The sequence below is a fragment of the Embiotoca jacksoni genome, unplaced genomic scaffold (assembly GCF_022577435.1).
Source record: "Embiotoca jacksoni isolate LCO1_2020_lvr unplaced genomic scaffold, fEmbJac1.0.p SCAF_71, whole genome shotgun sequence".
NCBI lineage: Eukaryota > Metazoa > Chordata > Actinopteri > Embiotocidae > Embiotoca > Embiotoca jacksoni.
This window is the reverse complement of record NW_027185427.1, coordinates 125746-258196: the sequence shown is the minus strand read 5'-3', so window position 1 is coordinate 258196 and position 132451 is coordinate 125746. Positions and strand designations below refer to the sequence as shown.

The 132451-nt window shown below is 42.6% G+C and overlaps 2 protein-coding genes across 3 annotated transcripts; both read left to right on the top strand.

The window, feature by feature from the left end:
• Positions 1-11174: 11174 nt before the first annotated feature.
• On the top strand, positions 11175-22364 carry LOC138215249 (cytosolic phospholipase A2 gamma-like). 2 transcript variants are annotated; one of them, XM_069177311.1, is made up of 14 exons: positions 11175-11312; positions 11724-11831; positions 13275-13417; positions 15178-15364; positions 15527-15632; positions 15738-15878; positions 16683-16748; positions 16873-17010; positions 17148-17294; positions 17373-17498; positions 18850-19004; positions 19979-20150; positions 21712-21880; positions 22076-22364. In XM_069177311.1, exons 1-14 carry the CDS (start codon positions 11199-11201, stop codon positions 22095-22097), a joined length of 1794 nt encoding a protein of 597 aa, XP_069033412.1. In that variant the 5' UTR covers positions 11175-11198; the 3' UTR covers positions 22098-22364. The 2 variants fall into 2 exon arrangements, with proteins under 2 accessions (XP_069033412.1, XP_069033411.1); XM_069177310.1 differs by having other exon boundaries at positions 11721-11831.
• A 1690-nt stretch (positions 22365-24054) lies between these two features.
• LOC138215232 (carbonic anhydrase-related protein 10-like) lies at positions 24055-106340 on the top strand. Its single transcript, XM_069177288.1, has 9 exons — positions 24055-24532; positions 30511-30585; positions 69966-70108; positions 92844-93029; positions 94331-94426; positions 96015-96087; positions 97342-97496; positions 99903-100077; positions 102562-106340. The coding sequence occupies exons 1-9, from the start codon at positions 24472-24474 to the stop codon at positions 102582-102584; spliced, it is 987 nt and encodes a 328-aa protein (XP_069033389.1). The 5' UTR covers positions 24055-24471; the 3' UTR covers positions 102585-106340.
• Positions 106341-132451: the final 26111 nt, after the last annotated feature.

The window sequence follows — 132451 nt, the reverse complement described above, 5'->3', positions numbered from 1 at the left end:
CATAATTGCAGTTCTGCTGTGAGCCTGTAACAGAGCAGTGTTCAGGTTTTTACAGTAAGACCACACACACACACACACACACACACACACACACTCAGACACACACATACACACAGACACAGGTAAAATAATACTTCATATAACATCATCTGTTTTCAGGTCATTTAATTATAAAAACATGAATGAAAGAAATGTTTCATCTTTAAAAGCATTATCAGGAGGAAACGGCTTTATTACGTGTTTTTCTTACTAGCATTATGAGCGACTGACTGATGACATCACAGTAAATAGACGGCTTCCCTTGAAGTTAGTTTTACAAAGCTGACTCGCCATCCGCCTCGTTCATCGTCTCTTCTAACCTCCCTGCATACAAACAGTTCCAAGACACCGCTTTCCCTCCGTGTTAGCTTTGAGAGAACAACATGGGACAGGCTGGTCCGTTGTGTGTTTTCTTTGTTGTGACGTCGGCTGTGGAAGGTGGAGGTGATGTTTGGTTGGTTCGGTCCTGCTTCCTCCACATGGGCCCGCGGAGCTCATCCTGCTAACGGTGACATATTTCAGTTCAGGTGCGTCTTCGTGCCCAATTGTAGGAGAAGTATGTTCTTTACGTTGTGTTCAGGATCTCTTAGAGAACGATAATGAGAACGTTGCTGTTTGTCTCTGTTTGTAATAATCATGAAAACACTCCTTTTGAAGAAGTGATCATCTTTCATCACATCCACAGCAGCAGAAGACTGTAAGTTTAAATCATTCCAGCAGAAATCCAACCTCCCCTCTGAGAAGGAAGGACTTTTCAGCTCATAGCTGCTTCCTTCTTTTGCATGAATTTTATTTTAGAATGCTTTCAGATCTAATTCACACACATCTCATGAAAAATGACCGAGGGTGCATTTAGCTTCACTTCAACTCTAAGAAGCAACTTTAGATCAAATATAAAACAAATACTTTTGCATTTTTCTTCCCAGAACCTTTGTATGAATCAACATTTGATTCATTTCTTCCTGTACTGACCAAATATCTGTCGTTTCTGTGTTTCAGCTGCATCTGTAGGAAGGACTCCTCTGCTGTCATGATGATGTCACCATCAGTCTGCTGCAGGTCAGTGATTCTCACCTGTGACCAGTGACGAGGTAAACAAACAGTGATGCACTGGGACTGTCAGCTGATTTCATATCTGACTATAGCACTGAAAAAACATCTATCCAGAGATATCAAATTCAATTCTAACAGGAAGAAACCTGCAACAGAACAGACAGAGGAGCGAGAGGAGAGCAGAGAGAGAAAAGAGCAGCGTAGAGATCCAGACAGTAAGCAGGCAGGTCGGTGGGATCAATAACAACAGACCAAAAACATGCAGACAAATACACTAACTCCTGTTCTGCTTTCACAAACTCTTGGAACCACAAGCAGGCCGGTTGGGATATAATAATAATAATAATAATAACAATAATAATAATAATAACAATAATAATAATAAACTTTATTTGTAGAGCACCTTTCATATAAGGAATTCAGCTCAGAGTGGTTTCACGACAAGAAAATGACATGCAGTGTTTCACATATAAAGGGACATTTAAAAATATAGAAAAGAACTAAAATACACGAGAACAGATTAAATGAAACCTCCACTGCTCCTCATGTTCACCATTTTATCCTTTCAAAACATCAACCAAATAATATTGTTCAATTTGATCAAGATAATCCAGTTCAGAACTGCTCTGATATATTTTTTCTTTTCAAACAGCTGATGGAGGATTTGCAGTTAAATCAAAACGTGCAAGTCATGATTCTTCTACATATATAATGTAGAAATATTCATGTCAGCCTGATAAATAAAAGTATCTCCATAAAGAAATGTGCATGAAATAAGCAGCCTGGTTTAGTCTGAAGGTGTCTTCCTGCAGCACTGTTGTCTCCTTTCGTTTAGAGTCACCGCCGTCCTCTCCTCCCCGTCCTTTCCTCCTCGTCCTTTCCTCGTCGTCCTCTCCTCACCGTCCTCTCCTCCCCATCCTTTCCTCGTCGTCCTCTCCTCACCGTCGTCCTCTCCTCCCCGTCCTTTCCTCCTCGTCCTTTCCTCGTCGTCCTCTCCTCACCGTCCTCTCCTCCCCATCCTTTCCTCGTCGTCCTCTCCTCACTGTCGTCCTCTCCTCCCCGTCCTTTCCTCCTCGTCCTTTCCTCGTCGTCCTCTCCTCACCGTCGTCTCCTCCCCATCCTTTCCTCGTCGTCCTCTCCTCACCGTCGTCCTCTCCTCCCCATCCTTTCCTTGTCGTCCTCTCCTCACCGTCGTCCTCTCCTCCCCGTCCTTTCCTCCTCGTCCTTTCCTCGTCGTCCTCTCCTCACCGTCCTCTCCTCCCCATCCTTTCCTTGTCGTCCTCTCCTCACCGTCGTCCTCTCCTCCCCGTCCTTTCCTCCTCGTCCTTTCCTCGTCGTCCTCTCCTCACCGTCCTCTCCTCCCCATCCTTTCCTTGTCGTCCTCTCCTCACCGTCGTCCTCTCCTCCCCGTCCTTTCCTCCTCGTCCTTTCCTCGTCGTCCTCTCCTCACCGTCGTCTCCTCCCCATCCTTTCCTCGTCGTCCTCTCCTCACCGTCGTCCTCTCCTCCCCATCCTTTCCTTGTCGTCCTCTCCTCACCGTCGTCCTCTCCTCCCCATCCTTTCCTCGTCGTCCTCTCCTCACCGTCGTCCTCTCCTCCCCGTCCTTTCCTCCTCGTCCTTTCCTCGTCGTCCTCTCCTCACCGTCCTCTCCTCCCCCATCCTTTCCTCGTCGTCCTCTCCTCACCGTCGTCCTCTCCTCCCCATCCTTTCCTTGTCGTCCTCTCCTCCCCGTCCTTTCCTTGTCGTCCTCTCCTCACCATCCTCTCCTCCCCATCCTTTCCTCGTCGTCCTCTTCTTATCGTCGTCCTCTCCTCCCCGTCCTTTCCTTGTCGTCCTCTCCTCGTCGTCCTCTCCTCCCCGTCCTTTCCTTGTCGTCCTCTCCTCGTCGTCCTCTCCTCCCCATCCTTTCCTCGTCGTCCTCTCCTCACCGTCGTGCTCTCCTCCCCGCCCTTCCCTCATCATCCTCTCCTCCCCGTCCTTTCCTCGCCGTCCTTTCCTCGCTGTCCTCTCCTCACCGTCCTCTCCTCCTTGTCCTCTCCTCACCGTCCTCCCCTCCCCGTCCTCTCCTCCCCATCCTTTCCTCGTCGTCCTCTCTTCACCGTCGTCCTCTCCTCCTCGTCCTCTCGTCACCGACCTCTCCTCACTGTCCTCTCCTCACCGTCCTCTCCTCCTCGTCCTCTCCTCCTCGTCCTCTCTTCCTTGTCCTCTCCTCCTCTCTTCCTTGTCCTCTCCTCACTGTCCTCTCCTCCTCGTCCTCTCCTCACCGTCCTCTCCTCCTCGTCCTCTACTCCTTGTCCTCTCCTCCTCGTCCTCTCCTCTCTTCCTCACCATGCTGGAAGCCAGTCTGTCCGGTAGCTCGCTGTCACCACCGCTTTGTCAAGTCCTGGGAAACATTCAACGCTGTCGGTGAGTTTGTGACTCAGAGAAACCATCGAGTGTTGAGTGTACCCGAACACTTGAGCTCACATCTGAAACATCCTGATGCACCTCACGGCCTGCAGGGAGCCTTCGACCTGCCAAACACAAGGAAATAGTAACAATGGCTGAATTTGATTGAGATTTCACATTTCCATGTTATCTAGTAACACACCGAACTGGAACTGAACCTCCTTTTATGTTATTAGTTCCTCTTCTGCTGACGAGTCAAAATATCTGATGTGAAAAAGGTTTGTTAAAGTGAATCCTTTCATATTGAAGATATTATTTCATGTTAGTTCAAGTTCATATTGATTTTAAATGCAGCCATGTACCAGAAAAAACTCCTTCAAGCATCTCACCCGGAGCGCTGCCATGAACACAAGCTAACGTGGACATTTAGCAGGACATTTGACTTTCAGCAGCTCCACCTGCCTCCAACTTTTATCAACAAATCAACTCATCTCTTCCATCCCGAACCCACATCCAACAGACGGGTATTAATGAGTTCCTCCAAGAGTCCACCAAATAATTATTCTTTTCGTTTGCTAACTCAGAATTTACAGCTGTTATTATGCGTATAGTAGGTTTTATAGAATCTACAACTTTTATGAATAAGTTATCTTTTTCCTTTTCATTAAGTTTATTTTAATTACGGCTTGAACTGTTATTTTCTTAGCATTTCTTAACATTTCAAGGAGGTAAGTCCCCTTCTTAATTTCACCAAGGTTATTTCAATTGTCATTATAGCTTGCTAATAACTTTGTACTGTAATGTTAGAAAAGGTCTTTTAAGTATTTTCATTAACCAAGGTTCCATGTAATTGTCTTGACATATTGTACCAGTGCTCATGTCATTTCTAAGACTTTTGTCGCGACAGAAAGAAACAGGTTTGTTGCCCTAAGAAAAGGTCATGTGACTTAAAGGATGAAGGTTCATATTTTTTAAAGAGTTAAAAGAGAATATTAGCAACTAATTCTGCTTTCAGCTACCCAACGTGTGCATTAAATGCTGCTTCTGTAGTGTTGAATACATTTGTCCAAAGTGCCGAGTCACTGATCCGTCTGTCCTCCACGTGAGTCGGCCGTCTGCGCCGCAGGAGTCCGGGTCACATTCATCGCTGTCGGTGGGTTGGTGATGCCGTCAACTCGCCGGACGATGAATGACACCTGTGCCCGTTGCACGGCAACAGTTCCTGAGGCGACGACTCCATTGTAATATTGGCTTCTTGGCAGGTAATGGGCTGTTTGGGTTTTACAGAAATGAAATATGTTGTCGGACATAAATAAAGACTTTGGAAAAAAAACAGATTGAAGTTGTTGTTCGGAACTAATTTACGATTTCTCTGTTGAAGGTATACATGAGAGAGAAAATCAGACTGATGTACAGACAAGTGTTAAAAATATAACAAATGAAGGGAAAAAAAACCTCATGCAGTGCTGCCACTACGGAGGACTTTCCAGGTGAAATACTTAAATTAGAGGAGCCCCACTTCTCTGCAGCGTATTTGAATCAGACCAAGGAGGGAACCTCCTCCGTTTCATAACTGTTCAAAGAGCATCAGTGTAAAAAGAGGCGGCAGGACTATCAACAAGATCATCCACTTCTACAGGGGTCAAGTTGAGGTCGCCGCTCTCCGTCTTATTGACACTTGAAGTAAATCATGATGGAATCACATTATCAGCTAGACATCTACTGTCATGGAAATTCTTCACAAAATGCTGAGTAGTCCATTTCTGTAAATTCAGATGTTTTATAAATATGGTCGGACAAAATACGGTACAGAGGAAATACTATTAAATGTTCAGTTTCTATGACATTAGGTCAGAACTTTATTTCCATGCTTAGTCACCTGTTGGCCACGCCCACCTCACCTGTTCCCATTTACTCAACCTGCCCCTCCTGTAGTCACTATGCAATCATCAGTCAGTTAATAAATGAACTTCGTGGAGGTACGATTCATCTTGGAGAAACTTATTTACACAACAGACTTAGATTTAAATTTAGGACCACAAGATTAAACTATCACCCTGGTTTAGTGACCTGTGATGGATAAGACTGATGATCATGGCTTAAGTTTAAGGGCCGCTCCTCCACCCTCCGGCCTCCCAGCGCCTCAGACCAGGTTTTCCCCAGAAAGTTTCCTGATTGTCTCTGAACATCAGTTGCAGTTAAGTGAGCTTTCATTGTACATTTCTATACATACTAATTATGACACGTTTCCATGAATGCATACTGTCCATATTAATATTTGGACAGTTGCATATTTTCTGTTCTTGCAGGCTTCGGGCTTCTTCAGGAGCTGAGGGAGATGGAACCTTTTAACAAACACTACCTGAAGTTTAAGGCTTATAAATACACAAAAAGTCAAACAAAATCATCTTTATTAATATTTCGGGGAAAAGCTTTGGGACCTGACGTCTTCGACTCCTCGACATCAGGTGCTTTGATTCTTGGTCTGACTGAGATTAGCTGATTTCTGTCAGCTGACTGACTCTTCACCCTTTTGACAGGTTGGCTTTTGTTTCATCATTTTATCAAACTTTGTTCCAGAAGTCTGACAACCTTTTTTGAATTGTTTTTGCTTTTGTTAGCTGCGACCTGTCGCTCTGTTTTTGAGTCTTACCAGAGGTTTGCATCATGTTGGGAATCTTCTGGTCCTGATTGCTGACAAGAAAACAGCATTTCTCACCTTCTTAATGGAGGTTTTTACTTCACCTTTAAATAGGTGCTATTTAAAGCTTTGCACTTTTCATGTCTATTATATTGCTAGTGTTTCAAATTAGCTCAGATCCACAAGAACAGAACAACAAATCTGTAACTCCAAATACTTACAGTCTGAACTTTATATAGTTATATGTATCTCTATTAAATGCTCTGCTATACTGTATATAACATATAAATATGTAAAATAAAACATCAGCGGCCATATTCACAAAGATTCTTAGAATCCTCTCAGAGCTCCTAACTGAGCCTAAAAACTTGTATTAAGTCTTATTTTAGGAGAGATTTATGAAACTTCTCAGATTAACTCTGGTTTTAGTGAGGAGGTGTGGTCGACCCCGTTGCCAGGTGACACGTCCTTTTAAAAGATGTGATTGGTTGATTGGACAGACAGAACGGATAGCGACCTCCAGTGGAGATCAAATGAACTGCGTGTTAAAGTGTTTGTGTTTCTACTCACCAAACATCTCCACCTTCATGTTTGTGTTCTTGAGTTGAGAAGTGACGTCTCTGATGAGATCCACCACAAACATCAAGCTGCAGAGAGAATCAACCTCATTCACAGTCTGAAGAATATTTCTCGCCTCGCTGGACTTCAGCTTCTCATTAAGAAACCCTTCATCCTCTTAAAGTCTTCCTCTCTGATCCGTGCAGTTTCTTAAGCTCTCTTTAGATGTTTTGTGAAGAACTTTTATCTTAATTTACTCTAAAATTTCAGGGGAAATTCTCAGAAAATGTCACAATTTAATAAATTCCCCACGTGAAGGAGCTCTTCGTCGAGGAGTCTTTGTGAACGCGACCTCTGGGGACACTTCTAGTATTCTGTGGCCTTGATGGCTGAGACTCTTCAGACATTACACATCGTCATTGAAGCCACCATTAATATAATTAACGTGCAGCTTTCTGTCTTTACATGTCATTCATCAGTGGATATTTCCAGTGTTGAACGTCATGTCTCCCTCATATGTTGGAATATTAAACCACTGCAGTTATTTAGTTGAGAGGGCTGTTCTCACTGAGACATACAACACCACATGATGGATGTGGGGTCGGGGTTAGGTTCCAGTCACTTCCTGTTGGAGGCAGATGGCGTGTCCTTTTTCACCTTTGTGCCCCCTCTCTCCTCTCCCCCATGCTAAAACAACTCCAGCTTGTTGGTTATCTGCAGGATATCTCCAGCCGATGACCTCGCTGGGACTAGAAAGAGACAGGAAGACAAAGGCCGGGCCGACGGTGGTGAGAGGAGGGCAGGGAGACACCGGAGAACTCAAACCAAGCTGCAGGTAGAAATCTGGACACGCTGGTGTGAACTGCAGCATCTCGGTGTTACACACAGACCGGCCAACTGTTCCTCCAAAGAAAGGAGAATTAGAAACTCTCTGCATCGGCACTCCTCAGTTAGAGAATCAGAAAATGAACACAGATTTTTGGCTCTTTGCAAGTACAAAATAAAAGTGTGAATACTTTACTTACTAATTTAAAGTTTGCTTAAAAGAAGTCTGGTTTCTGTCACTTCACAGTCAGTGTGATCATTTCTTTAAGGACTTATTCATTCAGTCCTGAAGTCGTCTTTAATAAAGATGAATTACATGAAAACATTTCAATTTGATGTGTATGTCAAATCGTATTGTTTCATAAACTGAGAAGAATAATAAGGACAACCATAAATGGCTCCAAATATCTGTTCTTAAAAAAAAAAAAAATTCACAATGGAAATAACAGATAAAAGGAAAAGTTTGGTACCAGAGAGACCTCTACTGTTTCATTTACGTTACTACACCCAAGCGACACGTGAAGGAGCCTTTATTTCAGGGGTGGCCAACCAGTCAGAGACTAAGAGCCACATTTTTTACTGTGTTACCGCAAAGAGCCACATCATACACATGGGCACACATGAACATCACCCCATCCCTTCCTCTTACACACACACCTCTGCTCAGCCAAATTTATTGTGTGACATTATCATGTCACACACCAACATGATAATGACAGAAAAGGACTCCTACAGTACTCAGACCACAGGCCAGTCATTTTCAACAATGAACATTGTGTGCACTGTCTCACACACACAAACTCTCAGTTCAACAAAGTCCACAAACAAAAACATAATAATTTATAATAGCGTTTTTCACTTACTATGCATGTTGCTTAGTGCGACTTCTGGCATTCCTTGCCTTGAACAATCCTCTTCAAATCTGGCTTGTATTCTGTTGTCGCCACTCGAAGCAATTCTTTCTCACGGGTGTCAGTCAGAACAGATCGATGCTTTGATTTCACGTGTTTCAGGGTAGAAAACACAGACTCGCAGACGTATGTTGACCCAAACATTGACAGTATCTTAAGCGCAGCCCGTTTGACATTGGGGTATTTTTCCATTGGCACACTTTTCCAGAACTCAATGGTCCCTTCCCTTAAAGCAGGTTTCAGTTGGTCCTCCTCACAAAGATCGATCATCTCCAACTCAGCCGCGGCCTCATCTGTGACTAGCGGGGCTTTCAAACAGTCCGTCTCCGCATTAAATGGGTCGACGAGGAACGTAATCTGTGGCCTTTTCAGTTGTAGATCACGGAACCGGATGACAAAGCTTTCGTGCAGGTTTTCAACCAGTGTTGCATATCTGGCTCTTTGCTTATTCAGGGCGGCGCTGGTGACTTGCCCGCTGGCTTTTAGCAGAGTGGGAAAATGCGTTAAATTTCCCTTTTGAATATGCGTCTTGAACAGCTTCAGTTTGTTGACAAACGCAAACACACTTTGCAGCAGGTCAGGCAGCATTTTTAACTTACCCCGCAGGGTCAGGTTCAGTCTGTCCAAGTGACACAGCATGTCGACCAAAAAGGCCAGATCCATAATCCACTCGACGTCCGAGGGCTCGGGATAGTCCTTGTCCTTCTCTTCCATGAACAGTTTCACGGCATCCAAAAGCTCAAAGAAGCGAGCGAGCACCTTGCCTTTGGACAGCCACCTCACAGTGCAGTGCAGCGGCAGGTCACCTGGAAGTCCTTGGTCCAGCTCAGCGATGAGATTCTTGAATTGCCTGTGGTTAAGCGCATGTGTGCGGATGTAGTTGACGATTTCCATCACAGGCTTCATGCCGTTGTCTAAATTCAATGATTTAGACACGAGTTGCTCCCTGTGGATGATGAAGTGGAAATTCCAAAACTCGGGAAATGTTTGGTCAGCTTTGCACAGCCCCACAAGTCCGTTCACAGATCCGATCATGGCTGGCGCTCCATCCGTGGCTATTGCAGTTAGCTTCGGTATGGGCAGATTTGCTTTCGCAAATGCAGCCATCATTGTTTCTTTCACATCTATGCCACGGGTTCTGTCTTTTAATGGCACAACATCAAGGAGTTCTTCTTTGATCACACAATCTTTTGACACAGACCGTGTAAATATTGCCAACTGAGGCTCGTCTTGTACGTCACAACTCTCATCCAATGCGACACTAAAATACTCACATGCTTGAAGGTCAGAGTGCAACTGTGATTCAACAGCCGTGTTAATGTCCGATATTCTGTGTTCAACAGTGTGGCGGGACAGTTGGACATCTGATACCATTCGTTTTAGTTTGTCGTTTTCAGGAGACAAGATTTCAACAACGTCACTGAGGCATTTTTTAACGAACTCCCCTTCATTAAATGGCTTTTTAGCCCGTGCAATGTTCCAAGCCAGTTGATACGATGCAAGCGTGACAGTCTCTGAGTGCTTCGTCATTTTTTGGAAAAACTGTACCTGCTTTTCTGCCTGACTTTTCAAAGTGTCCAACTTGTGCTTGTGAAGTTCAGTCCCTTTTGGAAATTCCTTATCGATGTTAGCATGGAGTGAGCTGAAGTGGCGCTGAAGATTTGAAGCTTTGAAGTGCGCTAATGACGTCTGACATATCAGGCAGAATGGCTCGCCATTACGTTCAACAAAAAAATATAAACTTTCCCACTCTGTTAAAAACGTCCTGTGTTCATCTTCATATTTTCGTTTAGCTGTGCATTTTTCCTGCCATTTTGAGAGCAAAATTGACACTAATTGTTTACTCGAATGATTTTGCCCCTCCTGCTTTGTGGAATTTCACCTCATGCGCATGCGCGTTTGACGAAAATACCATATTGAACTCAAACGAAGCGAACACGCACAAAAAAAACAACACAAACACAAATGTTGATATGAACGTAAAAGAGCCGCATGAAACCAGGCAAAGAGCCGCATGCGGCTCGGGAGCCGCGGGTTGGCCAGGCCTGCTTTATTTAATAAGTTGAAAGGATCTTTCTCTTATCTCAGCATAAAGTCGGTGTCCATCTTATGGTCTGGTCTCACACCATCGACCTGACAAACGGACAGTAAACCTGAGAAAACTCCAGTGATGGAGGACAGAGAAGTGATGTATGTCTGTGTGTGTCTGTGTGTCTGTGTGTGTGTGTGTGTGTGTGTGTGTATGTCTGTGTGTGTGTCTCTGTGTGTGTGTGCGTGCGTGTGTGTCTGTGTGTGTGTGTGTGTCTGTGTGTGTGTGTATGTGTGTGTGCGTGTGTGTGTGTGTGTGTGTGTGTGTGTGCGCGTGCGTGTGTGTATGTCTGTGTGTGTGTCTCTGTGTGTGCGCGTGCGTGTGTGTGTGTGTGTGTGTGTGTGTGTGTGTTCAGTGATGTTGAATCGTTCTTATTCAGTGTTTTAATGTCGTCTCTTTGTGGACGCCCGCTGCCTCACCTGCTTCATTCCTCCTTGTTTTCCAGTTTGATTCTGACATCTGGTCCAGATTTGGAAGTTCAACACATGGTAGAAATCAGCAGGCCTGTGTGTGTGTGTGTGTGTGTGTGTGTGTGTGTGTGTGTGTGTGTGTGTGTGTGTGTGAGTGTGTTTTTAAATGAGTTCTTGATGAACTGCAGCTCAGACAGAAGCGTGCAGACGTTTCACTGCTGCCTGGATTAACTTTGAACCTTTCATTAGAATCGGTTGGTGTTGTTGTTGTTGACTTCCTCAACATGCAGACTGGAAGTACAGGTTCAGCTGCAGCGGTTTGTCTTTGGCTCCTGATTTCAGGAGTTCCTCTCCAAACAGTGCAGGACAACATGGAGGGAGAGGTAGCTGCTGGTGAGGTGAGTCATTCAGGGGAAAATACTGTGTGTGTGTGTGTGTGTGTGTGTGTGTGTGTGTGTGTCTATGTATGTGTGTGTGTGTGTGTCTCTATGTGTGTGTGTGTGTATGTATGGACTGAACTGCTGTCACTGTACAGATTCACTGTTCAGTGTCTTTCTACATCATCACTTCATTCTTTGGTACTTTAATGTTCATTTTGATTGTAATTCTTGTGTTGTATTTTCTGTGTAAAGTGAACTGAATGTGAGGATTTCACCGAGGACTTCTCCACTGTGGTGTTGATGTCTCACTCGAGTTTGAGATTCATTACAAAGCCTTGAAATGCTTTTCTTTGCATCTGAAAGCATCATTTCAACCAGTGAGACATCTGAGATTGTGCAGTGAACGTCCTCTGGTCCTCTGTGCAGAAGCTGGTCCGTGAGTCCCTGTCTCTGTGTGCTGGTGAGCAGGAGTACGTTCACAAGAGGAAAAGCGTCGTTTTGGAGTCACTCATCGGTCTGGAGATCAACGCCACTGAGGTAAGAAAGAAGCTGATGACACGTCTCTGTCTTTGCTTCTTTTAGGGCTCGTCTGTCTTCACAGTTTAGTTTTCTCACAGTAAATATTTTGATGTGTGTACAACAGGCTGTATTATGAAGTACAGGCTACGGTTTGAACATTTATCAGATACATCTCATGCTAATGATGCAGAACTATTGTAGAAAATATTGTCGTCATTACAAAGTGCAGAATGTGTCTCCACATGAGCGAAGTTCTCCAAGTAACTCGGCTGAAAATATTTTATACAAGTGAGTGTGAGCAGAATCAACACCCATCTTGGACAGTGAGCTCATGAGGTCCTTTATTGGAGCTTTACTTCTCATCAGAGGAGTCTGTCGGGCCTGAATAACAGAGTTTCCCTGACAGCAGCCTCTAAAACTCAGGTGCTGTGTCGACCCGTCTGTCCGCCCCGACCTCCTCCTGATGTTCCCTCTCCTGTTTACTCCTTTACTTCTGCTGGACTGTAGTTCCTCTTTACAGGCTTCTGTCACAAATATAACATACTCATAGCTCTCAATAAGCTGCTTGAACAAAGGATTTATTGAGTCATTTTTTTTTATAGGAGGAACTTCTCATAAAAAGTGTCTTCTTGGGTATTATGTTACAGCTCGGTGTTGGAAGTCCCCGCCTGAAAGCACCAACAAATAGTTCTCGTCTTTATTTCAACACAGTTTGTTTTTTGTGCGGGGAGTTACGTGTTCTCATCTGTTTCAAATCTACTTTCATGTGTATGAATTAACTAGAGGAGACATAAAGCATTAACTCCTGAGCCTCAGCTGGTGGCTGGATTTGAACCTTTTTTTCTCCTGTCTCCATACTTCATGATCAGCTAAATTGAGTGCTCAAGTTTCAGATTATTTCCTCATTTAAGTCTTAGCAGGATATGGAATAGGGTTATTTTCCAAAGTTTATTTTGTATTTTCTTAGCAGGGTTGTGTGAGGTATCAGTAGTCTGTGTATTACCTGCTGTAAATGGAGGTCAGCATGTCCCCAGTTTAATGCTGCAGGCAGCTTTCCATCAGGGAGTTGAAGCCATTACATCTCTCTCCTTGAAGCCACCAGACTCCCTCGACAAAAACAGTAATTTTACTTCACAGAAGTCGGGTCTTTGGTGTGGGTTTGGATCCAAGCTGACGGGTTAAATGACCTTAACACAAACAAACCAACTGATCGAGGCAGACCAGCAATCACTGTGATCCATGAGGTAAAATGACTGTTATTGTCAAGGGAGTCTGGTGACTTTGAAGATGGCGATGTAATGGCACAATTCAATGTGAAATTTATAGTGAAGAAAAATAACCCTGAAAAGTTGAATATATAAAAACAAAGAGAGAGACATGTACTCTCATAACTAAAACTTCTCTTTAAACACCATCCACCTGTGACTAAACTGATGAACTCTCCTCCGTCTCTCCGTTCAGGATTCGGTTCCCCACATCGCCCTGCTGGCATCTGGTGGGGGTCAAAGGGCAGCGGTGGGTCTGGTGGGTTCCCTCTATCAGATGGAAAAGGAAGGTCTGCTGGACACTCTGCTCTACCTGGGGGGAGTTTCTGGATCCACATGGTATTGATGATCACAATCACACACATGTGGACAAGATTGTGCATGAATGACAGCAGAACATACTAACAGACCAGAACATATGACAGGACCACAGACTGAATATAAAAGTGTTCATAGCTTCAGGTCTGTAAAATGGTTCCGATGCAGAAGTGTCTTAAACTGCGATACCACCGAGTGCCACTAGAGGTCGGCTCCAAAAAGCCTCCGGCTCCATAGACTCCCATTCAACTTCTCTCATCAAATCCAAAGTGAATAAAATGTGTCCATCAGTTATCTCGGTGTTGTTAGCTAAAGTCACTTCTTCTTATTAGTTTTCTGGAGGTCCATCTGAAAATAATCCCTCATTCATTAGAAAAGAAGATTCAAGAAGACCTGTTTTTGGGGGCGTGTCTGTTTGATTGACATGCCTGTGGTGCAGTCAGGTTCCAGCTATCGGTGGGCGGGACGTAGTATCGTCAGGTTTCCAATCAGATCGGTCAGATCTACTGCTGGCTCCTCCCCCAGCTCGTCCAAATATGGTCACTTCCTGCTCCAAACCGCTCCGAACTAGTAAAGATGGTGACTGACAGAATCTGAACTGGAGGATTCATAACATTCACAAACCAATGATGACATCACTGCTGGATGCTGATTGGTCAGGACTCAGGTAGAAATGTCAGCACCCGGAGAGACATAAAAAGTGGAATGTTCAGGTGTTACTGAGCAGTTTGTCTTTAGTCTGTCATAAGATGTTTGTGCATCAGCATTTTAACATTAGTGAAGTGTGAAAAAAACAGAACTTAAAGAATGTTAAATTTGATCCACTAATGAGCTTCTTGTGAATAATTATGTGTTTGGTAACTGTGGTGTACCTGTTGTATGTTTTGAAGTCATTTTGGGTTTAGAAACACATACAGTAATTAACTTGAATCAAAGAGCAGATTATTATTACTATTATTCTTATTATATATTATGTGTTTCACGTGGTTTTATAGGATGAACATTAGCTTTTCCAACAAACTAACATCACCTGGAATTTGTTACATCAGCTGTATTATTTCTTTCACACAGTCCAGCTGACAAAGAATATTTAGATAATTCCTTGTGTAAAATATTATCACCTCAACACGACACGAGTGAACAGAGAAATATGACAATATTCAAATCTGAAATAAAGAGATGCTGTTGAAAACCCTGTTTGAGTTTTAAAAACTTCTCATAATGTTTGATCAACAACTCATTTGACTAAATGCAGAACTAACGATCATTTTTAGAATATTGTTTTACTAAAACAAAGAGATTTGATCATTTCTGGAACAGAACTCGGAGGCCATGTTTACCGTGTCCATCATCTTTTGTTTGCTGATCAGCACCAGAGTAAACTCTGTAAATCATGCAGGACCAGCTGATCGTTCACCAAACTAATGGTTTATTTGTTGGTAAAAGATAAATGTAATGGCTGTAAAGAAAAGATGTCCCAGCAGGTTGAGACACACGCTGGTTAGTCTGTCTGTCTGTCTGTCTGTCTGTCTGTCTGTCTGTCTGTCTGTCAGTCAGAGACCACTGACCTCCATCATTTACTCTCCAGACAGATGTTTTGTGAAGATTTGTTCACATTCTCTGTGATATTTGTCTTTTCCTCGTGATGCTGTCGAGTTTATGATAAAAAGGACAAATCTTTATATTCATATTTTCCTTGTACAGCTGTTATTGTACAGTATCTCCGCGTTGAACTCTCTTGACCCACGTGTCTCTGTCTGTCCTCCTGTCCCCTCTCACAGGTCCATGTCCTCCCTGTACAACGACCCGCTGTGGAGCGCCAACATGGACGGAGCCGTGGCCCGGCTGTCGGGCCCCGGGGTCGACCTGGAGGAGGCTCTGGTCTGGTTGGGGGAGAGGTCCAAGGAGGAGCACTTCTCTCTGACCGACGTCTGGGGGTTGTTGACCTCCGCTGGGATCATGAAGCAGGTAACGGGTGAACACACACACACACACACACACACACACACACACACACACACACACACACACACACACACACACACACACACACACACACACACACACACACACACACACACAGACTTCATCCCTTCACTCGCAGCAGAGAAAGGTCTCGTGTCTCCCCAGATGGACCTGCGGCGTCTGTCAGACGAAGCCAGCAGGAACGCCACCAACCCGTACCCCATCTACTGCGCCATAGAGAAGCACTGCTTCTCAAAAGGGCCCATTGAGGGTAACACACACACACACACACACACACACACACACACACGAACGCACACACACATGAACACACATCACCATGTCCCAGAAGTGAGGTCTCTTCTCTGTCTCTCAGGGAAGTGGTTCGAGGTGAGTCCTCATGAGGCCGGCTTCACGGAGCTCGGCCTCTTCATCGAAACGTCTCTGCTGGGCAGCCGGTTCCAGAGCGGAGTGCTGCTGGAGAGGAAGCCAGAGCTGGACATGGTCAAACTTCAAGGTGTGTGTTTACAGGCTGAGCAGGTCATGTGACTGAAGTCGCAGGGTGAAAATAGATGTGAACAGAGTTTCCAGACTCCAACCACAGATAAGACTGAAGCTGTGAGTGACAGGTGGGCGGAGCCAGGCTTCGACCTTAAAGTTGGGATATTCAGTTTTCTGAAAAAAAAAAAAGCCAGAATTTGACAATGCAGGCCGTTATGAAGCCTCCAGTTCAGATTCTGTCTGTCACCATCTTTGCTAGTTTGGAGCAGTCCATATTTGGACGAGCTGGGGGAGGAGCCAACGGTGGATCTGAATGATCTGATTAGAAACCTGACAATACTACGTCCCGCCCACCGATAGCTGTAACCTGACTGCACCACATACTGTCAATCAAACAGACACGCCCCCAAAAACAGGTCTTTTTGAATCTTCTTTTCTAATGAATGAGGGATTATTTTCAGATGGACCTCCAGAAAACTAATAAGAAGGAGTGACTTTAGCTAACAACACCGAGATAACTGATGGACACATTTTATTCACTTTGGATTTGATGAGAGAAGTTGAATGGGAGTCTATGGAGCTGGAGGCTTTTTAGAGCCGACCTCTAGTGGCACTCGGTGGTATTGCAGCTTAAGACACTTCTGCATCGGAACAATTTTTCAGACCTGGAAGCTATGAACACTTTTATATCCAGTCTGTGGTGTTCAGAAATTAGGTTTTTGGAGCTTTTAAAACATTTTGTACCATTTCCTTTCATGACGTAATGCAGTGATAGATTGTTGGTCATTTCTGCATCAGTCCTCCTCTTTATCTTGTGCAGGTGTTTTAGGTTGTGCGCTGGCTCATGAGGAGATGGTCAAAGACTTCATCCCTGCCTGGCTCAATGGTAATCTCAGTCTGAAACTCACACTGCAGCTGCTGACAGTGTGAGTATTGTATCTTACATCGTGTGTGTGTGTGTGTGTGTGTGTGTGTGTGTGTGTGTGTGTGTGTGTGTGTGTGTGTTTCAGTGCCTAGGTATGTAGACATTGCTACTGAGTACCTGCATGTGTATAATGTCCTGGACAAGCTGACATCTCTGACCCAGAGCACCCTGAAGGATCCTGCTGCTGTCGCTGCTCTGGTCAGCCTGCAGAAAATCCTCCAAGGTGATGAAGATGATCAATATGTTGAATCCTTAAATACATCATGAGATCACAGCTGCTGATACTCGGAGAGGAAAGCTGTCAATGTCTCAGCTTCTCTTTGATGCAGTAAATGTCGGAGTGATTCCTTTCTCCTCCAGACAAAATGAATCGGAACGAGTCTGCGCTGCTGGAGTCAAAGAGTTTGGAGGAGCAGAAGAGTCTTTTCCAGCAGTGGAGTCTGGAGCTGCTGGCGGCGGTGGAGACGTGGAGCCAGAGTCTGGAGGACGAAGCTCTGAAGAGCCACAGTCAGTGTGCACCAGGCAAACCGGTCAGCGGGGTGGAACACAGTTTATTAAATGTCCTTTTTTTAAATTATTTTCCAGTGTCTCTCCTCACCAAACAAGTCCTTCCTCTGATTGTGAAGTGGGAGTGGGGAACAACCGGAAACTTCCTCTATCAGTACCAAGGGGAGACGACCGCCTCGGCAGCAACAAGGAGAAACAACTTCAGTACGAAACAATGAATATAAATAAGGACGTGTTGAAACAGCTTTTTATGTTCTGCAGTAACTCTCTGAAGTGTCGTCACTGGCTCCGCCCCTTGTTTAGGAGCGAACCTTCAGAACCGAGCTAGAAGGGGTGGGGCTTAAAATTCGTCAACAGTATCCCAAAATCACCCAAATTATTTATTAATAAGTCTGTAAATCTCAGGAAATTGATCATTAAATTTATAGAAATATACAGTGTATGAATCATGCAACCTGCTAATAATGCTTTGGTGAGCATTATTAGCAGTTTGCATGATTCATACACAAGACTTCATTCGATCTGTTTGAACCAGAAATAGCTTCATTATCCCAAAGCTGCAAATTCTGTTGATTTACTTTATGGACCATTTTGCATGTTGTGTTGCTTCAGTTTGTCTTCTATGTCTCCGGTTGGAGGGTTAGATGACCACTACCCCTCCACCTATAAAAGAAACGGGACACCCTACCGTACGTGGATAGGGTCAATGGGAGGACGTGGGATTGGACCGAAGACTGACAAACAACAGAGACTTCAGGAAGTCTCATTGGGAATCAACGTTAAAAGGAAGACAGCAGCGCTGCTGAGAGACAGCTGAGAGACTCTGACCTCCGAGGCAGCTGTCTACAGGACATCAGTTCACCCGGCTGACTGACAGCAGAACTGGACTGCATAAAAACAGATTTCATGCTGAGTCAGGAGGAAGAACTCAGCAGTGTTTTTATGAATGGATTCATGAATTTCCCCTTATTGTTCTCTCTTGGTTCCAGTCTTCATGCTAACGAAGCTGCCGGCTGCTCACTGAGCAAACATCCAACCCAGTATCACGGCAAAACGTGAGATAGTCACGCTTTGTGCTGTCCTGGCATAAAAGTTACATGTTTTCTTGTAGTGGGGAAAAAAAATGAAACCTATGCCGAGAGACATTTTATTAACAGGCAAAAACACATGGTTGGAAACAAATAACACCTCCTGGATTCAAACCTCTTCATCCTGCATAGTAGTTCTGAATTTGGTCTCAAAACCTCTTTTGTGGGACCTCGGTCACGTTATATGTCACATAATATTTATTTAAGTTTCACACTTTCAGAACGTGTAACTTTCACTCCCATGCAGCCCACAGCGTGGCCGTCTCATGTTCTGCTGTCGTGGACCGGCATGTCTATTTCATGCTTTGCTGTGATACTGAGTTGAAACATGAGAGCTTCACAATATTCTCATTGGATACGAAGACAAAACATTAAAGATCATAAATCAGAGATTGATTATAGATTAGATTAAAAATCATGAATAGATAGATAGTAACATTGTGTTGTGACTCTTTGTTGCCGGGCAGATTCCTCCGTTCCACCGTGTCTTCAGTCCAATGAGAGGTTCCATCTGATGGACGCCGGGCTGCTGATCAACGTGGCCTACCCTTCGTTTCTGGGGGACAAGAGAGACATCGACCTCATCATCGCCCCGGAGTACAGCGCAGGGAACATGTTTGAGGTACGCTGATGTGTGTGTAATCCTCCCCCCCCACCCCGGCACTTCCTTCAGACTAAAACTAACTTTACATTCATCCAGTTTCTTTCCAGTTCCCGTATGTGAAGACAAATTTGAACCAGATGGAGACTTTTTTTTTTTTAAACCATAAACACAAAAGCAAAAGTATAAAGAAGGAATCAAACCTTGTTTTCAAATAAGTCATCAGATGTAAACAATTCGGTGATTGAAGGTGTTTTAAATGATCATCATCAGCTGATGAACTCTGCTGGTGACAGGGTTTTTTTTCAGCTATTTTATAAGGCACACTTGTAATGTGGACGATCAACTGTACTGTGATAAGAATAAGACCCTGTTGCCCTGATGGATCTTTTTACCCTCTATGACCATTCATGCCTTCATCCTTCCTCCGCCGCCGGTCCCATGCATTCGTTTAAAGACTAAAGTTTATTGCTACCTTTCAAGAGGACCGTTCTTCCTCTCGATTTTTCAGTTTCTGTCGACGCCTTCAAAAACCAACTTCAGATATTCAGACGGGCCTTCGTCTCCCAACGTGTTTGCATTTCACTGGTCTGTTGTTGTTTGTTGTGATTTTTATTTTAAAATCACTACATTTCTTTTGTTGTTATTGTTGTGATGCAAATAAATGACCGAGTCAACAAACTTTACTTGATATGTGAAAAAGAGTAGCTACAGAGCGCAAAACAAACGTTACAGTGAGAAACTCATTATTGTCCTTATTAATTCTCTTTTAAATGAGAAACTTGCTGATCAGTAGATTTGGAAGAAATTAAAAAAAAAAAAAAAAGTCTTGTTCTTCTTACAAATGGTTTACTACACATTGGCAGCCGTTACTGAGACGTTGGTTACAACTTTAAAAAGCCTTCGTGACGTTTTCCTCACTAGAGATGTTCCAGTCAGGAGTGTGCATGTTACGAAGTGAAGGGTGATAATTAAAGCTGCTGCCCCGTGAACAGACTCTGACTCTGGCGAGAGATTATGCTGCCGAGGTGAAGAAGCCTTTCCCGGAGTTGGACGAGCGGATCGTGGAGGACAGAGAGTGGCCGAAGGACTGCTACGTGTTCGAGGGGAAAGATGAGGCGCCCACCATCGTCTACATGCCGCTCTTCAACAGAAACAACTGCAGAGGTTTGTTCTGACTGATATGTTCATCATGACTGCAGACAGCTGATGCACACTGTTCAGGATGTGACGAAACACGGGAGGTAAACTCAGACCCGGATCATTGAGGCCAAAGTTCACCCACAAACACACAAAAATATGGCTGCATACATTCCTCACACACCTGCCAGAGAGTCTGGACCAGTTAGTGAAGTGGTAATCAGGATGCACAGTAAATATAGTGCTAGAGTACATTGTTGTTTTTATTCTATTTTTTTACATGACAGCCTATTTACAAATTTTTCTTACTATAGCTCAACAATAACAATAAATATAGCAACTTTTATTTAAAAAAAAAATTGTTCTGAAGCTCAATTCTGGGGCTGTTCTGTGAATAGTTTCCTAATAAATAATACATTTAGAAATTTCTGATCAACCCGTATCAATCTCAGGGTTAAATGAACAACTTCCAGTTACTTCCCCATCCATGTCCAGTCTAAGCCCCGCCCACGCCCCGAATAAGCCCCGCCCCTATCAGTGTACGGATACAGATAATTTCGTTGGGTTAACAGATGCAGAGAACAGTTCACTCGCTCATCCCTAGTAAACATGTTAGCATGTTAGCATGTAGCTCAAAGCAGCACTCTCACTTACAACCGGTTCTACCGTGTGACCTGTGTTACTGCAGGTTTAAACACAACCAGAGTGTGATTGGATAACCGAGACCACCTCTGAGGGCTGATCAGATCTCAGCAGGTGACATTAAATCTTTACTGCAGAAACACTTCCTGAAGAAAAAAAAAAAATCCAGCTAGCAGGTTGAGAAGCTGACGAACTGAACGTCTTTCTGCTGTCTCAGAAGGGAAGCAGCCGTAATAGGACTAACAGTGAGCCACGCCTCCTTATTTGTGTGTAAGTTGGAGCATATTATTATTATTATTATTATTATTATTATTATTACAATGAAGACAACAGGAAGATATTTTAACAGCAGGTGTAAATACACAACCCAGTATCACGGTGAAACGTGAAATAGACACGCTTTGGGCTGTCCAGGCGTGAAAGTTACACGTTTTCAAAACGAAAAACTTACACACACACGTAAATGTCATGTGATGCAGGATCATGTGACCAAGGTTTCACTTTCTGACGATATTAAGAGACAGCAGCTGTGGGATGAAGACATTTAAATTCAGGAGGTGACAACTTTTTCGTTGAGTTGTGTTTTTGTTTCGTACCTCCAACCAAGTTCTTATTTATTTAACCATAACCACGCGTTTTAGAATCACACGACGCTACGCATGCGGGAGGTTTCATCTTCATCCACGGCAGGAAAAGGTGCAACGTTCACGCCCAGATAGGCCGAAGCGTGTCTATTTCATGTTTTGCCAGTGATGCCGGGTTGCAACACGAAGAGCCAGAGAACATGTTAACATCACGTCGAAGTCATGTAACCTCCTTTAAACTCTCCGTGACGTTCTTCCTTCTTGTCCTCCGTTGTAGTTTGATGTGTTGGCGGAACAGGAGCTCTCGAGGGCGCGTTCGAGTCCGAAAGCCGACTGAAGCGACTGATCTTCACTGTTTTCAGATGCGGAGGAGTTCCGAGCGAAGATGGAGGAGTTCTCCACCTTCCAGCGACCCTTCAGCCAGGAGAAGATCGAATTCGTGTTGGAGACGGCCAAAGCTAACATGGAGAAGAACAGGGAGACTCTGCTGGGGGAGATAAAGATGGCCACCGCCCGCCGGCAGAAGAGGAGGTGAGGACGCGTCTGAGTGGCAGTCGGAGATCAGCGACTTTCACATCTCTGTACAGCATGTAATCCTGGAGCTCACTGTGTGTCTGTAACAGATACTGATGGATAAAAGGCTTAGTGACAGCAGGTTATGTAACACCTGTGTGAGAGATAAATAACCGGCTGATGCAACATGTCCTCTTCTGTCTCTCCTTTCAGGACGGCAGCGGGACGACTCTGATTCCTCTCTCTGGTTTGGTGTGAACTCAAATCTATTTTCATATCTTCACTTTGTATTAAAGGAAACTCGCAGCTACAGGACGAGACGTAATCCTGTAATATTCTGCTGATCGTATTGTGCTGTGTGCTCAGACAATAAATCTGCACCTAAAAATACTGATTTACTACTTTGCTTCTTGGCTGATTTTGTGACACTTTGCACGACTGTTTTGTTTTATTGATACTAATTGTGAGAAGATGTTCTGCTATAAAAGGAGTATAAAGCCTCGCTCTTTGTTTGTCCGTGTCACGTCACACACACCTGTGTTCAGGCTACCTGTGGTGACGGTTACCGTGGAGAAACAGAAGGTCAGAAACAGGTTCAGTATGTCCCATTACACAGTATGTTAATGTAGTATACTAAAAGTACCAGGATGTTCTACTACATCCAGTCGTATTCTGCAGTCTGCAGAGTTGGTGGCACTGATGCTCCGCCCACAAAAGGAAGAAGAAGAAGAAGAAACCCTGCGTTCCAAATCACATGCATACATTTCTTTTGACTTTTAGTACGTATTGCAGCTGTTAAGAAGTATGTACTGTTGCATGTAGTATGTATAAAACTGGGACACACTACATCATAGAAATGCACGTTGACCTTTGACCCTCTTGGTCACTTCTGTCGCAATCCGTAGCGCGACATTTTAAGTAAAAAGAAAAAGAATGCGATTTGGAATGAGTACACTTCCTTTTAAAGCTTCTTCTTCCTCCTTTTGTGGGCGGAGCATCAACTCTCCTACCGGCTCAGTCGATGTGACGTATCTTCAGCTGCTGAGGATTGTGGGTCAGAACATCCAGAGTATCACGCTGACCTGCAGAATAAAACCTGATGTAGTAGAACATCCTGGTACTTTTAGTATACTACATTAACATACTATGTACTGGGACATACTGAACCTGTTTTACTTCATGTCGCGCTACAGACCAAGTGGGTCAAAGGTCAATGTGCATTTCTATGATGAAGTAATGTGTCCCAGTTTTATACATACAACATGCAACAGTACATACTTCTTAATAGCTGCAATATGTACTAAAAGTAAAGATAAATAGCATGTGATTCTGAACACACAACATATCTCATCTGTCCTGAAGTCTTTATGAGCCTTTAAACTAATGTTGTTCATCAGCGTTCATGCAGGCCGGAGATGACGTCGGACCATCCACAGATCCGACATCCTCAAATAATCACTTTTTCTTTATCTGGTTCATAATGAAATTACAGTTTTCTTGGAAATAGAAAATGATCAACCAGCAAAAACAAAATGTTCAAATCTTCTGTCCCTTTTTGGGGGTTTTAAATCCTGTTTCAAAGCCACAAATTCAGCTGGAGAAACAGTGGCTGTTGTCGAGCTGGTTGAGAGAATGTGAGGAGAGATGCAGCAAAGCAGAAGGACCCGACCTATTTAGAGATTTTGCTTCGTTTACCCTTTTTTGGTTGTTGTTGACTGCATATTTCTGCCTGACTTCTGGCTCCATACTAAAAAATCTACAGCACCCTTTACTGACCGGTTTCCACTGCAGTAACCGAGCCCTACCGGCAGAGGGCGCGCCGCCTTCGCAGGATACAGCGTGTGTTATGTAGGTCAATAGGAACCTTCACCGAGGCCGTCTGGTGAGCTTCACATCACATCATGTTTTTATGTTTTAACTCTCAGGTTTGAATGAAGTCATTAAATCTGAAAGTGTTGATGTTCATTCTCCCACATTTACTGTTTCTGCTAAAGTTTCCTTCATCCACATTTTTATCTGGAACTCTCATCGTTCACATAATTTACCAAAAACTTTAAATGTAAGTTTTTCTTGCTGATCTTCTGTCTCTCTAGATGAAAAATAAACCGTTGTCCCCCCCCCCCCCGTTTTATAGGTTTAAACACTGAACCCTGACATCCTGCTCGGTGTGTATGCACGCGGCTCCCCTCCGTCACTCGGTGCGCTCCGGGTGCGCTCCCGGTGCGCTCTGCGTCTCACTGAAGTTTCCTGCAGACGAGCGGCGCGCCTCAAACATCCGGCCGCTCCGAGGACTGACAGAGAGGAGGAACATGCTCCACGAGCGGATCTCACAGCTGACGTCCCCTGCCGGTGGACGGACCGAGGGATAGACGTGGAGGAGAGCGCGATGCTGCCAGAGCACCGACCCGTGAAGCGACGGAGGACAACGCGCTGAGAGCGGATCTCTTCAGCCAGGCTTCTTCACAGCACCTCGGCGGCGCTCCGCGGGAGGAGAGACACCGGGGCGACGGAGGACCGAGCAACGGGAGGCGGGAAAAATGCTCAAAGTTTGGCGTCTTCAAGTGCGACGACGCAGCAGCTGCAGAACATGAGCCGGAATTAAAGGAAGGATGCATGCCGCGTGGGACATATGTGTGATTCTGCAAACATACATCATCTGCACTTCATCAGGTAAGCAGGAAGAAGTCCTACAAACATGAAGACATAACAGCATTATTAATCAGAGAATCAAAGCTGGATGTCACATAACATGGAGTTTATGGACATATGATGCTAACTGAAGTCACAATTTAAACTGCGGGGATATTATCGATATTTAATGACTTTGATGCAGGTGATAAAACAGACACGCGCTCACCTGCCCATCAGGTAAACCATCACCATCATTATCTGCGCGTGCTATAAAGTATTGACGAGTCAACAGGCTGTTTGCATAGAGACACACTGGAACACATCATGCACACTCACACTCAAGTGCACGTCATATCAGTGATACAGTAGGCGGCACGTGCCCACACAGGCTGCCTGAGACAGGTCTCACTGGGAAAATTAATAGTTAATGAACATCAGTCAGTGTGTCAGAGAGCTGATCAACCCCATCATCATCTTCATCATCACCTTCATCATCATCATCACCTTCATCATCTTCATTATCATCACCTTCATCCTCATCACCTTCATCCTCACTTTCATCCTCATCACCTTCATCATCAGCTTTATCATCATCTTCATCATCATCATCATCATCATCACCTTCATCATTTTCATCATCACCTTCATCATCATCATTATCATCACCATCCTCATCACCTTCGTCCTCACTTTCATCCTCATCACCTTCATCATCAGCTTCATCATCATCATCATCAGCTCCATCATCACCTTCATCATGACCTTCATCATCAGCTTCATCATCAGCTCCATCATCAACTTCATCATCACCTTCATCATCAGCATCTTCATTATCATCACCTTCATCCTCATCACCTTCGTCCTCACTTTCATCCTCATCACCTTCATCATCAGCTTTATCATCATCATCATCATCATCACCACCATCATTTTCATCATCACCTTCATCATCTTCATTATCATCACCTTCGTCCTCACTTTCATCCTCATCACCTTCATCATCAGCTTCATCATCATCATCAGCTCCATCATCAGCTCCATCGTCAACTTCATCATCACCTTCATCATCAGCTCCATCATCACCTTCATCATCAGCTCCATCATCACTTTCATCATCATCATCACCTTCATCATCATCATCTTCATTATCATCACCTTCATCCTCATCACCTTCATCCTCACTTTCATCCTCATCACCTTCATCATCAGCTTCATCATCATCATCAGCTCCATCATCAGCTCCATCGTCAACTTCATCATCACCTTCATCATCAGCTCCATCATCACCTTCATCATCAGCTCCATCATCACCTTCATAATCACCTTCATCATCATCTCCATCATCACCTCCATCATCGCCTCCATCATCAGCTCCATCATCAGCTCCATCATCACCTCCATCATCAGCTCCATCATCAGCTCCATCATCAGCTCCATCATCACCTTCATAATCACCTTCATCATCATCTCCATCATTACCTATATCATCAGCTCCATCATCATCTCCATCATCAGCTCCATCATCACCTCCATCATCAGCTCCATCATCACCTTCATCATTAGTGATGGAGGGTTCCTCTCTGATTTCTACGGAGGCCCCGGAGGGTGACGGTTCCCTCGGAGCCACATGTCTGCTTGCTGCCAGCTGTTCGGGTCCAGTCGTCGTGTTCTGGTCCAGTTGAAGGAAACACTGCAGAGACAGGAAGCACAGATGATGTGACACTTCATATGGTTTTCATCTTAAAAGGCAGATGTCAGACAGGATTCATCTGCTCCGTCTGCTGTGATGTGAACATGTGCTTGTTGTTGGGACTCTGTGCTGTGATGGAGGTTTCTACCTGTTACTATTCAACAGTTCACGTTACAACCATTAAAAACTAACATTATTTTACCAACCCAAAGTCTGAAGGTAGCTTCTGCACTTATTCTGCACTGAAGGGGAAAGTTAATGGAAACGACTCGGAGCTCAGAGCGACACAGTTCATGATTCATGACGGTTTCAGATCTGGACCAGGTCTGATGGGGTCTGGAGGTGAAAACACAGCGTAAAACCCCTTTTTTTTCCCTTTTCACAAATAGAATAAACATTTCACAAATCAGAAAAACTGTGCTCCAACACAGTAGATTTTTAATCAGAGCTGATTCCTCGTACGATTTTGTCCATCTGATGAACTCTAATGAGATGCAGAGGATACGCAGAGCTCCTCTCTGATCATCTAGTCCAGGTTTGACCTATTTATGTTCAGTGGTTATAAATCTGAACCAGGTTGCATTTTTACTGCTACAATAAAAGGTTCACAGATTTGAAAGTGCGTTTTCGGGTTTTATCTGAAATGTTTAAGACAGTTTTAGAACATTAAGAATTCACTCAAAGCTGGAAGATTCCTCTGAAGGGCTGAATCAGAAGCTAACTTTAGCATCATTAACTAAAACACTGTTGGAGATTGACTTTTAAAATGAATGAACTAATGCATCACAAAGTGTGACATCATGTCTCCATCCAGTGTTTCTTTTCCCTAGAAGTGGATTTATGTCATGGTTTGAACTTTGTTTTGTGTTTCCTGTTTTATTTTGAAAACCGCATGTCTCTTCCTTCCTTTATGTTTGTTTTCCATACCTGTTTTTTTTTTTTTTTGGCCTCATCAGCACTATGTATTTAGCTCCGCCTCTTCCTGTTGCGTCCGGCCTGTTCTGTGTGTTCTCCTGGAGTTTCATCGTTCTTCCTTACTGTGAGTTTCATTTGGAGCATCTCGCTGTTTTAACGTTGCGTTCAGGTTCGGCTGCTGGTTAGCTGATGTTGGACTTTAATTATTGGACTGTTGTGTTGCTGTCTGTTGTTTTCCTGTCTTGTGTTTGAGTCGGACCTTTAACATGTAGAACCTGAAGTGGACCAGAGGGAACTCAAAGGTTGTGTGTGACCCTTCTGGGCTTCTGTATTACTGATCCCAACACAGTCACACACCAGCTGTGGTTCATGTTGCTGCAGGTTAATAATGATATGAAGTTTCACATCTATCATAAAATGAGGTGGCAGCTAGCGTAGCATACATTAGCAAACATTAGTGGAGGCCGGTGTGACGTGTTCTTCTTCAGTCCTGGTTTATGTCCTGGTTCTGTGGGTTTATCTCTGGTGCCATCCATCTCACCAGAACCTCCAAGTCTCTGAGTGATGTTTTGACATGCTAATGTTGCTCTGCTGGGTAGATGCAGTCGTTATTAATCACGCTCGTTGTCAGAACTACAACTTCTGCGGTTTGTACTGAAAGTTTCTTTTGAACCAACTCACCGAGAGACGGATCGTTAACTTGTTCAGGAGCTGATTGTGACTCTCGTCAAACTGCATTTGAAATGAGATCCAACCACAGACTGGATATAAAAGTGTTCGTAGCTTCAGGTCTGAAAAATGGTTCTGATCCAGAAGTGTCTTAAGCTGCAATACCAGCGAGTGCCACTAGAGCTCGGCTCCAAAAAGCCTCCGGCTCCATAGACTCCCATTCAACTTCTCTCATCAAATCCAAAGTGAATAAAATGTGTCCATCAGTTATCTCGGTGTTGTTAGCTAAAGTTACTCCTTCTTATTAGTTTTCTGGAGGTCCATCTGAAAATAATCCCTCATTCATTAGAAAAGAAGATTCAAAAAGACCTGTTTTTGGGGGCGTGTCTGTTTGATTGACAGGCCTGTGGTGCAGTCAGGTTCCAGCTATCGGTGGGCGGGGCGTAGTATCGTCAGGTTTCCAATCAGATCAGTCAGATCCACCTCTGGCTCCTCCCCCAGCTCATCCAAATATGGTCACTTCCTGCTCCGAACCACTCCGAACTAGCAAAGATGGTGACGGACAGAATCTGAACTGAAGGATTCATAACGTTCACAAATCAACGATGACATCACTGATGGATGATGACATCACTGATGGTTGATGGTTGCAACCAATCAGAGAATATCTGAGCGATGCGACCAAATCTGTACGACGTCTCGAGCCGAAGAGAGTGATTGAAGCAGGCAAAACTAATTCGTGAGTTAACGTTGAAGCCTCCGGTTAGTGTCAGATCATTTATTTGTTAAACCCAGCTGGTTCCTGTCCAGACCTGAGGACTCATCCTGATGTGGATGTGCTGTCAGTGTGAAGGATGCAGGTCAGTGGAGTAAATGATGGACTGAAACCTTTTCTTCAGCTCAGTGAGCTGCTTCCTGTTTCTCCCTGAATGTGTGCAGCATGTCAGAAGCGGTGCAACACGTCCGGATGTTCCCGTCACATCCCGGCGGCTCCATTTTAATTGTGCTGCTGCAGGTCGGATGTTAGCGGAGCTGCAGCTTCGGGCCCGAAACACACAGGACACGGATGTGGAGCGTCCACAGGGACTCGCTGCGTGGGTCACACATGACCAAGTCTCCACCACGACCTACATGTAAAGAGGAATTCATCATTAACGCAGTTTTATGAGAAATCAAGAGATCCATTTAAAGTAGTCGACTGATGATGGATAATTATTTGTTTCCAAAACTGTAATATCTCTGACATATTATAAAAACCTGCTTTTAAATTAGTTGTCTAAATTCCCACTTTGGGGTTAACAGCTTTGTTTTTAACGGAAACCAAACCAGAGTGATTTAGATTTAGATTTTGCACTCAGAGAATCGTGATGAATTATTCAGACTGAACACTTCAGGTGTCGGCGTGTTGCTGCTGTCTGAGTTTAACGGAGGGTTGCTTTCAGGTGTGTTGGTGTGTTGGACAGGCCGGCTGTTTAGAGGTGTGTCAGAGAGTGTGTGTGGATCTACAGGTGAGACCGCAGGCAGTCGGATCAGGACACGAGTTTTTGTCTTTTCCAAATGAAGGTGCAGCAAAACATTGTGAAATGAGCCTGATGAGGAATAAAGATGGAGATGAGTTGTTGGGAATTGTGTGTGTGTGTGTGTGTGTGTGTGTGTGTGTGTGTGTGTGCGCGCATGTGTGTGTGTGTGTGTGTGGTTATCTTAACGAACACACACTAAAAGGAAAAGTGTCGGACGTCGCTAGATTCGGAGACAGTCGAGGTCGCCTGCTGCGTTTGAGGACATGTATAATGTGGGAACTCTCGGTTCTCATGCTCACAGCACGATCAGACAGAGAAACTCTGTAAAGTTAACTTTAGTACATGTTGGCAACGACAGGACACCAGGCTGTCTTCCAGATTGATTCACTGATGTTTGGGACTTAATGAAAGGAAACCTCTGAGTTACAGAGAGGCAGATTGTTTCTCATCATCACATGACGGCAGCGTTCAGGAGAGCTGACCGTGTCCCTGAGGACGCAGAGGAAACGACGGCTGGCAGGATCCAGAGTCTGTTCTGGAATAAAATCTCTTCTGGATTTTAGGATCATATGAGATTACAGCTGTTTGTTATATAAATCATATAAACATCAGATGAAGTTGCTGTCGCAAAGTTTCATCTCTTATTCTGTGATTTCCCTCCTCAGAGTACATGGTGGTCGAGTGATGTTGTTTCTGGGAAACAAATATTTTACTTTTCTGTACAACTTCTGTTCTTCTGTTGACAACATTTTTTTTCCGGAAAAATCGTGGGAATTTACAAAAATGTAAAGCTCTGGCAAATTTGCGTTAATTATTGTGATCACGAGATGACGACTTCCTGGACAGACGTATTATTCTATTTAAATGTGATCTGCGGTTGCAGTTTAGCTGCATCACAATGTCATTTCTTTAAAATAAGGCAGCTGGGAAATAAAAATGATTTAATAGAAACAGAAATCAATATTTTTTCTTTGGATAAACATTCATTTCACATTGTGGCTTTAATTCTGACTTTATTGAAACCTCCTCTACAGCATCAGAATCCCTTTAGAGAAATAAATCCCCTGTAATGACGTGAGTGACGGTTTCATGTGTTCGTTGGTCTCAGCGTGTTCCTGCCGGTCTTTTCTTTTCCCGCCTCGCCTCTTTAATGAGTAAAAGTAAAAATGATGTTTTGTATGACTGAAGACCTGTTTTCTGTGTTTCCATGTTTCTGTCTGCAGCTCAGCCGATCACGTCCAGGCTCGATGCGGGTTGGTGGGCGTACAAGGACGTGGTCCAGGGCAGCTTCGTTCCAGGTAACAGGCCACGCCCACCTCAGACATCACCGCTCAAAACCCACACATGCTCACGAATGTGAAGACACTTTGTGTTTTTTGTTTGTATGCGTCCACGTCGGTGATACACCCGGAGACATTATGTTTTCAGGCTGTCCATCCCTCCGTCCCGCTGTCCCTCCGTCCCGCTGTCCATCCTTTGCAAAAGCATTCACTTCACACCAACAATCAACTGATATGATTTTGGTTGTCAAAGGTCAAAGATAACACTGACCTGTGAATGTGATATTTCAGGACCGCCTGCATTTCTTTGAATTACTTTGACTCAAAGATGAACTGATTAGAATTTGAGGGTCAAAGGTCACTGTGATACTTATTAAATCTTACAAGTTCATTTTTACAAGTTTTACCTTATTTCTAATCTTATTTTCAACCTTATTTTTATGTTTGTGTGCCTGTTGATGGGTTTGCCTCCCTGTGTGTGTGTGTGTGTGTGTGTGTGTGTGTGTGTGTCACTCTGATCCGAAGCACTCTGGGCTGCAGTCTTGTTTGAAAGGTTTTTATATATAAATAAATCTGTTGAGTTGAATGACCTCACAAAAACACGGTTATGGTCATCCCTCAATAATTCATGCTTTAATCATGAGAATATTTTAAAGATCCAGTAGGATGAAATGATTAGTTTCTCATTTAAAAATCATCTCAGTACATTTTTCTCTCCTCTCCTCTGATTGGTTGACTCTTTTGTGACTGACACATGTCCAGACTAATCACAGGTTTTCTTCCTGACTTGGTCGCTCCGCTGCAGAATGACCGCTCTGTGTTTTCTTCCACATTAAAGGCTGAACAGCAGGCCGGGCTGGGGACAGACATGTAACATCGCTGTGAGTTTGTGACATCACAAACTTACAGAGGTCCAGAGAGCACGGTTGCTGAATACAGGTTCTGTGCATCTGTGGAAATGTATACAGAATAAGACCTTGAAGAAATTTGAAAAGAGTTCAATATGTTGCAGCATGATAACTGTCTGTGTTTGACATGTTGATCTGAAGCTCTTTATTAGAACAGATCAGTTATGTAATGAGGTCTCTGGATGACTGTGATACTGAAGGAAACCTGATGATTCTCAGGGAACTTCTAGAGTTACAAGAAACTTGTTTATTGTTTTATAACAATAGTTTTATTTTTTGGTGGACATGAGAGACAAAAATATCCTCTGTGTGAAAGTCTTCCTGAATGCAACAACATGTGCATCATATCTGTGCACACAATAAACGGCAGAAGAGGTGACGCTTTAAAATTGGAAAATGTAAAATGAAGGTCTTTGACTGAGCTGCAGATTCAGTTTGATTGGAATTTATTTTCACAATTTAACGTAACTCAGATTTACATTGTTAATACTCAAAAAACATTCTAGACTGCACGGTGTAGAGATTATAGCTTCCATAAAAACGAGGCCTGTTTCTTTATAAATTTGTCCCTTCAGGAAATCACGATTGCAATAATGAACACAAATTCAAGCAGTATTTGCAGGAGGTTTAAATTTGTTAAATTTCCCGCAATCTTTCTGAAAAAACATCGTCATCAGAATCTGTGCTGAAAGTATTAAAAACATAAACTAAATCTTTTCAGACAAATCTCTTTTTATTACCAACAATAACTCCTCATTTCCAATCAGAAAGTCTCTGCTCCTGTTTTCATCACCAAATAAAACTCTGTTCACCGGAGGAAACCAGAAGAAGAGGAGAAACAGGAAGTGACGGGGTTTGTGGGAACTGTGTTCTTCACATTAAAATGATGTGATTAAATGTTTATTATCAAACAAGTGATTCCATATTACTGGATGTTAAATGAGTTTTCTCCACACGTCCAGTTGTCAGAGACGTCTCTTTGTTTGTTTCATCCAGCAGGTCTATGTGTTGAATGAACATGAATGAAACAGCATCTAAAGCTCTTATTTTGACAGCTGATGTAGTCCTTGTTTCTATATTCCAGTCACAGACGCTCTGTTCTGGAAACATACGCAGCTTTTAGGACCTTGTTGGAGCTTTATTTTAAACTTTTATCCCCACGGTTCTCTAAATTCAATAAATAAATATAAAAAAGATTAGAACTAAAATATTTCTATGATGTGCAGCATGATTATTATCACAGGAAGTGATTACAGATTTATTCCTTTATCAGGTAGGCTTAAAAAAAAAATTGCATTTCTCTTTCTCGACTTGCAATTTTTTTCTAATTCCTGCAATTTAACTGCAAACAATTCACTTGAAACTCCACAAATTACATCGACATTTCAGAAAAAAAATCTGCTGCAGGGTTCAAACATTTTTGATCGGAACAATCCCAAAACAACTCAGTGAAATCCTGGAGGGACTGATTAGTGTTGGTCGTACTGGATGGATGTGCAGCAAACAAAGTTACAGCAGTCACAGACAGTATGATTAGAGTTGCGATATGATGAAGATGAGGGACACAAGACGTCTTCCTCTCTGTAACTCTGCATGTGTAGAAGGGAGCCAAGATCATTTTATAATTATTCTGAAATCAGTCAGACTTTCATCCTGCACACGTCTGCTGTTTAATGCTGCATTTCCTGTTTTAGACTGAAACGTTTACAAATGTGTGTGTGTGTGCGCGCACGTGTGTGTGTGTGTGCTGACTTTGACTCCGCCCCCCGTCTCTCTCTGCACCTTTCTTCCTGCTCTGAGTGCTGTGCCAGCAGAGCAGGAACGTCTGCTTCAAGCTGTTTTTGGAGGATGAAGTGGGAATACAGTCAGCAGAAAGAGAAACTAGAATGGTATTAATGTCACCGAGTGTCATCTTGTGCTCGTATTTGCTGTGATCGCCTCTGCCGCCACGAGTCTCTGGGATTGGCTGAGGTAAGAGGGCCGGAGCTGTGGGTGTTTCTCAGAGAGATGGGTGTCTGCCAGCCGGGAGCACCAACAGAAATCTCTGTTCCCTCCCTCCTGAGATTACTGAGATGGCCCGCGGCAGTTTCTGGAAGCACAAATGATGCAACTCTGCTGCTTTGTCATAAACACAGCGGAGCTCAGAGTGATGGAGAAGAGGAGGAGGAGGAGGAGAGGAGTCTGGCAGGGCCTTTGTGGTTCACCCATGAGTTATTACTTTGGCACCATAAAATATAAAACTAAATCTAACACAGATACAGTATGCAGCACCGATGCTGTGGAACAATGTGGAATGTTTGGCAGGTGGAGACAGAAACGACAAAAATGAACAGAAAAATACGCAACAGATTTGATTCTCCATGATGACAACCAAACGTGTCGTGTGTAATTCCCCTGAGTGCTTCCTGAGCAGGAGCCACCCTGAGATACAATCGCATGCAAAAGTTTGGGAAAATTAAATATATTGAAAACAAATATGGGAATAATTTGCTGTTTCAATTTAAAATATCAGTATAATTCCAATAATCTGTTCAAATGTAATGCCGACTAAATATTACATTTGGTCAGTGTGGGAGTGTTTTGGTGAGTTACATGAATAGTGTAATCGTTTGTCTGTTTAGTATTGGTCTGACAAAGCTGTTTAGTTATTGGATCGTAAAATGGTTTATACCCATCGAATTACAAGAATCTTAGCTTTCCACAGACATTTGGCATGAGTATATACGATCCCCTTTAACTCCGTTGATGGAAGGTTGGTGCCGTTAAAGTTTTGATGGCCCACGGATGGTCTGCTAAGGTGTTGAGTTGAGTGAACTTTTAGCAGTTAATTCATTTAACTGAATCAAACCAGAACAACTCACATTTACAAGGGCTGAAAAAAACGCACAAAATTTGACATTAACATTAATTGCAAAAACACTGTTGGGACATAGTGTTCGCTACTGTGTCGGCTGTCAAACAGGATAAACTGTGTATAAACAAAATAAAAGGTCCCACAGCCTCCATGAAACAACTCGTCATCCACTTGGTCCGATCACAGTTGGAACCAGTAGAAGAACTGCAGGTTGAATTCTTTTATCACTGTTTAAATTAGCATTGAGCTAACTGGAAGCTAGTCGTTTTGAGTTTCTGATGCTCCGCCCATCGAGCGTGCCTCGTGTGCATTAATCTGACCAGTGTGGGAACAGGCGATGTAAAACTCTGTGTACTGTGAGAGAGATTTATCTGAAGGTTTAATCAGTATCGTTTGAACTGTTGTTCATTTATTTATAAAAAAAAAATCACCTACTTTAGCTGTACGTTAATAAAAGATTAGTTCATGGTACATTTAAATTTATAAACCTAAAGAAACCTTAATACATCGAAGCGTCCGTGTGGTATACATATTGATTTATTGAACAGGGGACATTTCAGGCCTCCGTATGTCCTCGCTGTCCTGTGACGTGTAGACTCGTCTGTCGGTCGTTTCCCGTCTTTCTGCCTTTCTGTGCGTCAGGTTCATCCTCCAGTTGTACACTTCTTATGTATATTTGATTACATCTGTGTCGGCTGGTCTCCCCGTCTCCTTTCATCTTCTCCCCTTCTTTGCCTTTATTCTCTCTTATCTCTTCTGCCCTCTCAGCTCTCCTCCTCCATCTTTCCTCTTTATTTGTGTCTGGTCCACTTTTCTTTGCCTCTTCCCTCTCTCTCTCTTTCTTCCCCCTCCGTCTCCCTCCAGCACCTCCTCATCTCGTCCCCAGCCGCCCATCCTTCTCCCTCTCTTTGTTATCACTCTTATTTCTTCTCTCCAGCTCACTCTTCCTGCCAGCCTGAATGGCCGCGATGTGTTGCTATCATTCATTTGAATTTGTTGGCATTTCGAAGCCCATTTGGAGCCCCGGAGGAAATCTGGGCTGCGTGTAGTGATCAGAGATGAGCGATGGCGCTGCCTCCTCTGTGAGCGTTTACCTGGCTGTGAGGACCGGGCAGTGGTTGGACTGTGGTAGTCATGGTAACCTCTAATGTCACAGTGACAGAAACCCTCATGTCAGTTGACACCTTTTCAAAGGGAGACATGAGATAAAAGAAACGGCAGTGGGAGCCGGGTGCTCGAAGACGCTGCAAAAACTGAAATCTTAAAGTTTGTAGTAGTTTTCCAAGAGGACGAAATAAGAGTTATAAAAAGAAATTTGTCACAGTAGCAGAAATACAATACATTATTAAAAGGACTCGTTAGTGTAATCTGTTTTTCCAGGACTAAACTTCTTTATAATTAATGTTGCAACTGCTAATGTAATGCACGTGGCAGCAGAGGACATGTTGCTGAGTTAATTATCGAGTCAGAATTAAAGATGCATTGAAAGATATGTTTTTAAAAAATATATATTTATGAGCAACAGTTGCTTTTTTACACAGTCGACCTTTGTGTCGTCCAGTGGCTCCGTTGTGGTCTACGACTCATCACAGATGATAAATAATCCCACTGTTTGCTAACGTCGACTGTTTTCTTTTGGTAACAGTAAAAGTGGAGTGACTTTGAGAGTTAAAAAAATCCAAAACAATGAGCTAAAAGAGAAGTTAAATGATCTTTGTCTGTGGCTTCGTCGACCTTTTCACATTTCATGCAATCTGTTGAGCTGTAAAAATATGAGTTAGTGCATCTGTGACAATAGTTTGGACAATTCAATTGTTGCTGCAGAGAAAAAAAAATATCTGTAATTTTTTTTTTTAATGTTTTCTGTGACAAAGTGACATCATTCACAGGATGACATCACACTTTACTCCTCAGTATAGAGCACTGCAGTGATTGCAATGTACAGAATAGTGACTTTAACAAATGATACGAAATTAATGCTGAACCAACTGGAGCTGTAGAAAATAATGTTTCATGAAGTGAATCAGAGAACGATGAATCCTGGCGGCCTGAGAACATCTTTGGGTTTATAATTCTGGAGCTGAGAGCGCTGATGGAGCGAAAACACATGAATACAACCGCTTAGCCAGCTTTTCATGTGATTATATGTCAGAATATTACTCAGGCTGTAAACAGTGGCATGTTGGCTTCTGTGGCTTGTGTGTGCGTGCGTGGAGTGTGTGTGTGTGTGTGTGTGTGTGTGTGTGTGTGTGTGTGTGCGCGCGCGCCTGCAAACAGAAGCATATTACAGACTCTCCGTCCTTTCAACTGGTTTATTACGTGTTTAAAGCAGATTTGAAATTCATTAAACTGTTTAAATGTTCCTGTCCTCTACAACGGAGTAAATAAGGTCTGATGTGTTTCTCACACAGAAGAGAAAAATAAATCAAATTCATCTCTGCTGTTGAGATGACCTCATTATGAACACATTAAGCGCTCCGATCATCAGCTGCAGTAAATCCTGTCCTTGGTCTCTGAATCCTTTAAAGATGCTGGTGATTTATTCTGGCTGTAAAGCCTGGATCCTGTTTTCTTCCTAAACTTTGAGTTGCTCTGCGTTCTTGGCTCGGCGCAGCAGACTGAATAAACTGTCAAACTGCCACTCTGCAACACGCACGTTGTCGGCCAAGCATCGTTAGAGGCAGCGGTGTGTGTTGTAGCGACCTCTGAGAAGGATGGAGCAAAAAAACATCTATTTTCGACTCACTGCACGCGGAAGCAGAAAGAACCAATTTTACTAATAATTGTTCTTTTGTTTCGTAAAACGTCAGATGAAGGAAGTTGAGTGTCTCCTGCCAACTCTGCAGTCCGTCGGTCCCGTGAGCGTTTCATTCAGCGACAGCCGTCTGCACATCTTTCTATTTGCTTCTCTCATTGTTTTGTTTTCGTTTGAATTGGTCACAATGAGAATAAATATCAAACAAATGCAAATGAAGCGGAGTGAGATGTGGAGGACGTTTGTGTTCGTGCGGTTTCTCTCGTGTTTCTGCCGCCTGGTCGTGAGAGCGAGGAGCTGAACGGACCGAGGGAGTGTGAGCGGCGGTGATGAAGAATGGAAGAGCAGCGAGAGCTCAGGGGAGCTGGCCTTTCTTCCTGATCGATCTCACAGGCTCTCACGGTGTGTCTTTGTGTGCGTCCACTGCTGGCCTTGAAGTGAGAGGGGGAGTGAAAGAGGGGATGAGGAGGAAGAGGAGGAGGAGGAGGAGGAGGAGGAGGGAAGCTCAGGGGATCGAGACGGTCCACCTATCAGCTCGCTGCAGCAGCAACAGCCACAAGGCGATTACAGTCAAATTTAACAACGGGGGAAAATGAAAGACGACTTTTTACAATGTTGCACTTTGGTTCACATTTACCATTTTTGAAAAATCTGATGTCTTCTTTCTATGATATACGATGTTTGAATCTCCTTTCTGGACTGGTTTCACTTCTCTGAACATCCTCACAGCACTTCTGAGCAAGTCTGAAGTCTTCATAATCTTGGTTTACCTGTAGGACTGTATGAGGCTGTAGTTTGAGCTACAAATATGTCAGAACCAACCATCATCCATCAGTGAGGTCATCGTTGGTTTGTGAACGTTATGAAGCCTCCAGTTCAGATTCTGTCCGTCACCATCTTTGCTAGTTCGGAGCGGTTTGGAGCAGGAAGTGACCATATTTGGACGGGCTGGGGGAGGAGCCAGCGGTGGATCTGACTGATCTGATTGGAAACCTGACGATACTACGTCCCGCCCACCGATAGCTGTAACCTGACTGCACCACAGGCCTGTCAATCAAACAGACACGCCCCCAAAAACAGGTCTTTTTGAATCTTCTTTTCTAATGAATGAGGGATTATTTTCAGATGGACCTCCAGAAAACTAATAAGAAGGAGTGACTTTAGCTAACAACACCGAGATAACTGATGGACACATTTTATTCACTTTGGATTTGATGAGAGAAGTTGAATGGGAGTCTATGGAGCCGGAGGCTTTTTGGAGCCGACCTCTAGTGGCACTCGGTGGTATTGCAGTTTAAGACACTTCTGCATCGGAACCATTTTTCAGACCTGGAAGCTACGAACACTTTTATATACGTTGTATGCTCTGTTCACGTTAACATTTGCTCTCTGAAGGGCAGACCAATCAGAGACCAGTGGGTGTGGCTAAGTGTGATGATGTTGAAGTCAAGCGTTTCTTCTAAATGTAGTTGGAGTGGTAGTAGAGCAAACCTGTAACTTTGAAATTACAGGCACAAACTATTGATTTAGTTCCACTGCAGTTATCGCAATAAAACTTAAAAAAACAACTACAAGCTAAAATTAAACAAATTTGATTGAATTTTGTTTAAATACTCACAAATACTCACATGCAGACGGCCTCTGTATCTAGAAAAGAACATTTAAATTTGTATCAGTCATGAGCAGGTGTGCTGTCTGCTTCCTACAGTTTGACTGCTGAAGGAATCTGAGCTGTAACATGAAAACTGCAGAGAAGTCTCTGGTGGAGAAAACATCAGCTAACTCAGGCCTGGGACTGCTTTTATTGGTCACATGATCCTGTTCTTGCAGCTGTCAGTACATCTCTGGTTTTGTGTGTGTGTGTGTGTGTGTGTGTGTGTGTGTGTGTGTGTGTGTGTGTGTGTGTGTGTGTGTGTGTGTGTTTAGATAGCCTGGTATTTCAGACCCACATTCCCTGCATTGCTCTCTGGGTCTGGACTCGCTCCACAGGGATGTTTGCAGTTGTTGCTTCCTGTTACGCTCAGACTTCGGGTTAGTGTTGAAACTATCAGAGCGGCCTCTAACCAATCAGAATGCGCCGAAACGAACCGACAACCACCACCGCCGCAGCAATTATACTGTCAGAAAAAAAAGCTTAACCGTGAATGTGATGGCTGGCTGGTGGAACCTGTTTGTGTCACACGTCGTTCAGGTGTTCATCAAATTGTTCGCTGCTTTGTTCTGGAAGAAATCCAAGCTGAATGTAAGTGTGTCTCCCAGTTGAAACCTGGTGCAGCGGAGGATGCCGGGAGATGGCGGAGAGCCCAGTAGACACAAAGAAAAAGGAGTAAAAACAGACTGTATCACCTCCAGAGAAAGAACTTTATATGTCACACCTCCTGTTATTTGTGTGTTGTGAAGACGGGGGCGTGCATCTGTACACCATGTGACAATGCTGTTTTATTTAGTGAGTGTGCTCCGTGCTGAGTGTGTGTGTGTGTGTGTGTGCGTGCGTGTGTGCGTGTGTGTGTGTGTGTGCGCATGTGTGTGTAAGTGGTTATTTCTGTGTCTGTGTGTTTGGGGTATAATATCACGGCTCAGGGTTGTTATTTGTGTGTGCAGCAGAGTAAGTAGGACACCAAGTTAGTGATCAGAGGAGCCTCAGCTGTACACACACACACACACACACACACACACACGCACGCACGCACGCACGCACGCACGCACACACACACACAAACACACTGCTCTTATCCATATATTTTTCCTCTTCGTCATTGTCATGCAGTTTCCCTCTTTCTTCATAAACTCGCTCCCCCTCGTGTCTCGAGAGAGAGAGAAGAGAAAGAGGAGGAAAGAAAAAGAGGAAGAAATAAAGAGAAGTACTAAGATCAGAGAAAGAGGAGGAGGAAGAGGGGGGGGGAGGAGGAGGAGGAGGGAACTACATTCCTCCCACGGAGTAGATATGAGCAATTTCAGATGGACTAAAGGACACGGGGCCGCTGAGACAGGAGTGTGAGAGAGAGAATAAAAGAGTGTGTATGGGATCACAGAGGAAGAGGCGAATTAAGTTATGATACTCCATCTCAATAATCTCTTGATAATATTACACATCCACATTCCCCACGCCTGACGGCCGCCTGCTACATTTCTTGCAATTACTCACCGCGGTAATGACATTAGAGCTAATGCTGGCAGTGATTATGGCAGCGCTGCTATTTGTTCTGATTTAGCCGGGCCGCCGCGGGCTGCCGTCGTGACGACCACGTGCTCTCCGGGACGACGTGTTTCCGTCGTTACTGATTCCAATGGGCTCATTATGGCTCTAATGCAGCAGGGCTTCGATGGGATGAAGACCTCACCGGGTAAAGAGTGTCTTTTTCAGGTGGCTTATCGGAAACAGGTCCTTTCTGTGAATGAGCAGGTGGGTATGAGAATTGAACCCGTGACCTTTCTATAACCAAAGGTTTATAAGTTCTGTTTAACCAAACAATTTGATATGGTAAAAGGTTCAGTCTGAGGCTACACCCTCTTTCATATATCCAGAGAAGAAAAGCTGGTGGAGCATGTTAAACATAAATTACATATACAAGTATATATTACAAAATAATTACAATCCCGTTTCCCAAAAAGTTGGTTAGCTGTGTAAAATGTAAATAATAACAGAAGGGGTTGTTTTGCAAATCACATGAACCAATATTTAATAGCAAATAGACCAAAGACAACATATCAAACGTTGAAACTGAGAAATTCTGTTTCAAAGAAGTTGAGACAGGATCAACAAAAGACTGGAAAAGTTGTGTAAAGATAAAAAAACAAAAAACAAACACCTGATGGAACATCTCACAACTAATAAGGTTACCATGGCAACAGACCAGTAACATGATTGGGTGTAAAGAAAACAAGCGGTTGCCTGAAATGAAAGAAAATGTATTTTTTTTTAATCTTTTTATAACTTACATTGTTAAAGATAAATCCTGTATACAACTGTAATTCACTTATTGATGCTCCTTCATGGCGTTAATAGTGTTGAACTGAGCTGATCAGTCGTGTTTCAGAACAACCCGGGTGGCAGCTCAACGAACTCAGAAGTAATGTTCTCTTGGTATTTGTTGTGAATTTGTTCTCTTCGGGGAACAACAAGGAAATAATCTCAGCAACAACACAGACATCGTAGTGAGGATGTCTGAGTGCTTGAAGACAGAGACGAGTTGAAAATGTTCAGCATCCGACACCTGTGGGACTCATTGAAGTCAGTCAACAGGACGTTTCAGGAGGAAGATGGAGCGCCGTCTCATCACTCCTCTTTGAGATGACCCTCCTGGTACCGACGCAGGGGAAATGTTCCGCTGCTAATTTCAGATGGTGTGAGGGAACGTCGGGCCAGCCGGTCGCCGGGGGAACCCAAAGGAGAGCAGGATTCACTCACAGTCTGAGGCTCAAAGTGCAGCTCAAAGAGTCCGAGTGGACTGCAGACGTGTGACAGCTGCAGTGGTGGTGAGCTGTCACACATCTGGCTGCAACGAAAGACTAATTTTGGAACTGGAAATTAAGATGCATGTACAGTGCACTCATTCAGATTGACTTCCGTGTTTACCATTCACTCAGCAACCTCAATGCCTCTATAAACAAGAGGCATCTCACCTGTGTGTTCAGTCATCTTACTGAAGAGCTCTATGTTAACGGAGCATATTCAGTATTTCACTTCCATAAAGTTGTGTCACTCACAACCACAGACTGAATATAAAAGTGTTCGTAGCTTCCAGGTCTGAAAAATGCTTCCAATGCAGAAGTGTCTTAAGCTGCAATACCAGCGAGTGCCACTAGAGGTCGGCTCCAAAAAGCCTCCGGCTCCATAGACTCCCATTCAATTTCTCTCATCAGATCCAAAGTGAATAAAATGTGTCCATCAGTTATCTCGGTGTTGTTAGCTAAAGTCACTCCTTCTTATTAGTTTTCTGGAGATCCATCTGAAAATAATCCCTCATTCATTAGAAAAGAAGATTCAAGAAGACCTGTTTTGGGGGGCGTGTCTTTTTGATTGACAGGCCTGTGGTGCAGCCAGGTTACAGCTATCGGTGGGCGGGACGTAGTATCATCAGGTTTCCAATCAGATCAGTCAGATCCACCGCTGGCTCCTCCCCCAGCTCGTCCAAATATGGTCACTTCCTGCTCCAAACCGCTCCGAACTAGTAAAGATGGTGACGGACAGAATCTGAACTGGAGGCTTCATAATGTTCACAAACCAACGATGACATCACTGCTGGATGATGGTTGCTCACAAAGAGACAGATTTTTAAAACATTAACAGTCAAATTTAAAACTACAAGCCTGAGATACCTGGATGTTTTCTGCATCTCCCATAATGCAACTATGACAGCAGTCGTCACGGGCTGAGTGGTGCTGCAGCAGGCCAGTAAACTCAACCTCATTCACTCAGTCTGAAGATGGGCTTGTTCTTCGGAGCGTCTGCGACCCAAACCAACGTTTTTACCGTTTTGTTTTTTTTCCCCTTGTTACGGATCGAACTGCAGAGACGGTGTGAAGCCCAAACACAGAACTCCACTGACGGGAGGTCTGCAGTGCGACGTTGTACCATCAGCACCAGTGATGTCTGTGTGTGATGGGTCAGCAGCATACCTCCAGCTGTGGTTTCTACCTCCTCCACGTGTTGCTCTCCTGCAGCTCTCTGCTGCTGACACAGAAATACACTTCATTTTCTGCATCTGGTGGCTCCTCTGTTTGTTTTCTCCTGCTCTTCTTTACATTTGCTCACCATACTGCAAACAACGTCTCACTGACATCATGACTGTATTTAGACACGGCGTTAACAACTATAGTCACTACACTATCTGATGTAATAACATCTTCTGCATTAGAAGTGAGTTGAGCAGCATGTTGCACCTGAACGTCGCCTGTTTCTGTGAACACAGTGTGTCTCCTGCATCGCTCTCTAACGTCTCTGCTACAGTTCAAAGTCAATTTCAAAGGACTCGGAGCGTCTTAAAGAAGTCTGTTCTTTAGTTTTTTGTTTGTTTTTATGTGTGTGTGTGTGTGTGTGTGTGTGTGTTGTGTTTCTACAACACACTTCTTATCTGTATTTCATTGTTCGTGAACATTTACATAAAGAAAACCAAAGCCCTCCTTCTCTTTCCTGCCTCCTTTGAAGAAGTATTGTGTTTCTCTGCCTGTTTGAGCTGTGAATTATCTGCATGTATGTAACATTCCATGTGCACTTGGACATGAGTTCATTTTGATTGATTGTGAAGTGTTTAATGTGGAGTAATGCGCTGGTTGTATTAGTTTGTGTTTGGCAGCTTCCTGCTCTCATGGTGGGAGTGAAGACATGATGTCATCATGTCAGGGTACATTTAGAAAACATGTTTATCCACGAAACCAGCAAAATAATGTATTCATGGGACCTTCTCAGGTGAACACGGTGGGAGATGGATCGACTCTGTTTCTCTGTGATTGACCCTGTTTTGAAGTTTCTTTCCTTTTCTGAGAGCATAACTTATTAAAACAACTTTTTCTTATTTAATGTGTCCCAGCAGCTTGTTAAACTAAATCTACACTCTTCTAGAAACAACACGGAGGCAGTTTTGTTTCATGTTTGCTCGGTCTTGTTCAGGTAACTGAAGATTTACAGCCACTTTTCCGTTCCTTCTGATTGAATACAATTTACATTTACAAATGACTGCGTATTCAAGTAATTCGTTGTTTGGGCGCAACTTTTGCATCTCGATGTCTGCTTCACTTCTGTTGGTGCAATCAGAGCTTTACAATGTTGTGTTGCCTGCTTGGATGTGTCACCATGTCTGCTTCAAAGAAGTAGAGACTCACTTGTGCCATCCATCTTCTAAAAGTGGAGAGAACCGATGAAGTTGTCTTTGGTTCCATCTTTGAGAAGGAGGACCATTGTTTGTGGTGCACATCAAACATCAACCTCACTTCGTCTGGCCGTTGATTATTGATCAGTGGGTGTCCGTATGCTCGGTGTTTCACTCCGAGGTCGGTGCTTATCTGTGGTGGATTTGTGTGCTAGCTTTACCTGCAGAGTTTGACTGCATCTCATCTTCTTTTACTTTGACGGCGTTCCACTCAGAACTTCCTGTCGTCTGTAGTTGTCTTTGTATTGTTCACAGCAGGACGTCTAATCTCACAGCGCCGTAAAGTTTTACCTGCCTGGCAGCAACGTGTTCTTCTGCTCCTTCTGTTGTTTAATGGCGGCTGTCGGACAGCTTTTAGGTGCATTACTGCCACCTTCTGACGGGAGGAACACATTACAACCAGGCGCTGGCAAAAACAGGGGAAGTAATGAAGAACGACAGTCGCGCATACTACTGAATTTTTTTTTTATATTAGAACGACCATTTGAATATTCAAAATTCATGTCCAGCCCTTATCGGACACCCGGTCCTCGCCCAACCTGTCTCTCCTCCCTCAGATCAGCAAGGGGATATTATTTATATTCAAGAGGAATGTAGTGAGTGAGGAGCACACTTATAATTCAGTAACTGTAATTGCTTTGATTTAAAAAAAAAAAAAAGAAAAAGTAATTCGCTCCATTACTTATTAAGGCCAAAGGAAGTAGAATTACAGCAACAGGTTACAACAGCGTGTCACATTTCCAACCCACATCAGCTGTTATCTGTCATATTGTAATTTCTTGTCTGTTTCAGCTGTATGATGTGTGTGAGGAGGAGCTGGTGAAATGTGTCTGTATCTATTATTACCTACAGAGTACAGAGACTCGGTGGCTGTGGAGAATCTATGAAGTGAGGTTTGTGTTGGGTTTTGAAGCTCCTCTGCGGCCCACCGCTCTGTTACATCACACATCTGCTGATGTGAACAGAGAGCAGAAAGCTGCCTGTAATGTAAAGAGATGCTCTTTAACACGTGATCATAAAACGAGCGCTCTATTAAATCACACTTTCTGTAATGCTGATCACCGCGGTGATATTGTGCTCCTTCCATACAGTATGTCGGTGTGAATAATAAACACCTGGAGTCCAGGTTTAAGCTGCAATACCATCGAGTGCCACTAGAGATTCAACTTCTCTCATGAAGTTCAAAGTGAATAAAACGTGTCCATCAGTTATCTCGGTGTTGTTAGCTAAAGTCACTCCTTCTTATTAGTTTTCTGGAGGTCCATCTGAAAATAATCCCTCATTCATTAGAAAAGAAGATTCACTTCACTTCCTGCTCCGAACCGCTGCGAACATGTGAGCTCCGATCATTATGTGTGTTTTGACTTAAAAGTTACGATCAGACAGAAGAAGTAAAACATTTCATGTCTGATGAGGTCTGACTGAAATGTTGCATTTATAATCAGAAATAATAACTATCATTGTGTGGAGCATTTTTCTGATAAAAGGCAACACAAGCTGAACAATGAAAGGAATCCTGCCAGGAGACAAACAATCTTAGAATTATATCATATTGATCTGATTGGCGAGGCTTTGATCTGATCATCAGAACGGCTGATGACCCACTGACTCCGCCTCCTGGTACAGACTCTGAGATCTGATTGATGTTGCACTGTGGAAGACACACACCTGTTTTCAGGTGAGGCAGCTCACATTGTTAACGTTCTGTATTTCAGCTAACGGCAGGATTTATGAATCGGTGGTTTGAACCTGTTTGAGACACACAGCAGGTCGTTCCTTCTCCACCTGTGAAGCTCAGTTAGTATTATCACTGCTACCAGCTTTACTACTGAGTCATGTCAGCGAGCCAGAGCCAAAGTGTGTGTGTGTGTGTGTGTGTGTGTGTGTGTGTGTGTGTGTGTGTGTGTGTGTGTGTATGTGTGTGTATGTGTATGTGTGTGTGTGTGTGCCAGGACACACATTTACCTCTGACCAGTAATTGGTTCGAGCAGGTTTCTTATTTCCAAACCCTGGCAGTGTAAAATGTCTGCAGTGACGACGCGGTGATGAGTTTTCTGCTGACTGGATTGTTTAGAAACAGGAAACATGATTATTTAGATGATATGAGGCGTCATGGCCGACATGAACGAAAGCGATGCTGTTAATAAAGGCTGAGCTGCAGTTACATAATTCACAGCCATGCACACAACAATGATCACATCCCACTCACCTCTCTGCTCCTCGGTCCTAAAGACTGAAGTAGTCCGTGTTATCCTGCAGTTGTTTGTTTCACAATAATGGCCTGACAGGAACAGAACGAATTATGGACTTCACATTAAAAGCCTGACAGGAAAAGGAAGAATTATATCCTTCACAATAAAAGCCTGGCATTTCGAATTTTGTCCTTCGAGTCTCTCAAGGCTTTTAATTAGTTCCAGTTTAATCAACAGTAGTTTAATCACAGTGAAAAACATGCAAAGACAACGTAAACATGGGACGTTCTCGTACACGAGAAGTAGATTGATCCACAAGTGTTTTATGAAACGTGAAGGCTTGTTATAAAATAATAAAGCAGTTATAATGTAAACCTGTTTCTCGGGAGGGACATGAAAGCCACCATTTGAGAAACTGAATATTTCACTGCAATGCTTATTTCCACATCATTTTCAGGTTCTAATATTTCACAGGTTATGTTTGTTAAAATGACATGACATTATGTAATCACATCAGCACACATAAAAACCCTCCGATGACGCCCTGTACCTCACTCACAGGCATTATGGGAAATATTTATAGATGAAATTACCACATACATGACATCAGCTATCATGTAGTGTAATGCTGCATTATTGTTTCTGTAAGACGCTGCATGATAGACTGTGTTGACACGTGTTTACTCGTGTTCATGTAGAAGGGATATACAGTATGAATGTTACCTTACAGGAACAACAAGTCAGCTTCAGAATAAAAGATCTGTGTAGCTGTAAAGTTTCATGTCAGAACCATCAGGTGAGAAAAGACGTGAACGTCTACCTGAATCTGTCAGGTTGTGATCAAACGTCGTCTTCTGAGTGAGTAAATGAGTAAATACGAGGATGGAGGTTTGCATATGGATGAGGGAAATTTTCCGAACAATATTTGAACGAACTTCTTTGCATTTTCTTTGGTGTAAAGTCATGAGGTTATTCTGATGTATCGTTGAGGTATCATGTAGTCATTCAGGTGATATCTGTTTCCTGCACAGCACACATCACTTAACGTAGATTTGAAATGAAAATGTGCTTTGACCTTAATGGAAATAAATGTTATTCACTGAAGTCTTTTGGCCACAAACTAATTTTCCCTTTTTTTTTTTCTAAGATTATTTTCATTGGTATTTGATGCCTTTATTTAACAGTGGAGATACACAATGAGTTAGATATGACAGGAAGTGACGGTCCGGCCGGCCGGGACCCAAAGCAGGGACTCACTGTATGTGGTATGTTGGGTAATCGGCTATCTGGTTGCCAAACAATTTACTTTTACATTTTTCATATAAAGGATCTGAAATGTCGGCCTGATGTTGAAAAAAGTGCAGAAATTTGCTGAAATTTCAAAAAGCGATTTTTCAGAAACACTTTGAGAAACTATCGAGTTCATGAGTGATTCAGACACGTGTGGTCAGTTTGGAGATGGATGAAGAGCCGAATGCACATTGTAACTCCAGAAAGAAATATCTCACTAATAATGGTAGGTAGGTAGGTAGGTAGGTATTTACTTTATTAATCTCCGAGGGGAAATTTTTTCGCTACAGCAGCATACAGAAGCAATAAGATAATAATAGAAATAATAGAATAAAATAATATAATATAATATAATAATAGAAAAGCAATAAAATGGCAGTAAATAGCAGTAAAAAATATAAAATGCACAGTATATACAGTACATTATATATCTATATATATATTATATACAAACAAACCAAGAAACACAGTCAACATATATATATATATATATATATATGTATATATATATATATATATACAGTACAGTATATATTTATATGTATTATATACAAACAAACCAAGAAACACAGTCAACAGTGTTATTGTACTGTGATGGATTTTGCCAGAGGTGAGTTATTGTACAGTCTTATTGCAGTGGGCAGGAATGATCTCCTGTATCTGTCCTTGTGACAGCGGAGCTGGAGGAATCTTTTAGAGAAAGTGCTCCACTGTCTAATACGGCTCAGATGTGGTTTATACCGTGCTGGAATATAGTGTCTGCTTTCTATTCCATATCTTTGTCAGACCGTGCAGACAATATTGGAAATAAGTTGTTTTTTTCTTTGTTCGAGTGATGTAGAAAACCTTGAAACATATTTTCAACTACTTGAAGGCATGTCCGGCACCGAAACAAGTCGTCCACAGTAAAGGTGTGTTTTAAATAAAAGTGCCTTCAAAAGTCAAATGTAAGAAGAAGAAAATGTCCTGATACGGTTCAGTATTCATCTTTCTGGAGTTTTTTTCCCCACTACAATTCACTATTCGGTTTTTCCAGCTTTCTTTGAGCATTGCATTGTGGGAGAATCTTATACTGTGTTCCAGATGACGTCCTTCCCTCAGTACACTAACAGATAGGACTCTTCCATGTCAGGACTCGTTCTGTGTAGTGTTGTCTTAAATCACACTCTGCTGTGCTGCACTGACAGGAAATGACCTCATCATGTGAACACATCAGCCTCCAAAATATCTGCAGCTTTAATTATTTTACCCAGAAATCAACATGTTTTTGTGTCCTCTGTTTAACACTCAATAAACACACTGATTCTTCTGTCCAGCAGCAGCAGTGGAGAAGAAACACTTTGTCTTCAGGAACAGCTGCAGCTTCCTCACGCTTTTAATTTGAAAATCCTTTCGTCCCTTCGTCTACTGAGCCAAGATGGCGACTGTTTAGGGTGGAAAGTTTCACACTTCTTTTTTTGGAGCGTTCTGAGTGCTTCATCCTGGTACTTGTAGTGTTCTGCATGGTTCTAATAGTGAGAACATTGATGCACTGAGAATACTCCCATACTATTTATTTTTTACTGTCAGTTCATTCTGTAGCTGCCCTTAAACAGTATGTATTGTTGCATGTAGTATGTGTACAACTGGGACACCACTTTACTATCAAAATGTGTCTTGAACTTTGACCTCTTGGCTGCCTCTTCTTCTGCTTGTTGTGTTGTTGTTTTTCTTCCTTTTGTGGGCAAAACTTCAGCGCCACCAACTCTCCTGGCGGCTCAGTCGATGCGACGTCTTTCCCGCTGCAGAGGATTGTGGGTCAGAACAATCAGAGTATCATGCTGACCTGCAGAGTAAGACTGGATGTAGTAGAATATCCTGGTACTTCTAGTGTAGTACATTAACATACTGTGTACTGGGACATACTGAATGTTTCTGACGTACTAACGACAGTCTGGTAGTTTGGATACTGGAACGCAGGATGTGTCTGTGCTGCACATGACAGCGAAGCAAAGACATGTTTGACATCGGAGGCGTGTTTTCACGCTGTGAGACGACGACTCAGCAGTTTGTGAGCAAAACAGACGGATTTCATAAACTAAAGCTGAAGATCAGTGACTGAATCAGTTAGAGATTTATGGTAAAATTGTAAAACTCCTTCAGCTGGATTATTGCTTTTAAAAAGATTAAAAATAATATAACATGTCCACTTAATGACTTTTTAATTGGCTGCTTCAATCACAGCACAGTGGACTGGAGCTGCTGTTAGAAACCAGCAGAACAGACAGATTACTTTTAATCAAATTTTACTGCATCTTTTTAATTTGCTGCAGTATTTCTGTCACGGAATCCTTTTTTGCCGTCTCTCCCTCCGTCTGTCCGTCTCAGCGTTTCAACCAGTCTCCTCTCCGTCACTGTCTCCTGCTGCTCCATCAGGTGATGGAAGTGAAACAATTTACCATTTGATCCATTAGTCGATTCACAAAAAGCTTTATTTGCTGGTTTTCAGTGCGTGTTATTATTAATTAGCAATCAATTAATTGGAAAAGCGAGTGATGTGAAAATGTCACCTTGAATTTGGGAAAATTGTGCCATACATATTGTTAATATTTCATGAAGTAGATAAATATTAATTGATGAAATATTAATTAGTTGCAGCCCTGTAAATCTAAATCTGCTGCTCCCATATTTTGCGCCTCTAAACAAGAACATGTTTAAATTTATGAATTTCTACATATTACATTTGATGTTTTTAGTCCTTTTTAATAATTAAATTGGAACTGATTGTTTAGTTGCCAAATATCTTCATTAGTCTTGTTGAAACTTTGTTAAAATTCAACAAACATGCATTTTAGAATAAAACCAATATTTGTACTCGTGTTGTTCTACTCTGAGACAAACATTTATAACCATGTTTCCCCAAAACCTGGGACAACACAAGGTGTTGCTGGAATCAAACTCAAAATGAGCAAGTTTTTTCATAAAGCAATAACATTTCTCATTTTCACATACAGTGGTGTGAAAAAGTGTTTGCCCCCTTCCTGATTTCCAATTTTTTTTTGCATGTTTGTCACACTTAAATGTTTCAGATCATCAAACAAATTTAAATATTAGCCAAAGATAACAAAATGCAGTTTTTAAATGAAGGTTTTTATTATTAAGGGAGAAAACAAATCCAAACCCACATCTTGATGATCCCCAAGTGTCATGAGGTGGTGTTTACCAGGACCCAAATGCAGGCTCACAGACTTAGGTATCGGTTCCAAAATACAGTCTTTATTGCAATAAACAAAAACAAACAAACAAAAAGGCGGTACCTACAACGTCAATCTGCTTCCCAGTCGGGAGGGCAACTCAACCGACAGATCCGGGGAGACACGGCTGGCAGGGCAGCCGGCAGACCAGCGGACAGGACCGCTGGAAGAAATGGAGTCAATAATCCTCTGAGTTGGGAGGGCAACTCCACTGACTGGTGACTCCGACAGGGAGCTCCGCAGGAGGAACAGAAGCCGGGGGAACGGGACGGAGGACGGACGGGTGACTAACAATGAACTGACAATCAGAGGAGTGCAGGGGCAGGGTACATATAGTCCGGGGAGGTGATCAGGGAGATGCAGCACACCTGCAGGTGGTGATCAGGGGTGAGTGGCTGCAGCTGCTGGGACTGGTGAGGGGCGTGGCCACGGGAGGTGAGGAGAGGATGACACAGAACAAGCAGACAGAGGACTGAGGGGACACAGGAGGAGAAGGGATCGGGGGCAAAACGGAGGAAAACCGGACTCCTGACACCAAGACTTTTGGGAAAATACTCTGTGGACTGACGAGACAAAAGTTGAAATTTTTGGAAGGTGTGTGTGTCCTGTTACATCTGGCATAAAAGTAACACTGCATTTCAGAAAAAGAACATCATACCAACAGTAAAATATGGTGGTGGTAGTGTGATGGTCTGGGGCTGTTTTGCTGCTTCAGGACCTGGAAGACTTGCTGTGATCAATGGAACCATGAATTCTACTGTCTACCAACAAATCCTGAAGGAGAATGTCCAGCCATCTGTTCGTGACCTCAAGCTGAAGCCAACTTGAGTTCTGCAGCAGGACAATGATCCAAAACACACCAGCAAGTCTACCTTTGAATGGCTGAAGAAAAACAAAATGAAGACTTTGGAATGGCCTAGTCAAAGTCCTGACCTGAATCCTATTGAGATGCTGTGGCATGACCTTAAAAAGGAGGTTGGTGCTGGAAAACCCTCCAATGTGGCTGAATTACAACAACTCTGTAAAGATGAGTCGGCTAACATTCCTCCACAGCTGGAAAAGACTCATTGCAAGTTATCGCAAACGCTTGATTGCAGTTGTTGCTGCTAAGGGTGGCCCTTTAAAAACTGCATTTTGTGTTTACTTGTGTTATCTTTGACTAATATTTAAATTTGTTTGATGATCTGGAACATTTAAGTGTGACAAACATCCAAAAAAATAAGAAATCAGGAAGGGGGCAAACACTTTTTCACACCACTGTATGGGTTCATGGGATTTACAAATCATTGCGTTCTGTTTTTATTTGTATTTTTCACAGAAACAGGGTTGTTTCTAACTTTGTAAACTGTCTCTGAACACTTGAGCAGTTCATCATCTTCATGGATGAAACTCAACAGGATCACGAGTAAAGTTCACGTTAGCCGACATACTGAGAAAACATGTTGGAGAAATGAGTCAAAGCCAGCTGGCATCAGAGCCTGTGAGCGAGCTGGAGCTGTTGCCGAGCCCCACGGCCTTCTGGGTAAACGTCATCTCTCCGGTCGCAGAAACAACCTGCTCTGTGTGTCCTGTTCTCATTCCGTCGTCTCCTTCTTCATGTTGGGCTGTTTACTGCAGCTGGCAGAGTTCCTCCATGTTGTGTGCAGGAGGGAGGAGATCCCGTCCTCCAGTCTGTCCAGACAGACCGGTACCAGATTCTAGCTGACTCAGCGGTGCTGCTGCTCGTTAAAGTCAATCAGGACACTTTCATGCGAGCGGGGCGGTTACAGCATCGATAGAACAGCCGGTATGTGAGAGGAGACGCTGTCCGCTGTGAGTGCAGCGAGACGGACCTCCACGCATCCGTGACGGGAACGTTTCATTGGACCTGCTGAGTCGAGAAGAATCTCTTCAGTCTCCTTCAGGTCAACAGCTCTGATTCTCTCAGATTCACTGGTAAACTGTGGTTATTACTACTGGGAGGGTGTTTTTATTTTACTGTGTGAAAGTAACCAGTAATCTGTTGGTAGGTGGTGGTAAACAAACCAGTCAGACCATCGCTGGTTTTATTCAAGCTGAGTCAACAGGAATTAACCCTGTGAACCCGAGAGGCTGTTTTCAGGGTGATTTCACTACCTTCACTTTTAAGCTCATATCTTAGTCATTATAGTGTCCAACCATTCGTTGTATATGTTATTTGTTTCAGCACTGTCTCGGCTATCAAAATCTGTTATCATTTAATCTGATAATACTTATAGATTTTTTTATATTAGCCCTTATATTGAGGGAAAAATCCTCTTATAACATTTTCATGTTTTTACATTTATCTCACCATGAAATATTGTCAGTAGAGATATCTTTTTACAGTTATGTAGAGGAGAATGTGTGCAATCTGGTACAATCTGACCCATGTTTATGGGACATTTAGGGCCTGATTTACTAAGATCTCAAATAACGGGTGCTAAATTGTGTGTTCCTTCCAAAAGTTAGCAAAAAAAGTTTGCACCGGTTTTGCGGGTGATTTACTGAGTAATTGCGTCATTGAAATCAGGTGCAAATCTGTGTTAAAGTGATTCCAGCAATACAAAACAGAGCGACCGCAAAAGGAAAAGGAAATCTGGTCCCATTGAAATTAAGAAATATAGCAAGAACAAAACGCTTTATCGGAGATTATCAGCAAGAAAGTCAATACTATGGGAAAAACAAAAAGGAGAAAAAAAGGCTTAATATTAAAACGTCGGCAAATAAATGAGGAAGGACGTATTCAGCACCTGTGACAGAACACCTGAATAACGGGACTGGAGGGAGATCCAAGCAGCGAAATGCTGGAACGACCCAGAGGCAGGAAAATGCTGAGTAGGAAGAAGTTTTTTATTTGCTGGTATTTCGTGGCTCCTCCTTGTTGTTGGCTGTCAATCATCATTCAGTTCATTCAATAATTCTGAAATGTCATTGCTGGACAAACGATATGTCTGAATAATTTATGTTGACATCTCAAAAATGTTTCCACGGGTGTAAAAGCACGTTCTACGTATTTGGTTTCTCTGCGTCTCCTTCTCACTACAATAAGAGCAGCCGACTTTCCAGATTTGTGCATCTGATTAATACGTTCCTTCCAATCGTACTAAAATACACAACAATCACTTCTCCTATTTCTACTTCCAGGTTTAGTAAATATCATTGCAGGTGCTAAATTGTTCTATTTGCATGTTTCCCTCCCAGTATTTAGCACCTTCAGGTAGAAACGTCCAATATTACATATGTATGCAGGCAAACACGCAAAATGGACAACGTGTGTTAAAATTGCACATTTGAAAGATGCAATCCTCACTGCACTTCGTTGGTAAATCTGCTAGGACATTTTTTTTGCGGGTGGTTTGGAGTTTGCAGGTGATTTTACACACACAAACCTTTAGTAAATCAGGCTCACTAATACATTGTTATTATTATTTTTCATACAAAGTGGGCTGTAACGTCAGCTCTATGTTGGAGACAGCACACAGGTCAGCTGTGATTTATCACCATGTATGGTTCACGTTAGCATCACAAAAAAAAAGACAATCAAAGATTCTAAGACTAATGAAAATCTGAAAAGTCAGATTAACAACGAGTGAATTTGGAGGTAAAACAAAAACCAGCCCAGCTGGACCAGCGTTCATAGAGGTGTCACATTTATTCCTGACAGCTGCTCATTGGATGAAGGCAGGAAAAAAACCCTCCCCAGGTCCCTTCACACCTGAAGTCTGTCTCATCTCGAGCATTTACTGTCATAAACAGTTTTTACACGCATGAAAGGACGTGTTCATCGGGTGAACTTCGACAGTACTTTACTTTATCATCCTCTCAACCGACCTCCTACCGGCTCCACGCTCAGATTTACACACAGTGTCACTCGTGTCATCCTCCTCCGGCTGCGTTACCAACGACAACCCGACGATCAGCCTCGCAGCTCCAACCATCTGATAGTGAAGCTCTCTCATGTCCTTTTTCTTTCCAACCTCCATCAACACCAAATGTCAAACTGCTGAGAAATGTCACTCTGATCTTCAGACAGTTATTCAATGCAGAATATCAACGTAAAACGGAGTTCACCCAGCGTTGTTGTAAAAGTGTTTAGACTTGATAAAAAGCCTCTGCTGAAAGTCCTCCTGTTAGAGCGGCAGATGAAAGCTGCTGAGTGACAGGGAGGAAGGCTCTCTATCTCTTGGGTCGTTGCGTCAGTGTGAACGTTTCCCCAGCGCTCTGATCTCTCATTCGGCCGGGGAAATACACTTTGGATGCTTAATTAATTAGTTCAAGAGATATTATTTGAATTGAGCACACATCTCGCTTCCAGCTGTAAAGTCATCGCGGGATAATCCTTCCTCGATCTTTGAGTCGGTGTGTTTGCAGGGAGTGTCTCTGCTTAATTGGATGGAACGATTTTAAGGATGAAAAGAAAAGAAAGCATGAAGTTTAAACTACGTCTAAAAACCACATCGCAGAGTTTTCTTTTTCTTCTTAAACTCTGGTTTTCTGTGACACTGAGTAAATGGCTTGTTTTGATAGTTTATCACCGTGCACACGCTCATTCGGCTCATCTCAGATTACATGTAGGCAGTGTGTGCTGCAGCAATGGATTAAAGCAGAGCTGTGATATCTCGTGTAGATTAATGTGCTGGAGGAATGGTGCTCTCAGTTCGTCACCTTCGGTCTGAACTGAAACATCTCAGCGAGTTTCCTAAAGACTGCGGCGATCCTCAGCGCCACATTTATTGTTCAGTAATTCCTGGATCACACCTATTAAATTTATGATATTGTTGTCTTTTATGTACTTAAGTGTTCGTTCAGGTCAGAAAAATGTAAACACAGTTCCCTTAACGTGCACTGTTTACCTAACACGGCATCATTCACATTTGAATCACTATCGTGTCGTCTCTTCTATGAACCGTCGATCTGTTTGCTTGCAGATGACTTCAGGGTTTTATTTGTCTTCCTCCTCTCAGCTCCCGTGTGCGGTCGGTCATGTGCACAGACAGGATATAAAAGTGTTCGTAGCTTTCAGGTCTGTAAAATGGTTCCGATGCAGAAGTGTCTTCAGCTGCAATACCACCGAGTGCCACTAGAGGTCAGCTCCAAAAAACCTCCGGCTCCATAGACTCCCATTCAACTTCTCTCATCAAATACAAAGTCAATAAAATGTGTCCATCAGTTATCTCGGTGTTGTTGGAGGCTTCATAACGTTCACAAACCAACAGGTGACCTCACTGCTGGTTGGTGATTGTAACTATAATGCTGCATGGTTGATCTCATTGATTCCTACAAATCCTCTGAGCTCAGATGGACCATGTATAGTAGTTATTTACATCGGTGATGGGATGTTGTTGTTAATTCACAAACGTAGAGTAAGTTTGAGGACGAGAACATTTTAATGACATGTTGTCGTGGGACACCGTGTGTGGTACCTGTTGCTGCGCGGCCTCATTTCATTTTGCCGTTCATATTAATGCATCATAGACGCCGCACTGCCTGCTGACACGCGTGACTCATGCATGTGCATCATTTATGAAATAGACCCGACACCTATGTTTCACGTGTGCTGCAGTTCCCAGCTAAAATATACAGAGAAATGATCTGTGATCACATTGTACTGAATAATCACAGCAGAAACCCAGTGAAGACTCTAATTATATCACAACGACACTTCACCAGGAAAAAGGCGGAGTTTTCTTCTCTGCTCTGTTTCTGTATCTCTCCTCTGTCTCGCTATGAACGAGGGTAAACAAAAACAACACGACTGCTTTTTGGTTCTGATTTATGTGTTTATTATGGCATTTATAGATTTCATTTCATTTTAACATAACATAAACATATAACAGATAGTGTCAGTAACCTGTCAGTTACTACAGTGTATTTTTAGAGGCTGCGTACATATTTTATTATTTGTCTTTTCTGAACACATTAAGCTTTTTTAAAAAGTATTGGTATCGGATCAGAAATCCGTGGTATTGAACATCACTACCTGTCGGACCTCAAAAATTCAGCACCAATGTCTGTCAAATAGAAACTCACTGATTCAATGGTAGAACCTGCAGCAGCACCGCAGCCGTCACACAAGCACACAAACGCACGCACACGCACACACACGCACATGCACATGCACACGCACACGCACACACACACACACACACACACACACACACACACACACACACATACACATGCACCGGGACGTGTGTCCCAGGCCTTACTGGCTTGTGGTTGTCTATAACTTTACCCCTCATCATCAACTGCAAAATACCTCTGTAGTCGACTCTTGTCGTGTGTGTGTGTGTGTGTGTGTGTGTGTGTGTGTGTGTGTGTATGTATCTATCTAAAGCACCTTGTGTACATTCAGTAGATGAACATCTCACGCTCTGCAGCCACATGTTGGAGATGACTAGATTCTCCAGTGTATTCACGTTGCTGAGAGGATCTTCGGTCCAGCAGGCCATAACTCATGTTTCCAACCCGCTAATATCTAGCAGCTCCTGCTCATAACTACGAGTCCTCACAGGCTTCAATAAAGCCGAACTACCAGGAAGCTGCGATGAGCCCGACTCATCTGGGTCATATCATCTGTGGAGGACCGGCTCTTCTTACAAAGGATTGTGGGATTAGTTTGTGACCTGTTTCACCCTTAAAGCAATATCCTCCATTGGCAGCAGCCTGTAAAGACCTTCATCAAATGGTACAGTGTCGGTCTTCCTCAGTGAACACTCCCCCTCTGCCCCCCCCTTCATATCTTCTCAACAATACGAGATTAAAGAAGGATGTGTCAGATGTGAAGTAGACGTGAGATGTGATGAAGAGGATGAGGATGGATCCAGCTTCAGAGACATGATGAGTGGGTGATTAAAAAAAAAAAAAAAGGTTTCTGGGCTTATCGTTTATTATTATTTTAGTATTTGGACACATAAGCAGAGCGTATGTATGATAAGTTTTTTAGTGTACTGTTATTAAATGGCAGGTCAAATGATAAAATCACAGACTAAATATAAAAGTGTTCATAGCTTCCAGGTCTGTAAAATGGTTCCGATGCAGATGTGTCTTAAGCTGCAATACCACCGAGTGCCACTAGAGGTCAGCCTCAAAAAGCCTCCGGCTCCATAGACTCCCATTCAACTTCTCTCATCAAATCCAAAGTGAATAAAATGTGTCCATCAGTTATCTCGGTGTTGTTAGCTAAAGTCACTCCTTCTTATTAGTTTTCTGGAGGTCCATCTGAAAATAATCTCTCATTCATTAGAAAAGAAGATTCAAAAAGACCTGTTTTTGGGGGGCGTGTCTGTTTGATTGACAGGCCTGTGGTGCAGTCAGGTTACAGCTATTGGTGGGTGGGACGTAGTATCGTCAGGTTTCCAATCAGATCAGTCAGATCCACCGCTGGCTCCTCCCCCAGCTCGTCTAAATATGGTCACTTCCTGTAAACCGGTCTGTTGCAGGTGTGTGTGTCGTGCGTTCAAAGGCAGCAGTGTTTTTCCGAAGCCTCCCAGAATGCTGCTGAATCCACATGTTAATTCAGTCAAATTTGGGTCCTCAGCTGAAACTGAGCGCTGCACACCCGACCTATATTTTCATTGCAACTTTAGAAGCTAAAAATCCACTTCCTTGCTGCATGTCTGCAGTATTGACAGTCAGACTCAGGGGTTCAAAAGGAGCCAGTTGCCCCAGTTTTCACTGTTATTTTCCAAACCTGTTCCTGCCAGCCGAGTCTTCATCCTTGTTGATTTCTGTAGAAAAAATGGGAACAAGTCAGACTAACACAAAGATTCATTAGTGAGCAAAACTAACAGCAGCAACAGGAGGTACATACAGTATGTATTTAAGTAGGCTGCTGCTTTTTGATAATCTTGAAAATCTATTTTTTTCGGGAAAACCTCCGTCCCCTTCCAACCCCCACTATCACGACAAAACGTGAGATAGCCACGCTTTGGGCAATCTAGGCGTGAAAGTTACACGTTTTGAAAGCGTGAAACTTACACACACGTGACCAAGGTCCATCAACAGAGGTTTTGGGAACAAGAACAAATGCCTTTTTGGGGGTATCAAGAGGCAGGAGGGTCGGAGAGCTCGATGTGGGACGACGAGGTTGTTTTTTCAAACATAGGTTTTAGCTATAAGTTTAATTTTCCTGTAAATGACATTACTCTACGCATTCAGTAGGTTTCATTTTCGTGCATCAGCTGCCGCCCTGAGCACCGATAGTACGCGACGTGCAGCAACGCGTGAAAGCCACAGGCAGCATATACAGTATCTGTTACTGCAGCATCAGGACATTTTTAGTTTGTTTATGGAGTCATAAAAACTTGTCTCTGCTCATCACAATTACATATTTACAAGTTCTTTCAGAGAAAAAAAATTCCCCCACTGCCTTAAAGCAGAAGTTCTCATCCTTCTGAATTTTTTCCCTGCAATAAAAAGTTGAGGATAAAAACTGTCAAAAAGCATCATCTTGAATGGATTTTTTTTTTGTTTGAAACAGAATTTCAATAATCTTGAAACTGAATATTAAATTAGAAAGTTCAATACCTCCCCCTGCCTTGTGTACGTCAGGCTGCTGCGCTCCATTTGCATGATGCAGGAACAGACTCAGAAATTTTGGATTGTGCCCAAACATCATCCATCAGTGACGTCATTGTTGGTATGTGAACATTATGAATCCTCCAGTTCAGATTCTGTCCGTCACCATCTTTGCTAGTTCGGAGCGGTTTGGAGCAGGAAGTGACCATATTTGGACGAGCTGGGGGAGGCGCCAGCAGTGGATCTGACTGATCTGATTGAAAACCTGACAATACTACGTCCCGCCCACCGATAGCTGTAACCTGACTGCACCATAGGCCTGTCAATCAAACAGACACGCCCCCAAAAACAGGTATTTTTGAATCTTCTTTTCTAATGAATGAGGGATTATTTTCAGATGGACCTCCAGAAAACTAATAAGAAGGAGTGACTTTAGCTAACAACACCGAGAGAACTGATGGACACATTTTATTGACTTTATATTTGATGAGAGAAGTTGAATGGGAGTCTATGGAGCCGGAGGCTTTTTGGAGCCGACCTCTAGTGGCACGCGGTGGTATTGCAGCTTAAGGTACTTCTGCAGGAAGTGATTGTGCATCGTTCTGAAGGACAGTTTATGTAGACAAGTGACAGCAGAACTATGAATCTGCGTCAACTGCTCTTTCTCAAAAACAGAGATATGTGACACATACTGAAATTAAATTTCATGAACTGGATTTGAATAATGAGAACTGAATGTAGAAGTACACAAAGATTTTCTGGGAGGATCAAATACAGTTTCAGAGCAGTTCTGCTGAAAACAATCTGGTCAGCGTCCAAATAAACAGAGCTCAGGCGCTCGAAGTTATTTTTACACCACATTTCTACACATTTTGATGTGCTGTTGTTTTTAACATGTAACACAGCAGCGGACCAGTAGGACAGGCGAACCGAGGCTATTTCTGAAGCAAGTTTCTTTCTTTCACCACAAACGCTGTCGTGTCAGCTGACGTCAAACATCTTCTCTGTGTTCTCAGAAACCTCCCACCTTCTGAGTGTAATATTCCCAGTTCGATGTATGCTTGGATGTTTCCGCCTACTCTGAGGTCGGAACTTTCCCACTTCCCACTTGCTCATGAACGCCCCATTATTGCCCTGGATTTTTCCTTTCAGGCAATGGAGAGTTTGTCCTTATTGCTGGATGTTGTTGCAGCTACATGAAGCCTGAGAGAGGAAGTCTACATGCACTAATCAGGGAGTAGAAGAGAACATTGCATGAGGCAAAGATCCTATAAGGTAGTAAAACAGCGTTTTTTAAATAGTGGAATCTAAATGTTAATATTAAGGACAGCCGGCATGTTAATGAGTCATTTACACAACATTTGAAGGAGAGAACATGTGATCCTTTCGGTGTTGTTTGTGAAGTTACATAATGGATTTTAATAGAAGCGAATTCATTGTTTAATATGATTTGTGAATGTAATTATAACTAATGTCTCAGGTAAATGATCAGAGGATTTTTTTTTGGGTCACGTTTGCACTAAACATGCAACAAACTGCAAAAAAGATGATCTTCTCACCATCTCACACACACACACACACACACACACACACACACACACACACACACACACACACACCATCCTGTACTTTTTGTTCAGGAAGGAGGAGGATGCACAATTCTCCTGAAATAGGGCCATGATGCAATAGTGTGCTTCTCACCATTTTTGGTGTGAAGACAAACAGGCTTCAGAAAAGTTGATCAACTTCTAGCTTGAATAGAAAGAAGCTCAGAGGACACACAACATATAACTTGATCCATGTTAAACATGCCCAGGGAGGATTTCACAGATTTTTAACCACAAAGTGTTCGTAGCTTCCCAGTTTGAACAATGGTTCCGATGCAGAAGTGTCTTAAGCTGCAATACCACAGACTGCCACTAGAGGTCGGTTCCAAAAAGCCTCAGGCTCCATAGACTCCCATTCAACTTCTCTCATCAAATACAAAGTCAATAAAAGTCAGTCAGGTTACAGCTATCGGTGGGCGGGACGTAGTATCGTCAGGTTTCCAATCAGATCAGTCAGATCCACCGCTGGCTCCTCCCCCAGCTCATTCAAATATGGTCACTTTCTGCTCCAAACCAGTCCAAAGTAGCAAAGATGGTGACGGGACAGAATCTGAACTGGAGGCTTCATAACGTTCACAAACCAACGATGACGTTACTGATGGCTGCTGATTGTTTTTAACATGTTTTCTATCATCATTAATGTGAAGGGTATCAGCTGCCGGTTGTCTCTGCGACCAATCAGATGTCTCGCTAATGGTGCTGCATGAATCAAAACATGCCTGAAACCTCTGAACTCTACATGTTCTTTATGTGTCAGGAGACTCAGTGTCCACATGTCCTTTTCTTTCATGGCTTTCATGCTGAGTCCTGACCATTTTCACCCACAGCAGAGAAAGAAACAGACAGACACAGAGAGACAAAGAGACAGAGAGAGACAGAGAGAGAAGGACAGACAGAGAGATAGACAGACAGAGACAGACACACAGAGACAGACAGACAGAGACAGATAGACAGACGGAGACAGAAAGACAGACAGACAGTGACAGACACAGAGACAAAAAGACAGACAGTGAGACAGACAGACAGAGAGAAAGACAGACAGACAGAGAGAAAGACAGACAGAGACAGTACAGGGGGACAGACTCAGAGTGGATTACAGTGAGTTACATCATTGTTTGAGGGTTTTATTTGTATTGTTATTATAATGTTTCATTGACAGCAGCTTTCAACTTCCAGTCTCATGTTTCTGAAGTGAAATCTAGAAATCCTGCACAGTCTGAGCTGCACCTTCTAACACAGTTCTCTATGGTTCTTTATGGTTCTGTATGGTTCTTTATGGCTCTATATGGTTCTTTATGGTTCTGTATGGTTCTCTATGGTTCTGTATGGTTCTCTATGGTTCTTTATGGTTTTGTATGGTTCTGTATGGCTCTATATGGTTCTTTATGGTTCTGTATGGTTCTTTGTGATTCTATGTGGCTCTATATGGCACTTTATGGTACTGTAAGGTTCTTTATGGTTCTTTATGGAGACACAGTTCAGGTGGTTCCCAGCGAATGTTTCCCCTCAGAAGGTCCCAGGAGAACTCGATGTTGACAGTCTGACTCTGGGGGACGAATTCACGGCTGCAGTTAATTTTATGTCCACTGGATGTTACTGTCCACTCTGGATTTGATGGACCAATCAGATCTTTTAAAAGGATGTGTCACCTAGCAACAGGATCAACCACACCTCCTCACAGAGATAAATGTGTCTGTCCCTTCTTTGCTCAGAGTTGCCCTCAGAAGTTTCCTAAATTAATCCTCAGCTCAAAACGTTTAGTCAAAGTTAGGATCCGAATACGGCCCATAATGCACCATTTTGACGGTGACGTTCTGCCCGGCCCATCGCTTCATTGCCGTAGACTTTCCGAAGCATTTTTAAGGGTCTTTAAGGCGCCGGTTTCTGAGGACATCCTGATCCACCCTCGTACAGGCTAATATGAAAGACACTTTCCAACAGGTCAAACTGATGTTGTACCGAACATCTGGATTTAGATTGAACAGCAGATCTGAACCGGCGCCCTGCAGACTGATGGATGCATGTTTCCATGTGGATCCATCAATCCAGATTATTTATTTATTTGTTTCTTACTTCCTGTGAAAAGTCTTTTTTTCTCTGTTGGCGTGCCATCTTTCTTAATGGAGTCACATGATCTTGTGATCTTATTATCCACTCCACCCACAACACGCGATGAGCAGCTCAGCGACTGATATTAAGGTCCCATCAGAACTAATAGCCCGGGACAGAGTGATTACTGGACGCTGCAGCCCGGTGAAGACGTCAGTAACGTGCTGCTCTTGAGCAAACACTGTAATCCTGCTCTGCACTCGGCATATGGTTTCCACGCCTTCGGAGATAAGTCTATGTTCTGTACTTACATGTAAACAGGAAGTGAGGAGAGCAGCCTGTCCAGCTCTGCTTCATGCACGGTTAGTATGTTAGCATTAACACAGATATGAAGAGCTCGTCTCACATTCACTCGTTTTCACGGCAGTTTTCACGATTTACAGCAGTGAGCGTCGTCTCATCGTGCGTTTCAAATCACACACTATTTCTTTTTACTTTCAGTACGTACTGCAGCTGCTCCTCCAGAGTATGTACTGGTGCACAGTGTGTGTACAACGGGGACATCATAGAAATGCACCTTGAACTTTGACCTTCCTGGTCATATCTGCCATGATCTGTAGCGCTTCTTCTTCTTCCTCCTTTTGTGGGCGGAGCATCAACGCTGCTGCCGGCTCAGTCGATGTGACTTCAGCTGCTGAGGATTGTGGGTCAGAACATCCAGAGTATCACGCTGAGCTGCAGACTGCAGAATAGGACCGGATGTAGTAGAACATCCTGGTACTTTTAGTATACTACATTACCATACTGTGTACTGGGACATACTGAATGTTTCTGACCTACTAATGACAGTGTGGTAGTTTGGATACTGAACAGCAGGACTGTGACACACTGAGGTCCTGAATCAAACTCATCTTCACGGTTCAGCTGCTTTTACTAAAAGTTTTTTTTTATTTTTATTTTTTTTTATTATAAAAACTTGAACTTTGAGAACTTTGGTTCTGTTTTGCAGGACTTGGAATGAGATCCGTTGGCTCTTTAATTTGTGTGACTTGACGACTGCTCCACTGAAAGGAATCCAGTCACGCATTTATTTATGAGACTCCTTGAAGAAGCCGGTTTGTTGTGATGAGGTTTACAGAGCAACAAAGGACATAAATATAGATAAAAGTAAGACAAGCATGAAGAAGTGTGTCCCGGGTTTTGAACAGACTTGTGTGTGTGTGTGTGTGTGTGTGTGTGTGTGTGTGTGTGTGTGTGTGTGTGTGTGAGCAGCGGTGGACGCTGCAGCACCAACACACAGTGGATGTCTGATAAAGGACTTCTGTTCCTGCTTCCACCAGAGCAGCAGCTGATAATGAAATCATTCCGGGGGATGAATTGCTTTGCGAAAGAACAGGAAAGGTTAATGTGAGCGTTCCGGGCTCTGTGACGGTGCTGTGTGTTACCGCGGCGACCCATCAATCCTCTCAGTGGCAAAACTCATAGTTTTACGGGTAACCAATCTACTTAATGGCTGTTGTTTTCTGAGGGAGGTTCACTTCACATGGTTTGAGCTGGGGAGCTGAATGAGACTCACCTCCACCTCCTCCACCTCCTCACATCTCCTCATACCTCCTCCACCTCCTCACATCTCCTCCACCTCCTCACACCTCCTCACATCTCCTCACACCTCCTCTACCTCCTCAGACCTCCTCCACCTCCTCCACCTTCCCCACTTCATCCATCCCCTCACACCTCCTCTACTCCTCAACCTCCTCCACCTCCTCAACCTTATCCTCCTCCACCCCCTCGCACCTCCTCCACCTCCTCACATCTCCTCCACCTCCTCCGCTCCTTCACCCCTCCACCTCCTCACACCTCTTCCACCTCCTCACACCTCCTGTACATACTCCACCTCCTCCACCCCTCCTCCACCTCCTCACACCTTCTCACACCTCCTCTACCTCCTCCACCTCCTCACCCCTCCTCCTCCTCAGCCTCCTCACACCTCCTCCAACTCCTTCCATCTCCTCCACCTCCTCCAACTCCTCACACCTCATCAACTCCTCCACCTCCTCTACTCCTCCACCTCCTCCACCCACCAGGCCTCCACTCGTCTGTCTGAACGTGTCTCAACATTCAGTCCAAACAGCAGCTCCTCCTCATCTCTTGCTCTTCTTCTCCTCCCTCATTCACGACTCCTCTCCAGAGTCTCTCTGGTCAGTGGTGACTTCCTGTCTGTAACAGGAAGCAGACTGTTTCCAGTGTTTGTCCAGTGTCTAAGCTGCTGGCTGTGGAGGTGAACTGAATGGTTTGATGTGTACGCAGCGCTCCAGGTTCACTTTCAGTTTAGTTTTACAATCTGTTCTCTCAGTTTCGTAATGAATTGTTTGCATGGATTTTCACATCAATATTTCTGTCTCCCACATGACCCTCGGGGGCCTCCGTAGAAACGAGACGGACATGAATATGAACATCTGAACCACAAAATGAATAATATCTCGACAAAGTTGAAGCTCTTTGTGCAACTATCAACAATTACTCAACTATCGTACCGAAGTACACATTTCAAGTATTGTACTGTATTTCCGTGCTACTTTTTCTCCCCACTCCGTCTCATGGACATTCATTTTATTTAATTTTAATTTAATTTCTACACTTTATAGATTAAATCCCACCTGATTACACACCAACTACGTCAGTAAAATACGATTCACACATTAAATCAGTATTTATAATGATGTAATATTATGTGGAATAAGGCAACACTCAGTGGGAACATTTTTTTATGTTTTGTTGTTGTATTTACTTTTAGTAAGTTTTATTAATACTTAGCTGCTTTTCCTTAAGTAACATTTCAAATACGAACTTGAATTTATAATGGAAGTCAGTATATTAAGAATATATTTTAATATTTTGCAGTCCCTTAATTTACATAAAGAAACAGTTCAGCGTTTGTGAAACTCCTTTATGCTCTTTCTTGCCATACGAGCATCGACACCAGGGTCATGTACAGTAAACATGAGGTTTGTGAACTGCAGCTTGAAGCCTCCAGTCTGGCATCTTGTTGTTTTGGCACCAGAAGCGACCATATTTGGACGTGCAGGGGAGGAGCGAGGGGAGGATGTGACTCATAGGGCTCTGGAACAGTAACAACATGCACCTACCAGCAGCTCTGAAGCCCGCTGACTCATGCTGGATCCCAGCGGAGCCTGAACACTGCAGCGCCTACAAATCCCATCAGGCTTTGCTCTTCACACATGAATGTGAAAGTCTGATGTGGCTGAGATCGCTGGTATCTTACTGGATAATTTCATCTTTTATCTGGACGCCCTACAATGTGGTCATGACGTCACGCGCCAGACACTCCCTCCAGGAAATCACGATAATAACAATTTACGCAAATTGAAGCAAATTTCACGATATTTGTTAATATTCACGCGATTTTTCCACAAAAAATGGTTCGCAGAATGTGTGCTGAAAGTATTAACAACATAAAGTAAATCTTTTCAAACAAAAATCTGTTCTTTACCAAAAATGACTCTTCATTTCCATCTAGAAAGTCTCTGCTCCTGTTTTCATCACCAAATAAAACTCTGTTCACCGGAGGAAACCGGAACAAGAGGAGAAACAGGAAGTGACGGGGTTTGTGGGAGATGTGTTCTTCACATTAAAATGATCTGATTAAATGTTTATTATCAAACAAGTGATTCCATATTACTGGATGTTAAATGAGTTTTCTCCACACGTCCAGTTGTCAGAGACGTCTCTTTGTTTGTTTCATCCAGCAGGTCTATGTGTTGAATGAACATGAATTAAACAGCATCTAAAGCTCTTATTTTGACAGCTGATGTAGTCCTTGTTTCTATATTCCAGTCACAGACGGTCTGTTCTGGAAACATACGCAGCTTTTAGGACCTTGTTGGAGCTTTTAGCCTCACGGTTCTCTAAGTTTAATAAATAAATAAAACAAGATTCGAACTAAAATATTTCTGTGACTGCAGCATGATTATTATCAGTGAGGTAAGTGATTACATATCATTGTTTATTAGGTGGTGCTTAAAAAAAATGTCTCCACTTGCAATTTTTTCTAATTCCCACAAAAAGCTCACTTAAAACTCAAAAAATTACATTGAATTTTTGAGAAACTCTGCTGCAAAATCAAACATTTTTGATCAAAACAATCACAAAAAAGCTGAGTGAAACCTCGAGGGACTGTCCAGAGTGCACATTTATTCTTTCTATTTTCGTGCAACTCTCAAGATGCAACCAACATTTGAGCTTTAGATCTTTTTCAAGCTCTACTTCCTGGTCAAACTAACTAGATGAGTAACAGACTGTCGTGAGACCTATTTCCTGTTCATCACTGTTGTTAGTAGGAGACGTTCATGTTGGACTTTCTGTTGGGTTGCTCAAGACAAACCAGAATGACCCGGTATCACTTCTACTGCTCTCTGTGTAATAATGTTCGCTACACTGCAGGATTTATTACGTCCTTATCGTGAGGCTCCAGAAAACTGTCCTCCTCTTCAGCAGCACCGTGAATCCCCAGTCTGTCCTCCGTCCCTCTGTCGTCCCCCCGTCTCTTTGTCTCTCTCTCTTTGCCTCACCGTTTGAACCCACTCAGATTTATGAATATTAGAGAGGACGGCGGCTCCTCAGGGCTTCCTCCTTCAGGCTCCGTCCCTGTGCCTCTGTCCTCTGTCGCTCCGTCCCTGAGTGGCTCCATTATTTTAATGAATGTGTCGGACAACTTCTCCGTAGACTCCCAACTGAACGCTAGTCGATGAGATGGGTTATGGATTTACGCCACAGGTGTCAGATAGGAAGTCACCCAAACTGTAGGATCATTTTGAGTGGATTAAAGAAGGTGACATGAAAACTCTGCATGTTATATTGTCTCATCATTCGACAGCATCAACATGACTTATCATCTGAAACATGTCAGCCGCCTCCTGTCGGCCACCTGCTTGATGTAGATAGCAGACAGCTGACTTTGTGTGCTTGTAGAATTTATATTTTAAAGGCTTTTTTCACGTTTTGGTATTTCTCTAATGTTGCACCGTGTTAACAGTGAAACTTATGACATTATTTATCATCCCTGCAAGAATGTTTTAACACCATGAAAATATTTATTTAGATAAATTTAGCCACATGTACTTCCTGAAACAAACACACACACACACACACACACACACACACACACACACACATACACACACACACACACACACACACACACACACACACACACACACACACACACACATCCTGAGCTGGGTGATATAACAGTGCGTTGACATGCGACTGTGTGCCGAGAAGGGGTCAGGATTTCACTCTGCAGGTCAGAGCTGCGACATCTGTCACTTCATTCCTCCACAGAAAACTACTGGCAGAGAGGGGTGGAGGGATGGAGGGGTGGGGGGATGGAATTGTGGAGGGGTGGAGGGATGGAAAGGTGGAGGGGTGGAGGGGTGGAAGGGTGGAGGGATGGAGGGACGGAGGGATGGAATTGTGGAGGGACGGAGGGGTGGAGGCGTCTCCCAGGTGTCAATCAGTAAGTATGAATATAAAAACAGCATCATGAAGCAGATAAAAATGATATAAATTAGTTCTCAAATCAGAATTTTATGGTTGAAGTTCACATCCATCATTCATTGTAACTTTCTCCCGTTTCGATACGTCTCAGCTGAACAGGACGACGGCTGTTGATGAGTTTTTTGATCATAATGACAGCTGCTTCTCATTAAGCCAGTTTCTGATGAGCGTTACGACAGTTCAGCCCTGATAATCCCTCTCATCTGGCTGTCTTTGTCTGCATGTGTCAAAATGACAGAGGCTTTAGTGAGGTCATCTGAGGCCGTGTGTGCGTTTGCGTTCATGTGATCATCCTCTTCCTATGTGTCACAGTGTTAACTGAAGCAGCCCACATCAGGCTGCCTTTTGGACAGCTATCAATCCAACAGTCCCGTCCAATCCCTGTGCAGGTCCAATGCTGCAGGACAGAGGAGGGCAGTAATCATATTACAGCAGAGGATCAGCTGGTGGCAGAGAGCGGGCTGAGTTTAATCACAGACGGGATAGAAAAGTGTTTGTAGCTTCCACGTCTGTAAAATGGTTCCGATGCAGAAGTGTCTTAAGCTGCAATACCACCGAGTGCCACTAGAGGTCGGCTCCAAAAAGCCTCCGGCTCCATAGACTCCCATTCAACTTCTCTCATCAAATCCAAAGTGAATAAAATGTGTGCATCAGTTATCTCGGTGTTGTTAGCTAAAGTCACTCCTTCTTATTAGTTTTCTGGAGGTCCATCTGAAAATAATCCCTCATTCATTAGAAAAGAAGATTCAAGAAGACCTGTTTTTGGGGGCGTGTCTGTTTGATTGACAGGCCTGTGGTGCAGTCAGGTTACAGCTATCGGTGGGCGGGACGTAGTATCGTCAGGTTTCCAATCAGATCGGTCAGATCCACCGCTGGCGCCTCCCCCAGCTCGTCCAAATATGGTCACTTCCTGCTGCAAACCGCTCCGAACTAGCAAAGATGGTGACGGACAGAATCTGAACTGGAGGATTCATAACGTTCACAAACCAACGATGACCTCACTGATGGATGATGGTTGAATTTAAAATGAGCACATATTTTTCATAAAACAATAAAATCTCTCAGTTTCAACATTTTATATGTTGTCTTTGGTCTATTTTCAATTAAATATGTTTTCACATCATTTCATCATATTCAGTTTTTATTAACTTACAGCGTCCCAGCTTTTTAGGAAACAAGGTTGTATACTGTTCCTGTTATGTAACGAGTGGGAGAATTATTCGACAGACTTTCATCACCGTACTTGTACTTGCAGAAGAACCAGGAGATTCTAATGAAAGTTCCTTTTTTTAATTCTGATTTTAATGAAGCAAATGTAAATTCAAATCTCCCTGAACTCCCCTGTTTCTCCCATCCCGTCATAATGAAGCTCATCTGCTCACTTTCCCTGTTTTTATGGTTTGATCTTAAAAAAAGACACACACACGCACACACACTCACACACACACACACACACACACACACACACACACACACACACACACACACACACACACACACACACACACACACTGGCTCTAATTGCTCTCCTTCTCCACCAACAGTCCCGTCCTTCTGGGGTCTGGTGAACTCAGCCTGGAACCTGTGTGCCATCGGGAAGAGGCAGTCGCCCATCGACATCGAAACCAGTCACATGATCTTCGACCCCTACCTGACCCCTCTCAGGCTCAACACAGGAGGACGCAAGGTAAGAGGCCGACGGCGTTTATACACTCCTGACATCCATCTTCAGATGAAAACAGTCCCTCGGGGGAGCCTCAACATTTCAGAGGCAGTGATGGAGGAACTCATCAAACAGATGCAGTGCGAGCAGGATTGTCCCTCCCTGACAGCTGTTGGGCTCCAATTCATCAAAACACAACAGGACAGTTTCTAAATCAAGATGCAGAGAAACTTGTGTTTGACAGAGATGATGAGCTTTTCATCCACATCTGAATACTTTAAAATTCCCAGTTGCGTTTCTCTGCACCGGGCTCAGGAGGCACGACAGTTTTAGCAGCGATGCCAGTTAATCTTTACGGGAGAAATCCTCCCTAAACACCCTAAACCTCCGTTACAACACAGTTTCTGGGGGTGGTGGGGGTGAGGTGGGGGTGAACTGACTCACTTGTGGATTCCATCTACTTCAGGTTGACTTCCTGATTCGGTCGCGCTCGCTTGATTTTTGTTCCTCCAGCGGCTAAACCTTGTTAAATAGTTTCTTTTGTCCATTTTGTGTTTATTGTTGTTATTTCCTGATGTGACCTGCAGCCTGAAGACAAAGTTAATGCAGTTTTCTATGTTTTTGTTATTAAAATTCATCCTCAGCATTATTTCATAACTGTATTTCACAGTCAGCCTGAGGAGAACACGTTTCTTTTCCTACTTGAAAGACTCCTTTAGTGATGTGGTAAACACTGTAGTCGGCGCAGGATTTGAAAACTGAGCGGATTCTCTGCTGTTCCCGCATCTGACTTCCTGACTTCCTGTTTTGGGGGTCTGATGCCAGTTCTGTCAAGAATAGACCCTGTGCTCGTTTTCAGTGAAACACGGCAGATCATTTCTCCGGGGACGCTTCCTAAATGTACTTTGGTGCGTTTGGTGGAACCCAAACAAAACAAATATGAATGGTTTTGAAGAAAATACCAAGAATCAGAAGTGTTAAACTCTCAACCCAATTCGTTGGCCTAACAGCAGCAACGTGTGGAAGTGACCGATGCGCCGTCTACGTATATATGTGTCTACATACGCAAGAGTCTACATGACCCAACTAAATTGTTTTTCAGTTGTTAGTCACACCCCCATGTGTTGCCATGGAAACGGAGATCGAAGTTTACATTTTGTGGATACGTTTAGATTGCATATTTTATTTAGTTGGTCACTACTATAATGGTAATGCTGACTGTCGCGTTAAAGCACCTCCTCTGGTGTAAAACTGCTTCAATCAAACAAACAGAGTAAAGACGCAATGTGATTCTGCCTTTGCCTTTAAATCCTAAATTAGTCTTCATAAATGAATGGAGATAAAGTGTTTGTCCTCTCCTGCTTTAACAGGAACATCGTGTTTGATATTTCCATCCTTCGTTTTCAGTCGTCCCTTCACAGCAGTTAAATAAACCTTCCCGGTACCTGTGACATCGACAGAGTCCATTATTTCTGATCATCCATCCTGAATGTGAGCCGACTTCATTTCCCCTTCATTTAGAAGAAAGTCTATTTTCAGTCATAAATCATTATCTCACAGCATCTTTATGGAAACTTGATCACAGCACGAAGCTTTGATGTCGGTATGATGCATCCTCTGCTCTCCATAGGTTCCATGTTTGGTATGACGACTGTCGCTGATTTATCAGAAACTGGTAAATGATTGAAAACCGCCTCTGAGAGTTTGAGAAGACACACTTTATTCTTTTATTTGTTAAATATTTATGTTTCTATGGAGCCTTGACAAAATGTAATTAAAGCTCATTAGAAGAAATGAACACATAAATTATTAAGAATAATACTTTTATTAATAACAGTACTACTAATACAACTAATATAATATTGGAAGTAAAATCATTTAAATGGAGTGTATGAAACAAATATCTTTATTTCTGTAACACTGACCCCATAAAAAACATAAAACAGAATTGTAAAAACAGATGAACATCATCTGGGGAGGTAAAAACTTCAGTGGATATCAGCTTCCTTTTGCTCGAAGAAAACTAAATATAAGAGTACAGAAGAGAAAAGTACAAACACCTCGATCCTGCACACACGTGGTCGCAGCAGGAAGACAAGTACTCTGTGGTTTAATGTAGTTCTCTCCAGATACCAATAAAGCTTATTGTATAGATGATTACTGTAAAAATAAAAAAAGATTTTAATATAGCTGAAGCTTGGCGTCTTAAATTGTGTTAAAAAAAACATAGTGGTTAAAAAAGTGCAGATAAAAAGCATAATTTCCACCTTTTATTAATGTAGGATTTTAGGAAGTTTAACTCTTCATCAACTATAGTGACAATAACTCAACATATTCAATAATTAGAATGAAAATTCCTCGACATGTAATAAATCCCACATTGTATTCTGGCTCTCAAAGAGAATTAGTCCGATCCGGGTGCCGACCAGACTCATCTTCACCTCCTGAACATCTGAGTCTCTCCACCCTCCAATCGTTTGCTGTCGTTCCATCCTACGGGGCGTCGACCTCCGGTTAAATTTAACCAATCAGCAACTGGCCGACACTCTGCCACTGTTGTAACTACCTTCCGTGTCCTACCGTGTTTTTCCTGAGTACAGAATATTTTTTAAACTGTTTTCATGAACAGCAGCAGTGTGACGAGCTGCTGAGCTTATTCTGCTCTAAACAACGAACGTTTTCCGGTCACAGAGAATTCACCAAGGGTGGCGCTCGTCAATCACCAGCCGTCCAATCACAGTGAAGGAGGGGCGGGACAAATGCGGTTAACCATCGACACTGGTCTCTGATAGGAGAAGAAAAGTGAAGTTGTGAGCGACAGTCGGTGCAGAGAGGCTTAATTAGTCTTGAGTTTAATTGAATAATTTTAATATTATAATAATTTTTCATGTTTAAAAATGCAACTATAGTGAAAACACAGTGACATAAGAATTGTTATGATGCTCTGATTAATTAATTTAAAGATATACATTTTTTTGGATGGAAACATTTGCGAACTGAAAATTGAGCCAAACATTGAAACACTGTGACATTATTAATTCATGAACTCCTGTAGAGTTACAGGTGAACCTTTAAATTCACACTATTGTGCCTCAGTATATTTAGTGTTTGTTGCTTTATGAATCCTACGGCTCCCAAACTAAAGGTGTTGGCTTTAGTTGGTGCTATAAAATCCTGTAATTTCCTTTGCAATCAGGACATAATGAGCCCACAGAAACAGGACCATGTCTCCATGTATCTACATTTCCCCGTGAGCACAGAGGAACCATTCAGCCCATCACGACCCCGCTCAGGTCCGTCTCTGTGATTCCCCACGAGACTCTCGTATCGGGCTGAAGAAGTGCCACGGGGGTGTGTGGCACGTCATTCCCCGAGAGAGCAGTGTCAGCCAGTAATCACGGCCGCAGACGAAGATGGACAAGATCACATGAGTGATGGCAGAAGCTCTGGCTCTGTTAATCCAAACCACCGGGGAATGTAGGTCGCCCGGGCTAATGAAATATCTGGATTACTGAAACTGTTCAGCAGCTCATCTCAAATACATCTGCATGGAGGTTGTTAATGTGTGTGCAGCTCACATTTCAACAGAAATAGAGCAGTTTTAATGTGTTGTGTTTGTCCTTTTGATACTGAGCCAACGTACATGTTCACGCTCACAGTAACAACTTTACAGAACATCTAATTATATGTACAAAAGAATGCAGAGAAATGTAGGTCATTTAAAGATATTAAGAAATAAAGAAATGGCCGGTCAACTGCAGAGTCACAAAACCTTTAAATGGTGTGCAGGAGGAGCAAAACCACACACGTGACCTCACAGATGGTTACAATCCAGTTACAAGCGCCTGAAGGGGGAAATGTGGAAGTTTAAAGCTTTGCTTTGTTTCTATTAATGCAGGAATAAATACGCTCACATAAAGCCGACAGGAAGCCCCCCCCCCCCTCTTCCCTCCCCAGTGTTCTCTGAACAACAACCTTCGCACAAAACTCATTCACAATCTTTACAAAAGGTGTTGAGATATTTCATAAAGAACTATAAATATTAACTTCATGGCTGCGCTTGAGGAAAAATGAATGAATCACTCACTTGAACATCGAGTCAATCCGAGAGCGATGCCACTGTCATGGCCGACAATACGGACGACGATAACACACGGCTCCTCCCCACCTGATTAATACCTTTAATAATAAAAATTATCCACATTCTTGGAATCACATCAGAATTAAGCAATATTACACTCGAATGTGTGCTTTAACTTCTGTGATGCTTACGGACCAATAATCATGTTAAAGCAGATTATACAAGTTCCCAACTAAATGAAACACGTCATCTCAATGTGTTCATATTGTGGAGCAATTCAATCTCAGAATATCAAATTTTTTGTTAGCTTGATCTCCGTTTCCATGGCAACACATGGTATGACAAACAACTGGAAAACAATCAGTCACGTCAGTAGAAGTAAATGTAATGTCTTCAATGTTTACTACTCCAGGAAGTAGTCTGACCCTTAGCAACCACCTAGCAACAAAGAGGATTTCTATTCTCCAACTGAATAAATACAGGATGTAGAAACACTAAACTGCTCAGCTGGCTCAGTCTGGTTGGAACAAAGATATCTGATGAACAAAGATATCCATGGACTCATGCACCGTGTCTTAGCACCGTGTCGTGTGTTAAAACCAAAACCAGTCCAGCTAGCCACCGCTAGAACCCCATTTCACTAAATGGGTCATTTAATAGACCTATAACAAGTAGAAACTACATTATATTGCATATAAATGAAATGAAATAGCCACGCTCTTGGCCCGTCTAGGCGTTGACAGTTACACATTGTAAAAGTGTGATACTTACATACACGTAAATGTCATGTGGCCAAGGTCTCGCAACAGAGGCAATAAAGGACATGGTTCGCATGGTGGCATTAGACTGTGTTCAGACCAAATACGAAGCAAATTACTCCCACAGAGCGATTACATGCAAAGTCAATGCAAAGTTGAAAATATGTAACTGAAGCAGCTGTATTCACACAAGTAACACGAGGCGAACATTCGCTTCGCGTTTGGTTTGAACACGGCCTCAGACAGCCACGTGGGATGATGAGGTCTGAATCCAGGAGGTGACAAAGTTTTGGTTGAGTTGTTTTGTGTTTTCTAACCCCGACCATGTGTTTTAACTGTAAGTTTCATTGCAGTAGGTTTTATTTTTGTCCACTACAGGAAAATGTGTAACTGTCATGCTTAGACAGCCCAAAGCGTGGCTATTTCACGTTTTACTGTAGTGGACCGGCGTGTCCCCCCAGCTCGTCCAAATATGGTCACTTCCTGCTGCAAACCGCTCCGAACTAGCAAAGATGGTGACGGACAGAATCTGAACTGGAGGCTTCGTAACGTTCACAAAGCAGCAGAATTAATATTATATTATCAGATTTTTAATGAAAATAATATATTCAGATGGAACCACTTTGGAATCACACACATTTTTAATAGTAACTGTAATTTTTTTTACGTATTTTTTAATAACTGTAACAGATTACAATTACATTTATTTTGTAATTTGATTACATTACTCTGTTTCATAGTTACTCTCCAACACTGAGTGTTTGATAGATGTGGTTAGTCAATAAAACCTATCAAGTAAAAAGTACATTATTTCCTTCTGGACTGCAGATGAGTGTGAAGTTTAAAGTATGGATTTATTTTCAGCAGCAGCTCTGTGTTTTAGTCCTGAACATGAACCTTTAATAAAGTGCAGCGCTCGGATGTCATAATGTGTTTGTCTCTGCACGGATCAGCGACGAAGACACGACCACTTAGTGACTGTCGCCTGTAGAAACTCTTAGCACCTCTGGACCCCCCGGGGCTTCCTGTTTGGTGGTGATGTGTGCAGTCGGGCTCTGGGGGGGGGGGGGGGAATAATCCAGCCATGCATCAAATCTCCTGTCCTGTGGGACGGCTTTAGCACACAGATGTTTTCCTGCGGGCGGTGTGCTTCTTTATTTAGCACCGGGTCCGAGTTTGGTGTTCTTCAGCAGCAGCCGGGCCAGATGTGTTATTAGAGTCATGAACAATCTTCTTCTTTCATGTATTATGTATAAATACTGTTGTTTTCCAAGCTGTGAGTTCTGCAGCGATGAAGCTCTGACTCTCCACTTGAAGTTTCATCGCTCCGTGATGCCTCAAACCGCTCTGCAGTGTGAAGATCAAATTAAATTAAATTCATTTTACACATCAAGATCAGTTTCCTCAGCTCAAGCGTGACTACTGGGCATGTGCAAACAGGTGAATGTCTTCAGTGGATCTGGAGGATGAAATGATCCTGGTTAGATAGTTTAACCTCAGAGAGTCACAGTTACTGGCTTTACAGAGCTTTCAGTTTAAAACCAGGCATCAACCAGCAGTGACGTCATGTTGTTGCAACTGGAAAGTGAAAGGACTTGTTGTACGTCAATGCAGCAAATAGTTGTTGCGATATTTCGCCCAATATTAAACTGTAAGTGGCGCTAGAGGAAAGATGAGAGGTGCGTTCGTCTTCCGCTACATTCATACCAGATATTATGGAAATAAAATGTTAACATGACTAAACGAAGTGTGAATCTAAAGTAGAAAACAATTTTTTTTAGTTTTTTAAGCCTTCAAAGAGTCACTTCCTGAATGTGATGATCACTTCCTGAATGTGATGATCACTTCCTGAATGTGATGGTCTCTTCCTGAATTCGATGATCACTTCCTGAATGTCATGAATCAGGACTTTTCATAGGAAGCTGCTGCACAACTGTAGTAAGAGTGAAATCCTCTGTTTGAGTCTTGTTTCATGATTAATGCTCTTGTGCATCTGCTGAGTGAGAGCACACAGCTCGGCCATCTGTCCTGGCGGGTGTGTGTGTGTGTGTGTGTGTGTGTGTGTGTGTGTGTGTGTGTGTGTGTGTGTGTGTGTGTGTGTGTGTGTGAGAGAGAGAGAGTGTGAGTGTGCCTAGAGGAGAGAGAGATGGGAAGCATGTGTAGAGTGAGATTGTGTTTATGTGTGAGAAAATGATATCAAAGATCGCGGTCAGCTAGATCGCACGTGTTTGTGGGTGTATGTGAACGTGGTCAAAAACGAAATTGGACACCTTTAACTCTGTGTGTGTGTGTGTGTGTGTGTGTGTGTGTGTGTGTGTGTGTGTGTGTGTGTATACGTTAGTGATCTGGGCCAGCCGCTCTCTCAGCCTCTCTGTGTTGTGAGCGAGTTTCCTCCAAAGCTGCAGCTCAACAGATTGGCTGTTTTGGCTCTCGCTGGCAGCAACAGATTTCTTTGTTGCTTCCAAATTCACTGACAGCTTTTACATACATCTTTACAATAATCCTGTTTTCACACATTCACACAGATGTAAAAAGGACAGTTATGTACAAACTCAGCTGAAGAACCTGTAGATCTGTGGCACGTGATTGGCTGATTGTAATATTTGCATCAACTGTCAGATGTACAGGTGTCCTGTGGCGTTTAATTATTCATCACACATTAAAAACAGCCGTGTGAACGTGATACCTGCACACAGGAAGGTTACATCCTTGTTTCTCCTCCGTGTCCTGCGATCACGACGAGTTTCCCTCGAAAGCGCTCAACACTCGCTTGTTTATCACGTTGACTTCAGACTTCGGAGGTTAGTGACCTGGAGCTGGCGTCTCCGCTCCTGTGATTGGTCGACTGCATCTGTGCTGTCTTTATGAATTGTGCAGAACTCAGATTGAAAGGATTCATTGTTGATTTCATTGTCTTCATTGACTCAAAGATGGTGAAATAAGTAGTCTTTTTTTGTGATTGATGTGATAATTATTTTTTTTTATGTTTAAGCAGATTTTCTCAAAAACTTTGATGTAATTTGCAGTTTTAAGTGAGATTCTTGCAGTAAAATTGTGGGAATTAGAAAAAAAAATTGTAAGTGGAATTTGTTGTAAGCACTACCTGATAAACGATGATATGTAATTAATTTCTATGAAGTAGAAGCAGCTGCCATCTTTATCCACTCAAACGTACTCACCTGCCCTGAACCGCTTCACTGCTCTCATGTACTTTTGTGTGTGCAGATGATGCTCATCTGATGTTCATTCATAATTAGTCGGTTACACTTCAACTTGTGACCATGTTGTTCTGAAAAGGCCATCAGCTTCGTTTCCATCTGACACAGTGACAGAACGACCTTCACCTTCACAGCAGAGTCTCATTGAGGTGTCACAAGACCTGCGAACATGACAAACGACGTCTCCACAAAGATTTAGACGGCTCTACAGCACGCTGACATTTTACTAAGAACTTGGACAGTACTCGTGCATGTGTGTGTGTGTGTGTGTGTGTGTGTGTGTGTGTGTGTGTGTGTGTGTGTGTGTGTGTGTGTGTGTGTGTGTGTGTGTGTGTGTGTGAAAGTGACAGTTCATTAGTTACATCCTGTCTCATGGAGTGGCTCCAGTACACAGAGAAACATGCAACACCCACTCCAAACAGTAATTGATCAGTGGCAACAGTCTCATTAATTAACCCACAGACGATGTAGACCACTTCATTAAACTTCATTTAATGTTGTGTTGTAATAACATGCAGAGAGTCGGGGAAGCGGAGTTTGAGCTTCAAGGCCAAGAGACAAACACACTTCTCCGTGTTTGTAATTAGTGATTGTGTTACGTTTGCATCATCCATTTTATCGGATTTGCCTTGAAGAGTTTGTGAGTGCTGATGTTCACAATTCCTGCACCGAAAGCAAGAGTTAATTTCTTAATGTAATAGGCTTATGTAAGGCCATGCTTCTTGTAACTGCTGTTTATAACACGCATGTACGCACGCACACACTGAACAAACACAATTATAAAACTACCGCCCACCGATAGCTGTAACCTGACTGCACCACAGGCCTGTCAATCAAACAGACACGCCCCCAAAAACAGGTCTTTTTGAATCTTCTTTTCTAATGAATGAGGGATTATTTTCAGATGGACCTCCAGAAAACTAATAAGAAGGAGTGACTTTAGCTAACAACACTGAGATAACTGATGGACACATTTTATTCACTTTGGATTTGATGAGAGAAGTTAAATGGGAGTCTATGGAGCCGGAGACTTTTTGGAGCCGACCTCTTGAGGCACACGGTGGTATTGCATCTTAAGACACTTCTGCAGCCCTCATTTTTCAGACCTGGAAGGTACGAACAGTTTTATATCCAGTCTGTGATCCAGACTATAAACACAGTGAAGAAAACTGAAGCTGTGAGTGACAGTCTGGTGGAGCGAGGCTACAAATCTTATTTCTCTTTTATACGTACAGGTGTGATGGTCCTCATTAACAAGGAGCAGCATCATATGTTCCTGGATTAGAAGGCTTTACTCCAGAAACACCCTGCTTACCTCCAGTGCTGTTGGGGAGTAACAGGTTACATCTTACTTAGTTACACAATTAATTTTCAAAATAAATGTATTTGTAATCAGTTACTGGGAATAAATATGTAGTTATATTATTATATAGTTAGAAAACATTAATTATGTAGTTAAATTACCGTTACTTTTCAAAATGTTTGTGAATAAAAAGGGGTTTAATCTGAATATATTATTTTTTTGATAAAACATTTATATTTAGAGTTTATATTTAATATTCATGCTGCTGCTTTGCACAGGAAAGTATTTTGTTTATATTTGGCTTCTTTTATTTGTGATAACATTTGAGCCTCACTGTTTTTTTTTTATCCGCCTCTCGTCTGCAAATTAAATCATTATGAATTCCTCTCAGCAGCTACACCGAGGCAGGTGGTCATGTGGTTGGATATTAAGATAAAGAGATATTAGAAAGTCCTTCAGAAACCAGCGTGAAACATATCTGAATATGATTTATGACCTGCAGTCCAGCTGCATCCCTCTCAGCATGAGATTCACAACAACACTTTTTACCCTGGAGGTTAATCCGGATTACAGGTGCTCTTCTTTATGGACCTTTGAGCAGGTAGACTCCACCTGAGTTCAGACAGATTTAAATTCTGCTCAGAAAAGATCTTTACTAATGAAACTTTCAGGACAATTCACAGGAGTTCCTTCACTCAAGCGATCTCAGGGGAGAAAAGGATTCAGGTGGCGATCAGACAGACGAGTGACGACAAATGTCAAGAGACGACTGAGTGAAAAGAGGAAAAGAAAAAGAAAGGAGGCGGTGATTGAGATGGAGGATGGGAACAGTGAGGAGGACCAGAGAGAAGGAGTCGGGATGAGAAAAGAAAAAAGAAGAGATGAGTGGAGATGAAGGAGGGGAGTGGATGGGAGTCGACAGAGGTGAGCGGGGGGGTCGTTCAAACTGTGAATTAATCATTTTGACAGCCTCTGTGTCTCACACATAAATCACATGCTCTCCTTCAGCCTTTCTGAGCATAAAGACAGCCGCAGCAGAGAATAAGACGGAGACAGACAGTTCAGTCGAGAGGGACGTTGCCTTTACACATACTGTATATATGGCTGATGTCTGTGTCCTCAGAGCTGACACAACCAAAGGTTTTTAACTTAAGAGTGAACTGATGAGGGTGTTGTTGGTTTTGTGTCTCATTGACTGGATACCGCAGTTGAGGGCCCAAACTATGGCCAAGAAGATTATTATGTTATTATAGTGTCTGAACTTAAAGAAGCATGGAGCTCAAAGTTATAAAAAAATAATCCTCAAAGTGCCGCAGCTTTACAGAACAGACAGTTTGTGGCTGTAATATAGAATATTAAGGCGACATCTGCTGTCAAAATAAGAGCTTTAGATGCTGTTTAATTCATTTTCCTTTAAGTCCTGTGATACTGTTAGTGCACAAGAACAAAGTCTAATCTTCTAAAACTGTAAGTGTGTCTTAAACTCCTCTGTGATTGCTCAGATGCAGGAAGTGCGACGATTGGGAGCCTAATTCTCAGGATACGACCATATTTCCCATAAACCCCATCACCTCTTGTTTTCATTTGATTTGTTTTGATGATGAGGAGATGTTGAAGAGCTGCTCAGTTATTTTGTTTGGAAAGATTTTCTGCTTCTTTTTATTCTGTCTGCTGCAGAAATTTTACAAACTTGCAAGCTCCTGCAAATATTGCATTATGAACATTTATGCAATAATTATTGCAAATGCAAGATCATGATTTCTGGGAGGGATCGACGTATGGACTGCAATTTATGAAACCCCTCGAAGTTCGTTGGTCATGTTTGTCGTGCCGTGTCTTGTTGTTTATAAGGCAGCATGTCGGCCATCAGTGACTCACCTGCAGTGAATGCATGCTGGACTTTGGTCTCCAGTTGATGTCTCTGCAGGCTCAGTGTAAAATGCATCTCCTGATTGTAAACTGTGAATGACGTGATCAGTGCTGGTGAATCACGTATTTATACAACATCATCAGGTAGCTTTCTGTCCATACTGTAATCATACATATTTTTTCTCTTTCTCTTTGGTTTTGTTTCAGGCTTTAAGTCTGTCTTAGAACAACATGTATTTGAACATCTGCCATTAAAACGTTTCAACAAATGTTCCTCTTTGGCCGGAGATGAACCAGCTTTATTCGACGCGTTGGTGTGTGCATGATGGTGGCCTTACGTATCCTGCGTGTGTTCGGAGCATTGGTTGTGCGAATCCTCAGTAACTATTGCAGCGTAAGATGCAATATACGCATGGCTAATGAGGGCGGTGCGGTCTGAAGATGTGATGGGTTCAGGAACCCGCAAAACTAAATGGAAACAAGTTTACAACAGGAAATTGAGGATGTGGAAGTCCTCCAGTGACACGCGGAGTACAGACGCCAGTATGTGAGCGATAATGGTCACAACGAAAAACGGTTGTCAACGTGAACGCGTGGTTCAATGGTTCAATGGTTCAATGGTTCAATGGTTCATGGTTGGTCTTCACACACGCTGATTCTCTGCTTCTCTGCTGCAGAGGAAAGGAAGCAACATAATGGGGTCAATGTTTACATGGATTAATTAAGATTGAAATTAAGTTTTGAATACATTTTTTGCACAGGAGGACCATAGACTTCATCCCCCATCACTTAGACTGGAGGTGCATCAGAAAGGGATCTCTCAGTGTCTCCACATCTCTTGTGAACTTCCTTTTATGTGAACATCTCCTTTAATGTTTGAAATTGGTTTTAGCTCCTCAGTTTGTTAAAAAGAGGATCTGACTGATCTGATTGGAAACCTGACGATACTACGTCCCGCCCACCGATAGCTGTAACCTGACTGCACCACGGGCCTGTCAATCAAACAGACACGCCCCCCCAAAACAGGTATTTTTGAATCTTCTTTTCTAATGAATGAGGGATTATTTTCAGATGGACCTCCAGAAAACTAATAAGAAGGAGTAACTTTAGCTAACAACACCGAGATAACTGATGGACACATTTTATTCACTTTGGATTTGATGAGAGAAGTTGAATGGGAGTCTATGGAGCCGGAGGCTTTTTGGAGCCGACCTCTAGTGGCACTTGGTGGTATTGTACCTTAAGACACTTCTGCATCGGCCTCATTTTTCAGACCTGGAAGCTACGAACACTTTTATATCCAGTCTGTGGTTTTTACCTCCTGGTTAGTTTGTAATCTACATGAAATGGAGCGGAAATAAAAGATAATAGTGGATCTGAAATAAATATGAAAACATAATTAGGCCTTCCAACCAATGAAGCCAGTGTAGCACGCTCCCATTCACCCATCCACTGCCACTGTCATACATAACATGGGTCACTTTGCTCTGATTAGGTTCTGGTGTTACTGGCAGGAAATCAGTTATGCCTCCACGATGTGACAAATTAAAAGTTAGCAGGAGGCGCTGAAGTTATCTTCTGCGGTGCAGTTTTAAAGAATATAATGAGCAGAACCACATTTTGAAGCAGCTCCAAGGTGCTCATGCTGATTTCTTGACTGGTTTCCAATTTTTTTTTTACTTTGATACAAGAACACACAAAATTTAATTTTAGATGGGATCGACAGGCGTGACATCCAAAACTAACAATCTGTTAAATTAAATATATATAAACACGTCTGTTTGAAAACTAGATTAGCTAAATATGGTTGAATTAGACAGTTGATGTTTGTCCAAATATGAAATTGGTCTGAAAACTGAATTAATTGTTGGCTGTCTTGGAGCTCAAACTTCATGTTGAAGTTTAAAGATCTGCTGCCATAAAAATAAATCGACTAATTTTCAATAAATGGGTTAAAAAAAAGGCTGAAAAGCCTCTGAGACGATACAACCGACAGACCGAGAGATTCTGCTGACCTATAAACTGTCGATTGAAAGCTCTCCATGCAAAAAGCATTTGAAGCTTTTCAAGGTCATAAAAATCCAGCACGCAGTGAATTCAGAATTATATGAGCATATAGACCAGACGTCCAACTGAGAGCAGTTTCTGAACTGTGAGAATACAAAGAGGAACTCATCGTGTTTGCAGTCATCCAGTATTTCTATATTCTGAGTCAAACTATTTAATAAACATGATTAAACACACGCAGGTCCGATTTGGAGAAAGGTGACGAATTTGTGTTGAATGTGAAGCGCTGGAAGAAGTTTCAAAGCCAACAAGCAGATGTCAGTCTGTGACCAGCTGAAGGTTACATGGGCCAACTCTTTTTAATTAACGGAGTCAGACTGATGACTCTCCATAAACGCTCCATAAAATCACTGCTGAGATGTCCTGTTAGTGGGTACAAAACATGATGACGTGCATTTCAAATCACTATCACATAAGCAGAAACATATTTCCCTCCAGGATTTCATGGAGTTTTTTTTGTAAAACTTGCGATCAGAATGTTTGAATTTCCTTTATTTTTAAATTCTGATGTAAACGGAAAACATTTCCAGTTTTCTTGAACAAAATTGTTGGAAATAGAAGTTGCCAGATTCTATTGAGTTTGTTAAAAATTGGAAGCTCCAACAAACGTTGCAGAGATTGGCTGCATTTTTATTTAATGTTGTCACTGCAAGATTGAAGATTTACTGGAAGGACTGCCGGGAAAATGAAAGACCTTGATGTAGTGCTGCCAAAATATGTATGCTGATTTCCAAAAGTTAGTTTTTCCACAGATGCACACAGTTTCATTGCTTGCATGTTGTGCTTTAAAGCAACAACTTTCAAACCACCAAGTGGAGAAACACATTTGTTGAGCTACAAATTAAATTTGGACCTTCTATGTTAGATTAGATTAAATCAAATCAACACGCACAGACAGGAGCTGCATACTGGATTCAGAAATTCTATACTGGATTTGGAAATCCACACATTGGTTTTAAAAGTTGTCATTCTAGATTCAGACGGTGACAAACCTGATATTTTGTCGACTAAAACATGCTTATTTCATCATGAGAGTGTAGCAGAGGTCCCTGAGGCAGAGAGTGTTTGGACACCGCCGGCCTCCAGCAGCATAACGCTGCGAAAGAGCAAAGCAGAGTTCTCCTCACCGTCCTCCATTATCTATACCCACTTTATCCTGACAGGGGGGCTGGAGCCCATCCCGGATCACTTTGGGCGAAGGCAGGTTACACCCTGGACAGGTCGCCAGTCCATCATAGGGCCAACACATAGAGACAGACGGAAACAAAGACCACACCTAAGGGCAATTTGTAGAATCACCACTTAACCTGACATGCATGTCTTTGGACGGTGGGAGGAAGCCAGAGTAGCTGGAGAGAACCCGCACACGGACAACATGCAAACTCCACACAGAAAGACCGAGGCCCACATTTGAACCCTGAACCTTTTCGCTGTGAGGCCACAGTGCTAACCACTGTACCGCTGTGTCCAGCTTTATAATTAAGCCCGTAGTGTCAACAGAGTGGCAGCCGGGGAGATCGTCTCCAACAGATACTGACAGAGCAGAGGGCTCAAATTAAAACCTCGGCCCTCACTGTGGGTTACATGCATTATGCAGTGGCCTATTACAGCCCAGGCCCAGGTGGGACCAATCCTTTTCCTCCTTTAAATATTAGCATTTCATCTCTCTTAGTGTTGCTCTGAGGAGCTGAAGCTCTCTCTAACCCATTTCTCTATCTACTAAAATATCCCTCTCCGTCCCTTAAACTCTCCCTCAAACCTATTTCTCTCCGTCAATCATTTTTTGTCTAATTTGTACCCAGTTCTGTCCTTCTCCTTTTCCATCACATTTTTTGCTCATTACCATTCACCTTCTCTGAGTGCTATTTTTGCTCATTCAATCTTCCTTTGTCTCTTTCTTTCTCAATGTGCACTTGTTTGACTCACTGATTTGTGATTCTGTCTTTGTCAGTATGTGTTTCTCTTTCAATTAATTTGTAGTGTTAGTTGTTACGGTGTGTCTGGCTAATGGTGTGCGGTGTTCTCCCACTTTCCAGAGCATACTACTTAAAACAATAATCCATGATATTCAACCGCGGTCCCATCATGTCTCTGTAGTGCAGCTTCATGTTTCCAACAAAGTTGGAACACTGTGTAAAATGTAAATCATACTTAAACCATATTTATTTGAAAATAGATGAAACTAAGAAATGTTATTGTTTTATGAAAAATGTTTTTGAATTTGATAGCAGCAACACATCTAAAAAGAGTTGGGGCAGGTTTATGTTCACCACTGAGCTGCATCACCTCTTCTTTTTACAACACTGTAAACATTTGGGAATGGAGGAGACCAGTTTCTGGAGTTTTTAAAGTGAAATGTTGTCCCATTCTTGCCTGATATAGGATTTCAGCTGCTCAACAGTTCAGGGTCTCCTTTATTGTATTTTTCATGTCATGATGATGCAGATGTTTTCAATGATTGACAGGTCTGGACTGCAGGAGGTCAGTTTATCAGCGAACTCTTCTACCATGGAGCCATGCTGTTGGAATATGTGCAGAATGTGGTTGGACGTTGTTCTGCTGAAATAAACAAGACCTTCCCTGAAAGAGACGTTGTCTGGATGGCAGCATATGTTGCTCCAAAACCTGAATATATCATTCAGCATTAATGCTTCCTTCCAGATGTTCAAGCTACCCATGCCATGTGCACTAATGCATCCCTGTACCATCACAGATGCTGGCTTTTGAACTGAGCGCTGATAACAAGCTGGATGGTCCCTCTCCTCTTTAACCGGTAGGATGCAGTGTGCCCCGCACCCCACGCCAAAAATATAAGCCAGAAGTAGACAACTCTAACTCACCAAGGAGATGCACACAATGCAACTCCCATCCTGTAAACCCACCTATAATCATCTTAAGCTGCTGTCCGTGGTGCTGATCAAGACTGACCGAAACTCCAGTTATATCAGCGCTGATCTAACAGCCCTCTCTGAACTCAGACCAGAATATCATCAAATATCTTACATCGTATGTTAATAAGCAAAGAACAAACAGCCACCAAAGAAAGCACAGCAACTCATTATGGCAGCTGTTCACAGAAGATATTATTTACATTCATTTAATTCATCATTCATCATCAATGACGCTGCGGCAAAATGTTATTACAGACACAGATTACACATTTTCCAACATATGAGAGGTAACGAATTCATTGCCATAGATTTAAATTCCTGACAAAATAAAGAAGCTGTACTCACCCATTAGAAGCTCATTCTCAATACTGCTCGAGTCCAAATTCCTGCCTCCGCTGGTGTCTATTGAGAGTAGAGCCAAAGCATTTTCATGTTTCTTGTCCCGTACTACTTCGTAAATAGGACTTTATCAACTTGAGCTTGGAGAATGAACGTTCTGTGGTTGCAACAGTGACGGGTATGGTGAGCTATAACAGTGATGCTGTGCAAACATCACTAAACGTTGTAGTCTTTCACTGTTGGCTCTTTTGCTATTTTGGATTTAAAGCAGGCTCTGAATGCAAAGAGTTGCTTGGTTAAACTCTGGGATAAATCCCTGCTGCGGTGGTCGGCGAGGCACCGGGAGTCCTGGTAGACTGGAACAATTCGCTAGTTTCACGCATTGAAGTGAACCTCTGTGAAAGCTGGCTGATAATGATGTCCAGGCTGGCGTTGAACACATTCATTCTGAAATGACTCTCGCCTCTCATCTTCACACAGTTCATCGAAAGTGGCGTTTTACTCTTCTTTTGCAAACTTCCATGAAGTCGCGTTGCGCTCGACCTGGTCACAGGCATGTCAGTATACAGATCGGACCAGGGTTGTGTTTGGGAGGAGACCCACTGCTTTCTGGATCTCTACATCTTTTAACTGCAACATTTTTGACACAGCATTCATGATTTCCAATATTTTTGTTGTACAACTATAAAAAATATATTAAAAAAATAATAAATAAAGCAGACACTAGCAGTGTGGCAGCTACACACAGAGCCCCATTGAAGAGTCATTGAAGGAGAGGAGGAGGTAACAGTAGTGTGTTGTGTTGTTTTTTGATTTTTGAACATTTTCACCTCAAATAATGCTGAATCAAAGCAAAAGTAATTTGGTAGAGGTGGCAGCATTTGTGCAAACTCAACAAACTGTTAATGTTCCGGTGAAAAGGGAACTGATGGTTATAGTGGGCGAGACGTAGTATCGTCAGGTTTCCAATTAGATCAGTCAGATCCACAGCTGGCTCCTCCCCCAGCTCGTCCAAATATGGTCACTTCCTGCTCAAAACCGTCCCGAACTAGCAAAGATGGTGACGGACAGAATCTGAACTGGAGGATTCATAACGTTCACAAAGCAATGGGTGACATCACTATTGGTTGAAAAGGGGCGGGGTTCATCCCTTTCTTCTGATATCATGTTTCATAAATTACACAATGTGATTGGTTGACAGGTGCCTGATCTCTGTCAGTAATTCAAATGTGATCATTATAAGTAAGTTGACATACTGTAGGTTAGATTTGATTTGAATGGATTGACTGATAGAAGGAAGTAAAAAGTTAAATATTATATATCAGATATTTGATGAGGCTTGTACTGCACAAAGCTCCAGTTTTACTGGGGAATCCAGGAATAGTCCTGAACCTGCTTTGTTTTAGTGATGTACCATAAATATACTAATATACTGTCAGATAAACTGGGCTGCATATGGTGTCTTTTCTATAATTAATACATAGTCAGCTCAGGGAGTCAGGACTGCACAACTGCGTGATAAATAACAGCTCGGGATCCTCGTAGCAGGTCTCAGATCTCCACTGAGAACAAAAACGTAGGATCCTGAAACTGGGACTGACACTCATTATTTTTAGGAGTTTATTCTAATTCATAAGTAATATTACTGTAAGTCTTCATCGGAGTGACATGCCAGTGTATATGCTACAACATTTAACTAAACTGCCACTTACATCATGAACTAATTGACATCTAAACCATCCCTGCTGTTGAAGTACATTTACATCTGTAGTAATTTCCTATTTGTCGTTTTTGCATCCCCGAGAGTCACTTCTGACCCGATAACCTGACAAGTTGTTCCTTGTTTTTACTGTCAGAACATCTGAACAGCAATTTGGGTTTTTTAAATGTGTTGAGGATTAAGCCTCACAGATATCCAGCTCCCTCTGAACTGTCTGCATTTTCCAAGTAGAAACAAGCGATAAAATAAAGATAAAAAAAAGAAAAAAAAAAAAGGTTTTGCAGCTCGTTAAATCCGACTCGGATCACTAAAATGACCAAGTTTCATCAGAAACAGATGAGAAACTTGAGATAGAAACGGTGCTGCGTGAGGCGTAGATATCCCTGCATATGGTAGAGCATTTAAGACGTCTCTGAACCTGTTGAGTGACGTATAAGAGTGAAAATCCTCCAGTCGTTTTTAGACTCTAAATCCTCAGCCTCTTTTAAAATAATGCTGTGCTTTTCTTTGAGGATTACGCTGTGAATAGATTCCAGGCCGGTGAGTAATTGTTTAATTTCATACTACCCCAGCAGTGGCACGTCACAATTAGACTCAGGCTGAGAGCTTTCTGCTCATTTATTCTATGCAAACATCAGTAATGAATGTGTGAATGCTGCAGTGTCATATAATATGTATGATGAATATGCTTGGCATGTGGGAAAGGAGCATGAATGGTTTATGTGTTACCAGCGGCATTGTGAGGGGCCGACAACATGCTGCTCCGGGGCAATGTGAGCAACAGGAAAAGCTGTTTTAATCCACACACACACACACAAACATCATCTCGTGTGTCATACACAGTAAATATAGAGGAGTGTGTTCTCTGCTCTGGGACAAAGGCACCAGAACAACCAGCCTTGAACAAGGAGACCCAGTTAACACGGCGCCGGTTCAGAAACATCAGGGATTTCCATCGATAGCGAACTTCAGGGTTTTGTGAAAGAAGGTGTTGAGGTCTGGAGATGTTTAATGCTGAGTGGACGGCCACCAGGATGAAATAATCTGGGTTTGTTGTGAAAGATTTTGCTTTTCTAGCTCAGTTTGCTTCTCCGATTTCATAACATTTTCTGATTTCTCTTTAGTTTTTGATGACAAAAAAAGAAAAGACGAGAAACAACCAACACAGAGACATTACACCAGACGTAACAGACATGAAGCTTCAAATACAATACACCGGTTTAGGAGATCATTGCATCACCGCTCCATCTAGATAGGATTTCGCTGATCTACATATAATACATTCAGCTTTCTATTTAATAACTTGGACACCGAAAATATTTCGTCACATCGACATTCTGGTTAAAGTAAAAACATGTTATTAACTTGTTTCTGCTTTGTAGGTTTGACTTGTTGACTGTGTGTAGTGGGATAGTTTAAGTCCCTGAAGAGAGCCACAGAATAATCTAAATAGTTTACTGGGACCTTAGCAAATGAATGAATTAACCATGTAGTTTACATGTATACAAAACCCCGACTACAACATGCAGCAGCTCGACTTTTAACTGATCGTAATAGGAGGTCACATATCACGTCAATTATATCCTCACTACACTCACATCCAATTAAGTTCAGGATTAATTTTTTAAATCCCAGTGCTCAATTTTAGAGCTCTGCATGGTCGAACAGCTCCGTACAAAACTGACCTCCTCCTTCCTTACTCACCCAGTCGGACTCGAAGGTCTACTGATCAGAAATGGTTGTCCATAATCATCAACCATCAGTGATGTCACCAATCATCAGTGATGTCATCGTTGGTTTGTGAACGTTATGAAGCCTCCAGTTCAGATTCTGTCCGTCACCATCTTTGCTAGTTCGGAGTGGTTTGGAGCAGGAAGTGACCATATTTGGACGAGCTGGGGGAGGAGCCAGCGGTGGATCTGACTGATCTGATTGATCTGATTGGAAACCTGATGATACTACGTCCCGCCCACCGATAGCTGTAACCTGACTGCACCACAGGCCTGTCAATCAAACAGACACGCCCCCAAAAACAGGTCTTCTTGAATCTTCTTTTCTAATGAATGAGGGATTATTTTCAGATGGACCTCCAGAAAACTAAGAAGGAGTGACTTTAGCTAACAACACCGAGATAACTGATGGACACATTTTATTGACTTTGGATTTGATGAGAGAAGTTGAATGGGAGTCTATGGAGCCGGAGGCTTTTTGGAGCCGACCTCTAGTGGCACTCGGTGGTATTGCAGCTTAAGACACTTCCGCCTAATTTTTCAGACAAAGAAGATACGAACACTTTTACATACAGTCTGTGGTTGTCCCTCAAACCTGCTTTTAAAACTAGAGGTGGGCGAGCCTTTCAAACTGGTGCACCTGATTTATTGAACTATCTCTCCCTGTGTTTGCAATGTCTTGACTCCTGCAGCATTTTAAGGAGAAGGTTGAAAACGTTCCTATTCTTTCAAGCTGGTGGTTATCCTAGAGCTGCTCTGTTTTATTTAAGACTCATTACTGGAATAATTCTCCACATGTGTCAAGGGCATTTGTACTTGTTCTTGTGTCGGTGTCTTTGATTGTTTGTTTGTTTGTTGTTGTGATCTTAACTGGTCAGCATCATGCTGTTTTATTGATATGAAGCCTTTTCTGATTTTATGTCTGTGAAAAGTGCTGTACAAAAAAACTTTACTTAATTACTTACCAACCAATAGCACTCCTTTTCGATGCCCTCAGCATACATTGGCTAAAACACAACATGAATATCCAGAGTGAACAAGTGAAGCGAAACTATCCTCTTGTTCCACAATTAGGATGAGAAAGTCAGCTCACTTAAATCTCCATAAAAACTACTGTAAAAAAAAAAAAAAAAACGGGCTGCAGTGAAACCCGCCACACATCATCGCACATGCTACTGTTTTCATTCAGCACTTTGTCAGGAGACAAAACAAGAGTAGTTTCTGTAAGTGGGCCACGGCGTTGCTCGGTCTGGGGAAATGAGATTACCCATTTTACAAATAAAGAAGTGGCTCATTAAGACAGTCCTTAAGTAGCGTACGTTATACTTTATAATATTAATAATGAAAGGAACATCCACATATTAACAGCTCTGAAGGTCATTACAGTTTTATTGGTGTTTCATTAGGGGGATGTGCAGTTTCAGTGCATGGTTGCTACATTGAACTGTTTTTGCAAAGTCAGCTTTTTCTGTGATATTAAACAATGTTTATGTCACCACTGCAAAACAGAAAAAACTAAAACAAAGCCGAGAGTCCAGCAGCTCCGGACGCTGTTCTTTAAAACACTCAGAGGACGACCGAAGTCGTTAGAATCCATCTGCCGGAGGGACATTCAGCAACCAGAGTGGCTCCGAACTTTTTCCTTTCCTTTGTGAGTGCTCTAACATTCAGGTGATTCAGCTTTGGTTTGGTTTTCAGCTGCTGTCCGAACGTTATTGATGTGTCTCCGTGTGTGAACAGAAACTACCTGGAAACAAATGTTCTCTGTGTTCCACTTGGTACTAACGTTGACTTGACAACAGACGCCTTATTATTGTAATACTTGTTTATAAATAATATGAATGCACTGGTTAAAAATTCCCCCCAGAGTCTTGTGGTGTTACCAAAATGACTGCACTGCTACAGGAAAAAGAACTTTCAAGAAACTGACAATAGAAAGTTAATTTTTTTTAAAATTATTATTCAGTTACAGGGGATCAACTAAAGTGTGAAAACAGAATTCATTTTCCAGCCACAGCTCTGCCTCCTCTGTCAGCTGTCACACACTGAAACTTGTGTCAAACTGATTTTACCAAAGCATTCATCACAGACCTGAATAACCTCTGCAGTATTAAGTGAGCAGCGTTAACAACTCGCCCCTCGAACATGCTACTGGCGTTAATTAGGGAACTTCAGAGGTGCTGCTCTGAGGATCCTTCGGACGGAGACAGTTTAATAACAACAGGCTGAAACAGTGGTCCGCTGGCAGCCAACCGAAGTTAGCAGCTGCTGGTGGTACTTTTATATTTATTGGACAGATATGAGTGAGATCACCAGTTTCTGTACAGAAACTCTCCACCTTGTTAAAATCTGGGCTCTAAGTACTCAAGCAATATTACAGGAGAAGGTGTGCTTTAACATCAGTATTGGCCGTCGCCTTGGTCCTGACCAACAGGACCAAAAGAGAGGATTTCTAGTCTCCAACTGAATAAATACAGAACATAGAAACACTAAACTGATCAGCTAGCTCAGTCTGGTTGGAACAAAGATATCTGAGGAACAAAGATATCCATGGACTCATGTGTTTTTAAGATTTTAGCACCGTGTCATATATTGAAATCAAACCGGTCCAGCTAGCCGCCGCTAGGGTTTTAGGTGCGCAACTATCCGTGGTGTTACGGTACGGGTGCTCGGGGCGACCAAAAAGGAGCTCTCAGTCACTTTGGTTTGGTGTCTGTCTCGTTTGTTCTCACATCTCATTGCTGTTGTCTCATTAACACCCGTCCCTCCCTGTTTTTCTGTAGATGGGAGGCACCATGTACAACACAGGGAAGCACGTGTCGCTGCGGCCGGACAAAGCCCACCTGGTGAACATCTCGGGGGGCCCGCTGGGTTACAGCTACCGGCTGGAGGAGGTCCGCCTCCACTTCGGGAGCGAAGACTCCCAGGGTTCAGAGCACCTCCTCAACGGACAGGGCTTTCCTGGAGAGGTGAGAGACCATGAACATTGACCGGCTAATGTAATAACTTCTGGGAGCAGACAGACAAATAATTACGTAAAATTATAATATCTCGGATAAAAACACATGCTGAAAGTGTGCATACAGACTCCAAACATGAAAAAAAGAAACGCACCCAAGACCGCCACCAGTAAGCTCTTCTGAAACACTTATCTGTCTTTAAGACGTAAACTTTTTCCAAATGTGGCAGATTTGTTCACTTCAAATTGGATTTGAAGCTTATCTCCGAGCTTGTAATCCATCTTGAAGGGAATTCAAACCTGGTTGCCAAAACTAGAAATAGGCTGTCTACCTCTGAGCAGCTTGTGGCTGTGTGAAAAGTCCCCGAGCTTTCAACCCGACGCTGATCACAATACTACATTTGTCATGTAAATCCACGCCGTCCACAGAGACACGCAGCAATTTCAATGGGAACTGTAAACTTTTGAGACACTTCTTAGTCATGTCATGCACATTTGATTTGTGATTCCACTTCTGTCAGAGATGTTCCGGAGGAAGACGTAATCTCACTTACTCAATTTCATTTGGCAGAGCTGGAGAAGCTCAAGAACTGTAGTTTTTATATTTGGGCCGCTGTTGCTCAAAAGGTACAGCTGGTTGACCTGAAACTTGGACAGAGACACAGCAGATTTGGTTTCAATCTCTGGAAACGGTTAACACAGACCCTTGAAAGCTTCTTGTGCCCACGTGTTGTCTTAACAGGAGCTTGTGTGCATATGAGTGAATGAGAGGAACTGTGCTGTATGAGTCCATAAACTGTTCAAACAGTGATGTGATGGCGCTCGTCTGAGGCCGTTGTAAGGACTTCATGACCTGTTAAAATCCTTGTTGTTTTTTGTGATGTGAAAATGTTTTGGTCACCAGTTTTTACGTGATGGTCATCTGATCCACAGAAAAATATGGACTAGAGCTGATTTTAGTTTTTTATTTGAGGAAATATTGTGGTCATGTTTAAAAGAAACCATTGTTCCCTGCTGGGAGGAATGGAGGTGAAAACTATCTGTCATGTCAAAGTCATAGTCTCCTTCATCCACTCCTCTTACATGAAGCTATTTGGTGCTATTTTCCATCATTAAAGCTTGGTCATACATGCTTTTAAAAAAAGCAACATTTTGTGGTAAGATCGATGGACCGGTGACCAGAGACTTTACGCTGTTGACCAATAGATTGAAGATCTATACATTAATTTGAGCCACTCATAATAATACATATTGATCAGGTGCTGTTCCTGCTGGAGATGTTAGAGCTCTCTGTCATTGTGTCTCTTTCAGGTCCAGCTGATCCATTATAACCAGGATCTGTACGCCAACTACAGCGAGGCAGCTAAGAGTCCTCACGGCATCGCTGTGGTCTCCATCTTCATAAAGGTCAGCATGTCCTTCTGGGAGTGCAGAGGAACAGAGTGAAGGGACGGTCATGCTGGGAAAAAACAGGCAGACCAGAGAGTTGTAAGGTGTCAGGACCGAAAATGAGCGTTCAACATCTGATGTAGTGTTCAACCCCGTTTCAAGAAAAGTTGGGACGCTGTTTAAAATGAGAATAAAAACAGAATGCAACGATTTGAAAATTACATAAACCCATATTTAATTGAAAATAGACCAAAAACAACATATCAAAAGACCCTTTGGGCTCTCAGGCAGCACTGCATTCAAAACACACAATTCTGGAGTGGAAATCACTGCATGGGCTCAGGAACACTTGTGAAAACCATCGTCTGTGAACACAGTTCATTGCTGTGTCCACAAATGCAGGTTAAAACTCTCCAAAGAAGAAACCAGATAGAAACATGATCCAGAAACACCGCCGCCTTCTCTGGACCGAGATCATTGAAGATGGACTGAGGTGAAGTGGAAAACTGTCCTGAGGTCTGATGGATCACAATCTGAGGTTATGTTTGGAAATCATGGACACTGCATCCTCCAGGCTAAAGAGGAGAGGGACCATCCAGCTTGTTATCAGCGCTCAGTTCAAAAGCCAGCATCTGTGATGATACAGGGATGCATTAGTGCACATGGCATGGGTAGCTTGAACATCTGGAAGGAAGCATTAATGCTGAATGATATATTCAGGTTTTGGAGCAACATATGCTGCCATCCAGACAACGTCTCTTTCAGGGAAGGTCTTGATTATTTCAGCAGAACAACGTCCAACCACATTCTGCACGTATTCCAACAGCATGGCTCCATGGTAGAAGAGTTCGCTGATAAACTGGCCTCCTGCAGTCCAGACCTGTCAATCATTGAAAACATCTGGAGCATCAGGACATGAACAATACAACAAAGGAGACTCTGAACTGTTGAGAACCTGAAATCCTCTATCAGGCCAGAATGGGACCACATTTCACTTTTAAAACTCCAGAAACTGGTCTCCTCAGTTCCTAAACATTTGCAGTGTTGTTAAAAGAAGTGACACAACACAGTGGTAAACATGATCCTGTCACAACTTTTTTGAGATGTGTTGCTGCTATCAATATCAACATAAGCATACATTTAAAATAATCTTTTTTTAATAAAAAAAGAAAAAAATCTCTATTTCAACATTTCATACGTCGTCTCAAATCATGATTTTCATGATTTATAAATCATTGCATTCTGTTTTTATTTACATTTAATATAGCTTCCCAACTTTTTGGAAAACAGGGTTGTATTATAGTCAACTTATTAAGTTATTGAATGAATTGAATGATGATTTACAGCCATCAACAATGAGGAGCCACGAAGCACCAGTTATCAATGACACAATTACTCAGTACAAAAAAATGGCAAACGTTTGGAATAATCACGGAATTTGAGATCTTAGTAAATCAGGCCTTGAGTGTGCGTTTGTGTTTGTGTGTGTGTGTGTGTGTGTGTGTGTGTGTGTGTGTGTGTGTGTGTGTGTGAGAGTGTGTGTGTGTGTGTGTGGGGGGGGGATTTGATTTGAATATTTGATTTTCCTCTCTTTGTCATCTCTCAGCTCTCTGAAAACTCCAATGTCTTCCTCAACCGAATGCTCAACAGAGACACCATCACCAGAATTAACTACAAACGTAGGATACACACACACACACACACACACACACACACACACACACACACACACACACACACACACACACACACACACACACACACACACACACACACACATGCAAAAAGGAATCTTCAATACATTTTAGAATTTCATGATGAGTCACAAATTCATTTGTTTGTTTACAGTATATTTGTTTGGATGTCAAAATTCAGACAAACATATTGTTACACCAGTGCTGCGAATTGTGTTTTTACCAGTCAAGGAAGTGAGGAGCTCAGCAACACCCTCAACATATGGTTTTAACATCTGATGTTTGTTGTGTTTCTACTATTACAATAGTATTATAATACACTAATACTCCTAAATATTAATACTATACTGCGATACTATACTAATACTCCAAAATACTAATACTATACTATGATACTATACTAAAATCCTAAATACTAACACTAATACTGATATACTAATACTCCTAAATATTAATACTATACTACTATACTATACTAATACTTCTAAATACTAATACTATACTACTATACTAATACTCCTAAATAGTAATACTATACTAATACTAAGACTCCTAAATACACTCCTGATGACAGGGGGATCTTATTCTACATAATGTAACACAGCCACACACGCACGCACGCACGCACGCACGCACGCACGCACGCACGCACACACACACACACACACACACACACACACACACACACACACACACACACACACACACACACACACTCTATGCCACAAACACACACACACACACACACACACACACACAGCCTGTTTGTGGTGTCCTCCTTCAGGAACAATACATTCTTAATTGCATACAAATCAGTTCTCCGCTGCCAAAGTCTGTTTTCAAACCTCTGCTGTGAAGATGTTCAGCCCTCAGGAGAATTCCCCTTCTGTTAATGGGGCTAAACATAGCTGAGCTACAGACTCTCACACACACGCACGCTAACACACAGTATTGTTTGTGTCACTTAGCTAGACATTACTTAAAGCAATCCTCTGCAGACATACAGATACACTCATCAATGAAAGTTTCAACCTTTAAAATTTTCAGTTTGTCTATAATACGAGTACACACACACACACACACACACACACACACACACACACACACACACACACACACACACACAGACAGACACACACACGTTTTCTGTGTTTCCTTTAACAGCATGTTCCTGTTAATGGGTTTGATTGGACCTTCAGACAACACTAACACTTTCTGTCCATCCTCCTCTTCTTTTAGACGATGCGTTTCTATTGATGAGCCTGAACATAGCCGACCTCTACCCTGACACCACGCGTTACATCACCTATGAGGGGTCCATCACCATCCCGCCCTGCTACGAGACGTCCACGTGGATCCTCATTAACAAGCCAGTTTATGTGACACAGATGCAGGTACGTGAATACAGAGTCAGTCAATGTGATGACGTTACAATTACAATAACGAAGAAATGCAGTGGATAGACAGAACCCATCCAGATGTTAACTGGTACCTGCCTCTGTATCTAAAATACATTTACGGAACCAGTAAAGCGCAAGGGATTCTACTTTTTGACTTAATTGGCATAATGTGACGGAAACCAGTCGAAGCAATGACAGTGAAATCCTGCACAGCTGACTTCAGACCGGGTTTTTGTTGGTCAGACCCTTTAGCTGCATCAGTGCTTCAGAACACACCTCATTTTAAGACCAACACACCGACGGGTGCAAGTTGGGTTGCAGTGGTTTACCGGAATCACGGTATATTATTATAACTGATGGTTATCATTCTGTGCCCAAGTGCTTAATACCGATATTTAAAATACAATGCAACAAACGGATGCCTTCGCCTGCATCTCCTTTCCTCGTCGACTGCCTGTCAGACTCAGCAACGGGCGCCACAAACACAAAAGCAGCAGAGAATACGAAACTAACCCTATGACCATCTCCACCCCTGAAAAAGTGATTAAAAATAAACGAGACAACTTTGGACATCTTAAACATGAATGTGAGGTTGTCCTCATAGACGGACATCTAGTTTGCAAATAATGTGGACTGAAACTGAAAACACATCAAACCCCTGGAAGAATCCTTCCACGGATCAAAGTATGCGTCCTGGTAATAAATTTAACACCGAACTAAAAAAAGAGTTTCATGTACAGTGTTGCAGTGAACGCGGTTCCAGTTTACTGTTGGTTTTTATAACCGAATATTCAAAGTAAATACTCAGTTTACTATTCCATGAAGAAAATAATCTTTGCTTGCAGGTGCATGAGTTCAAAAGAGGTCCACATGAACCAACCACTGCAGTAAAATCCTGCTTCAATTACATGTGTTTTATTCATTTTCATAAGCAAGACTTTTTTGCACTTCAACTTAACAATGTAACCGATAATAATAATAATAATAATAATAATAATAATAATAATAATAATAATACACCTAATAAAAATAAAATACCGTAAACTGTGACACCGTGATATTTTTTGAGACGGTTATCATACCATAAAAAATAGCGTTGCAACCGAAGCCGCAGGTCCATCTGCCATTCAAACATCGCGGATGCTGGGCGGGAAAATGACGAGTGTGTTGTCACTTTGCATTCTGCGCCGCTAAGATTGAGCCCTTTCAGTACAAACTATCATCGGCTAACAGGCACAGCGACGTAGCTGTAAATCTACTCACCATGTTGTAATGTATCTGGGTCAGAACCAGAGAGCGTCTTGGCATCGCTGACAAGCAGCTACAGAGATCAGTTCCAACCTGCACTCTTCAGACTTGGAAGCTGAGCGTCAAAGTGCAGCACGTTACGATCACACTGGATTGTAATGAACTCTCACGCACCAGCTGCCTTTTACTCTCGCTGCTCTCGCTCCTGCTCGTACTCCCCCGTTCTTCCTTCTCACGTGCGAACTCTTCTCTGTTGTTCAGCAACGTGGTTTCAGGTGGAGCGTTTCAGACGAGACGCTTTTAAATGTGCTCCATGAGTTTTATTATTTCAACCTCAATTTTGTTTCTATAGCACCAAATCACAACGCGGATTATTTCAAGGCTTCTGATTAAGAAACTCTTCGTCCTCTTAAAGTCCTCCTCTCTGATCTGTGCAGTTTTTCTCCATCTTAAGATGTTTTGTGAATAACTTTGATCTAATTTACTCTTAAGTTTAAGGGGAAATTCTTAGAAAACGTCACAACTCTAAGATTCTTCTTAGAACTTGGCCACCAGGAGGAACTTTTAGTCTGACGTTTAATGCCAGTGTTTGTCATCTACATGACGCAGGTTTTTGTGTTTTATATCATTAAACTAACTTCTGATTCTCATAAAATACCAGGGGAAGAGTTATTCATGATATTAGTTACCTCTTGCTCAGGCTGTGATCAGCCCATGGAGGCCATTAGCAGCATGTTAGTTTCCACCTGTGTGAAGTCTTAAAGGGGATGAGAAGAGCTCATCTGATTGGCTCTGATTAAAGTCGGCTGTGAAACACCTTCTGATTATATTCCTCTTACTTTCCCACTGTGCTATGATGCGCCTGAGTTCCCAAGAATCCCTGCTGAGGTGGATGAAAAGAGTTCTGACATGGTGGTTAGTTACTAATCTAAACTGACCTAAACTAATCTAAACTGACCCAAACAAATCTAAACTGACCTAAACTAATCTAAACTAACCTAAACAGATCTAAACTAATCTAAACTGACCTAAACAGATCTAAACTGACCTAAACAGATCTAAACTAATCTAAACTGACCTAAACTGATCTAAACTGACCTAAACTAATCTGAACTAATCTAAACTGACCTACACTGACCTGTGTTCCCACAGATGCACTCCCTGCGCCTCCTCAGTCAGAACGAGCCCTACAAGATCTTTATGAGTATGAGCGACAACACTCGGCCCACCCAGTCGCTGCTGCAGCGCTGCATCCGGACCAACATCAACTTCAGCAAGCAGGGCCGCGACTGCCCCAACAACCGCGCCCTACGCCCACAGTACAGAGGTAAGGTGGGGTGAGGGGGTGGGGGGCGTGTTCTGCAGTAATCAAATCAGTTTTATACTCCTAGAAATGATCAAAAAGTACGAGTTTCCCTTTTTCCCTTTAAGGCTAATTAGGTCAGATTTGTTTACTCACAGATAACCAGGAAACCTTCAGTTTAAGCCAGCGGATCAGTGGAAGAAACAGTCGATGTCATGATGTTTACAGTTGATTTTGGGATAAGACTTCTAACAGTGCTGCTTCAGTAAATACAGGCAGCCGTGCTGGTTGGGTTGGTATGCTGCTTCAGATACAACTGATGATCACAATGAATCACTTGGAAACTGATCACAGTGATTCACCATGCAGCATTTCACCAATGATTACTGTTTGAGAATTGTTGCATGGAAGAATGTCACTTGTTTTGATTTATGAAATATACAAAATGACTTTGAATTAATCCCTGGATTCAATTTGCAATTTGCTTTTCACAAATTTGGTGAAAAGATCTGCAGAGCATTTTACAACACTGTCATAATTCAAGAAAGTGAAGAGATTTCAACACCAGCACCCGGTTTCTCCTGGAACACATTCAGTGTGTTGCCTGAAATGGACGCGTCACACATAAAAAAGAAAGCCAAGACAACCAGTGTGTGTGAAAGTCAGACCCATGGTTTCAGGCAATTAGAGAAATGATGAGGTCAGGTCAGTACCCGAGGTTTTGGAAATACTGAGAAGTCCAACATGGCACGTTTTCTGTTCATCTGTTTGTCTCCATTATTGTAAACGTGATATCTCAGGAATGTCTCTTTAAATTTCAAGTTCACCTGGACTCAACTGATTCCAATTGAATGGTCAAAAGAGAGAGACACACACTGAGACACACACTGAGACACACACTGAGACACGCACTGAGACACACACTGAGAGACACACTGAGACACGCACTGAGACACACACTGAGAGACACACACACACACACACACACACACTGAGAGACACACACACTGAGAGACACACGCTGAGACACACACTGAGAGACACACGCTGAGACACACATTGAGACACACACTGAGAGACACACACACACACACACACACACACTGAGAGACACACACACTGAGAGACACATTGAGAGACACACTGAGACACACACGTTGTGTTTTTGCTGATTGTTGAGTGAGGTTCAGGGTTCCATCAGTTTTGTCAGTTTCATGTTTTATTTTATAAAATAATTATTTATTATTATTTATTGATTTGTTGATTTTTATTAAATACGGAAGAAACAGAAATGAAGGCTGATTCCGTTTGTCCATTCTAAATTATTTTTAGATCTATCTATATTATGGTATGTGTGGGAGTGTATTGTCTGTTTTTGGGAATGTAAACCTGGTTAATCGCGAATGGTGTTAAAAAGAAAACTGTTGCACCACACACACACACGCACGCACACACACACACACACACACACACACACACACACACACACACACACACACACACACACACACACACACACACACACTAAAACAAATGTGGAAGTGGACAGCGTAGGAGTCCTTCCATCCATCAGGAATAAAACTCCTGAGCAGCGTCTCCTGAGCTCCGTGAATATCTTCGGTATCGATCCAGTCGAGCTCAGTGCTTTCTCCCCTCAAATGGCCTCTGCTTCCCTTTGATATGCAGCTTGTTGCAACACAGAGTCTGAACAGTCAAGGTCGAAGGGCCAAAGAGACAGAAGGATGAAAAATATGGCACATAAAAGTGACGAAGCTTCACAGAACTAATACAGAAAAAACACAGGCTGCAGCTTCTGTAAAATGAAGAGCTTTAAATGCCTTTTAAATGATAATTCAACACACGCACATAGACAGAAGGCAACGCCAGGTGACTGTATTAAACTTATGTAACTGAACTTTTTGAGTGGCGCAGGGCGAGCAACGGGAGCCTATAACTCATGATAAGACCTCGTCACTTCCGGTTTTCACATCACAAAAAGAAAGCAGTTTCTCATCAAACAGAAAGCCATTTGAAGTTGTGTTTGTTGGAAGATCTCTGTGCTTCTGTGGGACCGTTTGCACTGGGTTTTTTTCCAGCTTTGCATCGTGCTTCCATTTTCTTCGTGACCTAGATCGTAGGAATTTAATGTCCATCAACCAGACACTAAAGATGGATCGTGTTCAGTCTGCACACTTCCTCCATAACCTGCTGAGAGTTCATAAACAGTTTTAAACTGTTTCACTCCTCCAACTTTCTCTTCTCTCATCATCCTGTCTGATGTTTCTCTGTTTCTTGCTTCGCCTTTTAACTTCTTAAACCTGAGGCACCACTTTGTTCTGTTTTCTGCACACTTCTTATCCTTCCTCTACTAATTATCTCTTATTTTCTCCTCTCCTCTCCTCTCCTCTCCTCTCCTCTCCTCTCCTCTCCTCTCCTCTCCTCTCCTCTTCTCTCCTCTCCTCTCCTCTCCTCTCCTCTCCTCTCCTCTCCTCTCCTCTTCTTCCTCAGTGAACCAGTGGCTCCTGAAGTAGAAGATAATAAAGAGGTGAGGCTGCAGCGCCACAAGAAGAAAGGCAGGAATCATTTGAGTCCAGTTCACATTGCCGAACCGATGAGAGCTGAACAATCGTGAGATAAACTGAATGAAAAGCACAAGAGCTGTTCTTCACTACAGACTGATGACCTGAACTGACATCAGCTGACTCTAAACTAACTGCTGTGCCGGCCTCCTGCACGTCTACAGCCTGACACAAGTCTGCGGGGTCTGCACAGCGAGGGCACTAATCAGTCCCTAAAGACTCTGATGTCTTCACTCTACTGTGTATTTATTTGTTGTTTGAACTCACAAAGACTGTAACTGTAAAGACTGAATCACTTTGGATGAGGTGATGATCGCCGGTCCACATTCAAACCCAGGCTACAGATGGCAATTCTGGAAACTATCCTCCACTCGCTGGAGGAGTTATTACATTTCCACTGATGCTCTGTACCCACGGCAACGATGTCAAATAGTAACTGAGGAGTTTTAATTTTCAAAGAGAATGATGAAATGTGTGAGTTTCAGGTTTCATCGCTGAAGGGACAGACAGCGGCCTGAACCGATAGAGAGGGTACTTGCTCTGCATGATTCTGAAATAGTTCACTCGTCTTCCTGGTGTTTAATAAAATGTGGTGACAGAGTTCACCTCGCATCAAATCTCTGCTTCTCACAGCAGCATAAAGGTCCGACCGCCGAGCTGGAACTCCAACTAACCAGCTAACACACAGCAGACCAAGAACATTCAACCAAAACTGAAGGTCGCACTTTACAAAGCCAATATTAGATTAGCAGCTGTAATGAGAACGGCACACATGTCAAGCTTTGGATATCCTCACCTCCCAAACAGGTTAAATCAAATAAAAACTACGGCCATTATTATTGTTATAAGCTTGACATCACAGCGCCCTCTGGTGGTCAGTAATTAAAACAGGAGCGAAGCAGGATGTGACGTCAGAAGGATGGTTGAACTTTAACATCGTTTTCTTTTAACCATGACCGTTCCATCACTGCATGTTTACCAATGTAACCATGGCAACAAAGGTCCTCTCACCTTATCGTGTACTTGTTGCTTACAGTAGCTTACTAACTCATGCTGTTTCCTTATTTCCATGTCTTCTACATGTACCATCAGCTGGAGTTGACACTGACAGCTGTATGCCACATTCATGTCATGTAGGAGGAAAGATAACAACATTAATGATTCCCGTGTTTACGACTGGTGAGTGTTCACGCCATCGGACATCTCAAGATGGCAGTTGCCAGTTCTCTTGTGAGCTCTCTGAACACACAAACACGCACACATCAGCTGAATTCAAGTTAGTAAAGTTCGACCTGGAACACGCTTCCTGCCTGGCGTGTGCGTTGCCTTTCACGTGCTGCTAAACTGCGGCTCGGATGCGTGTGTGTATCCACATGGGCTGCGTCTCAGCTGCGGTGCTGCCGCTGGAGGTCCGACCATTGAATCAATGAGTTTCTCTATGATAATCACTATCAGTGCTGATTTTTTAAGGTCAGACAAGCTGAGTTGGAACCAAAAAGTAGCCACGTGTTTTTTGTTTACCCTCGTTCATAGCGAGACACACACAGACACATACACCGAGCGAGAGAGCAGTGAAGAAAACCCCGCCCCTTTCCTGGTGAAGTGTCGACATGGTATAATTACAGCCTACACTGGATTTCTGCTGTGTTTATACAGTACAACTGTGATCACAGATCTTTTCCTTTTGTATTTTAGCTGGAACCGTGCACGGCACGAGTGAAAAATAGTTGTCGGTTCTATTTTATAAATGACGCACCGCACACGAGGCGTGAGACGAAGGTGAGACTTGCGTGTCAGCAGGCAGTGTGACTGCTCTAATCCTTTAACATGAACACTGAACTGAAATGACGTCACGCAGCAACAGGTAACACACACGCCACACGGCAGGCAGTGTTCCAGGCCTGAGACAGGGAATTACTGCAACTCTCAGTACGATGTGAACGTGTAAGTTGCCCCAGTCTTTTAGTGCAATGTTGTATGTAGCCATCAAAACAGGCTGGCAGGAAGTAGGATAAAATTGGCTAGCTACAGTTGTCGGCCCAGCCTTCAAATCTGCAGCAGTCTGCAAGAAAGGAGAAGCTGTTTTTGTTTACTTCTGTCTCGAATTTGAGAGTTTACTGAAGATTTAGAGTGATTACTGTAAACTGCGCATGTGCCACAAGTGAACTGAAATCTTGACAGGTGTTGCCAAAATAACTAAAGCCTTGTTCAGCCCAAATCCGTTTTTTTTTGTGTCATATCCAGATTGATTTTTTTAAAGTCCGGACAGCTAAAAAACACATTTAGCGCAAACCGGATCCAAACCACATTTGGAGGCAATTTCCACTCAGATTTCTACAGATGCGTCTCAGTCCGGATGCTCTGCTGGCTCATCCGATTTGCATCATCTATGCTAACACTAGCAGGGCGCTAGATTTCTGCGCTGTCGACGACAACGATAACGACTCTCCACGAACAGAAATTCTGTTGGAAAGCTGCGTAACTGCGAGTACGTCGTCACCACAGCAACCCGTGCAGACAGCTTGGTGATGTCTGGACTCACCAAATCTGATCTGCTCACTTGCAAACAACAGTGCGGACAGTCTTTAAGAAAGACCTGATTTAAGGAACAAATACAGTTTTCCTGCATTCTGAACAAAGACTAAGATGCTTAGTGAAATTTTATTTTATTGTAAAACGGTTGGTCGTATTTGACCAAAAACAGAAAACAAGATAGTCAGCAACAATGCAGTACTACAAGGGTCTAATTTCAAGATAGAATTTCTGCCACTTAAAATCATGTTGTTGATTGAAACTAATATTTTAAAGAAAATAAATCACATTATTGACTATTGTTTTCTTGTGAACAGATGAACGTTATTTTTATGTTCAGGATTTCTTACCAAAACCTGTCTCCTTCAGGTTTAGTAAACATGTTCAGTGCATTTGCATTCTCATGTTTTTTGTATTTTTTAAACAGTGTATTCTTGCTTGCAGTCTGCGGGCATCAGCGCCACCTATAGATCAGTAAAGGAGTGTGACACTGTTGACAGAATGAGTCATCATCTGTCAAACAAAAAAATGTAACTCATTAATGAGAACCCTCCACGGGGTACCTTTTAATAGATCTCGGGTACAAACACATTTTCACTGCGGAGGTCTTTCGTGGTCCACCCACCCCCTGATCAGAACCACAACCAGAACCAGAACCAGTGTTTGCTGGCATCTATTCAATTTTTTTGGACACATTGGCACACAAATCTTGCTCTCTAAAAAAACATCTGAAACCGGGCCAACTTGGGTTGCTTGGTTGAGGAGTTGTTTCTTGAAATCCATCAAGTCCGCAGTCAGCATGTGGAATTTTGAAGTGACAGTTGAAGTTTGTAAAATGGCCTCATGTTACGGTGGGACATCGTGGATTAACACCAATACAATTGGTCATTAGCTTGTTGGATTGTTTTTACAGTTTGCTGTGATGTTGTATCTCATGAAGAAAACGAAGCTGAGTTTATCTTTTTCTTTACTCTTCAAAATGTAACTAATAAATAAATGGAAGTGTGATGAAGGTGGAGATCAGTGTGATCACATTTCGCCCAGCGAGGAAATTCACAAACAATTATAAAGATTTGATCATTTCTTTTGGGATATAAAACTGGTATACTGTGAGTGGTACTGTAAATATGAGTTGGGTTTTAATCTTTTTGGAAAAAAATAAAAGCTGTCGTTGTATGTTTAAGAATTGTGAAACTTGTTTACTTACTCCAGGCAAGAATTAAATAAGAAGTCAGTGAAAGATTAGCCAAACCCTTTGGCTTGCCTCAGCAGAAGTGTTCTCACTGCCACCCCAGCAAACCTGGCAAACACACAGTGGATACGTTTATTTGGTAATGTCTGTAGAACCTTCAAACAATCTCTCTCAGAATGTTTTTGTAAATACAATCATCATAAACCACTAAAAATGTAACAAATGGAAATTTAAGCAGTTCACGAGCGTGAGCAGCGTTGACCATCATCTTTGACTATAGGAATACAAACACGAATACATCATGGGACCACCTACATGATTTAAGTGACAAATAGAGACATGGGGTCTTCTGTTTGCACCTGCACAGGTGTAATTCCAGGCGCAAAGTTTTTTTTTTATCCATCCTTGTGCCTATTTGCAATTTTCATGGATTGATGTCAACCTGGCTGCGCCGAGATGGTCCAGAACAGCCCGACAAATGGACGTGTTGGTAAAGATGCGCCGGTGCAGTGCAATTTTGATTTCAACTTTGAGGTGAAGTTGTGCTGAAGGGTTGTTATTGTGGGCAATAGCACACATGAAAAAAACAATGGAAAATTCCACACAGGTTTGGTGGATGTTATACATATTTAATTCCACCTCCACACCTTTTTGTAATACAACCTTCTTATTTAGTTAATCATGTGAAAAATGAGGCTGACTCGAGTCTATTGAATTGGATGTGAATCAGGCGGTTGGCGCGTGTCATGATGGAGCAACCAATCTCAGCCATAAAATATAAAAGACACTCGGGTTAGCTACAAATGAATTGCATGTAAAGGGGTAACAGTTCAAAAGCCATGTCATCCACTCATCTGGTTTAGTTGCCGTGTAAGACCACAGAGTGTGACACTGTGTCATGGACACACTAAAGATTCAGGGTAATTTAAGCAAGGCAGCTCAGGCCATTTAATTAATTATTGGAAAGTAAATTATTCACACTCAAAGCTCCCAATGCAGTTCGTTTATTAACACCACAACATCAGTGACGTTTGGAGCACATCGCTCTTCATCAGTGTTGTTCATAAATTAATCGCCAAAACAGGGACAATGCAAAAACACGTGTGAAATATTTTAGGGAGGCTCAGAAATCCATCTTCCTGACTGCGCCTTTGAAAACATATATATACTGTATGATAAAGCATAGACTTATGTCAAGAGAAAGAAGTCCACAATATAAAAAAGTTCTTTGGCTCATCAGTTAAAGAATAGGCAAAACATAGTGAGAAATAAGCAAATTTGCTTTCTTGCCAAGATTTAGAAGATTGATACCACACTGATATCTCAATATAAAAGTACTGTATGGCTGGAGGTTGGCTAGCCAAACTTACCATAAAGATGCAGATAGTCTGGCTCTGTCCAAAGTTCAAAAACATGTCTGCCAGCACCTTTTCACGCTCTGTAATTTATATTTTGTATTCTATTTTTCTAGCCTGCACAAAAACAAGTAAAGATTGATTTTTGAGGTGAGTTATGGGATGGAACTACTACTTAGCTGGGACCAACACATTTCTGGTGTCACCTGAAGACACAGTAAATCTGTACAGTCACTGCAATTTCTGGTCGGACTCTCAAGAGTAATGTCACCAATTCTGCCATAAATGTGAAATAGATTCTCAATTTCCACTTCTTCTTATTTGCGTGAAATATTGTCATAATTAATGTATAAATTGTTGAGTTGTAGCCATAAATGTGTTTTTCAAGGTCACAGTGACCTTTGACCACCAAATTCTAATGATCCATTCATCCATTATCGATACCCACTTTATCCTGAACAGGGTGACAGGGGGGCTGGAGCCTGTCCATTGGGCGAAGGCAGGGTACACCTGGACAGGTCGCCAGTCCATCACAGGGCCAACATGTAGAGACAGACGGAAACAAAGACCATTCACACCTGAGGGCAATTTGGAGAACCACCAATTAACCTGAGACTCATGTTTTTGGACGGTGGGAGGAAGCCGGAGTCCCCGAAGAGAACCCACACAGGCACAGGGAGAACATGAAAACTCCGCACAGAAAGGCCCAGGCCCGGATTCTTTTTGCTTGGAGGTGACAATGCTAACCACTGCACCACTGCGCTGCTCAAATTCTAATCAGTTCATTCTTAAATCAAAGTAAATGGTCGTGCCAAAATTTCAAGAAATTACCTTAAGGCGTTCCTGAAATATCACAATCACAAGAATGGGACTGACAAAAAGGGCGGGTGTGAGGTCACAGTGACCTTCATCGCTGACCTCAAAAATCCAATAAGTTCGTTGCTGAGGTACAGTGAACATTTGTGACAAATTCAAATTACCCCCGGCGTCCCTGAAATACAGCGTTGACGGGCGTGTGAAGTGAAAGTGACCTTGACCTTTGAGCGCCAAAATCGTTGGTACCAAATCATGTTTTTACCAAGTTTGAAAACATTCTCCGAAGGCGTTATTGAGGTACTGTGTCTCATGAGAATGGGACGTACGTAACTATGGACAACCTGCAAACACAATGCCTCTGGATATGACTATTCCCAGCCTGGAGGCATAACACAACATATACTGTATGTAAAAATGAAGGCATTAAAGGTGGAGGGAGTAAACAAGTTGACATAAAAAAACAAAAAGATGTCGCGTGTGTATCTGTATCTAAGTGTATGTACACATTTACTTTGGGGTTTTCTATCTTGATACTGTATTCATGGTTCTGATTATGTGGCTTGTAATGTAGTGGTTAACAACCTGGAAAACCCCTACGTTACCAGAGACGGGTGATAACCAGCTTCATGATACCCGTTATCCAGGATCACCAATGTTAGTTTTAAAGACACAAGTGACCCAAAGAGAGACAGAGACCGAAGGTTGACTGCTAGCCAGGTTCTACTAACTTGTCTTCTTGCCCAGACAAACTCTGAAATTATGAAATTCAGTACAACAAATTTCTAAATTAGTGAGACTCCACAAAACACGCCACATGCTGCCAACAATTTTGATATTACATTACATTACATTACATTACATTACATTTAGCTGACGCTTTTATCCAAAGCGACTTACAATAAGTACATTTCAACCATGAGGGTACAAATTCAGAGCAACAACAATCAAGAAAGTACAATTTTCTTCAAGATAGCCAAACTTCCAAGTGCTACAAATAAGTGCCATTTTAAGTGCTACTATTCAAGGTAAAGTCTGCGAAGATATGCGAGCTTTGTTTTAGTAATAAAATATCAGTCCGCTTTCTGTCTGCCTCCCTTGTCTCGTTATACCAGGAAGTGCACATGCACATAAACACACGCTGGCACCGGCAGCTGTAATCCTGTGAACACTGTGTGTGCATTTAGTTATGATGATCTTTTTTTCAATATCCATTCTTGACAATCAAATTGTGACAACAGCACATCCTTGAAATGAACATGAATACATCTCTGTTGCCCTGTAACTTGTTTGATTAGTAGACATATCTTCTGCAGAGTGAAAGAGCTGTGATTGGCCCTGGTGCATCCATCTTTCTTGTGATTCTCCCATTTCCCAGCATGCCCTCTATCCTTCGTAACTTTTAAAGATAAAGCATTTGTTTTTGGAACATTTAAAAAGAGACACATTTAAACAGCCTCTGTAGAATAAGCCGTGACTCCAAACTATAAGGGTTCTTGGTGGGAAGGTGAATATTATCCCTGTCAAACTTTGTGACCGTGACACTATCGAGTAATAAAAGCATGTGATGCTGCTGGTTTAAACATGCACATATCCAAACCCCAATTACACTTAGGAAGAGACTAGTTATATAAGCAATCGTATAAAGACCTTGAGTACTTAACACGGTAATTATCTATAGTAAAACGATTTCTATTCACTGGTGGGTAAATTATGTTGTACTTTTAAATGAGATCCTGCCAGCACACACTTACACACACTTACACACATGTACACACTTACACACACTTAAACACATGTACACACACTTACACACACATAAACACATGTACACACACTTACACACATGTACACACATGTACACACACTTACACACATGTACACACTTACACACACTTACACACACTTAAACACATGTACACACACTTACACACACATAAACACATGTACACACACTTACACACACGTACACACATGTACACACACTTACACACATGTACACACACTTACACACACTTACACACATGTACACACGCTTACACACACTTGCATGCGCACAGTTTCTTCTTCTTTTGTTTTTTTGTGGTACGCCACCACGCTTTGTGTAATGAATAATTTGACTTTCCGAAGGCTGCTAGAGCTGTAGATCTCCTCCAGAGATGGCAGCTGGATCCCAGTAGTGTTGTGGTCACTCCTGACAACACACTGTAGGGCTCAGAGATGTGTCAGTATGCTCCCAATACTCGTGCAAAAGGTCACCAGCAATCCTTGTTGATGTTTATTGTCTTGAGTGACGGGGAAAATAAAGTCTTTGCTGAGCTTTCTTCTCTGAACCTGACTTTTTATCAATGATCAGTCCAGTCACTGTGGTGTCTTCTGCATACATTATGATTTTGTTGGTGTTATATGCAGGTACTCAATCATGGCTGAAGGAGGGGGCTCAGCACACAGCTCTCTGGTGCTCCAGGGGTCAGGATCCGGGGGGATAGGAGGTCAGGGAATCTACAGTTGCAGAGCTGTTGGGTGGGACCCATGTCCTTCAAGATGGACACGTCTGTTGGGGATTACAGTTTTGAAAGTGGAGTTGAACTGCGTCTTTGCATATTGGTCAAGTGGGGTTAGGGCAGTGCAGACACATTGTTTTAAGAGTACCCACGGTAGAACAAAGTATTTTTAAAAATAACAATAAAATGTTCTGGCTGAAAAACTGCTGCTGCTCTTACCTTAAGGCCATATGTGCTCTGATATATTAAAGCACCTGTAGGTTACATAAGCATGTCCCAATACACCAGGTGGGAACTGCTGCTCTCGTATGCTTCCTCTCTAAACCTGAAGGAAAACCCACACTATGTAACTGATGGCTTCAGTGTTGGCTGAGTCACACTCAGTTGTTACAAAGCAGAATCTACTGTATCATTAGAATGAGCTTGATAACATGAAACAGTGGACCACAGTGATATAAAGGATTCCTTCTGTTTGTTGTTTGTTTTCATGTGCCGGTTCTATTTGTCTGCATGATTTAAAAGGAAATATGCAGGATATCTTTTCAGCACGGAAACAGAATTTAAATATGGTTTCTAATTTTCAATTACTGTGGTTAAGTAAAGGGCGGAAAAACAATCAAACTGGAAAGTGTCTTCGGGTGCAGAGCCTCTTCACTGATCTGTTGAGAAATGCTGATGGAACACTTCCATGTTAAGATTCCGTGTTTGGTTGAAGACATTTCACTGAGTGATGGATACGACTCAAAGCTGTCTAGCTGGGATCAGATCATCAAGCAGGTATGTTAATACCAGGTGTAAACAGGCTCTAAGATGTAACAACCACTCTTTGCTGTAGTTCTTTAATGACTTGGGAACAAAAGTTAATAGAACAGAACTGTTTACCACTGTGTTGCATCACTTCTTCTTTTTACAACACTAAAAATGTTTGGAAACTGAGGAGACCAGTTGCTGGAGTTTTGGAAGTGGAATGTCCCATTCTTGCCTGATATAGGATTTTAGCTGCTCAACAGTTCAGGGTCTCCTTTGTCGTAATTTTTGTTTCATGATGATTTGACTCTAACTTTAAAATTAGACTCAAAATGTTCCTTTTTGATAAAGCCTATAGTTAGGGCTGGCTCAGGTAGACCTGAACCAACCCTTAGTTATGCTGTTATAGGCCGAAGCTGCTGGGGGACCTCGTTACATGCTGAGCTTCTTTTCTTTCCTCCTACTCTTTAACTGACTCATACCTCACCATCTTTTTCTCTCCCATAGTTTCTTTTTATTATCTGTTGTCTCCATTCAGTTCCTTCGCTCGCGTAGTTTGTCTTCTTTCTTTTCCAGATGTCCCGTCATGGAGCTGCATGTCTCTGCTCTGCGCTTGTCGTCTCCACCAACAGTTCTTCTCTTATATCTCTATGCTGTCCTTTTCTCTCTCTGCTCTCCTCTCACCCCAACCGATCGAGGCCCACCTCTGAGCCTGGTTCTGTCGGAGGTTTATTCCTGTTAAGAGGGAGTTTTTCTTCCCTCTGTTGGAGGTTTTTCTCCCTTGAAGAGGAGTTTTTTTTCCCTCCTAGCTTATGTGGAAATTGTTGAATTGTTGGTTTCTCTGTAAAATATTGTAAAGTTCTGCTGTAAGGACTTTAATGTGTTAAGTGCCATGAAATGACCTATGTTGTGATCTGGCGCTATATAAATAAAGTTGAATTGAATTGAATTGAATGATGCTCCAGATGTTTTCAATGATTGACAGGTCTGGACTGCAGGAGGCCAGTTTATCAGCGGACTCTTCTACTACGGAGCCATGCTGTTGGAATACGTGCAGAATGTGGTTGGACGTTGTTCTGCTGAAATAAACAAGACCTTCCCTGAAAGAGATGTTGTCTGGATGGCAGCATATGTTGCTCCAAAACCTGAATATATCATTCAGCATTAATGCTTCCTTCCAGATGTTCAAGCTACCCATGCCATGTGTATCCCTGTACCATCACGGATGCTGGCTTTTGAACTGAGCGCTGATAACAAGCTGGATGGTCCCTCTCCTCTTTAACCTGGAGGATGGAGCGTCCATGATTTCCAAACAGAATCTCAGATTGTGATCCATCAGACCTCAGGAGAGTTTTCCACTTCACCTTAGTCCATCTTCAATGATCTCAGTCCAGAGAAGGCGGCGGTGTTTCTGGATCACGTTTCTATCTGGTTTCTCCTTTGTAAAGTTTTAACCTGCATTTGTGGACGCAGCGATGAACTGTGTTCACAGACGATGGTTTTCACAAGTGTTCCTGAGCACAAGCAGTGATTTCCACTCCAGAATAGTGTCTGTTCTTAATGAAGTGCTGCCTGAGGGCCCGAAGATCACCACCATCCAATATTGGTTTTCATTGTGTTCAGAGATTTCTCCAGATTTTCTGAATCTTTTAATGATATTATGAACCATAGATGATGAAATCCATGAATTCTTTGCAATTTTATTTTGTGGAACATTATTCATAATTTTCCCTCACTCTTTTTCACAGAGTGCTGAACCTCTCCCCATCTTCACTGCTGAGAGACTCTGCCTCTCTGAACTGCTCTTTTTTTTTTTTATATCCAATCATGTTATTGATCTGTTGCCATGAACCTAATTAGTTGTGAAATGTTCCACCAGGTTTTTTTTTTTTTTTTTTTAGCTTTACACAACCTTTACAATCTTTTGCTGACCCTGTCCCAACTTTTTTGAGACGTGTTGCTGGCATCAAATTCAAAATAAGGCCATATTTTTCATAAAACAATACAATTTCTGTTTTACCATTTGATATGTTGTCTTTGGTCTTTTTTCAGTTAAATATGGGTTCACATGATTTGAAAATCATTGCATTCTGTTTGTGTTTGCATTTTACACAGCGTCACAACTCTTGAAAATTGAGTTCCACATTCTCGGACATGCAGAATCAAATGTTTTTGAATCTTAATGTCAGAATTGTCATGGTTGTATTTTGGTTTGTATTTCCTGTTTTACTTTGTAGACACTAAGCACCTGTGTTGAGCTCAGTCTACTTCACTTCCTGCCCTTGTGTGATTGCTAGCCCAACTCTGATTAGCTTCATCTACCCCCGTGCATTTGGCTCCTGTCTTGTTTTGAGCATTTGTGACAACAATGTCATGCAATAGCAAATTAAATGATAATATATCCACCAGAAACCAAACTTCAGGTATGCATCATCATTATAAAGCCTAAATATTCAAAGCAATGAAACAAAAGTAACAATTAAATGGCCTCTGCAACTGATTCCAACAAACCATCATCCTGAAAATCAATGAATGGTGAGTGATTGAATGATGGATTTTTGCTCTACTAGTGTAGTCTCAGCATAAAGGTCTGAAAGCAGATAGATAAGCCAGAAAAAGTGACACTGTATTTGACCCAGATCCTCTCTTAAAGAGTGTAGTGTTTTTTTGTTTTTGTTTTTTTCATGGACACGGAGAGCGACGTGATTTGTCTGCAAATTCAACTCACAAGGCGTTCCTTATCAAATATTTATCCTCATTTTGGATTCAGAGCTGTTGCTGTGAAGAGCAGTCTGAGTGTGTGTGTGTACATGTGCCATCCTGCTTTTCTGTGTATGTGTGTGTGTGTGTGTGTGTGTGTATCCGTATCCATCCAGCTAACGGCTGAGCTGTATTTTGTCAGATTAAAAAGGGTCTGATGCAGAGTGTTAAGCAGCCCGCTGTCTGGTTTGGTTTCGGCGTCTATCACAATAGTAGCCATGGGAATATCACACTCTGCTTTGCCCTCAGGTTCGGAGCACGCTGTTTCTCTGCTTAGTTCACTTGCTCTCTGCCTCTGTGTCTCTCTATCTTCCTCTGCATTTCTTTCACACTTTGTTTATATTTGACTCATTATGGGGCTGAAACGATGGGCAATAATGTGTTTCACCAATAAGCATCATCCACTTCTTTTGGTCAGGGGTAGTTTTCAGCTAAATCCTTTAGTTTAAGTTAAAGGGAAGTTCAATGCTACACGATAGTCTGAATCAAACACTGTGGCAATAGTTAATGAAAGGCATTTTTCTTGTTTGTGACTTGTTTGCGTTTGTGCGATGCAGAAGTGTCTTAAGCTGCAATACCACCGAGTGCCACTAGAGGTCGGCTCCAAAAAGCCAACCCGGGGGTTGGGTCAGTGTCTCTGTCTGCATCATGTCATGGTTGAAGTTTCCAGTAATGGTCACCAAGGCCTGGATGTGTTGAGACTGTAACTTAGCAACAATGGAGTGTATTACAATTCATGCCACTGCCTGGATTGGAAATATTGATCAGTATGACAGCGGAGAACTCATGTGGCAGATAATATGGACACATACCCACAGTCCCCAAGTTCAGTGTCCAGAGAGCAGAGACGTTCCATCACGGTGACGTCCAGTGTGACACCAACATTCATCCCAAAAACACGGCAATCACCTTTCCAACTTCTCCAATTTTCTTCTTCAGAGTAACATTCCGTGTCTGTGTGACAACTGGAAATGATAATTATCTGGTAGAACTTTAAAAGAGTCAATTCATACTCAGAAATAAGGCTAAAATGCTGTAAAATGGTTAAAAAGATCATATGTCTTGACGAAGAATGTATAAAATGTGTTCAAAAAGGGTTTAAAACAGCAAGAACTCAAGTTGCTAAAATAGGTTGAAATACTGAGAAACTTATTTATTAATTGTTTATTTTATTCTTTTTTGTTAAAAATTAATTCACTATTGCATTATCAATCATCTGCTAAGTAACCTGATCAGTGTGCCCTGCTGTAGCCAAGTGTTGATTGTTTTGTTAAATAGTTATATTGTAAATGTATTTAATTCATTCCAGTAAATGCGTTCACTGAAGAAACATCACATCACTCTGGTGATTATTTCTCCCTGTTTTCAGGGGCGTAACATTTGCCTGAATGTTGCTGAAGCAAGATATGAAGACATTGTTGTCGTGTGGAACCATGTCTTCATAAAGCACAAAATACTGGTCTTCCTCTTATTTCCCAAAGATCTCACGACTGACAGAACGCAGGGTTTAACTGGGATATTCCACTGAACATGGGTCTGTCACGTTGCGAGTGCTTCGTGATTTTGTTCCGTCCTCGGCACAGCTTCATATTCTACCCGGAGCATTCACAAATGTTTTGTCTATCCATTTTATCTTACTTCCTGCTTCTGGGACACTGCTGACACGCAACCGGTGGGATATGAAGCATTGATTTTAATGACGGTGAGTCACTACGGTGGCCGTGTTGGAGACGGAACGTGTCACAGAAATAACGCGGTGGAAATAAGCCTTAAAGTTCCTCCTCTTCATCCCGTCTTCTCCTCCTGCTCGGACTGCAGGTCTAGTCCTGAACAAAGGCACTTTTTTACGGAGGTCTTCAGACGTGTACATAAACACAACACCACAAAGAGAGCCACAAACCAACCAGCAACCATCAGTGATGTCACCTGTTGGTTTGTGATCGTTACGAAGCTTCCAGTTCAGATTCTGTCCGTCACCAGCGGTTTGCAGCAGGAAGTGACCATATTTGGACGAGCTGGGGAGGAGCCAGCGGTGGATCTGACCGATTGGAATGGAAACCTGACGATACTACGTCCCGCTGTCAGCGTGTTCGTTGATTTGCGAAGAGAAAGTCCAGGAGAATTGTTATTTCTCAGTTCAGCAATTTATTTAAGCATTAGAGAATCAACATCAGCATGTACATGGATCTTTTCTGTTCAGAAAACCACAGACTGCAAGCAGTTAACTGTAGCCAACTTTCCAAAAAAGAGTGTCTGTCTTAGCGTTAAACAGAGTTTTAAATGAGAATGTGCTTCTATCTGATTGGTCATAAAAAAGGTGGGGAGGCCGTGATTTAGACTTAGCTCTCCCTTCATTGGTGCGTAAGCTGGTCTCACTTCCGCGCCGCTTCCACCAGTCACAGGAAACATCGCCCTGAAGGGGAGGAAACCCTACACTGTCATGTGCTGGTCCTGTCTACTGCAAGGTTCCTCTTATCTGTTCAGTAGTCATAACTTTATCATAGAGCAGCACCGAATGTTCACGTCATGGTGTTCTCCTTGAGCGTGCACCTGGTGTGACAGACAATAATAAGTCTTGTGGGAAACAATAGGACAATGCCTTAAATTGTGCAAGCAATAAACTCTGTGTGCATCAGTAGTTTCTTTGTAATAAGTAAAACCTTGGCTCATTGGTTCGTATACAAGCATAAAAGTATAAAAGTAAAAATAAACAGACCTAACAAATCCCTCTTTTTACACCTTTTAAGGTGTAAACCATTCTGGAAGTGACAGTCCGGACCGCAATAACTATACTTGTCTTCTCCATGTTCAGGTCATCCGTTGTGACCTGGAATCTTGTAACCTTCACACCTTCTAGATTGGGTACACTAAACTGCACTCTTGGCTACACTCGTGATCACCTACCCACATTCCACGGACTCCTTGTGTCCCTCTTAGGAGCCTCACAAACCCACCCTGGGATCCAAACCCCTGGTGTAACTTCCCTGGCTCCGTCTACGTCTTCGTCCTCGTCCGCCTCGCCTGACTCCATTTCTTGTCCTAACAGAGGCATCTGATAAGGAGGAGGGTCCTTTTCCTTCGCGAGGGCAGTGGTGACCAGGCGGTTAAGCAATGTCCTAAGACAGGGAATACAACAACAGCCACAGCAAACAAGAATAGCGAGAAAGCAAACCAGGGAAACGCACAAAGAAACAATCAACGCCCTCCATTTTCCGAACATTCCCCAAATGGATCATTTACACCTGAATTTTCAGCCTGCTCATTAGAAAGGGATGTGAGGCCTGCCAGGGCTTTGGAAATGCTACCATCAGGGGGCAGTGTTGTTGGGAAGAAATGTACAACAATAATCTCCAAACATCTTGCATACCCCTCCTTTTTCAGCCAGTAGCATGTCTAGGGCCATCCTGTTCTGCCATGCCATAAGGGAAGTAGGACCTAATTGTTCTGCAATGCCTTTGACAAACTGGAGATTCACAGGTGTCTTGTTTGATTTTAGGGAACGTATTGGTCGTGTGTGAGTGTTGGTTTTGAGTGTTGCATTAGTATGGACAGTGTTAACAGGACTGTGTTCCCCACCATAATATGGGGAGTACTATAATCAGTGATAAGCCTGCGAGGAAACATAAGGTTCCTTTTAGACCACAAAAACCTGGGTGTCTAAATGGATGCCACGGTTGCCCACGAGGGTCGGCCATGTCTTGTAGCAGGGCTTTAACAATTTTTAGAGTCAAGGTTGGTCTATGTTTTTGGAACCCTCACCAGTTTCTGCCAGATCAGTTTCTACCTCTGCCAAAGTGCGAGAGGGTGGTGGGGCAGGTACACAATGTGTCAGGTGGTGCCAAATTGCTCCAGCTTTACCTTTTACCTTGACCGCGTGGGAAGTACACTCAGTTACTTTGTAGGGTCCAGTCCACCTGGGTTCAAGCCACTTTCTCTTGTGGACTTTCACTCGTACCCAATCCCCTACCTGTACTGCTGGAGTCTCGGTGGGGGTTGCCTCGGGCTCGGCCAGCTGCACCTGTTTATACAAAACTCGAGTCAAATTAGTTAATGCAGTCATGTACTCATCACAGCTCACTTGCCAGATATCCAGAGAGGGCATATGACCTCCCTCCCTGGGTGGACCAGGCATTGGCCTGCCTGTCAGCAACTCATGAGGTGTCAAATGTGTTTTTGCTCCTGGAGAGGTTCTCATTGACTTGAGTGCCAGGGGAAGTGCATCAACCCAGGTTAGTTTAGTGCCGTAGCATATTTTTGCTATTTTTCGCTCCAGGGTTTGGTTGGCTCTTTCCACCAGACCTTGAGAGGCGGGATGGTACACCGCTTCAAAGCGGTGTGTTATGCCTGAGGCTTTTTCGACTTCACCTAGCTGTTTGTTGCTGAAGTGTGAACCATTGTCTGAGTGTATACTCCTGGGGGCTCCATACCTGGGTATGAGTTCATTTTTCAACCATTTGACCACTGTCGGTGCTGACTCATTCCTACATGGGATAGCTCTACCCACTTAGTAAATCGGTCTACCATCACCAGCAAATAACGGTAGCCTTTTGTCCTGTTGTCAGCTCCCATGTCGGTGAAGTCAATCGTGATGTCTTGGAATGGTGCTTCTGGTACTGGGAATTTTCCCATTGGGCATTTGTAGGCTTGCTTCGGGTTATGTCCATTGCAGGTGTGACAGTTAGTGACATAGTTGTCCACAAGGGCAGTCATGTGGGGATGCCACCAACATGCTTCAGTGTTACTTTGTGTCTTTCTCTTGCTTTCGTGGGCAGGGCCATGGGCTTGTTTAAGTAGCAGGTGACAGAGTTTCGCTGGAGCTACCATTCTTCCATCATGGGATCTCCACAGTCCATCTTTTCTCGTCTTTGGTTCCCCCATAGGGGCCATGGTTGTGGTCGTGAGCCAGTGTAGTATGGAAGTTGGGGAGGGGCTTGGGGAGGCAGCTGGGCCGCAGTTGCAATGCACATGATCACTTGGGGAGTAGGGAGAGCTGCTTCCGGGTTGCTGGTGAGGAGGCCCTGTCTTTCCCACTTTTCCCATAATTTTACCGCTCCCTCTTGCTAGACTCTTATCTTTTCCCTGCGCGCTTTCTTCCATTTCCCTCAGCACACAGGCTTTTTCTGGCCCAAATTCATTTTATCTTCTATAAACAGGTGATAAACAGAGTGTAACCCGATATAAGAACGGCTCCTACGATCCACAGCGCTCCTAAGATTCTTAAACGAAATTAAATTTAACAAAATTCGATTATAGCTAGTCGCTCTTCTATTGTTAAAACAACCGGGGGCGGTGCACACGCCCCTTTTCTGTCACTTTCTAATACTTCAACTACGTCCTCATATGAGACCGACGGCAAACAAACAAAAAAATCAGATTTCAGGGCCACGTTCCCTCAAACACTCATATCAGCAAAATCCTCCCCGCTTCACCTTTAATTCAGATATCTCTGTGAATTATTTTGAAACCCAATTTTCACAGAACCCTTTTTTACAGTCCTTTATTCGTGTCCAATTCTTCTCAACGGCCAGTCAGTTTGTATGGAGTTCACCAGAGCAACTGACCCAGACACCGTTCATATCTACCTCCCACACAGTTAGTTATTTCAAATACATTGCATGCATATTAAAACCCCACACTGCAAAAACATATCAAACCCAACACTGCAAAAAACAACCACACAATGAACCCGTCCACAAGCAGTACAGGGTACACAATTACTCCCCTTACCAGCTCTACCAGAATTCAAATAGTGGCGTCTTCCAGGAATTTACAGGGCTCTCTTTATGTTGATTTTACTTTTTAACTTCTCATTTGATGTCCACTCTCGAGTTGTGCAGAAGGCACGTTACTCAGCTGCAATACACTCTGCGTGTGAGCGCGCATATCAAGCTCAGGCCTCGCGTAAACGAACCTTCAATGATCAATTTTCCAGTTTCGCAGATTACACATTACTCATCTGGGACAACTTCTACTCTTTTAATAAAATGCGTTTCTGGGAGTTTACTGGCTCTTGTTCAAAACCTATGCGCCGACTATTGTGATCTTAGGTCAGGAGTCAAAAGTCCTGCATTTTATTCAGACTATATCAACTATCCCCACCGCTTATGGCAGTGAAGCTGCAGTTTTTTTTTTTCTTATTTCACTCTTTTACCGTCTTTATCTTGGCCTTTTACTTCCCCAAAAATGATTTTGATTCTCCAATGTATATTTTATCAACAATTCACTTATTACTGTATTGTGTTTAGAATTTGCGCCGTGCGTCTCCTTACCTCCTCTCCACTCACAGAAATTTAGTGATTGCCAATGCACAGAATTTCAGTTTTAAAACAACAGGCTTCTGCTTACCTTCTTTGTCCAGAGAGCTCTCATGAGTGAGGAGGGGTCTGGAGCAGCCCAGGCTTGGTCCCGTTGAAAATCTTCAATCGCGGACGCGGTCGAATCCTTCTCTTTCAGCAAAACACGTCGGGGTCACCAAATTTGTCAGCGCGTTCGTTGATTTGCGAAGAGAAAGTCCAGGGGAATTGTTATTTCTCAGTTCAGCAATTTATTTAAGCATTAGAGAATCAACATCAGCATGTACATGGATCTTTTCTGTTCAGAAAACCACAGACTGCAAGCAGTTAACTGTAGCCAACTTTCCAAAAAAGAGTGTCTGTCTTAGCGTTAAACAGAGTTTTAAATGAGAATGTGCTTCTATCTGATTGGTCATAAAAAAGGTGGGGAGGCCGTGATTTAGACTTAGCTCTCCCTTCATTGGTGCGTAAGCTGGTCTCACTTCCGCGCCGCTTCCACCAGTCACAGGAAACATCGCCCTGAAGGGGAGGAAACCCTACACCAAGGGTGTCAAACTCATTTTAGTTAAGGGGCCACATACTGCCCACTTTGATCTCAAGTGGGCCAGACCAGTAAAATCATAGCATAATAACGCATACATAACGACAATATTTCTCTTTGTTTAAATCATTGGTGAAGGTTTTTGGATGATAAACCCTATTTTAAGGTCTTCCTACAATAAACTAGAAACATAAAGACCAAAAACTCAGACATCAGCCGACTGTTTATCCGCCTGGGCTCTCCTCTGCAGATTCCCTCGCTTTGTGACGCGTTTGACGTCAAACGCGTCACAAAACGAGCAGCGAGCGCGGCTGCCTGTGGCACCGAGCGCTTCTTCCTCCGGAGCAGACGTCGCATTTACGCTGTTTTTGAAACAATTACTGGATCGATTAAAAAAAAACCCAAAAAAAAACGTTTGTACTCATAAACCTCCATATTCTCATAGAAATGCAATTTATGTCTTTCTGTAATTTTCACACTTAGCAAAGTCATCTGGCGGGCCGAGCTGGACCCCCTGGCGGGCTGGATCCGGCCCGCGGGCCGTATGTTTGACACCCCTGCCCTACACTGTCATGTGCTGCTCCTGTCTACTGCAAGGTTCCTCTTATCTGTTTAGTAGTCATAACTTTATCATAGAGCAGCACCGAATGTTCACGTCATGGTGTTCTCCTTGAGCGTGCACCTGGTGTGACAGACAATAATAAGTCTTGTGAGAAACAGTAGGACAATGCCTTAAATTGTGCAAGCAATAAACTCTGTGTGCATCAGTAGTTTCTTTGTAATAAGTAAAACTTTGGCTCATTGGTTCGTATACAAGCATAAAAGTATAAAAGTAAAAATAAACAGACCTAACACCGCCCACCGATAGTTGTAACCTGACTGCACCACAGGCCTGTCAATCAAACAGACAAGCCCCCAAAACTCATCCTTTTTAACCTTATTTTCTCATTAATGAGGGATTATTTTCAGATGGACCTCCAGAAAGCTAATAAGGAATGAATTTAGTGAATAACATACAGGAAACCTTTATTGAATTAATTTCATGAGAGAAGTTGAATGGAAATCAATGGAAACCGCGCCGACCTCTAGTGGCGCTCTGTGTTATTGCAGTTTAAGGCACTTCTGCATTGGCCTCATTATTCGGAGCCAGAGCTTTTATATACAGTCTATAACACAAACACATAATTAAAAAGTTTGGAAGCCGTCGTGAGTGAATACACAGATCAACCTGCAAAACCGGAACGACAAAAAAAAAAAATCCCTAAATAAAAATGGTCAGAGAAATAAAACTACAGGAGCTGCTGCAACCGGCTGCCACTGACACAGCGCTATCTTGTGAGAATACGGTGAATTGCAATCAACCAATATTGTTGAACAAAGATTTTTGAAAACATTAAACATGACATTTTTTTGTAAATGAGTAAATCTGCGGATTTTCTAAATTGTCTAATTTCAACGTCCTTGCCTGGTGAGAGTGTTACGATGTCAGTGACATTTATCTATTTAATGTCTCATCCCTGAATGGGATGGTTGTAAAAGGACATATCAGATATCACATCGGGTGTACTGTTCTGGGATCCACATATTTCTGGCCATGTTGTCTATCTAGTTGCAGCTTGCTTTCTCATCTCTTCTCCTCCTACATTTCTTTTCTCCCTCGCTCCCCAGAGTTTTCCACACACCCTCAGAGTCGCACACAGACATACACACATTTTCTCTCTGCTTCTCCCTCCTCTCACTTATACTCTCTTTTCACTGTAAGGAGGAACCTTTACCACACTGCTCTTCATTTCTTCATCCTTTGTTGCTCCTTTTAGCCTCTTCTTCTAATTTTTCTTCTTTCCTCTTGTTCATCTCCTCGTTTCTGTCTTGTCCTACTTCCTTTTGTCTTTCTCTCTCCTGGATGTCTTATAAGCATTCAGTGGTAGTACCATCTGATTCTACTGCCTCACCCCCCAACACAGAGACACACTCATGCACCCAGCACCCACCCCCCTCCATCTCACTCCAGCCTGCCATTGTATCCTAGCAACCTAACTTTTACTAGTTGTAACATCAGCCTGCCGTCTCTCCTCAGCACACATGAATATTCTGCACTGGGCATTTGGATTCTTGTAGGTTAAATAGCATCGCTCTTTACATAAAAATCTGTCCTGTCAGTTCAAGGAGTAACAATGATCTGCTTTGTAAGTTTTGATCACAGCATCTATTAATTATTCAGGTAGAAAGATATCCACGGTGAATGATGCACCCTTTGATCCGGGCAGCAGCAACAACAGAGAATATTCCCTTGAAGTTTTGAAAATCTTTCCAGTGAATTGCAGCACCTCATCCAGGCCAAACCATGTATTACTTGGAAATAAGTGGCACCAGAATTAGAACACATAATCCCTCCTCCTGCTTTCCACAAAATCAGATCTGTGGATCTGAGAAACTACTGAGGTTTTGGCCTGTGACTGAGACCAGCAGTAACTCAGTGAATGCTTGGTGGGTGTGTGAAGATGGATCACTCATGCATCATCAGGCTTTTATTGTGTTTAAATGAACACTTTTAATTGGCTGTGTAAGGAATTCGCAAGAAGCACAAAAGATTCAACAAATCAATGTATTATTATTAATAATTATCATTATCTCTCTGAAATCAAGATTTCTCGACATAAAAACACATTTCTACAAGAAGACATACATACTGTACATGGTCTAAAGCCTGCATGCAACTGTATGCAAATGTTCAGGATGTGCACATTCAAATTTAGCCTTTTAATGTAATGTTAATACCCTGTTTTATTTTAATTTACTGAATTACAAAGAAGATATGAAATTGTGAGTGCCATAACTTCTTTGAATCTTTGATTATTAGGTCTTGTAAGGCAGGTCCTCACCTGTAGTAGGTGAGTAGCTGTCACTACTCGACCTAAATTCTCAGACTCTTCAAACGTTGTGGTTACATTTAACGACCATGTGCTGTTGGTGTCATTAAGTTTTGCCACAGCTCAGCCTAGATTTAGGAATAATTTAGTTCAGACTTGGAGGCCTTGTCTATGAAGACCAGGTACCTGGAGGAGTGCACGCATTCCCCCAACCTCTTTGGCCAGCTCCTCATCTTAGCCTGAGGCACTGGAGTAAGTATGGACGGTGCGATGTACCGGGGCCACGGGGGTCATGGGGCTCCGCGGCGGCCTGCTGATGGAAGATGAACCTCTGTTTATTTCCACAGTGAACTGTGAGTCAGCTGCAAACGAACTTCTCACCGGAGCTTATTGGTGGATATACTTTATACAACCACATTCCTACTGTATTGACTTATGGGTTAAGTCTAACTTATTTTATGTAGATATATTTGTCTTGTCTTTTTAAAATATTCCCATACTGCATGTTTTATTTTAAAATAAATTTCCACCCATCATTGAGACTTATTTTATTTTTGTATTTATTTTTTTGCTTTATCTTTAAAAGTTATGAAGGAGAAAGGCATGCTGGGAACTGTCAGCTGATCTGTCAAATGACCTCGCTCCCTGTCATTTGTGATAACTTTTGCCAATGTCATAAAGTCATTTTTTTTTCTCTACAATTTAACTTTTTAGGAAGAAGTTAAGCAAATGAAAGGTTAGCTCAGGCTGATAAAATCTTATTTAAGAAGCAGAACGGGACAAGAAGGACTGTGGATTGGCTCTACTCTTAATAGAGAACAGCAGAGACAGGAATCTAGACCTGAGTTTATGAAGTGGGATCAGGGATTTAAATTTATGTCAATTAAATTGTTACCTTTAATATGTTGGAAAATGTGCACCTACTGTAATCTGTGTCTGTGGTAACATTTTACCTTAGCGTCATTTATATAAGTTCATGCAATAAGTGTAATTGATATCCTCTGTGAACAGGTGCCGTCGGGCATTTACCCCGTGTAGTACCGTAATACGTTGCTGTGCTTTCTTTGATAGCTATTTGTTCTATATGCTTATCGACATAAGATGGTCATGTAAGACTTTTAGATATTTTATAGTTTGAGAAGGTTTGTACGGTGGCCCCGAGGGTCAATTGCAAAAACATTTCACAGAACACATGAATTACAAAGAAGATACACAGTCTCAGTGACTCTCTGTGCAGACCACACTGGATGTAAAAGAGTTTGTAGCTTCCTGGGCTGAAAAATGAGTCCGATGAAGAAGTGTCTTAAGCTGCAATACCACCGAGTGCCACTAGAGGTCGACTCCAAAAAGCCTCCGGCTCCATAGACTCCCATTCAACTTCTCTCATCAAATCCAAAGTGAATAAAATGTGTCCATCAGTTATCTCGGTGTTGTTAGCTAAAGTCACTCCTTCTTATTGGTTAGAAAACTAATATTATTTTCTAATCAGTTATCTCGGTGTTGTTAGCTAAAGTCACTCCTTCTTATTGGTTAGAAAACTAATATTATTTTCTAATCAGTTATCTCGGTGTTGTTAGCTAAAGTCACTCCTTCTTATTAGTTAGAAAACTAATATTATTTTCTAATCAGTTATCTCGGTGTTGTTAGCTAAAGTCACTCCTTCTTATTAGTTAGAAAACTAACTCCAGAGGGAGGTCCATCTGAAAATAAACCCTCATTAATTAGAAAATAAACTGTGTTTTTGGGGGCGTGTCTCTTTGATTGACAGGCCTGTGGTGCAGTCAGGTTACAGCTATTGGCGGGTCAGGTTTCCAATCAGATTAGTCAGATCCACCGCTCGCTCCTCCCCCAGCTCGTCCAAATATGGTCACTTCCTGTTCCTGGTTGCCACTTGGTTCTAACGTAGGAGAGGCTTGGACCAGAAACAATATTATGGGAGGGTCAACTTTAGGATTTTGCAAGTGGATTGACTTGACCTGGCTCTGTCCAATCACAAACAATAAGTGTTGTCCTACCCTTTCCAGTTTTTGAAATGTTTTCGTTTTTTCTGAAATGTTTTTGCGTTCAGTGAAATGTTTTTGCGTTTGACCCCTGGGGCCACCGTAGGTTTGAGTCCAGGGAGAGGGCTGTTAGATCAGCGCTGATATAATTGGAGTTTCGGTCAGTCTTGATCAACACCACGGACAGCAGCTTAAGATGATCATAATTGGGTTTGCAGGATGGGAGTTGCATTGTGTGCCTCTCCGGAGTGAGATAGAGTTGTCTTCTTTGCAATTATCTGGAGTGGTTGTGATGGATGTCCGCACGTGAACGCATTTATTTTTTGGGCATAGGTGGAGCCAGTGAAAATCATTTAGTTCTCTACCTCGTTACTCTACTGACTTGAGGTAAGAAGCTTGCATTAGCTGCTACAGAACTTGCACAACACACCCAAGTCTCAGGCCGAAATGTGGGTGGTTGAGGTGCTTTGTGGGTATTGTAGGAATGGGCGTAACCACAGCCTCTTTGGCGGGGTCGTGTCCAATACTGAAGAAATACCAATCGTATACCATAGTATGACATTTTTCTGACATTTCTGAAGACATACTATGGAATATAAAAAAAAAAAAAATTTACCACACGCAAAACTAAGACACTTTTATGATATATAGTATGATTTTCATATGTTGAACGACATCCCTTCTTGCTTCATTTTTTACGACATACTATGCTATGATATTTCTTTTCATAATTTTGACAACATAGAATAGTATCACTTTTTAATTCCAGGCCAGGGATCGAACCCGCAATCTTGTTTCTGTGGGGTGACAGTACTATCAACTGCAACAATGAGCCTCTGCTATGAACTGACTGTAATATTCTTCATGACATATCACAGTATGACTTACTTTTTTCATATCTATAACGGCATACAATAGTATGACTTTTTTCCATATTTGGGACGACATACTATAGTACACTGCTCAAAAAAATAAAGGGAACACTTAAACAACACAATGTAGCTCCAAGTCAATCACACTTCTGTGAAATCAACCTGTCCAGTTAGGATCAACACTGATTGTGAATCAGTTTCACCTGCTGTTGTACAAATGGAACAGACAACAGGTGGAAATGAGGCAATTATCAAGACAACCCTATAAAGGAACGGTTCTGCAGGTGGTGACCACAGACCATTTCTCTGTCCTCGTCCTTTCTGGCTGATTTTTGGTCACTTTTGCATTTTGCCAGTGCCTTCACCACTAGAGGTAGCATGAGGCGGTGTCTACAACCCACAGAAGTTGCTCAGGTAGTGCAGCTCTTCCAGGATGGCACATCAATGCACGCTGTGGCAAGAAGGTTTGCTGTGTCTGTCAGCACAGTGTCAAGAGCACGGAGGAGATACCAGGAGACAGGCCGGTCCACCAGGAGACGTGGAGGGGGCCGTAGGAGGACAACAACCCAGCAGCGGGACCGCTATCTGCTCCTTTGTGCAAGGAGGAACAGGAGGAGCGCTGCCAGAGCCCTACAAAATGACCTCCAGCAGGCCACTAATGTGCATGTTTCTGCTCAAACTGTCAGAAACAGACTCCATGAGGGTGGTACGAGGGCCCGACGTCCACAAGTGGGGTCTGTGCTTACAGCCCAACACCGTGCAGGGCGATCGGACTTTGCCAGAGAACACCGAGATCGGCAGCTTCTCCATTGGCGCCCTTCCTTCTGATGCAGGACAATGCTCGGCCTCATGTGGCTGGAGTGTGTCAGCAGTTCCTGCACGATGAAGGCATCGATGCTACGGACTGGCCTGCCCGTTCCCCAGACCTGAATCCAATCCAGCACATCTGGGACATCATGTCTTGTTCCATCCACCAACACCACGTCGCACCACAGACTGTCCAGGAGTTGACTGATGCTTTGATCCAGGTCTGGGAGGAGATCCCTCAGGAGAACATCCGTGGTCTCATCAGGAGCATGCCCAGGCGTTGTAGGGAGTGATACAGGCACGTGGAGGCCACACACACTACTGAGCCTCATTTTGACTTGTCTTGAGGAATTTCCACAGAAGTTGGATCAGCCTGTGATCTGATTTTTCCACTTTTATTTTGAGTATGATTCTGAATCCAGACCTCCATGGATAATGATTTTGATTTCCATTGATCATTCTTATGTTATTTTGTTCTCAACACATTCCACTATGTAATGAATAAAGATTTGCAACTGGAATATTTAATTCATTGAGATCTAGGATGTGTTGTTTAAGTGTCCCCGGCAGGCAGGCAGGCAGGCAGGCATAACGAGGACTAGGAGCAAGTTCACTGTGTGGTCTTCCGAGGTCCGTCACAAGAGGGCATGTCGACAGAACGGAACAGAACAGGAACAGGAATAGGAACGGATGGACGGCTGGTAGTACTGGCGACAGGTTGGACGGCAGGAAGCCAACGACGTACCTTTGCTCGGAGGCCTGTAGGGGAGCGTTGGTTAAGGCGTGACCCCACTGGGCGCAGAGCAGGAGGTCGTTGGCAAAGGCGGGATCGCCGCAGAGAAGGGAAGCGTCGGTGGCGAAGGTGGAACCCTTCCAGGCGCTGAGTTGGAAGGCGTCGGTGGCGGATATGGAAACCTTCCGGATGCTGAGCTGGAGGATGTCGACGGCGAAGGCGGAACCCCTTCGGTCGCATAGCAGGAGACCATCGGCGGTGAAGACGGAACCCTTCCGGGCGTAGATCTGGAGGATGTCGACAGCGAAGACGGAATTCCTCCAGACCCCGAGCTGGAGGCGTGGTGTCGACCCAGCCGGAGGCAGGAGCTGGAGGCGTGCCGCGACCCAGCCGGAGGCAGGAACAGGTGGCCCAGGGTCGGCGACCCGTCTGGCGACAGGAAATGGAGGGACGGCATCGTCGACCTGGCTAGTGGCCCGGCGTCAGCGACCCATCGGGCGACAGGAAACGGAGGGATGGCGTCGTCGACCTGGCCGGCAGCTAGTGGCCCGGCGTCGGCTACCCGTCTGGAGACAGGAAGGGGTGGAACGGCGTCGTCGACCCGGCTGGAAGCCAGTGGCCCGGCGTCTGCGACCCGCCCAGAATCAGGAAACGGAGAGGCGGCACCGTCAACCCGGCCGGAAACCGGTGGTCTGGCGTCAGAGACGCGTCCGGTGACAGGAACAGGAGGGACGGGAGGAACGTCCGTAACGGCTGCGGGGGCCGTAGACTCTGTCGTTGCGGCTGCCGGGAATGTTTATAGTTAATAGATCCTCTCTTTATTTTATTATCAGAGTTATTATATTTAATAATTATATCAGTTATAATGACAATAAGTGAGAATAGTGAACACCATATCTGGCTGACAATAAACACAAGACAATTTCTCCGTTGTTAGAACTGAAACATTATTTTCATATAGACAAAGAAAGCAAATATTCAGGCACAGAAGAGCTTCAGCTGTGATGTTTGATTTTAAGTGAACTCTAGCAGATATGTGACGGTCTCACTATATGATAGCATCTGTTATTATCATCAACATTAATAAAAGTTATCTGCGTCGTTATGGCTCGTTGTAAGAGACTGTTAATGTTGACTGCTCTGACTACACTCTCCTCAGCTTCCCTGTCTCTCCCCTGCTCTGCCTGCAGTGGTCACAGTGGCTTTACTTTCCTCCTTTAGGTTCCTGTTGCTGCACAGTGTCGGTGCTGCAGCTGACGTTGAAGCTCCTTCAGCCCCGGCAGCAAACGCATCGGTTATTTTGATAAATTTGGTTACATCCGCTACTAAATTTAAACTTTTTTGGCCTGCTGCATCTCCGCAGCCTTTTTGTGCTTTGGTCTGCACGGCATCTGACACGGGAAACAGGACAGAGGGGAGTGCTGGGGTTTAGTAGTGATATAGTAAGAGATGTGATTGGGCCAGCCCACTGTCAGTAAAGAAAATAAACTAATGGGCCACTGTCCCAAATTTATGGGCTGGTCGTTGGCCACCATTTTCTTATATTATCTTATATCAATTAGTCTATAGATTAAATTCTATAGGCCCTAAAGTGCGTCAACCCACTGCGAAAATGCCCGGTACCCCCGATGGCCAGTCCAGCCCTGGTTAAAGATCTGGAGGTGTACGATTGTATATTGGTGGAGGTGTCTTCTGAACACACATTTGACATAATTGTGCTGAATATTCATAACAATGGAATTATTTTTTGTTTGGTAAAAAAGAACTGAATAATTGAGGTTTAGAAGGAACTTGACAGACAACATGTGTTTTTAAAAAAGTTAAAGTTTTTTGTGTAATAATGACTTGTGATGAATTCATGTTGGATAGATGGGGTTACTGTTGAGGACTAAATCATCAGTCGAGTTTAATAAAAAATTGCATCGGCTTTCTGCCTTGAGAATAGAATCTCTCTTCCTTTCACTTTTTCAAAGTGTGATGTCAGTCACCACATGTTTCTGAATTTCTTCTGATTACATAAACCAAAGTATTGTACAAATTTAAATTCAGATTTAAAGTCACAGACTCTCCTAAAATAATACCATTCATGCTAACGGTGTTCCAAGACTCAGGGTAATCCATCCAGTAGTTGTATTTCAGTCAAAATCAAAATGTTAACATTCATCTAATACAGTTATAGTCTGAATCTTTGGTCAACAGTTTCACCATCCTCCTCCTCTTTGGCTATCTGTGTTATCTGTTTAAAAATCCACATTGCAATGGGAACCAACAACAGGAACCTCACACTACAGATGTAAAGTTTAACAGATTTGGATCATGAAGAAGAGAATATAGCCATTTGAATGCCTCCAGATACAAATCTTCCACCAAAACAAGTTCCCCTTGGCGCTATTTTGCTATGTCGCTCCATCCTGGGCTTAGGGCAGCCCAAAATGATAGTGTGTTTAAAAAAAAAAAATACAAACAAACCAGAGCATTTTCCCTCTTATAGCAGGTCAATGTTTGGGTGCAGCCAGACCGGTTCCCAGCTCTGCCACAGCATGGTGGACATTTCATAGTGCCTCTAGCAGAAAAGTAAGTGGAAAGTCAACAGAATTCCTCCTCTGAAAATCACGAGTGTCTGACCAAAATTTCACAGCAAATCATCCAATAATTTTATTGGAAAATATTTGAGTTATACGTGGTTACAAGCAGGAAGTAATTAGGTAGACATCTTGCTTCTACTGTGCGTACATTGCCAGGAACAGAAAGGGGGATGAAAGTTACGTGAAAAGATGGCAGGCTGAAGTTGTGCACGCGGCGCTGTAGGCACATGGTGTGCACACTAAACCCCGCCGAGCAGCAGTCAGACGAACAGAAACAGCAGGAAACCATGTTTTGCCACCACCTTTGATGAGAGAGGAAAAGACACTGTGCTGTGGAAGGACATTGACTGTGAATTATTGATCATCATCCGACAGCAATATTTCCGCATGGTATTCACAGCACAAGGACACTTTAAAAAAAAGGACCACAAGGCCACCCATACAACAAATACCTGCAAAGCTGGACATGAGATCTTCACACATCTCATCACAAACTGTTCTACCTTACCTCAAGGCCTGGTACATAACATCTGTCAGGGATATAGATACCACTGAAGACACTGTCATGTCCTCCTTATTTATAGGTCTAATTTGAGAACGTATTTGTAGGCTTTCTATTTTAGTATTGAATATAAAATAATACAAAATTAAGTTAGTCTTAAAGGAACATAAATCATTGCCCACCATAAAGGTGCTTTATTTTATGGGTGCATTCATATGATTTAGGCTTCTTATGATTCCAGGGCTGTTCCTGGAAAAACTTGTATAGTTTGAAACAAATTTATGTAAAAGACAGAAAAAGTTCTGCACCAGTTATTTAGCTTAGTTATTAAAGTTTTTTTTAAGATTCAGTGAGTTACAGTGATTTTTCTAAAGCAATTTTAATAAAACGTGCAAAAAAAATCAATTAAACAGAAACTAAAGAAAGATATAAAAGCAGCAAAACTCAGGAGAATTCATCCTCTGCAGACCATGAATATCAGGGCAAGCCATCTGATAGTTGTGAAGAAAGTTCAATGTGAAACAAAGCAGTGAATCAACGAACATCATCTACACATCGAGCATTGCTAATATTGAGAGAAACATTGAGAAATATTTTGATTATGGTTTACTTAGTTGTATGTTTTTTTTTTTTTTATTTGTAGTGAAGTTCCATTGAAACACCTGCAGCATTTGCATTAAACTGACTAGAAACACGACATATGTTACAGCAGA

Excerpts from the sequence above, each read along its gene's own strand:
- LOC138215249 (XM_069177310.1), top strand. The coding sequence starts at position 11,199 with ATGCAGACTGGAAGTACAGGTTCAGCTGCAGCGGTTTGTCTTTGGCTC. Across the intron at positions 16,749-16,872 it reads CATCCCTGCCTGGCTCAATG|TGCCTAGGTATGTAGACATT; the intron begins GTAATCTCAGTC and ends TGTGTGTTTCAG. Across the intron at positions 19,005-19,978 it reads GCGCAGGGAACATGTTTGAG|ACTCTGACTCTGGCGAGAGA; the intron begins GTACGCTGATGT and ends CCCCGTGAACAG.
- LOC138215232 (XM_069177288.1), top strand. The coding sequence starts at position 24,472 with ATGCATGCCGCGTGGGACATATGTGTGATTCTGCAAACATACATCATC. Across the intron at positions 93,030-94,330 it reads GACAGGGCTTTCCTGGAGAG|GTCCAGCTGATCCATTATAA; the intron begins GTGAGAGACCAT and ends TGTCTCTTTCAG. Across the intron at positions 96,088-97,341 it reads CACCAGAATTAACTACAAAC|ACGATGCGTTTCTATTGATG; the intron begins GTAGGATACACA and ends CTCTTCTTTTAG.